The sequence below is a fragment of the Heptranchias perlo genome, chromosome 28 (genome assembly GCF_035084215.1).
Source record: "Heptranchias perlo isolate sHepPer1 chromosome 28, sHepPer1.hap1, whole genome shotgun sequence".
NCBI lineage: Eukaryota > Metazoa > Chordata > Chondrichthyes > Hexanchiformes > Hexanchidae > Heptranchias > Heptranchias perlo.
This window is the reverse complement of record NC_090352.1, coordinates 8,094,797-8,238,975: the sequence shown is the minus strand read 5'-3', so window position 1 is coordinate 8,238,975 and position 144,179 is coordinate 8,094,797. Positions and strand designations below refer to the sequence as shown.

Here is a 144,179-nt window from a genome sequence, read left to right as displayed (position 1 = left end):
AGGTGAGGTGCCTGAAGATTGGTGGGTAGCAAATGTTGTGCCTTTGTTTAAGAAGGGCGGCAGGGAAAAGCCTGGGAACTACAGACCGGTGAGCCTGACATCTGTAGTCGGTAAGTTGTTAGAGGGTATTCTGAAGGACAGGATCTACAGGCATTTGGAGAAGCAGTGACTGATTAGGAACAGTCAGCATGGTTTTGTGAGAGGAAAATCATGTCTCACGAATTTGATTGAGTTTTTTGAAGGGGTAACCAAGAAGATAGATGAGGGCTGTGCAGTAGACGTGGTCTACATGGACTTCAGCAAAGCCTTTGACAAGGTACCGCATGGTAGGTTGTTACATAAGGTTAAATCTCACGGGATCCAAGGTGAGGTAGCCAATTGGATACAAAATTGGCTTGACGACAGAAGACAGAGGGTGGTTGTAGAGGGTTGTTTTTCAAACTGGAGGCCTGTGTCCAGCGGTGTGCCTCAGGGATCGGTACTGGGTCCGCTGTTATTTGTTATTTATATTAATGATTTGGATGAGAATTTAGGAGGCATGGTTAGTAAGTTTGCAGATGACACCAAGATTGGTGGCATTGTGGACAGTGAAGAAGGTTATCTAGGATTGCAACGGGACCTTGATAAATTGGGCCAGTGGGCCGATGAATGGCAGATGGAGTTTAATTTAGATAAATGTGAGGTGATGCATTTTGGTAGATCGAATCGGGCCAGGACCTACTCCGTTAATGGTAGGGCGTTGGGGAGAGTTATAGAACAAAGAGATCTAGGAGTACAGGTGGATAGGGTGGTGAAGAAGGCATTCGGCATGCTTGGTTTCATTGGTCAGAACATTGAATACAGGAGTTGGGATGTCTTGTTGAAGTTGTACAGGACATTAGTAAGGCCACACTTGGAATACTGTGTACAGTTCTGGTCACCCTATTATAGAAAGGATATTATTAAACTAGAAAGAGTGCAGAAAAGATTTACTAGGATGCTACCGGGACTTGATGGTTTGACTTATAGGGAGAGGTTAGATAGACTGGGACTTTTTTCCCTGGAGAGTAGGAGGTTAAGGGGTGATCTTATAGAAGTCTATAAAATAATGAGGGGCATAGATAAGGTAGATAGTCAAAATCTTTTCCCAAAGGTAGGGGAGTCTATAACGAGGGGACATAGATTTAAGGTGAGAGGGGAGAGATACAAAAGGGTCCAGAGGGGCAATTTGTTCACTCAAAGGGTGGTGAGTGTCTGGAACGAGCTGCCAGAGGCAGTAGTAGAGGCGGGTACAATTTTGTCTTTTAAAAAGCATTTGGACAGTTACATGGGTAAGATGGGTATAGAGGGATATGGGCCAAGTGCAGGCAATTGGGACTAGCTTAGTGGTATAAACTGGGCGACATGGACATGTTGGGCCGAAGGGCCTGTTTCCATGTTGTAACTTCTATGATTCTATGATTCTATAACTTGTGACTAACATGTAGCAAAAATGGATCTGGGTCCAGGCTGGCAGTGTGCTTAGTCTAGGCTTGTTTCTAGGGTTCTAATTTGGATCTTGAGTCTTGTGACATAAACCAATGTAATTAAAAGGACACATTTAACTCACGTTTCAGGTACTGAACAGGACACAGTTTTGTGTGCAACTGAGAATTACTTTATTGCACTACTTTTCCATAGTCAAGGATAAGATTCTGGCAATGGAATCATTACAAATAGAACAATAATTTGTTTCCATAATTACAATGCACTAACTGTATTCATCCATCGTCACTAAAAGAAATTATCTGGTCATTATCACATTGCTGTTTGTGGGAGCTTGCTGTGCGCAAATTGGCTGCCGCGTTTCCTACATTACAATACTGGGTACACTTTAAAAAAGTACTTCATTGGCTGTAAAGCGCTTTGGGATGTCCTGAGGCTGTGTAAGGCACTATATAAATTCAAGTTCTTTCTTTTCAACCATACATAGCATAACTCAGTTGGAATTCCAATACTACAGTCTTAATTGGGTTAAGTTGTAGTATAAGATATGATCAGTATTCAGATTTGAGGATTATTGTACAGCAAAGTTAGCCATTTTTAGTTTATATAGTTAGTAATCGCATTTTGTTGCTTAAACCTATGTCTTGGACAATCTATTTATATAAATTGTGTGTGCTTCCCATCAGTCTTTTCCTTTATAAATTTCTATGGTTACATTTATAATGGAAAGTATCTATATAAACTTGTCATGCTCTAACTATACCTCCTCTCCCGCCATCCCGCCAAATGGGGACACTGCAGCATCACCATTGGCGGGAAGCTGTAATTACACCATGACAAGTTTACATTGTCAGTTTCCATTATAAATGTGAGCATAGGAATTTATAATGGAAGTATAAAAATATAGACAAAAGGTATGACTTTAAAATGGCAACTGAATTATTTCTGTACACCCTGGTCCAATTCTCCCCTGGCCTCTAACCCCACTTCACCTGATGACTACAACAACAACTTGCATTTATATAGCGCCTTTAATGTAGTGAAACATCCCAAGGCGCTTCACAGGAGCATTATCAAAAAAAAATTGACTCTGAGCCAAAGAAGGATATATTAGGGTAGGTGACTAAAAGCTTGGTTAAAGAGGTAGGTTTTAAGGAGCGCCTTAAAATAGGAGAGAGAGGTAGAGAGGCGGAGAGGTTTAGGGAGGGAATTCCAGAGCTTAGGAATTACACTTACTCTTGACTCCCTGCACAATGCTCCAGGAGATCGATTTGATATATTAAAAATATTATGCCTACATGCACTTCCTGTCAATCTTTTCCATTATAAATTCTTATCTCCACATTTATAATTGAAGCTGCCTATGTAAACTTGTCACATTATAATTATACCCTCCTGCCAGTGGAGGCACTACAGCATGACAAATTATAAATATGGAATTTACAAATTGAAATATAAAAATAAAATCAGAATGAATGACTTTACAATGAGACCTGATAGCCCCGGTCTAATTAGCCCCTGCCATCTAATCCCACTTCACCTGAAGATTACATTTGGTCATGACTCCCTGGGGGTCATTTTGACTTTGGACAATAGTGTAAAATGCAAGATATCAGCTCGGCCACCTGTTAAACACCTCTCCCCATATTTGTTTCCATTGCTAGATAGTAGTTGTGCTAAATGAATGACAACCTGTATTTGGAATCCAAAGTGGGTTGGAAAGTATTGTGCCTAATTCTGGGCGCCACACTTTAGGAAGGATGTGAAGGCCTTAGAGAGAGTGCACAAGAGATTTACCAGAATGATCCAAGGATGAGGGACTTCAGTTATGTGGATGGACTGGAGAAGCTGGGGTTGTTCTCCTTAGAGCAGAGACGGTTGAGAGGAGATTTGATAGAGGTGTTCAAAATCATGAAGGGTCTAGACAGAGTAGATAGAGAGAAACTGTTCCCATTGGCGGAAGGGTCAAGAACCAGAGGACACAGATTTAAGGTAATTGGCAAAAGAACCAAGGGTGACACGAGGAAAAGCTTTTTTACACAGTGAGTGGTTAGGATCTGGAATGCACTTCCCGAGGGGATGGTGGAGGCAGATTCTATCACGGTCTTCAAAAGGGAATTGGATAAGTACTTGAAGGGAAAAAACTTGCAGGGCTACGGGGAAACGGCGGGGAAATGGGACTAGCTGGATTGCTCTTGCAGAGAACTGGCACGGGCTCGACGGGCCGAGTGGTCTCCTTCTGTGCTGTAATCATTCTATGATTCTATGAATCGGATTATTCCAAGTCTACAATGACCCAAAGATATCCCTCAACTTTAAATGGCCACTCTGAAGCAATTTTACTCACATGAATCACTTAATACATCAAAGCTTACTTCAGTGCTAAACTAAGTATAATTTTGTTTAACTTTACCCAGAATTCATTAAAATCTTTATTAATTAGTGCCTCCATATAATAAGACACAGGAGAACAGTAATTGGAAAAATCTGACTTCTATTTAAAAAAAGGGACAATAACCTTTGCTGACTTCCCACCTAGCCAAACTCCTGGGATTTTCCAGGGTCGGTTCTAATTACTTATTCCTAGTGATTTTCCGGTCCATACTGTACCTGGTGCTGGGAGCTCACCAAAGGGGCCTGGGAAATTGCTCGTGTCAGCAGCCATTAAAGAGCAGCTGGTAAAACGGTCATTTAGAGTTTAATGGCTGAAAACTGGTTGTAGTCTTTATAACCATGCTAGGCATCACCTTGATGCAGTCTAGTCAAATGAAGTGGAGATGCCGGTGATGGACTGGGGTTGACAATTGTAAACAATTTTACAACACCAAGTTATAGTCCAGCAATTTTATTTGAAATTCACAAGCTTTGGAGGCTTCCTCCTTCCTCAGGTGAATGTTGTGGAAATGAAATCCTCGAACCTTTCGCATTTATAAATCACAGAACAATACTTGGTGATTACAGACAGTGTTTTCAACTGCCCGTTGCCAAGGCAATCAGTGTGCAGACAGACAGGTGTTACCTACAAGGTCTCCGAATATACAAACCACCAAAAAAAAAGAGGCAGAAACATCGAAAAGACAGCAAATGACCCGTTGTATTAAAAACAGATAACATTTGTTCGCTGGTGGGGTAACGTGTAGCGTGACATGAACCCAAGATCCCGGTTGAGGCCGTCCTCATGGGTGCGGAACTTGGCTATCAATTTCTGCTCGACGATTTTGCGTTGTCGTGTGTCTCGAAGGCCGCCTTGGAGTACGTTTACCCGAAGGTCGGTGGCTGAATGTCCTTGACTGCTGAAGTGTTCCCCGACTGGGAGGGAACCCTCCTGTCTGGCGATTGTTGCGCGGTGTCCGTTCATCCGTTGTCGCAGTGTCTGCATGGTCTCGCCAATGTACCATGCTCTGGGGCATCCTTTCCTGCAACGTATGAGGTAGACAACGTTGGCCGAGTCACAGGAGTACGAACCATGCACCTGGTGGGTGGTGGCCTCTCGTGTGATGGTGGTATCTGTGTCGATGATCTGGCATGTCTTGCAGAGGTTACTGTGGCAGGGTTGTGTGGTGTCGTGGACGCTGTTCTCCTGAAAGCTAGGTAATTTGCTGCGAACGATAGTCTGTTTGAGGTTGGGTGGCTGTTTAAAGGCGAGTAGTAGAAGTGTGGGGATGGCCATAGCGAGGTGTTCGTCGTCATTGATGACATGTTGAAGGCTGCGGAGAACATGGCGTAGTTTCTCCGCTCCGGGGAAGTACTGGACGACAAAGGGTACTCTGTTGGTTGCGTCCCGTGTTAGTCTCCTGAGGAGGTCTATGCGAATCAAATGAGGTTAATGTTAAATAACGTTCGACATTAAGGCCACAGAAATGGGCCATATGGATCTAATTCCAGTGCTGGGGCCACTTCTGTTCAGTGTGTGTATAAAAATACTGCCACCCACATCCTATCCCTCGCCAAGTGCCATTCCCCTATCACTCCTGCTCTCGCCAACTTTCATTGACTTCCTCCTCCGCAATGCATCAATTTCGAAATGTTTGTCTTTATCTGCATATCTCTCTCCCCCTTGTCTGCAACCTCCTCCAGCTCTATGTTCTAGCACAAGGCATTCTGTGCATCCCACTCCCCTCCATCTGCTTCACCTTCATTGCCAGGATTTTTAACTATCTTGGCCCCAAACTCTGGGAAGTTCCCCCTAAACTCCACTGCAGGTCCACTCCTGAGCCACCACCCATAGCGACTGGAAAATATATCCCACTGTGTCTATTTTAGATTTTGGAAACATCCAGCCAGCTCCCCAAAATTTGGACAAGCCATAGAGTGAAACCGCCTCGGCCTTCTGATTTCAGGCCTTGGCCTATGTTTAATCAGCAGGCCGGTCATTTACTGCCTCACACCCCTAACTGAACCATTTAATCACAGGACTAATAAGAGAGTTGTTTAATTAGCTCAATGTGTACATTGCTGATCTTTCTCAGAGCTCATTACCAGTTACAAACTTACTGATTAACACTGTAACCCAATCATAATAGTCACTCTTTCACTTTTGGTCCATAATCTACCGTTCACACACTCAGCTTTGTCATATGGATGACATTCCTTTCAACCGGCAAATGGTAATACAACAGATCATGGTGGAAACCTGAGTAATAGTCAAATCATTCATTTGTAATTTTGTAATTCAATTGGGTTCCTAGGAATGATTATACCCTGCAGTCGAATTCACGGGTTGAACTCGCTCTCTTTCTCTCTTTATGCACGGGAATTTTCCAGTCTTGGAAGCACTGGGGCCTCACAGTGACGAGCAGGTGCTTGCTGGAAGCGCACTGGCCAGTCTTGTGGGATTTTCCGAGATCAGGCCCACTTATCAGAGCCACAGTGAGAGTAAAAGTTAAGGGCAGTTTCTCAGAGTGGTTGGTAGATGGTAGCGGTGTCCCACAGGGTTCAGTTCCGGGGCCACTTCTGTTCACCGTGTATATTAAAATACTGCCGCCCACATCCTATGCCTCACTACGTCCCACTCCCCTATCACCCCTATTCTCGCCAACTTTCACTGACGCCCCTCACCCCATGCATCAATTTCAAAATGTTTGTGCTATATGTGCTGTAATGGTCTCAGAGGCTTGTAAATGGGAGTGGGTGGCCGTTGGTAGGTTGGTCGCAAATTCCATTCCAGGAAAAGTCTCCTCGCCATTATTATGCTCTGGTCCCAGAAGAAATAGCAAGAAATACAGGGCGTATTGTTTTCTAAATCAGAGTTACTTAAAGAAATCTGTTTATATGAACAATAATTGTTTCTGAGATCTCAGTATAAACAGAAGGCAACTTCTTTTTTTAAATTATTCGTTCATGGGGTGTGGGCGTTGCTGGTGAGGCCGGCATTTATTGCCCATCCCTAATTGCCCTCGAGAAGGTGGTGGTGAGCCGCCTTCTTCAACCGCTGCAGTCCGTGTGGTGACGGTTCTCCCACAGTGCTGTTAGGAAGGGAGTTCCAGGATTTTGACCCAGCGACAATGAAGGAACGGCCGATATATTTCCAAGTCGGGATGGTGTGTGACTTGGAGGGGAACGTGCAGGTGGTGTTGTTCCCATGTGCCTGCTGCCCTTGTCCTTCTAGCTGGTAGAGGTCGCGGGTTTGGGAGGTGCTGTCGAAGAAGCCTTGGTGAGTTGCTGCAGTGCATCCTGTGGATGGTGCACACTGCAGCCACAGTGCGCCGGTGGTGAAGGGAGTGAATGTTTAGGGTGGTGGATGGGGTGCCAATCAAGCGGGCTGCTTTATCTTGGATGGTGTCGAGCTTCTTGAGTGTTGTTGGAGCTGCACTCATCCAAGCAAGTGGAGAGTATTCCATCACACTCCTAACTTGTGCCTTGTAGATGGTGGAAAGGCTTTGTGGAGTCAGGAGGTGAGTCACTCGCCGCAGAATACCCAGCCTCTGACCTGCTCTCGTAGCCACAGTATTTATATGGCTGGTCCAGTTAAGTTTCTGGTCAATGGTGACCCCCAGGATGTTGATGGCGGGGGATTCGGCGATGGTAATGCCGTTGAATGTCAAGGGGAGATGGTTAGACTCTCTCTTGTTGGAGATGGTCATTGCCTGGCACTTGTCTGGCGCGAATGTTACTTGCCACTTATGAGCCCAAGCCTGGATGTTGTCCAGGTCTTGCTGCACGCGGGCTCGGACTGCTTCATTATTTGAGGGGTTGCGAATGGAACTGAACACTGTGCAGTCATCAGCAAACATCCCCATTTCTGACCTTATGATGGAGGGAAGGTCATTGATGAAGCAGCTGAAGATGGTTGGGCCTAGGACACTGCCCTGAGGAACTCCTGCAGCAATGTCCTGGGGCTGAGATGATTGGCCTCCAACAACCACTAACATCTTCCTTTGTGCTAGGTATGACTCCAGCCACTGGAGAGTTTTCCCCCTGATTCCCATTGACTTCAATTTTACTAGGGCTCCTTGGTGCCACACTCGGTCAAATGCTGCCTTGATGTCAAGGGCAGTCACTCTCACCTCACCTCTGGAATTCAGCTCTTTTGTCCATGTTTGGACCAAGGCTGTGATGAGGTCTGGAGCAGAGTGGTCCTGGCGGAACCCAAACTGAGCATCGGTGAGCAGGTTATTGGTGAGTAAGTGCCGCTTGATAGCACTGTCGACGACATCTTCCATCACTTTGCTGATGATTGAGAGTAGACCGATGGGGCGGTAATTGGCCGGATTGGATTTGTCCTGCTTATTGTGGACAGGACATATCTGGGCAATTTTCCACATTGTCGGGTGGATGCCAGTGTTGTAGCTGTACTGGAACAGCTTGGCTAGAGGCGCAGCTAGTTCTGGAGCACAAGTCTTCAGCACTACAGCTGGGATGTTGTCGGGGCCCATAGCCTTTGCTGTATCCAGTGCACTCAGCCGTTTCTTGATATCACGTGGAGTGAATCGAATTGGCCGAAGACTGGCTTCCGTGATGGTGGGGATATCGGGAGGATGCCGAGATGGATCATCCACTCGGCACTTCTGGCCGAAGATGGTTGCAAACGCTTCAGCCTTGTCTTTTGCACTCACGTGCTGGACTCCGCCATCATTGAGGATGGGGATGTTTGCAGAGCCTCCTCCTCCCGTTAGTTGTTTAATTGTCCACCACCATTCACGACTGGATGTGGCAGGACTGCAGAGCTTTGATCTGATCCGTTGGTTGTGGAATCGCTTAGCTCTGTCTATAGCATGTTGCTTCCGCTGTTTAGCATGCATGTAGTCCTGAGTTGTAGTTCCACCAGGTTGGCACCTCATTTTTAGGTAGGCCTGGTGCTGCTCCTGGCATGCTGTTCTGCACTCCTCATTGAACCAGGGTTGATCTCCTGGCTTGTTGGTAATGGTAGAGTGAGGAATATGCCAGGCCATGAGGTTACAGATTGTGCTGGAACACAATTCTGCTGCTGCTGATGGCCCACAGCGCCTCATGGATGCCCAGTTTTGAGCTGCTGGATCTGTTCTGAATCTATCCCATTTAGCACGGTGGTAGTGCCACACAACACGTTGGATGGTGTCCTCAGTGCGAAGACGGGACTTCATCTCCACGAGGACTGTGCGGTGGTCACTCCTACCAATACTGTCGTGGACAGATGCATTTGCAACAGGTAGATTGGTGAGGACGAGGTCAAGTAAGTTTTTCCCTCGTGTTGGTTCGCTCACCACCTGCCGCAGGCCCAGTCTAGCAGCTATGTCCTTCAGGACTCAGCCAGCTCGGTCAGTAGTGGTGCTACCGAGCCACTCTTGGTGATGGACATTGAAGTCCCCCACCCAGAGTACATTTTGTGCCCTTGCTACCCTCAGTGCTTCCTCCAAGTGGTGCTCAACATGGAGGAGGACTGATTCATCAGCTGAGGGAGGACAGTAGGTGGTTTCCTTGCCCATGTTTGACCTGATGCCATGAGATTTCATGGGGTCCAGAGTCAATGTTGAGGACTCCCAGGGCCACTCCCTCCTGACTGTATATCACTGTACCACCATCTCTGGTGGGTCTGTCCTGCCGGTGGGACAGAACATACCCAGGGATGGTGATGGAAGAGTCTGGGACGTTGGCTGAAAGGTATGATTCTGTGAGTATGGCTATGTCAGGCTGTTGCTTGACTAGTCTGTGGGACAGCTCTCCCAATTTTGGCACAAGTCCCCAGGTGTTAGTAAGGAGGACCTTACAGGTTCGACTGGGCTTGGTGTTTTGCCGTTGTCGTGTCCGGTGCCTAGTGGTCCGATGCCGGGTGGTCCGTCCGGCTTTATTCTTATTATGACTTTTCGTAGCGAGATTTTACAACTGAGTGGCTTGCTCGGCCATTTCAGAGGGCAATTAAGAATCAACCACATTGCTGTGGGTCTGGAGTCACATATAAGCCAGACCGGGTAAGGACAGCAGGTTTCCTTCCCTGAAGGACATTAGTGAACCAGATGGGTTTTTACGACAATCCGGTAGTTTCATGGTCATCATTACTGATACTAGTATTTTAATTCCAGATTTTTAATTAATTAATTTTATTAATCGAATTTAAATTCGCCAGCTGCCATGGCGGGATTTGAACTCATGACTCTGGATTTTAGTCCAGGCCTCTGGATTACTAGTCCAGTAACATAACCACTATGCTACCGTACCCTTTGATTACTCTGTAATCGCTTAGAATATATTTTAAAATATAAAGCTTCTACTCCCTGGTAAAGTTTTTCTAATTGTCAGTGGAAACTCATTCATTTTAATTGAGATGTTGTCACTGTTACAATTATAAGATCTTTTTTTCATTCTTTCTAGTCTCTCTAGTGTGAGCTGTGACTTACTGGGAGCAATCTTGCCTTGGAGTCAGAAAGTCGTGGGTTCAAGCCTCACTCCAGAGACTTGAGCACAAAATCCAGGCTGACACTCCAGTGCAGTACTGAGGGAGTGCTGCACTGTCGAGGTGTCATCTTTCGGATGAGACATTAAACTGAGGTCCTGCCTGCTCTCTCAGGTGGACTTAAAAGATCCCACAACACTAATCGAAGAAGAGCAGGGGAGTTCTCCTGGTGTCCTGGCCAACATATCCCTCAGCCAACATCACTAAAACAGATGATCTGGTCATTATCATATTGCTGTTTGTGGGACCTTGCTGTATGCAAATTAGCTGCTGCCTTTCCTACATTACAACAGTGACTACACTTCAAAAAGTACTTCATCGGTTGTAAAGTGCTTTGGGACGTCCTGAAGTTGTGAAAGGTGCTATATAAATGCAAGTTTCTCTTTTTTTTCTTGTTCATGCTCTCTCTAGAAAGTCTTGAAAATAGTTTTTCTGTTGAAACTTACTTCAAAAAGGTTCAAAAGTTTATGCTTTACCTGCTTTCAAGTATTTAGGGAAAATAAACATATAATTACTATTGTAGCCTGAGGAATGAGCGACTTCCTGGACCGCACAGATTAGCTGAGGATTTCCTCCACAGTGCACACACTCAAGACTGTGGCATGCTGGGAATTGCAAGCACAGGTGCTTGATGGGAGTTATAGTTGTTGTCAGCCGCCAGTGATGGCTCTGGGGAAAGTACGAAAGGCTTCTGAGAGGCACAGCCTCCGATGGAATAGATTCATAGACCAATGTTATACACCATGCTCCAGACTTGAGACCACCTGTGAGCAACACCACACGAGATTCACTAGAACAGAATAATAATAGATCCCCAAGAGTGATTAAAGGCTGCAATTCAATCCAGCAGTTTAGATTGTTTACATATAAATAAAAATAATGGCTACTTGGGAGTGACTTATAAACTTCACCCTCATTGAGGAGTTTGGGTGGCTTATAATAGATAGCAGTCAATGATTAGAAAGTAACGGTGTGTATTATGTAATGACACAGTCAGTGTCAAGTACATACTTTTGGTTGTGTTTTAAAGTAGTGAAGTCTAGCTGTTCCTGATACCACACTAGTTACAGGTGAAATTACTGGTATAGATAATCCATTTGGTATTATATTGTAGGACTGTGCAGTGTTTTGAGGAGAGATCATTCTGAAAACTTTGGGAATTCCCATAGATACGAGAGCACAGGTTCTCAGAATCCGAGATTGACGTTTTGATTGAATTTCACGTTTGAAATCAGGCTCATGGTTTGATAAATGTATTTTATAATATGTAACTGTAGGGCCTTCCATTGAGGACATTCTTCTACGTCTATCTGGACACGATGTTGTCTCTGTGTTCCTGCAGGATCTGGCCTGCTAGGCCTTGATAAAAGGAACAGCCTCGTACGTGTGCCAATAAGGTTGGGACGGGCCATTTTTGCCCGTCCCATGGCTCCCACTAAAAAAGAGAAATGCTTTTCATCCATTTTTTTTTATCCCCGCTCACATTAAAGCTTGTGAAAATAGCAGCAAATACTTAGTACAGGTTGAAAGTGCTGTGGGCAGATCGTAGGGCTCATTCATATATAGGGGAAAATTCACCACATTCCCCTAAACAGCCAGTCTGTAATCCAGTACCGTATTTTCCAGAAAGGAAGTCACACAGATTTATCCATATTATACCTGTACTTTAATCTGGTCATATTTAACATTGTCATCTAATACTGTAATATTTTAACTAATATTGAATACTTTAGTACTGTAATATTGCATTGAAACACTGATGTTTAATACTGTAATATGGTAATGTAACACTAACATTTAATACTCCACTATTATAATGTAATATTGCAGAGAGCGAGGCAGCACTCAGCCTGTCAGGCTGGGTTTTTTTGTGGCTGCTTTGGAGGGTGGAAAAATAAGTGAAGGACAGAAGGTGAGACAAATGTGAATCTATCTGTGCCAGCTTCACAAGGGAATAGTAACTGAGAACTGTACGTGAAACCTTATACATATAAGTCATAAGTCTGGAGCAACCATGTAAACACATGTTTATTGGTATCGTTGGTGCTTTTATTAATGTTCAACAGATGTTTTCACACTGCTATCTGGCTTTGGAGGCTTTCTCTCATGGTTTAAATCTGCCACAACATTCCCACATACCATTACCACCACCGGGCAGTTTTACTTTCAGATTCCATCCCCACCATCCCACCTCTAGTCTGACAACTGAGTGGAGGACCTACAGGATTTTGGCACGAGGTGATGACTGATTCACATCTAAAAATATCACATCTACACCCCGATTTTAACCCAGCCCACTCACTGCGAACAGGGCGGGTAGTTAAAATGGAGGGGGAGGGAGAGTAGGGGCTCGCACTCCGTTCCTGACACGTTCCCGCCCTATGGCATTTTAACTGTCGGAATTCCGGCAATGAGGAGGTCGTGCGCCCCAGGAAGGAGGGGGCCTAATTGAAGTGGGAACGTCGCGGCCCGATGACATCTTCAGCGCTGTGACACTCTTTTAACTTCCGGGATCGGGAGGCCCACATGGCACCGAACCCGCCAGAGAAACCTACTGGCAGTTGGCATCGGGCCACGAGAGGCCCAGGTAAGTTGTTTTCCTTTTACATTTTCTTAAGGTTCCTTGTGGTCAGGAAGAGCAGGATTGCTCCTTCAGACCTAACAAGGGAAAACTTTGGCGTCCTTGCTTCCAGGCTTTCCCTCCCTCCTTCTCCAGCCCGGATCTCTGCCACCCCCCTCCTCCCCCCCCTCCCCCAATTACCTTGCCTTGGACCGTTCCCGTGGGTCCCCGGCGGCATTGGCCTTCCGCCCGATTTCCCGCTCCCGCCCGCCAGCTCTGGCGTCATTCCCATGGGCTTCGGGCAGGATACAGTGCAGACAAATGGAAACGAAGCCCAGGAGTTAAAATGGGCCAGGCCTCACGCCCAGGAGTCTGTGGGGGAGTTCCCTTCCTTCCTACACCCCACCTGCCCCGAACACACCAAGAGTTAAAATCGGGGCTCCAGTATTTGCCCAACATTGACAACCCTCTCTTTTAGACAATTATGGATGGTGTGTCCGAGGTTAGGGATGGGGGAGGGGAATATGGACAAGCGGAAGAGGGTCAAAGGAATGGTAAAATCCATATATAACATAGTAAAAATTATACATTAGTGCAGATCAGACAGCACAATTTGTTACACATGCAACATAATCTTCGAGAAAAGAAAGCCAGTTACTTACTTAATGATGAATATTTCTGACCTGGAGCCAAAACAGACGATCACTTTACAATTTACAAAGTTCCCTCACCAAATAACAATTAAACTCTGAGTGACCTTAGCTTATGTTTATTTAAATTAATTAGGCTTTTTGCTACCTTAAAGGAACACAGCTCCACCTTAACAGAATAATAAATTGCGTGTTAAATGGTACAATATTCCTGTTCCAGTGTGCTACCCAACTTGTGCCATGGGAGACTTACTGGTATGTTTTTAATATACAGAACCTTAGATGAAGAACGAGTGCAGGAAATTACCAAGATTGGAGAGAAAAGGAAAGAAGTATTTATCGAGATAAATGAAGTAGGTGACACCATGCTTGGGGCCTCAGCTCACTCAGAGCTCTGCTGGAGTACTGTGTACAGTTTTGGTCTTCTTACCTAAGGAAGGATATACTTGCCTTAGAGGGGGTGCAATGAAGGTTCACTAGATTGATTCCTGGGATGAGGGTTGCCCTATGAGGAGAGATTGAGTAGAAAGGGCCTATTTTCTCTGGAATTTAGAAGAGTGAGAGGTGATCTCATTGAAACATACAAGATTCTCAGGGGGCTTGACAGAGTAGATGCTGAGAGGCTGTTTCCCCTGGCTGGAGAGTCTAGAACTAGGGGACATAATCTCAGGATAAGGGGTCGGACATTTAGGACTGAGTTGAGGAGGAATTTCTTCACTCAGAGAGTCGTAAATATTTGGAATTCTCTACCCCAGAGGGCTGTGGATCCTCAATCGTTGAGTATATTCAAGACTGAGAGCGATAGATTTTTGGACTCTAAAGGAACACAGCTCCGTAGGGGAATCAAGGGATATGGGGATCGGGTGGCGAAAGTGGAGTTGAGGTTGAAGGTCAGCCATGATCTTATTGAATGGCCTACGCCTGCTCCTATTTCTTATGTTCTTATGTTCTGACCATATCCTATCCCACACACCCATCTCTCTGTGCTCACTGACCTACATTGGCTCCCGGTCGCCCAACTGCCCCCCCCGCCCCCCCCGAACTCTCCAAACCTCTGACCACTGGCCTCACGCATCCTTGCATCCCTTCATTCCTCCATCTCTTCATTCCTCCATCCCTTCATCTCTCCATCCCTTCGCCCCACCATTGGCGGCCGTGCCTTCAGCCGCCTCGGCCTAATGCTCTGGAATTCCCTCCCTAAACCCCTCCCCTTCTCCACCTCTCTCTCCTCCTTTAAAGTAATTATTAAAACCCACCTCTTTGACCAAGCTTTAGGTCACCCTTCCTAATATCTCCTTCTTTGGCTCAGCATCTGTCTTACACCTCTGTGAAGCGCCTTGGGATGTTTTTCTATGTTAAAGGCGCCATATAAATGCAAGTTGTCGTGGCTGCTTAAAGCCTGTAGATTAGAACTGTTTGAAGTTTACATTGTTCCTGTGCTTTTGGCACGATGACAAACATTGGTTCACAGTGAAAGCACAGTTTAAGGAAAACGTATGGATCAAATTTTGTTCTCCACTCTGAAGTTTTACAGCAATGATAGTTAGTCTGTGCTTGTATAAATAAAAGAGAAATGCAAAGAGTCGAGGAGCAAATGCATAAAAACACCAGGAAGCATGAAAGAAAAGCTTTAAAAAAGCAGTAGAGAGATAGAAGAGTTTAACTGAGATTATCACACTTCCAGGAACAGTAAGTTGTGTGTTATTTAAACACTTTACATTCTTTTCACGCTCGTCCTATGTAAGAGTGTTGGAGTGAGTGGAATTTCCACATTATCTAGAGCACCTAATGCTAAATAATATAAACTCTGGCCGGGAATTTCCTTGGAGCTGTTTCTGTTACACCACCATAACTTCGCCAGAATAACCTCGGAACGCTCGTTTACCTGTGCACACAGGACTTCCACCAAAGTTCCGGTGGTGGAATGGGATCAGCTCCGAGGAATTGCCGGCCTTTGTGCAGCAGTGTAGAGCCGAAACTTGTAACGAAGGTTGCATTTCTTGCTAACTTTCAGGACATCCAACGTATACTAACCGGGCTCATCAACATCCAAAATATCTTATGCTTTCAGTGTCATCAGCCGTCAAAAGAAAAAAACTGTTTTCTGCACCCCAGCAAACGATCAGCGTACTGGACAGCCTGCCAGGGAGCTGCTGCCACATTTCAGAGATGGTGGAGGAGTCCACTACCGACGTATATGGGGTTCTGGAGCATGGCATCGACACTCTTGAGTCAACCGTGGTGGAGCGTGTGGGCACTTCAATGGCTGCGGCAGCCGGGCCCTCCTTGCAGGGGTCTGTGACACCAATAGTAGCATCTCTTGGGGATGCTCAAACTGGGGCCATGCAGGCTTTGCACTCTACCATCTCCTGCACCTTGGGAGACCGAATGGATAAAAAAAAATGTGGCCAGTCGGATTAGGACGGAGCAATCCTGAGAGAGTTGCAAATACTTAATCCAGAATTCCATAATAATGTCGGGAGACCCTGCAGTTGCATCTCCATGTTCTGAATCAATTTCAAATGCTCAATGTAGAAACACCAATAGCCCAAGCGTTGCACTCTACTTCTGCCTGTGGAACTCTCCCAGCAATTTTATTTTGTTGTTAATATTCATTCTGGGGATTTGGGCATCGCTAGCAACGCCGGCATTTTTATAGTTGATCCCTAGTTGCCCTTGAGAAGGTGGTGGTGAGCCGCCTTCTTGAACCGCTGCAGTCCGTGTGGGGAAGGTTCTCCCACAGTACTGTTAGGTAGGGAGTTCCAGGATTTTGACCCAGTGACGATGAAGGAACGGCGATATTTGTCCAAATCGGGATGGTGTGTGACTTGGAGGGGAACTTGGAGGTGACAGTGTTCCCATGCACTTGCTGCCCTTGTCCTTCTAGGTGGGTGGAAGTTGCTGGTTTGGGAGTTCACCACCTGGAACTCTACCCTTGTCTGTAAAAGTTCAAATGCAAAGTCAACTATCACCTGCTGAACTTGTGTTGTTGGAAGATGCACCAGACTGTGGAAGATCTGTCACTTGCCCATTGATATCCCAGTGCAATTTCTCCAAGTCTTTCTTGTGACGGATTGGGGTAAGGGACAAAAAGTGCCGCCTTCGGCACCCTCCTTTTGTAATGCTACCTAATAATATATGAATGGTGAATCAAGCCCCATTTTATGATCTGTTAATCTAAGGTAATTTCGTTATTGCAGATGTCATATAAAAATGAAACACATCATTCTGTTCTAATGGGCAATTTCAATTTCCCGTTGGTCTTATGCCAATACTTAGGGAAAAAAACATTTAACTTAGTTCAATCTTTTTACTCCTCTAGCAATTGACCGATTCTCCACTAATTATAAAGTGGCTTTGATGTCCATCAAGCTATTAATACAGACATGTTATTAGTCAACTTTTATGGCTCTGAGTAGTTGCTGGATTGTAGTTCCCTGTGGGGTTGTACATTTTCTGAATTTATGCTACACGGTGGAATAGGCTGGGATGTTTCTATTAATAGTGCATTTCTGCTGACAGCTCATGTGAAATTGTTGGACTGTCTCTAAGGAACAAGCAAAAATACTTTGGATCTGACACAGTCTTTTTAGCGACAATGTCTACTTTGTGGCATTTCACCATCGTTGAATTGTTACAACTGTTGGCTGAACTTGTTGGTTTTTTGCAGCACTTACTGTAATCTCCCCACTTATCTAGGTTTCCCACTACTTTCAGTAAAGGTTTTTATCTCTCCCAGATCACAAGTTGAAAGATGGAGTAAAGCAGCAAAATCAGAAAGGTGCTTTTGGTGAATTCAGTGAATGGGAGGGGCATTCTATTAATTTACCTAATCCTAGATGTTATAGAGTGAGATATCTGTACAGATGTAATTATTTCTCATTTGTCCCCTTTTTTGTGGGTAAATCCTTCTATTTTCCTCTGTGCTCTTGTTCCCTGGCCTACCCAGTGACTGCAGCTAAGAGGGTGGATTATGGTAGATCTGCCCCCAGAACTCCACCAATGCGACTGTCAGTCAGTTACAGGGGGACCTCTGCTTAGCGCCTCCTGTCAGGAACTCACTACCATGAAGGAATTGAATCTGCAAGGCCAATATATCTTTTCTGAGGTGGGGTGCCCAAAACTGAATGCATTACTCCTGATGGGGTCTGACCAAGGATCTGTACAACTGAAGCATCACTTCCTCCCCTTTGTATTCCAGCCCACTTGAGATAAAGGCCAACATTCCATTAGCCTTTTTGATCACTTTTTGTACCTGTGCACTAGCTTTTCGCGACTTGTGTACCTGGACACCCACATCCCTTTCCTCCTCCACAGCTCCTAGTCTCTCGCCATTAACAAACTATTCCGATTTGTCTTTCTTGGATCCAAATGGATGAGCTGACACTTAATTTGTAAAAGTCATATTTATCGACCCTGAGGTATGGTTGATTTGACTTATGGAAGGTAATGGATAAACCATTAAAAAGTTTGATCAAATCCACTCAAATAGTCCATGTCAACGTCTTCCAAAATAACAAACAATTTGATAAGTTTCCAGAATATCCTTAGAGAATATGAGGAAGAAGCAGAAAATGGGTCATGTGCAATCTATTTTCCCCCAAGCTTCACTACTTGCATAAATAGTCAGTAAGGAAAAGCAATGGTAGACCACATTGGGTTCAATTCCATGGGCCTGTTGTTTGATTTTTTTCAGTGTGATCAACTGCATGAAACCACTTTGGTGGCAAAAACAAGTTGTTTATAAATCACATTCAGACGATTCCTGTGTCTAACTGAGATAAAGAGAGAGAGGCAAGAAGATGACCAGTACTGAAACACAACAGCAGAGAGAGTGATTTTAAACCTGTCTGCCCGGCAGAAACCGAGTGGGTGGGCAGTCAAAATGTCACTTGCCCGCCTGAAAGCCGCCTGGATCCCACCAACCGCAATTTTTACTTGAGCGTCTGGATTGGGGACTAAGTCAAAGCTGTCAGGGTCCTTCTTTAAATATGCAGATCAGGCCTTGATGATGTCATTGCACCTCGACTGCAACTTTAACTCAGGCCTGAGCAGGGAAAGTCGCCTCAGCTTTCCAGCCAGGCTGAAGAGAGTTTGGACCTGCCAGGAAGAGACCCAAACAGCAAAGTTTTTTAAACTTTCCTTTGTAGGGCCCGGAGGAACGGGAGTGCTGCTCCTGGCCCCACAAGGAAAGTCACGGCCTCCCCTGCCCCAGACTCCCCCACCCTTCCCTCCCACGATACCCTCCCAGATCCCCATTCCCCAGACCCTTGGCCTCCCGATTTTCGAGAGGCGAGCAGCCACTTCCCGCCTGTTCTGCGTGGTGGAATGTTAATGAGGCCTGCGAGTTAACAAAGCCCGGGTGGCAAATTTTCTCCAGCGAGTGCTTTTTGCACTCGCCCTGCCACCCGCCTCCCGAAACCTGCCCGTAGTTAAAATCAACCCTTCTGGCCAGATTCATATTGATAAGTCAAACTGCCCAATCCCCCTAAACAAGCACTCCTAGATCCAGTGTAGCCCAGCTAGTTGCAGAGTAAATCCCCCCCCTACTTTGTCCCAACAATATCTCTTAGTCCCGTCCTCAGAAGAGCACCTTCTACAGCATCAGGATATTTTTTTCCATTTCCCACACCAGCCATCCTTAGGCCTGCCTCAGAAACACTATCAATTCTTTCCAAATTAGGGCCAGTTTTGTGCTGTATGCCTATGCTCACTAGCGAGTGGAGCGAGACTGCACAAACTCATTTTACGTAGGATCCTTCAGCCAGCAGACGAAGAAGATTTTCATCCCACCAGGCTGGGCTGGGTCTGATCCCAGGTCTCGGTGGTGAAAGTCCACCAATTAACCAATGCAGCATTAACCACTCTTGGAACGAGTGGAAGTCTCTCCCTTATTTGCTACTCTGTTGGAAAACGTTTCTTCCAATCTCTACTCTCTTTTGAGGGTTGTTAGTTTTGCTATCATGTGATGCCCTCCCCCAACCCTAGAAAGAAAGACTTGCATTTATATAGCGCCTTTCACGACCTCAGAATGTCCCAAAGCGCTTTACAGCCAATGAAGTGTAGTAACTGTTGTAATTTAGGAAACGCAGCAGCAAATTTGTGGACAGCAAGGTCCCACAAGCAGAAATGAGATAATGACCAGATAATCTGTTTTAGTAATGTTGGTTGGGGGATAAATATTGGCAGGTCATGGGGGAAACTCCCTCGGAGTTCTGGAAAGTCAATCTGGTCTTCTTCGAATAGTGCCATGGGATCTTTTACATCCACCTGAGAGAGCAGACGGAGCATTGGTTTAATATCTCATCTGAAAGACGGCACTTCTGACAGCGCAGCACTCTCTCGGTACTGCACTGGAGTGTCAGCCTAGATTTTATGCTCTGGACTCTGGAGTGGGTCTATGAACCCACAACCTTCTGACTCAGACGTGAGAGTGCCAGCACTGAGCCACGGCTGATACAAGCTGAAGTTGAATGACTTGGCTCTATCTATATCAGGTTGTTTTTCTTTGTGTGTATCCAGCAGTCCAAACCAAGGCTCCGAAATATGACCAAGAAGATCACCACAAAGCAGAAGCTGTCCATGGGAAAATTTAGAAGGAACAGCTACTATGGAGATCAAAGTAACCCACCATAACCAATAGCAGAACCATTACTAATCCTGCCTTGATGGATAATGCATGTAAACAGGGTTATATGGTCAGTTAAAAACCAAATTACCCAACAACAATTCACAAATAATGCATTCAAGTCAACAGCCTCCATAACAACAAAAAAGCAAATGTAATTTTTTTTGTAAAGGGAGTTATGCTTAAATCTGGATAAATATAAGGGACAGTTTACCAACCAAGTGGAGCAGGGGCTGGAGAGAAGCTAGTGCATTGCTGGACAAAAGCCCTCGCAGCTGACACCCTGATATCTGGAATTCCCTCCCTAAAACTCTCCAACTCTGTCTCTCCTCCTTTAAGTCGCTCCTTAAAACCTAACTCTTTGACCAAGCTCTTGTTCACCTGTCCTAATATCGCCTTATGTGGCTTGGTGTCAAATTTTGTTTGATAACGCTCCTGTGAAGTGCCTTGGGACGTTTTACTACATTAAAGGCGCCATATAAAGGCAAGTTGGTGTTGTTGTTGCAGGGTCAGAGATTTGAACATTGTGAGCTCCTGGTGAAGCTTTGGCTTTGCAGAGGGAACTGGCTAATGGCAGAGGGATGTGGTGACTTAAAGGTAATTGGCCACATAGGGGGACAAAAACTCTTAGAGCCTTTAAGAAGCTCTTTGGCAACCATTGACAAGGCTGCAGGTGGTGTGGGGGAGGAATTGCCCGGCAGAAATGAAATTAAAAGAGACCTACTGAGAAGGCCGGAAACAGAGTCTGTAGGCAAGTGATGGAGCAAGGCAGAACGTGTACCGTGGCTGGCGAAAGAGATGCACTGCCGCATGAGATGTTTGCGAGAATGATTGCTCTGTTTATCCTCTCCGGGATAGCTTCGCAAGAGGACAGCAGTGTATCAAGCCTGGCAGGATGTGGTGGCTGGGCTCAGCTGTGTGTGGGACAACAGGGAGGGCGTATTTTCAGGACTGCGGTAAGGTAAGACCACTCAACAGTGCCATCTACCACAAAGTGCCGAGGGTCGACCTGTTCCACATAGACCGCACTCAGCCATGCCAAGCCCTCACACATCCTTCCAGCTCCTTCATGTGTAGGCATACTTTGTACCTAGAAACATAGTGGGTAGAATACTGGCACGAACTGGGCCTGAACAGGTAGGTCCGAGGCCTGCCCGATTATTGGACCTTGGTCTTCATTTAAATGACACCAGCAAACTGTGGACACCTAGTGGGTGTCCCCAGGTAGCTCGCCGGCAAAGGTATGTGGAATATCAGGCCGCTCCGTTGCCAGCAGGGGGCAACCGGGAGGGGAGGGGCGACTGGGGGTGAGGGTGAGTCGAAGTCATGACCAGGAGTGGGGGGGGGGCGAGCAGTGGCCCGTACTTTTAATGTGGAGCCAGGAGGAGCACTCCCGTACCTTCCGGCTTCATATTCAGGCTTTTTGGTGGCGGCCTGCAGCAGTCCCTCTAAGATCCGCTTGTTAGGCCGCATGTAGACCTAGTTTTCCTGAATGCAGCAGGCTCGGCAGTGGGGGCCTCAAACAGGCATTAGGCCCCTTATTTTCAAATGCAAAGAGACAAACACTTGTTTCAGGCGTGGACACTCGACGCCTATATTCTTGCCTATACCAATATGGCGGTTGGCGACTTTCGGCTCGTAATGAGAGTCCAATTCCCGTCCTCTATTTTGTTCAGCACTTGACAAATGGGTGTGGTGCCATTGAATTTTTACCCCAGTGAGTTTGCAGTGCAGTGCCCACCATCTGAGAAACCACTGTCCCATGAAATCTCACCACCTCGCAACAGTGATGATTCTGGATCTGTAATACAAAAATCTCAGGAGATCCCACTGCTACGCTGTCAAAAAAAAGTGACTGTCATATCCCAAAGGAGCAGGATTGTTCCGTCTGCCTAAAGCAGGTGCCTGTAGCATCATTAGTGCAAGTTGGAGTGAAAACCCATCTGTAGCTGATGTCAGAATATGACTGACGAGACCCGGGGCATCATTAGCAGGTACTGAAAGAAAAATCCTTCTCTGGCAGGATAAGGTGGAGCTAATTCCTAATCACTAAACTGAGAGACAGCATCCTGTAATAGATTTATGTTAGTTGGGAAGGTTAATGTGATACTTTCCAATATACTCCTAAATTCTGACACACACTATTGCAATGGCAGCTCTGGTCATTTCAGCTATAAACCATTTGTACGGAAATGCATAGCATTTCTGCACCTGTCTGAGATAATAGCCTCTTCCTTTATCTTTCTCTTTTCAAATGTTAGTTCCTGTATTAATAATGAGCACACAGCTTACCCAGTTTACAGTATATAGCACACACACTGAGACATGCACAAGTCCTAGAGAACTGGGTGCAATAATGCTGTCAGCTTTTATTTGGTGTTTACTGTAGCTGTGTGGCAACTGACATCATAAGAGACATTCAGAAGAGACAACTTGTATGGTTAGCCAAAGTGCCCAGGATGGACAGACTTGGCAAAGCTCCAAGGCAAAGCTAACAGTAGTGTAAAGGAGAATAGTAAACACACAGCAGAGCATTGGAGGACATGGCATCGCATTTAGATAGACCAGTGTTACAGTAATGGGGAGTTCACATTGGAGGGTCCTGATTTCATTGCGCTGATGTTAATGGTGTTATTGCTCTAATCACTCCGAGGTCTAGTGATTGTGGACATTTAGGGCATGACCTTATGTTTAAGATGATGTGAGGGAGAGTTAGGCTCAGTTTTGGCACTAGTTCAGATGGAACCAAAAGCTGCTTCATTGGTCCTATAGACAGAATACATGTTACACAGACCAACAGAACACTGTTCAAGGGAGACACAGCTCCACAGTGTGAACACCATACATGGAAACTAGCAATTTCCAAAATACAATATTAAAAATTACACGATCACACAATTTTTTTAAAAGTCAGACGTAGAACTGTCCTTTAGTTAGACGTTGTGGTCTCCTAACGCTGGCAATGATGATATATCACAAGTTATACAGTGAGTGAGGGCAGGCTTCTCAACCATGCAGGCCATAACAGCCAAGCCTGATTCTATCCTCACCTGACAACCACACACATGCGGTCTCTAGTAAAGTCACTGGAATCAGGAGCAGGTACCCTACTTCTTAGCCTAATTGTGTCACTACTAAGACCACCATGGTTTAGATCGACTAACTCGCCACGACAGGATGGTGCCAGTACTCATAGAACTGTACCCAGTGTGAGCCACTGGCTTTAATTAAAAGGAAAGGAGAGAAAACAGGAAAAAAATACACTAAGGTGTCAATGTCACCTCAATCCACAGGAATGGAACGAGTCAACTCGTCTTTCCTGTTTATATATATATGACCAAGTTTACAGATTGATTTTTGTCAGAAAATAATCTTGGGAAATTGTGTCATTCCACAAGATCTTGGCTCTGGTACGTACTGGAAGAGCTGAACTGAACTGCAAATCAGTTGACGATTATACAATCACTTCTGAGGACTGCAACTGAGTCAAATAAATGAAAGAACTTCCATTTATAGAACACCCTTCATGACCTCAAGACATTCCAAAGTGCTTCACAGCCAATGAACTGCTTCTGAAGTGCAATCACTGTTGTAATTTAGGGAAACGTGGCAGCCAATTTGCACGCGAGATGAGATAAATGACAAATTAAACTGGTTTTGCCAATGTTTTTGAGGGATAAATGTTGGCTAGGACTTTGGGGAGATCTCCCCTGCTCTTCAAATAGTGCTGTGGGATCTTTTACATCCACCTGAGAGGACAGACGAGGCCTCGGTTTAGCATCTCATCCAAAAGATGGCATCTTCGACAGTGCAGCACTCCCTCTGGAGTGTCAGCCTGGATTATGTGTTCAAGTCTATGGAGTGGGGCTTGAACCCACTCAGTCGAGAGTGCTACCCACTGAGCCACGGCTGACATCGACAGCTGGCTTTTCATATCTCTCTTCCACACTCGTAAACAATCACTCACGGGCATAAAGAACGTCACAGAACATGATGAACAACAAAGAGAGCAGGGAATAACTGGTCTTTTCCCTTTACAGATGCTGACTGACCTGCTGTATATTTCCAGAATTTTCTGTTTTTTATTTCAGATTTCCAGCATTTGCAATTTTATTCCTGTTTGTTTTTTGAAATTCCTTTTGAGATAAAGAGAGTCAGATGACTGGCAAACAAATATGCGCTAGGAATCTTCCAGAGAGGCAGTGAGTCGTTGTCAGCTCATAAAAGTGAAACAAAAAAAAACATTTTGTTTATTAATCAGTTTGAAACCCACTCAAGCCCCCGTCAAGTCACATGGCAACAAGCATACGTCTGAGATGGAAATCATGGAATCGTTTCCAGCTGGATTTCATGACGAGGGGACTGTGAAGTCTTTCTGAATGGATGGGATAAGGTGGGCCAAATAGCCCTCCTCACCTGTATCCATCTTGTGAACAGTTCATTTTTAAAAACACACCAGCAGTGGGGAATTGTGCATTAGTGCCAGATTCTTCAACTGACAAACACCAGCCCAAGTGAAAACTGTATCCCTCAATATCTATCCAGTCTACCTTCTCCCAGATGAGCTGTTTTCCATTTGTACGTTCTCCAGGAGCTAGTTACAAGCAGCATTCCTCCTGTCCAAAAGAGTCGTCCTGTCACTGTTTATAATCCTTGCACAGCCGGCCAGGCCATGACTAATTTTAAACAAATACAATGGATAAGGTTACCAGACAGTCAAACACATTGCCAATAAACAATCATTCAGATTGGGTATTGTCGTGTAAATATGACTAAAAATCTAGATGATTGTGAAATAATTTTAGATTTAATGTTTATCATGAGACTGATTCTTGTTATTCAAAATATGGATTTCTTTTTAATTGAGGAGAACTACAATCACGTACTGAGAATGGTTGTATCCGGAGGCCAGTCTTACATTGTGCTGGAACATTCTTCATTGCCTGCCTGAACCAATGGTCTTTTGTACCGAGGATAATAGACTACACTTGAGAATACTTGCTGTATCCATTAGCAACCAGGACTGCTAGGAAAAGATTTCTGACTCGAGGCATTCTTGTCTCTTCCTCCTGTACTGCAGCATCATGATTGTATTTCATTCCTGCCCAGAATCAGACCTTACGGAAACCATTTGTGCAGCTGTCCTATTTTTCCTTTGTGTCTACTTTTCACCCCTTCTCTCCTGAAGATGCTGACTCATGGCAGGACTTGCATTTATATAGAGCCTTTCATGACCTCAGGACACCCCAAAGTGCTTTACCGCCAATTAAGTACTTTTGAAGTGTAGTCACTGTTGTATTGTAGGTGGATTGGAGAAGGATTGGAAGTGACATACCGAGAGGTCAGTATCTTTGTTCTCCCTCTCATATATATATATATATATATATATATATAGATGATTTGGATTTGGGCAGAGTCTCAAAATTTGCTGGTAACACAAAAGTAGAAATTTGGCAATCAATGAAGTGGACTGCAAAAGACTTCAGGTTAGCAAAATGGGCAGACAGGTGGCAGAATGAATTTAATCTGGAGAAATGTGAGGGAATGTATTTTGGGAGGAAAACCAAAGACAACAGGAGTACACACTCAATGGCAAGACACTGAAGAGTTTGAACATAAGAAATAGGAGCAGGAGTGGGCCATACGGCCTCGCGAGCTTGCTCAGGATGAACGGAGAGACCCAGGGGTTCAAATATGTAATTTCCTGAAAGTGAGAGTGCAGGTAGATAAACCCTAACAATCTCATGTGACAGATATTGAGCACTGCCGCAGTACAGGGCTGAATGGAACTGTCCTGTATATTTCCTGTCAGGAACACAATATTTTCACACTATTGGAGAATGATGTGGAGATGCCAGTGATGGACTGGGGTTGACAATTGTAAACAATTTTACAACACCAAGTTATAGTCCAGCAATTTTATTTTAAATTCACAAGCTTTCGGAGATTTTCTCCTTCCTCAGGCAAATGTTTCAAGATCTCCTTGGGCTAATGTACCCACAAATAAAATAAAATTAGTAGAAATTAAAGCCCTGAAGAGGCTGAGAGTTGAATCTAAAGCAATTTCAGCCCAGGCTCGTGATATACTCGGATCCCAGCAGTTAGTTATGATGTTGCTTCTCCCCACACAGAGTAAGTCATTTGTATACAGTGAATTGAATCTGCTTCCTTTGATCCCCAATTTCAAGCACCACTCAATACTAATAATTACACTCATTATTTTAGATTTAATGGGGGCAGGAAGATGAATGTATTTACTGTAGGATTTACTCAACACACAAAGATATTGATCATCCTTAAGTCCCTGCGGGTTCCATCTAAAGAAGGAGGATTAACTTCAAATAAAAACAATTGATTTGTAAATGTCTGTGACTGAGCCGTAATCCCAGTCAGGATAATGTCTGAATTGGCAACTGATCGAATGGATGTGAACTGATTCCACCAGTGATTGAAAAAAACCCTTCCATTTCTTTGAATCAATTTAGTTCAAGTAAAAGGTGAGTCTGATCTGGAACTGGAGCAGCATACTGCTCCCAGTGGTCATCTCTAACATTACAACTGAATGAATATTGATACCAAGCAGTGAAGGGAGGGAATATTGAACCAAAGTGCAGCACAGCATTAAAGCATGGAAAATCTGCAGAATTCCTCCAAGTCTTTCTGTGCTCCCAGCAACCATAGAACCATTGAGGTTTTCAGCACAAATGGAGGGCATTCAGCCCATCAAGTCTATGCCAGCTGTTTGTGCTAGCAATCCAAAACTAATCCCACTGCCCTGCTCTCTCCCAGTCTTTTCCTCTGCTTCAAATATTTATCCAATTTTCCCTTAAAAGGTACAATGGTCTCTGCCTCAACCACTCCCTGTGGCAAAACATTCCAACAAGCCGATGGATGAAGAAATTTCTCTTAACCTCTCTTCACTCTCTTGGTAATAGTTTTAATTGATGATCCTTTGTCATTGACTCTTCAACCAGAGGAGATAATCATTGCCTACTGATTCTATCAAAAACCTTCAGGATTTTAAAAACCTATGTTAAATCTCCCCTTAGCTGTCTCTGCTGCAGTAGCTCATGTCTCTCCTCATAATGGTAGAATTCCATCCCTATAATATTTTCTATGGCTTTAATGCTCTTTCTATAATGGGGTGCTCAAAACCGCACACTGTACTGTAACTGTGGTCCAACCAAAGTTTTGTACAAATTTATTATTACTTCTTTACTCTTGTACTCTATGCCCCTATTTATAAATCCCAAAATTCTATTGGCCTTTTTTATGATTTTGTATACCCTTGCACGCATTTTCCGGGAATTGTGTATTTAAACCATCCATACCTCTCAGCATCTTCATTCCACTAAGCTTTCTATGTCTTCCATTTTCAGTCCTCCTCACTGCCAAACTCCTACTTTTGTGTCGTCAGCAAATTTCAAGATTGGATTCCCTACTTCCCGTCCAAATCATATATATATCCAGAGAACAAAAGTGCAGCCAGCACTCACCCCTGCAGTACATTGCTTCCAACCCTTCTCCAATCTCAGCAACACCCAATTACCCTAACTCTTTATTTCCTGTCCATCAACCAACTTTCTATGCATGCTGCTACATTACCTCATAAATAAGCCTCTTGTGAAACAGCTTATCAAATGCCTTCTGAAAATCCATATACACTATATCTACTGCATTTCCTTTATCCATTCAATGCCACTTCTTCAAAAAACTCTTTTAAATTTGTCATATGATAACTTGCCTCTAACAAATCCATGCTGGCCGTCTTTAATTAACCCATGCATTTCTAAATGCTGGTTAATTTTATCTTGAATTACGGATTCCATGAGTTTGCCCACAATTGACATTAGACGAACTAGTCTAAAACGGATTGATTCTTTGCTCCCTTCTTGAACAAAGGTGTTGCATTGGCCGGTCTCCAGTTCCATAGTTCAATTTGCATATTTAAGCAGGATTGAAAAATCGTGATCAGAACCTCTATTATCTCCTCTCCGACTTCTTTCAACAGCCTAAAATACATGCCATCAGGGCCCGGTGACTTAGCCACCTTGAGTTCTGCAGAATTTACTTAGAAACTATTCCTTTTGCACAGTTATTTCTAACAACAATTCCATGTCTTTTACACCTACGTTTTCATTTTCATCATCATTTGTAAAAACAAATACAAAATATTTATATCTTCCTCTTCTACAGTTAGATGCCCTCTTCCATCCCTGAGTGTATCCACCTTCTCAGTCAAAGATGGTCAATAACATAGAGACAACCAGTAGGAGTGCAGATGGAGAAAATAGAATCACCTTGTGTGAAACTTGGCTTAGTGGTAGTACTCGTGCCTCTAAGTCAGAAGGTTAAGGGTTCAAGACCTACTCCAGAGATTTAGGCCTAAATTTTAGCCAGGAAGATCGGGTGGGTTGGAGGCAGGGTGGGGGGCATTAAAATTTTAAAAGTTTGGCGCTGGAACAGATTACGCATTAAGCATTTCACCCGGGCACACTTCAGAAACCTCGAAGTCCTGCCAGCTTTACATTTAAAAGGGCAATTAAGATAGTTGAAGTAGTTAACTGAATTAAATTTTTGTGGATTGAGGCAGACAAACGATTTTAACTCTACCTGAACGTGTCTCCCATGGCCTCTCAAGCACGCCATGGAAACAGAGGCGAGTTGCAGCTGGCAGCTGTTTGGACTTTTAAACCAGTGCTTGACACATTGAAAAGGTGAGTTTTTGCAGTAGGACAATCAGTTCTCGCAGACAAACTTTTGGCTAAGAGTTCTTTGTGTTTAATCTGGTTCACAATCAGAATTCTTGCACTCACACATATTTACCTACATCTTGGACCCCCTCAAACAGACACCAACAGGATGGGGGACACAATGGATTTATTCAGCAGTACATCTGAGGAGGAGGCACATCAGCATCCACGGCAGGCACGGCGTGCAGTTCTGGGACTTGAGTCTCCACAAGACAGAGGTGTGCCACAAGGACCTGCAGAAGAGCAGAGAGGGGACCAATGGAGGGGCCGACGTCGCAGGAGACACTACCCACGTGAGAGGGTCTACAGGCAGAGACTGAGCTTCCTGGACACCTCTGAGGAGCAGTGCCTACGAAGGATCAGATTGAGTCGCCAGGTGGTCGCAGACATCTGCAGGCTCCTTCATGCAGAGCTGCTCCCAGCTGGGCCTGGTGGCCACGACTTGACCGTCATAGTTAAAGTCACCGCTGCCCTCAATTTCTTCGCCTCCGGATCCTTCCAATGTGCCACCGGTGACATCACCAGGATCTCTCCGTCGTCTGCACATAGAATCATAGAAAGGTTACAGCACGGAAGGAGGTCATTCGGTCCATCAAGGCCGCGCCAGCTCTATGCAATAGCAATCCAGCTAGTCCCACTCCCCCACTCCATCCCCATATCCCCACAAATGATCACAAAATCTAGGCTAATACACCAGTCCAGTACTGAGGGAGTGCTGCACTGTAGGAGGTGCTGTCTTTTAAACCGAGGCCCTGTCCGCCCTCTCAGGCGGATGTAAAAGATCCCATGGCACTATTTCGAAGAGCAGGGGAGTTCTTCACTGTGTCCTGGCCAATATTTATCCCTCAACCAGCATCGCTATATCGGGTCATTTACCTCATTGCTGTTGTGGGATCTTGCTGTGCACAAATTGGCTGCCATGTTTCCTACATTACAACAGTGACTACACTTCAAAATGATTTCATCGGTTATCAAGCGCTTTAGGACATCCTGAGGCCGTGAAAGGCGCTATATAAATGCAAGTCTTCCTTTAATTTCTTTATTAACCCACTGGCTGCTGAAATGCTTTCCCAATTTCCATCTGTGTTTACAGGGCTTTGTTTTCATGAAAAGTATTTATGTGAGACTTTAAACTATCCTTTCTGTTGAATATTTATAAGTAGGGAGTTTTGGCTTGCAAACTTTTTGTTGATAAAAATAGTGATGTCATTGGGGAGCACGATCACAAAAAGGAAATGGAAATTTCTCCAAAATTGCGTTCTGCCTCATTTATATTACAAGTAATTAGAAACAGCAGAAGTACAAGTCATGGGAAATATGACCAACAGTACAATTATAGGATAATAGTTAAACAAACAAGAGGATTACAGGATAATAGGCAAGGCTGGAATTCAAGGCAGGGTAATAGCCAAGACAGCTTTACAGACAAGCAAATCGAAAACAGTTTCTAAATGTCAGAAGAATTCTTGAAATTGAATCATTGTTTACTTTTGTGGTCATCATGGTAAGGGATGTCGTTGCTGGGATATGGAAGACTTTAAGACCATTTGCAGTCATTGAAGATTCCAAATAGGGCTACAGGGTAAGATTCGTTCTTCAAAAAAAAAATCATACTGCAATTGAAATCAGTTTCATTAAGAAAGCAAGGAAATATATTAGTTTATGACTGAATTTAAATCCTAGAGCTGCTTCTCATTCTAACCCACTCACCTCAGTTGAGGGTGTTTGATAAATTCCTGGAAGAACCACCTATTGGAGTGTTTGGTGGAGGGGAACGAAGAGAGAGGAAGCAATGGACTACAGCCAACTCCTCTCCTGAAGTTGCCCTTCTACTGGTGAGTGACAAAGCAGGACTGGGAGTGAAGACGGAAATAAACTCTTCCAACAGGAGGGGAATGCGGAGACACGGGGGAACATACAAGCTTTTTGGTTCGTTTAGGTAAACTGAATTACAAGTTAATGCCTTCCTAAAATGTTTATTCATATCTTGATATAGATGCGTGCCAATGAAACAGATCATATAACAAAACAGTCAGGAACCTGCTACACTTGGGACGCACAGCTCCAAGAGGAGTGCATAATTAGAAGGAATTAATTAGAAGGTTGTATTCTCCAAACAGATTCTGTCATACTAACCCCAGGCAGGAGCACTTAAAGAGCCTGATAGTCCTATTAGTAGCTTATCAAATATATTATGATATTAGTAGGGTATGTACTAGAGGCTGGTGACAGTCTCATCATCACACTCGTCAATGCTTGTGTATCTATCTTCCCTCTGTTTTCAAACACATGTTCCTCACTGAAATTACAATAGGCTTTGTTCCATTCTCCCTTTTTCAGCATCAAATGATTTGGCAACTCTCTCATTCTACTGAGCAGGAAGATTGCCAGTAAATAATTACTCCGGAAGAAATGCCTGCTCCAGGTTGACATCAAGGCTCTTCAGTATTGTGCATTTTTGATTTCTTTTTCAAGTGTGTGGGATTGGTGAGGGTTACAGGATCTGAGGCAGCTGAAGTCCTTCCTGGAAAGCTGTTTCTCAGATTCTAGTGTTTATTATTAGCTCACTCTTTGAATTAATATCAGACCAACACAGGAGTCTGCCTCAAGGCCTACTCTCAAGTTTCCTTACATCACTGTTAACATAATGTACACGTTGAGAGTTAGGAGACCTAAGTTCAGACTTCAAACCCAACCAAATAAGGGTCTGCTTCGATGACTTTCAAACCCAATTGTTGGCGCATTGAATGCCCCCTCAATAAGAAATTCTTATGAGATTTTTGTGTTCTTCAAAGAGATCTGACAATTAACAGGACTCTCTGTGAAGCTGCACTTCATACTTGCATTGTATTTATTAAGTGAGGAAGTGGTTTGAAGAACTCTCTTCAACTCAAAATTGAGACCAGGCCAAACACTGGAATTGATTATTAGGGATAAAGTTGAGGATTGCTTGGATGATAATGACCTAGTAATCTGTAGCCAACAAGGATTCAGAAGAAGATCTTGCCTGACCAACCTCCTTGACTTTTTTTCTGATAAAGTGGGCTATGGAAACCTTATGACATGGTTTATCTAGACTTCCACAAAGCAATGGGGAAAGCAAGAGAAAACTGGGAATGAATAGGAAATTGAATAAAGGGTGGGAAACAGCAGGTATTTGTTAAGGGAGTGATGTTAGGGTAGGGAGGGAACGTGTTGAGTATGGTGCCACAGTGATCAGTGTTGGGACTTCTATAGTTTCTAATTTACATCGATTCAGAAGCTGAGTGCAAACTGATCAAATTTTCAGATGCTACCAAACTGAAGGGGAAGTTGAACCTGAAGAGGCAGCTCAGGAACTACAAAATGAGTGGACACAATATTTAAGAGGGGAAACAGTGGCAGATGGAATTTAAAATGGACCAGTGTAACATACTGTCCATAGAAAGGAAAAATAGGTGACACGAGTACTCCATGAATGGTGCCAAATAGTTACAGGTGACGGTGAAAGAGATCTAGTGTTACCAGCAGATGCAGCAACCAAGTCAGCAAAGAGGAAGTCGTATGCTGAACTACATAATCAAAACAGAGTGTACGAGCGGAGCATGTCATGCTCAAACTATACAGTCAGACCACATCTGGAGTACTCTGTCCAGTTCTAGTGACGGAGACACAATGGAAACATTCAAGCTCTGAAGTCAGTGCCGAGAATAAGCACAAAACTGATCCCTGGGGATCAATTGTATCTCTTCCCGTTGGGCGGAAAGGAAGATGGGGCCAGGTGTAAAACAGGCAGCTAATTCGCTGCCGCCCATTTCCCACCGGGCAAGAACAGTTAAAATATTCCACCCCCGCCCCTTGTGTCAGAACTATAGAGGGTAGAGCTATGAAGAAAGACTGGGGAAATTTGGATTTGCCATCTTTGAAAGGAGACAATTAAACACCGATAATATAGAAGTCGACAAGATAGTAACTAGAACAGTAAAGGTAAACCTGGAACGCTGCCTCAAACTAAACTGTGAGAGTAGAATTGGTTGGTTGGTTGGTTGGTTGGTAGGTGGGTGGGTGGGTGGGTGGGGAGGGGGGAGGGGGAGTACAGGTTCACAGAAGTGCAAAACCAATGTATGACGATCATCAGGAACAAAGAGTGATCAACACATGGAATGCAGGTTGGGTAACAGGGGCAAAAACCTTGGAATCATTTAAGAAATGGTTGGATGCTGTGATTGTGGATTTAAGGTCTTTCTGGATGGATGAGCTGGGGTGGACATTGCATTCCTCCCCTGTATTTATTCTTGTGATTTTGTGAATGGTAAGTACCGCTTCATGATTACATAAGGGGAGAAAACAATACAGAATGAATAGTGACACCGCTGTGTCAGCCAATAAGTTGGAGGTGGGGCGGGACTTGTGGTTTTAATTTACTCATGAACTACAGCAAACAGAGTCTATTTATTCATGAACTACAGCAAACAGAGTCTATTTATTCATGAACTACAGCAAACAGAGTCTATTTATTCATGAACTACAGCAAACAGAGTCTATTTATTCATGAACTACAGCAAACAGAGTCTATTTATTCATGAACTACAGCAAACAGAGTCTATTTATTCATGAACTACAACATACAGAGTCTATTTACTCATGAACTACAACATAAAGTCTACTTACTCATGAACTACAACATACAGAGTCCATTTACTCATGAACTACAACATACAGAGTCCACTTACTCATGAACTACAACATACAGAGTCTATTTACTCATGAACTACAACATACAGAGTCTACTTACTCATGAACTACAACATAGAGTCCACTTACTCATGAACTACAACATAGAGTCTATTTACTCATGAACTACAACATACAGAGTCTATTTATTCATGAACTACAACATACAGAGTCTATTTATTCATGAACTACAACATACAGAGTCTACTTACTCATGAACTACAGAGTCCACTTACTCATGAACTACAACATACAGAGTCTACTTACTCATGAACTACAACATAGAGTCTACTTACTCATGAACTACAGAGTCTACTTACTCATGAACTACAACATAGAGTCTACTTACTCATGAACTACAACATCCAGAGTCTATTTACTCATGATCTACAACATACAGAGTCTATTTATTCATGAACTACAACATACAGAGTCTATTTATTCATGAACTACAACATAGAGTCTACTTACTCATGAACTACAACATACAGAGTCCATTTACTCATGAACTACAAGTCAATTTATTCATGAACTACAGCAAACAGAGTTTATTTACTCGTGAACTACAACATACAGAGTCTACTTACTCATGAACTACAACATACAGAGTCTACTTACTCATGAACTACAACATACAGAGTCTACGTACTCATGAACTACAACATACAGAGTCTACTTACTCATGAACTACAACATACAGAGTCTACTTACTCATGAACTATAGCAGAGTCTATTTACTTAGCAAACAGAGTCTCCACAACAAAGTCTATTTACTCATGAACTATAGAAAACAGTCTGACCGAACTCCTGACTGAAACTACAGCAACAGTCTCTCGAGTACAGCAGGATTATTTCTCCAGCAAATGCAGTGAGTGGAGGATAGTTACATAATGCAAATTATGTGTGTAAAATCAATCCCAATCACTTACAGCAGTGCGGTCTCCAGGCGTGATTGACAGGGGATTTACCCAATCAACTCCATTCTGGCCAGGAATTGTGGTATCACTATCTGCAGCCAAAACAATAAACACGTGTTTTGAAAAAAGCGCCTTGGGACATTTTTCTACATTAAAGGTGCTACATGCAAGTTGTTGTTATAACATATAACTTACAGCACATGTGAGCACATCCTCACATCAAGATATTACTCAGCACTGCAGTGACCTTTGTCCTGCATATACCAAGATCAGTGTATATCCCAGGTGCAGTGTTTGATTCTGTGCAGGTGTATAGAATACACTTGCCCAGATAACATGGTGATGTTCAAGTTAATGATCACTTGTTGTACCTCCTTAGTATTTGAAAGAAGGTCTGATGGTGAAATTTCCCCATTCAATCCTATCACATATGGCTCTCCCATCAGTTCAGCAGCTTAAAACAGCAGGTGGCTGAGCTATATAGATCAAGAAGGGCCCATGTTCAATCACTGGTCTATGCTGAGGGAGGTGGATCGCAGGGTCAATGATAGGGGTGCTACAATTGACAGGGTTGGGAAGGGGAATTTGTTTCTGGTCACCTTTATGACCCCTGTGTGTGTGGATGCCAAGTGAGGATAGAATTGAGCTTGACTGTGAGCCCCTCCATGGTGGAATAGCCCGCTGACACTCAGCGTCAAGTCTCTCACCTGAAAAATGGTCACTTGGACTAGGTACCATTGGATGACCAGTCCTCGTGGAACTGCGGCTGAGCAAGTATCTTCAGGAAAAGGGGAGAGAAAATTAGTGGGAAAAAAATTCTGTTATATTCATATTAGGGTAAAATTTACAGAATAATGGATATCCAGGTGTTACAGGCTTTAATCTAATCTCGGGGTTCAGATGGTTTATATATATATATATATATATATAGATTAATGGATACCCAAGAGAAAGTTCAAAAGTAAAATACTGCGGATGCTGGAAATCTGAAATAAAAACAGAAAATGCTGGAGAGGCTCAGCAGGTCAGACAGCATCTGTGGAGAAAGGAACAGAGTTTCAGGTCAGAACTGGAAGTCTTCGACCTGAAACGTTAACTCTGTTTCTTTCTCCACAGATGCTGCCTGACTTGCTGAGCTTCTCCAGCATTTTCTGTTTGTATCCCGAGAGAGAGAGAGAGAGAGAGTTACAGACTTTAATCTACTCGAGAGGTTCAGATGGTTTATACGTATAGAACAATGAATACCCAGGATTGAGTTACAGACTTTAATCTAATCAAAGAGTTTGACTGGTTTCTATGTAGAATAATGGATACCTGGGATTCTGATGAAATTGTAAACAGAGGGGAAGATGCTGGATTGGCTTCAACTCCAAAATGAGATTAGTCATCACTGTTGAAACACAGCAGGAGAAAAAAATTGTCTAATATTAACCACTAAAGACAGAGTGTTTTACCATCCTGCCCTTTTTAAAATATCAACAGTTAAAATGAACCACAATTAACTTCAATGTCCTGTTTTCTTTATGCTCTCTGGCTGTTCATTATTTGAATATTACCCTTTAAATATTAAATGCTGGTGTAACCTTGCTCCGAGGCATTGCCAAGCTCAGCTGTGTGAGCAGCCTGCATTATCGTCGGCAGAGGAAACAGTTATTAACCCCCAGCTGGGGTATTGCAATGCTCCTGCTATTTTAATTCAGCTCCTTCACACTTTCAGACACCAGTCATTCATTGAAGTCTGTTTCCTGGATGATATTGTCAGTAATCACAGTTTAACTAAAGGTTAGTCAGAGATAGAAGAAGCATGTCAGAGTTATTGATAAGCTTTATAAGCTGTCTGATTATAAAAAGAGGGGGCTGACTGAGACTCATTTAAATATATGGGATAACTCTCCCGATGGGTAGATGCATTGTCTGATGGGGTACCATCTCACAGATGGAGAAGGTCCCAGGCTCAATCTCCAGTATGTGATGCATTAGCTAGTCTCAGCTGTTGATTGGTAAGGGTGCACAACCTGGTCTCAAGGCTCCAGGCTGAACATGGGGCGGGGGATGGAGAAGCAGTAAGGGTTCTCATTCCTGGTCGCTGTCCAGTGACCTCTACTTTAAAGTGTTTATACATGGAGGACATGTGGAGGCTTGGCTGTGATATTCCCCAGGCCACATAGCCCGCTGACACTCAAGTCACGATTTTAACCCTAACGTGCCCTGTGGCAAGGGCACGTTAGGGTTGCACGCCCGAATTTTACACCCTGCCTGATTTTACTCCCCATTAACTTCAATGGAGGTTAAATTGGGCAGGGTGTAAAACATTGACTCTACTGTTCTTTCCACAGATGCTGCCTGCCTTGCTGAGTGTTTCCAGTATTTTCTGCTTTTGTTTCAGATTTCCAGCATCTGTAGTTTTTTGCTTTTTGTTTATCTAAGGAAGGATATACTTGCCTTAGAGGTGGTGCAATGAAGGTTCACTAGATTAATTCCTGGGATGAGAGGGTTGTCCTATGAGGAGAGATTGAGTAGAATCATTCTACACTCTCTGGAGTTTAGAAGAATGAGAGGTGATCTCATTGAAACATATAAGATTCTGAGGGGGCTTAACATGGTAGATGCTGAGAGGTTGTTTCCCCTGGCTGGAGAGTCTAGAACTAGAAGGCATAGTCAATAAGGAGTCAGCCATTCAGGACTGAGATGAGGAGGAATTTCTTCACTCAGAGGGTTGTGAATCTTTGGAATTCTCTACTCCAGAGGGCTGTGGATACTGAGTCGTTGATTATATTCAAGGCTGAGATCGATAGATTTTTGGACTCTTGGGGAATCAAGGGATATGGGGATTGGGCGGGAAAGTGGAGTTGAGATCGAAGCTCAGCCATGATCTTATTGAACGGCGGAACAGAAATAGAAGCAGGGACCACGGCCTACTCCTATTTCTTATGTTCTTACGTTCTACACTAGTACATACCAGTGTGCACCAGGATATACCAGTGTGCACCAATATATACCATTGTGCACCACAGTGGACTCATTTTATAGTTTCAACACAGGCAGAACTAAGAGTAGTGTACCTTATATCATGATTGTTTATTATACTTTTTCCCTAGTAACCCCTATTCAAATTGGATTCATTTTGCGATTATTAATTCAAAACTACTTGAGTCCTAGTTGAAAATTCCTCCTTCCCCTGGAAACCATTATAATGTGACACTTGTCAAACATTCCAGAATTGGCTGTTTTCAAGGAAGTTAATATTTCTATCCAAAGTTCCCAATGGGGCCTTGAAACAACATCTAAGCTTCCTCTTCCACATGCTGGAACTGTGTCAGGATTCTCAGAATTCCTTTCTCGCCTAGTGTTATATTCCCTCACTGGGAGTTGCTCTCCCACGTACTTGGTTCACTTCCTGCTGGGAATGGTTCAACCACAACTCTGCTGAAGCAGCAGGAATTCCAGAAGTGTTAACACAGCACGTGCTGTGACGATCACTTTAAAGGTAAGGAGGCCTCTTCTTTTAGATATGATTCAGCGTATCATTTTCGCTCCGATAAGTTGACAGTGATCCCACGCAGACGCCATGGGCAGCAACATTTTCCAAGACCTTCCCGGGGAATCGCATTGCGATCCGCTGCCTGTGATACTTAAATCAAAATGTTAACTGTGAGCCCCGGCACTGACTCTTGCCCCGGCGTCCGCTCTTGTCATGTCCCTTCTTCTGTGACAATTTGGCCAGAAGCCATGAGCCACGGCTACAGACAATGGCCTCTGCCATCTGCTCAGAAGATTAAGTAGACAAGGCACAGACACAGGGCACAGATGCTGGTATTTGCAGGTTGAATTCATAGCCAGCAGTCAGTCAGCAGCCAGCTCTCTCTCCAAAAAGCTGCGTTGTCAACGGTCATGGGAACTGCCAGGAAAACTGCTGGAAGCAACTGTAATGATACTGCAGACATCAAATAAGACAATGGAAGCGTAGCCTGTTGTGTTAGACCAGCCCATCCTCAGTAGGTACACAGCTGGGTACAGGTGTCAGCCTTGGCTCAGTGGTAGCACTCGCACCTCTGAGTCAGAAGATCGTGGGTTCAAGTCCCACTCCAGTAACTTGAGCACATAATCCAGGCTGACACTCCAGTGCAGTACTGAGGGAGTGCTGCACTGTCGGAGGTTCCGTCTTTCGGATGAGACGTTAAACTGAGGCCCCGTCTGCCCTCTCAGTTGGATGTTAAAGATCCCATGGCACTAATTGAAGAAGAGCAGGGGAGTTCTCCCCAGTGTCCTGGCCAATATTTATCCCTCAAGCAATGCCTAAAGACAGATTATCTGGACATTATCATATTTCTATTTGTGGGACGTTGCAAATTGGCAGCCACTTTTCCTACATTACAACAGTGACTTTACCCCTGTACCTCAGACGTACTTAATTGGTTGCAAAGCGCTTTGGGATGTCCTGAGGTTCTATATTAAGGTGCTATACTAATGCAAGTTTTTTCTTTATTTTACGGGACAAAATCCAGAAATGCCACAGACTAAGCCCTTTGGATGAATAATTCTTACACCCCAAACATTAAGTGGATTTTTCAAGCTTCCCTGACGACTACGTTGCTAATTGCACTGCCCTCTGTGATCTTGTGCTGAGTTAGCTGACCTCAGTAGCCTCATCATCCCCAAGGTGGGGAGGGAAAAATACATCAGCCAGCATTCCTGCTTACTGCGCAGTGACCTCTGCTGCAAAATGCATGTGTGTGGATGCCAGATAAGGAAACAGTGAAGCTTACCGCTAATGGCCCATGGCCAAAATAGCCTGACAGCGCTGAGTGTCTAGGCTTCCACATGGAGAATGGTCACTTGGACAAGGCATGCAACTGTACCCTAACATGAGGCAGCACTTTCAGTAGAGGAGGGGTCAGAAACTAGAGGGGAAAAAAGCCATTTCAGTATGGCGTGATGGGATCCCCAACATGCTGATCCACGGAGAGGTGGGGCATGGGCTTGTGGCAGTGACTCCCACCTGATCCGTCACTGTTCTCAGCTAGGCTGGGAGGGGTTGGTCAAAGGATTGGGAGCAGTTTAGAATTCAGCAAAAAAGCACCAAGAGATTGATTAATAGGGGAAAAATAGAGAATGAGAGTAAACTTGCAAGGAACATTAAAGCGGACTGTAAAAGTTTCTACAAGTATATAAAAAGAAAAAGATTAGTGAAGACAAATGTAGGTCCCTTACAGTCAGAAATGGGAGAATTTATAATGGGGAACAAGGAAATGGCAGTGCAATTAAACAAATACTTTGGTTCTGTCTTCACAGAAGAGGACACAAATAACTTTCCAGAAATGCTAGGGAACCAAGGGATTAGTGAGAAGGAGGAATTAAAGGAAATTAGTATCAGTAAAAAAAAGTGCTGGAGAAATTAATGGGACTGAAAGCCGATAAATCCCTAGGGCCTGATAATCTGCATCCCAGAGTACTAAAAAAGGTAGCCATGGAAATAATGGATGCATTGGCTGTCATCTTCCAGAATGCTATAGATTATGGAACAGTTCTGTAGATTGGAGGGTGGCAAATATAACCCCACTATTTAAAAAAGGAGGGAGAGAGAAAACAGGGAACTACAGACCGGTTAACCTAACATCAGTAGTAGGGAAAATGCTAGCGTCTATAATAAAGGATGTGATAACAGGACTCTTAGAAAATATCAACGGGATTAGACAAAGTCAACATGGATTTATGAAAGGGAAATTATGTTTGACAAACCTACTGGAGTTTTTTGAGAATGTAACTGGTAGAATAGATAAGGGAGAACCAGTGGATGTGGTTTATTTGGATTTTCAGAAGGCCTTTGATAAAGTCCCACATAAGAGGTTAGTGTGCAAAATTAAAGCACATGGGATTGGGGATAATATACTGGTATGGATTGAAAATTGGTTAACAGACAGGAAACAAAGAGTAGGAACAAATGGGTCTTTTTTGAGGTGGCAGGCGGTGACTAGTGGGGTACCGCTTGGGCCCCAGCTATTCACAATATTTATCAATGATTTGGATGAGGGAACCAAATGTAATATTTCCAAGTTTGCTGAGGATACAAAACTGGGTGGGTTTGTGATTTGTGAGGAGGATGCGAAGAAGCTTCAAGGCGATTGGGACAAGTTGAGTGAGTGGGCAAATAAATGTCAGATGCAGTATAAGGTGGATAAATGTGAAGTTATCCACTTCGGAAGGAAAAACAGAAAGGCAGAGTATTATTTAAATGGTGAGAGATTGGGAAATGTTGACGTACAAAGGGACCTGGGTGGCCTTGTACACCAGTCACTGAAAGCAAACATGCAGGTGCAGCAAGCACTATGGAAGGCAAATGGTATGTTGGCCTTCATTGCAAGAGGATTTGAGTACAGGAGCAAGGATGTCTTACTGCAGTTATACAGGGCCATGGTGAGACCACACCTGGAGTATTGTGTGCAGTTTTGATCTCATTACCTAAGAAAGGATATACTTGCCATAGAGGGAGTGCAGCGAAGGTTCACCAGACTGATTCCTGGGATGACTGTTGTATGATGAGAGATTGGATCGACTCGGCCTGTATTCACTAGAGTTTAAAAGAATGAGAGAGGATCTCATTGAAACATATAAAATTCTGACAGGGCTAGACAGACTGGATGCAGGGAGGATGTTTCTCCTGGCTGGGGGGTCCAGAACGAGAGGTCACAGTCTCAGGATACAGGGTAGGACATTTAGGACTGAGACGAAGAGAAATGTCTTCACTCAGAGGATGGTGAACCTGTGGAATTCTCTACCACAGAAGGCTGTGGAGGCCAAGTCACTGAGTATATTTAAGAAGGGGCTAGCTGGATTTCTAGACGCAAAAGGCATCAAGAGGTATGGGGAGAGAGCGAGAATATGGTATTGAGATAGAGGATCAGCCATGATCATATTGAATGGCGGAGCAGGCTCGAAGGGCTGAATGGCCTACTCCTGTTCCTATTTTCTATGTTTCTATGCATGCCACAGCTAAGGGAAGAAAAAAATCAGAGGAAGATCCACACAGGCAGCCAATGTGCGGCTCTTAAGGTCCGATTACAGCACCACATTGGCATAGGATTGTGTGCTCAGCCATTCTGATGCATGTGAAGACCACACAGAGAGTAGCGGAGAAATCAAAAATATATTTTAAAGTAAGTAAATAAATACATTTAAAAGCACTTTCATTTTCATTTTTAACCATGTGGGATTATGTTGCTCAAACACATCCAAGTGTGTTTCCAGCACTGGGATATCTGTGGCCAGGAGCAGTATTGCCCACTTTTGTGATTTAATTGACGATTTATTGGTTCTCTGCTATCAATTTAATGTGTACAAGTCACGGAGACAGAAAAATTCTCTCCCTTCTAACCCAATGATTAATATGCCGTGGCTCAGTGGTAGCACTCTCAGAATGTCATCGGTTCAAGCCCCACTCCAGAGACTTGAGCACAGAATCCAAGCTGACACGTCAGTGCAGTACTGAAGGAGTGCTGCACTGTCGGAGGTGCCATCTTTTTGGTGAGACGTTAAACCGAAGCCCCGTCTGCCCTCTCAGGTGGACATAAAAGATCCCATGACACTATTCGAAGAGCAAAGGAGTTCTCCTCAGTGTTCTGGACAATATTTATCCCTCAACCAACATCACTAAAACAAATGATCTGGTCATTATCTCATTGCTGTTTGTGGGACCTTGCTGTGCGCAAATTGGCTGCCGCGTTTCCTACATTACAACAGTGATTACACTTCAAAAGTACTTTGTTGGCTGTAAAGCGCTTTGTGACATCCTGAGGTCATGAAAGGCGCTATATAAATGTAAGTTAAACTCATCCCGTTTGTGCATATAAATTTATCATAGATTTAAATATAATAAAGACCTCATTATAAAGGTTGTAGAGCATTAATTTAATGACGTGGGGTTACACAGTTCTATCATAGCACAACACTGTCCCATGAACCATGCTCAAAATGTGGCCCACATTGCCCTTTTTACTGATAAAAAAGTGACTTCCCTTAGCTGCGGACAGTACTGTATATCCCAAAGGACAAAAACAACCTAATCAGTCGGCTAAACTAAAACAATGAGGGATCCCCTCCTTCAGCCCTTCACCTCCATACTGATAGCTACAGGACTTTTCTCCTCCTCCATCACTCACTTGCTGTCATTCTCAAATTTCCTGCAAAGAATGAAGAAACCTAATACGAGCTCCCATTCGTCATGGCAACAGCGTGAACCCAATCTGACATATGCATGTTTTGCAAGCCTCTGTGGAGAGCTGCATTCATAATCCCTCCCAGATCTCTGACCGGCGTTTGCGATTCCTGTCCAGATATCGGATAAAGTGAAGCCTTTGGAACAATGGAATTTCAGGTACGCAAATAATGGAAATTTGATTAGGTTTCTAGTGGAAAAGTGAAGCAAAGATAACCTCAAGTTCATTCTCGGATATATAAGTGGCTGCCGATGTAAGTAGGGCAGCTGTACTTTAGTTCATTCAAGAGTGCCCTTACTTTCAGAGTACTGGCCCAATTCGTGAACATAATGAAGATGAGCTTTTTGCATAATATAAGAAAGCATGGAATAAGAAGAGGGCACACATTCTCATCCTTTCCACATATCTTGTACAATGTCCAAGAGTGTCCAAGTTGGTAAAGTAAATAAATTAGGAGAGAGAAATAAGAAATGTGTGAGAAAAACAACATTAGAGCAGAAGGGCAGGTTGGGGTGTGTGGCCCAAATAGGCGTTCTTTATACAAACACACAGAGTATAGGGAACAAATTGAATGAATTGCAGGCGCAAGTTCAACTTAGAGGGTACGACATGGTGGCCATTACTGAAACATGGCTGCAAGACGGTCAGGACTGGGAACTGAATATACCAGGTTATAAGGTCAACAGGAAGGATAGGGAAACTGGTAGAGGGGAAGGAGTAGCCTTAGTGATTAAGGATGAAATTACTTTAATGATAAGAGAGGATGTTTGAAGAGGTAAGCAGGCAGTGGTGACTTTATGGGTAGAATAAGAAATAGAAAAGGATTTAAGATTGTAGTGGAAGTTGTGTATAGGCCTCCTGGTAGCAGCTGTAAAGTGACAAAATGTATAAATGCAGAGATTGGACAAGCATGTAGCAAAGGCAGAGTGGTTTTAATGGGGGATTTTAACTTTCATATTGATTGGGATAAGCAGACGAGTTCATGTCAGAAAGATAGCAAATTTCTTGAGTGTGTTCAGGTCAGCTTTCTGCAACAATATGACCTAGAATCAACAAGGGGGCAGGCCATATTAGATTTAATAATGAGTAATGAGCCAGTTTTAGTTAACAGCCTAACTGTGCGTGAATATTAATCTAACAGTGATTATATTATGATCGAGTTCAACGTTGTGTTTGAAAGAGAGAAACCTGTATCAGCTACTAAGATTCTAAATTTAGGTAAGGCGGACTTCAACAGGATGAGACAGAGACTGTCCACAGTAAACTGGGTAAATTTGTAAATGGGTAAAATGACAGAAGATCAGTGGGAGGTGTTCAAAAAAGAAATTAATGTGATACAGAACCAGTTTATACCCCTAAGGGGGCAAGAGCTCTAATTGCCAAACAAAAAACAGCCATGGATGACAAAAGAAGTAAGGGACAACATAAAACTAAAAGAAAAAGCATACAACAATTTAAAAAATAGCAGAGATCCTGGTGACTGGGAGAGAAACAAAGGACAGCAAAGGGTGACAAAACAGATAGTAAGAGCTGCAAAAAGGGAATATGAAAAGAAACTTGCAGGGGATATCAAAATCAACACAAAAAAAATTTACAATTATATTAGGAAAAAGAGGGTGGTCAAGAGCAATGTGGGCTCCTTAAAAACTGATAATGGTGATATTGGGGATGAAAATAAGGAAATGGTGGACATGTTAAATAATTACTTTGCATCAGCATTTACAGCAAAGGAAGCATGCCGGACACCCCAGGGAAACTAATTTTGAATCAGGGACGGGGACTCACCATAATTAACGTAAACAAATTAACAGTAATGAAGAAAATAATGGGAATAAAGAGTGTCAAATCCCCAGGACCAGATGGTTTCCATCCCAGGGTTTTAAAGGAAGTAGGTGAGAACATTGCAGATGCCCTAACTATAATCTTCCAAAGTTCTCTTGATTCTGGAACCATTCCTTTAGATTGGAAAATTGCACGTCACTCTGCTATTTAAGAAAGGTGAGAGAGGGAAACCAGGGAATTATAGACCAGTTAGCCTAGCATCTGTTGTCAGAAAATTACTAGAGTCTATAATTAAGGATAGAGTGACTGAACATTTTCAGCTGATCAGAGAGAGCCAGCATGGATTTGTAAAGGGAAGGTCATGCCTGATGAACCTGATTGAATTTTTTGAAGAGGTGACTGAAGTAGTGGACGGGGGAATGTCTATGGATGTTGTTTATATGGACTTGCAGAAGACATTCGATAAAGTCCCTCATAAGAGACTGTTAGCTAAAGTTGAAGCTCATGGAATTAAGGGCAAATTATTGACCTGGTTAGGAAATTGGCTGAGCGGCAGGAGACAGAGAGTAAGGATAATGGGCAGGTACTTAAATTGGCAGGATATGACTAGTGATGTCCCACAGGGATCTGTGTTGGGGCCTCAACTATTCATTGTATTTATTAATGACTTAGATGACGGGATCATGACGCAAAGATAGGCAGCATTGTAAGCAGTGTAGGCAGAAGCAAACGAATTTCAATGTAGGCAAGTGTGAAGTCATCCACTTTGGTCCTAAAAAGGATAGATCAGAGTACTTTCTAAATGGTGAAAAGCACAAAAGAGTGGAGGTCCAAAGATGCTTAGGGGTCCATGTACATAGATCATTAAAATGTCATGGACAGGTTCAGAAAATAATCAAAAAGGCTAATGGAATGCTGGCCTTTATATCTAGAGAGAAACTATTTCCGCTGGTTGGGGAATCTAGAACTAGGGGACATAGCCTAAAAATTAGAGCCAGGACTTTCAGGAGTGAAGTTAGGAAACGCTTCTACACGCAAAGGGTGGTAGAAGTTTGGAACTCTCTTCTGCAAATAGCAGTTGATGCTAGCTCAGTTGTTAATTTTAAATCTGAGATTGATAGATTTTTGTTAACCAAAGGTATTAAGGGATATGGGGCTAAGGCGGGTATATGGAGTTAGGTCACAGATCAGCCATGATCTCATTGAATGGCAGAACAGGCTCGAGGGGCTAAATGGCCTACTCCTGTTCCTATGTTCCTGCAGCCTGTGGGCCACATGCACCCCATGAACCCTTGCATTTTGAATTTCGAGGGCCTGGAGTTCTGCAAAGCACTGTTGCCTCATTAGTTGATAAATCCTAAATCAGAATGTTGATATAACAGATTGATGTTCTGATTTAGAGAACACTGCTTGCTTGGCTTTGGTGGTATGTACCTATGTGACCCACAAATATCAGTCCATTGCTTTTGAACTGTATTTGCACTTATTTTGCTTCCTTGTTAAGGGGACTTTCTATTGGCCATGACCCGAGTGTTTCATGTCCTCTGCCCCTATGTTAAAATGCAGTTCTTGTGAAATTCTTTTGTAAAAAAAATCATATCCATTCTCTTCTTCCATTTTCTTTGGAATATCTCTTTCTTCCATTCTCTCCATTAGTCCGTGTGCTGTGTTGTCCCCAGCCAGTCAGTTTCACACACACTATGCTGGAAAAAGAATTTACACCGAAATATATAATGCAGTGGGAATTGGATGGTGCAGCTGGTTAGATACTGGGTTCAAATCCAGCCTAGACTGATGGGATGGCTGGCTGTAAAGGTTCCAAGTGCCAAGTTGTTCTAATGCAGTTATGTCTCTGGCAACTATCCCACAATGTGGAACATTGCCCAGGTCTGTACTAACTGTAAAAATACAGTGACTCTAACCCAGCCAATTACTGCCCTATCAGCCTCCTCCCAGTCATCAACAAAGCATCTTTTCATCAATCATTGACACTCAGTTTGGGTTCCAGGCATCATCACAGCTAGAGGATAGGTGAGAGTAGCCTGGCTCAACAGTAAAGCAGCATTTGACTAAGTTTGGCACCAAGGAGCGCTCGCAAAACTGAGGTCAATAAGGGTCAAAGGGAAATCCCTCCAGTGTCTGGTTGTCAGAGGCCCGTGGACATTACTGTAGGAGTTCTTCAGGGCCGCTTCAGCTGCGTCATCAATGATTTTCCTCCCATCAAAAGGTCAGGAGTGGGGCGTTTGCTGATTATTCAACAATGTTCAGCTCCATTCACAACTCCTTTGATAGTGAAACAGCCCATAACAGCCTACAGCAGGATTTGACCAAATCCAGATTTGGGCTGACAAGTGGGAAATAATATTTGCCCAGCACTGCCTTCAACGTCTTGGGGTTCATCAATGACCATTAGTTTAACTGGATGAGCCATATCAATACCATGGCAGAGGCTTGATACTCTGCAACAAGTGGCTCATCTCCTGACCCCTCAAAGCCTCTCCACCATCAATGAGGCTCGAGTCAGTGTATTGGAATACACAATACTCACCTGGATGAGTTCAACCACAACATCAGACAAGAAACTATCTAGGAGAGTGCAATCAATTTCATCAGAACCCTTGCCACTGGACTCAACATCCACCATCCCCCCCTCCACCATCTGCACACCGTGGCTGCAGTTTGTACTATCGACAGGATGCACGCCACCGACTCACCAAGCTAACCTCCCAATGCCGTGAGCTCTACCACCGACCAGGGCGAGAGCAGCAATGTAGTGGGAACTGCATCTCCTCCGGGTTCTCCTCTTGGTCACACGCCTTCTGACTTGAACATATATTGTCATACCTTCATCATCACTGGGTCAAAAAGGGAGCACAGTCACCACAAGGACTGCAGCGGTTCAAGAAGAAGTCCCAACAACTCCTTCTCAGGGAAACTAGAGATGCGCCATAATACAACCGTAACTGTGCCACCCACATCCTGATAACAAGAAAGACTCAATCCAGTTCCTGGTGGGCATGGGCCTCGGACACAACACTGCTCCTGATTCAGCACCAATCTGCAACGTTACTCAGACAGGCAACGTTACTCAGACAGGCAACGTTACTCAGACAGGCAACGTTACTCAGACAGGCAACGTTACTCAGACAGGCAACGTTACTCAGACAGGCAATGTTACTCAGACAGGCGTGACACTTTACAGAAAGGGAAATTTGACATCAGAAAACTTGGTGCTAATGGAAAACATTTTAATGTGAGTTCGTATTTAATGGGACCCCGTGGAGGAAAAATGATCTCTCACCAGCTGGTTAGGCCCAGCTTTCATGTTTGGAACAGGAACCCCGTGGTGTCAGGAGTAACATTCTTGTAATGCACTAATGTGAAGCAAGGCTGGCATTCCGCAATGCCTTGAGGACTATTTGGTATTATTTTTCATAAAGGAGCCGTGGTAAGATTTATCCAGCTGTTCCAGGGAGACCTTTTGCTTCAGTTATGTTTTGTGTATGTTTGGCTTTTTGTTGCTCTCAATCTTGACTATCAAAATTGAGGCCTTGTTGCAGGCTGAGCTTCCATCTGGGTCACCTGGAATTTTTCAATTGTTGGGTCACTTTTAAGGAAAGAATGAACCTGTGTTTATATATCACATTATCGCATCCTCAGGATGTCCTAAAGCACTTCACAACCAATTAATTACTTTTAGAAAGGCAGAGTAGTTACTGTTGTTTTGTAGGCAAATTCAGCAGCCAATTTGTGCACAGCAAGGGCCCACAAATAGTCTAGTTAATCTGTTGGTTTTTTTTTGGTGGTGTTGGTTGAGGGAGGAATGTTGGCCAGGTCATCGGGAGAACTCCCCTACTCTTTTTCACACAGTGCCGTGGGATCTTTTGCATCCATCTGAGAGGGCAGACGGGGCCTCGGTTTAAGGTCTCATCTGAAAGACGGCACCTCCGACATTGCAGCACTCCCTCAGTTCTGCACTGAAGCATCAGCCTAAATTTAACATCTCACCTGGCGGGAATGACGAGGAGGCTGGCGGGCGGCAGCAGACCCACGGGATCGATCCCCGGCATAAGATAAGTGTTGGGGGGGGGGCGGGCGGTGGAGGGGGGGTCCTCAGGCGATCACAAATGGGGGAGGGAGGCCCAATGTTTTCTTGTGGAGCCTGGAGGTACACTCCTGCTTCTGGGCCTTACTTACCGGGGCCTCTGCTGGCCCCGATCCTGCCTCTTGCCGGCTTTCGCTGGCAGCTCCAACACTGGGCGCCACTGCCGTGATCGGCAGTTAAAATCACGTGGGGGTCCGAATGATGTTAGCGAACTTTAAATAGCGACGAGCCCCTCCCCCGCCGCCAGCCTGCGGGGACACCTTCACCGCGGCTGGAATTGGGAGAGATAAAATGGCAGTGGGAGAGCGGCCGACCGCCATTTTAACCGTTCCTGCCGGGCGGGCAGAGTTAAAATTGGGCCCGTCATCTCGTTCACTGTTCCCAGCCAGGGAAGGGCAGCATGTTTTATATCTGTCGGAGGAACCCTTTCAGGACACACGAACCTATTAAAAACACATTTTCTGTTTGAATCAGCCACTGATGCCTGTGCCACAATCTGTGCAGCGGACCGTCACACGTGGGAAATCGTACTGAATTATTCGGCAGGAACGTCCCTCTATAAACCCGGCCCTTGCTGTGAAGTGAATGGTTTGCTGGGAAGTTATAGCTGATGTTTAGGTGAAAGAACAGAGCTATCAGTGTTAGAGCGAGTTTCAGAATTGGCTCCCTTTTTAAAAATGATGTGAAGACACAGTCTGGATGGAGTGTATTACAAGGCTTCATCACGTCAAAGGGTTGAGATAGTGTCACTGCCTTGTAATACACTCCAAAGTTGTTCATTCTGTGCAGAAATATAACAGTTATCCTGTTTTCCATTTTGACCGACAAAGACAGTGACAGCGGTTGGCTCCTATGCAAAGGCCAGCTCCTGAATCATGGCCAGGAATACAATAGGGCCTTTCTCAGGATGGGGGTGGGAAAATCAGCAACGGGGGGGGGGGGGGGGGGGGGGAGAGGCACCAGTAGGGTGGGTGGGACTGGGTTGTGGCAGGAGGGAGTGGCAGGTGGGAAAGGCCAGAGAGGAGAACTGGGGAGAGGCAGCAGGAGGCGAGCTGCCCCATTATCAGAGGCCTCAGGAGGATGTTACTGTGAAGAATGGCACCGCCTAGCCTGGCGATGCAAATCGGGAGAGCTGGAGTCAGTCAGGCGGGAAGAATGAGCCATTCAGAATTAAGTATACCAATAGGCCCTGAAATTCCCCTCACACAGGACTGTAAGAGAGAGGGACTTGGGGCAGGACCCAGTTACATTGGGTCTCCAGGCTCTTTTGTGATATTACCAGGGGCGGGTGTTTCTTGCAGCCGCCTCTTCTCAGCAGAACATAAGTGAAAGAGGTGGGATGATATCATCTGCCAAAAATCCCACCGGTCCCCTCTCAGCTGCATGAAGTCAGGATCAGGTGTGAAATACCAGTTGCCCAACAGAAATCACTTCAAAACGTACAAAATCTGAACTACTAGTAATTAAATATGTGGCAGGATAAGGAGCCGCCAATGGCTGCAGGCTATACTTGGGGAGGGAATTGTGGGGAAAATGTGGCCCTGAGTAGCTCCCTTCCCATCCCCCCCCCCATCACTCATGCCTCCCCTCAAACCCTTGCCCATAATCTTCCATCCAATCTCCCCCACTCCCATTCGCTTCCCCCGCCCCCCCAGGGGTGGGTGCCAAGAGGTCAGTGTCCCCTCACCTTCAACGTCTTTCCCTCCTACCCTACCTTCCTATTTTTTTGCCTCAGAGGCTTCGTTTGCTTTCAAAATTCAACTTGTTTCTTTAAAAAAAATTCAAATTAAAAAGAGGAATAAAAATTCACTCACACACACACTCTCTCCCTCCCTCCCCCATCTCACAGGTGTGAGTCATTAGCTTTGACCTTTTCTAACTGTAAGATGAAGATAATTAGCTGGAGACAAAATTCAACTGATTTCTTTTTCAAAATTGAAATAATATTAAATGAAGAAAGCACTCTCTATCATCAATCTCTCCTCTCTTTCTCTTACATCAAAACTATAGCACAGAAACAGGCCATTCGGCCCAACTGGTCTATGCCGGCATTTATGCTCCACAGGAGGCTCCTCCCTCCCTACTTCATCTAACCCTATCAGCATATCCTTCTATTCCTTTCTCCCTCATGTGCTTATCTAACTTCCCTTTAAATGCATCTATGCTATTTATTCTCAACTACTCCCAGTGGTAGCACATTCCACATTCTTACCACTCTTTGGGTAAAGAAGTTTCTCCGGAATTCCCTACTGGATTTATTAGCGACCATTTTACATTTATGATCTCTAATTTTGGACTCCCCCGCAAGTGGAAACATTTTCTCTACATCTACCCTATCAAACTCTTTTATTATCTTAAAGGCCTCTATCAGGTCACCCCTCAGCCTTCTCTTTTTGAGAGAAGAGCCCCAGCCTGTTCAGCCTTTCCTGATAAGTGTATCCTCTCAGTTCTGGTAGCATCCTTGTGAATCTTTTTTGCACCTTCTCCAATGCCTCTATATCCTTTCTATAATATGGAGACCAGAACTGTGCACAGTATTCCAAGTGTGGCCTAACCAAGGTTCCACACAAGCTTAACATAACTTCTCTGTTTTTCAATTCTATCCCTCTAGAAATGAGCCCCGGTGCCTGGTTTGCCTTTTTTATGTCCTTATTAACCGGCATCGCTACTTTTAGTGATTTCTGTATCTGTGCCCCGAGATCCCTTTGCCCCTCTACCCCATTTATACTCTTATTATCCAAGCAGTATGTGACCTCCTTATTCTTCCTACCAAAATGCACCAGCTCACACTTATCTTATATTGAAATTCATTTGCCAATTACACACCCATTCTGCTAGTTTATTAACGTCCTCTTGCATTAACTACACCTTTGTATTAACTACACCCCCCCAATCACTTTCTAAACTTTACTGAATACAAAACAGAGGCTATCTAAATTTTACCTCAGTTAAACTTTTGAAATTCGTCCTCTTGTTTTTCAAAATTATTTGAAGAAAAGCTGCTGGGCAGAAAGTGCTAGAAGGTAATGGTACTGATGCATCCTGGGAAATTAAGTACACTGCACATGCTCAGACCGCACAATCCAAATTCAGCTCAGAGTCACAGCCTCTGGGGAAAAAAATCAAGTCCAAGCCCAGACTTTTTGGAGAGGCTGAGGCTTTCAGGTAAAAACCTTAATGATGACATTAAAAGACACAATGCACAGTTCAACGGATATATTTAATCATGTTATTGTGAACTATGTAGTTTTTATTTTTTTGCATTTTGTTTAAACCTTTATTTTAGATATTAGAAATTTCAGTTAAAGATAAAAATGACAGCTTAAAAAAACTTAGAAAGCATTTTTGCAATTTATGGGAAATCTGTGGCCAGATTGCTCAATGTCAGGGTAATATACCGTAACGACAAATTGCAGCTATTGTCACAGTGTGACACCGATAACATTGAAAATGCCCATCACAGCACCACCTACAGGAGTAACAGGTACTGCAGGTGCTTATGAGTTTTCAAAGAAATGTTCATCCAATGAACCAAATTTAATATATATTGGATTTATATATATATATCGGTCTTTACCAAGGAAAAAGATGCTGCCAAAATCACAGTAAAAGACGAGGTAGTTGAGATACTGGATGGGCTAAAAATTGATAAAGAGGAGGTACTAGAAAGGCTGGCTGTACTTAAAGTATGATGTGGAGATGCCGGTGATGGACTGGGGTTGACAAATGTAAACAATCTTACAACACCAAGTTATAGTCCAACAATTTTATTTGAAAATCATAAGCTTTTGGAGGCTTCCTTCTTCGTCAGGTGAATGTCATTTTTGGACTGGAGGGAGGTGTACAGTGGTGTTCCCCAGGGGTTGGTACTAGGACCACTGCTTTTTTTGATATATATTAATGACTTGGGTGTTCAGGGCACAATTTCAAAATTTGCAGATGACACAAAACCTGGGAATGGGACTAACTGGGTTGCTCTTATAAAGAGATGGCACGGGCTTGATGGGCCGAATGGCCTCCTTCTGTGCTGTCACCATTCTATGATTCTATTTTGTAGGACTCCTCTCAGTGGACAGTACCTTCAGCCATCTAGGCCCTAAGCTCTGGAATTACCTCCCTAAATTTCTCCACCTCTCCACCTCTCTCTCCTCCTTTAAGACACTCCTTAAAACCTACCTCTTTGACCAAGCTTTTAGTCATCTGTCCTAATGTCTCCTTCTTTGGCTCGGTGTCCATTTTTGTCTGATTACGCTCCTGTGAAGTGCCTTGGGGCATTTTACTAAGTGTAAGGCGCTATATAAATGCAAGTTGTTGTGGTTGACTTATTGAGCTAAGCCAGAGATTCAAAAAATTAGCTGACAGGGAGAGAGGGATTTACTCAAAAATCACATCCTGCTTCTCAGAGGCACAAAGTCCCTGTGTAAATTATCTGCAGCTTTCGAGTTTAAAAATCCACGCTTGATTTTATCGGTGATATCAAGCTACACTGAGCTCACTTCCTGTTGTGGGGCCCAGGGTGGGAGAGGGTTAAAGATCACTGGTTCTTGTGTCTGCAGGAACCATACACCAATCTTTTATTTCTGACCCAGAATTTAAGATTGTGGAAAGCGTTCCCAGGATGAATTCCATTTCCTGGGAATGTGGGAATGAATTGCTTCACATCGAACTCGCTAGGAATGCTAGGTTTTTTTTCCCACTTTGCAGGCTTATCTTGCTTCAATTCTTAGGCTCCGACCAATGCTGTCTCTGGGTGGGGGAGGGGCCAGATTTCTCTCTGCTGCTGCGTCCTCCAGTGGCAAGCAGACTGATGTGAAAAAGAAAGACTTGCATTTATATAGCGCCTTTCACAACGTCAGGACATCTCAAAGTGCTTTACAGCCAATGAAATACTTTTCAAACGTAGTCAGTGTTGCAGTATAGGAAATGCGGCAGCCAATTTGCGCACAGCAAGGTCCCACAAACAGCAATGTGATAATGAGCAGATCGTCTGTGTTAGTGACGTTGGTTGAGGGATAAATATTGGCCAGGACACCAGGGAGAACTCCCCTGCTCGTCTTCAAAATGTGCGATTGAATCTTTTATGTCCACCTGAGAGGGTTTAACATCTCATCTGAAACACGGCATCTCCGACAGTGCAGCACTCCCTCGGTACTGCACTGGAGTCTCTGACATGAGACTTGAACCCATGACCTGCTGACTCAGAGGCGAGAGTGCTACCACTGAGCCACCGCTGACACCTAATGTGAGGGAGAGGGAGTCATAATCGTTTCTGTTTGTTGAGTGAGTTGATGTGGGGTTGTGGCCCGCTGATGTGAGACAGTAGGCCTTCTGAAGCCAGTGGGAACTATCGCGCCGTTGTGGAACATATCCAAACATTGGCATCTCGATACCGCCCTTTTTATGCTCAAAAAATTGGGCCTCACCGGCCGCAAAATAAATAGAATCATAGAATCATAGAAGTTTACAACATGGAAACAGGCCCTTCGGCCCAACATGTCCATGTCGCCCAGTTTATACCACTAAGCTAGTCCCAATTGCCTGCACTTGGCCCATATCCCTCTATACCCATTTTACCCATGTAACTGTCCAAATGCTTTTTAAAGGACAAAATTGTACCCGCCTCTACTACTGCCTCTGGCAGCTCGTTTCAGACACTCACCACCCTTTGAGTGAAAAAATTGTCCCTCTGGACCCTTTTGTATCTCTCCCCTCTCACCTTAAATCTATGCCCCCTCGTTATAGACTCTCCTACCTAAAGCAGCAGCAAATCCCGCCCACTTACCGTCACTTTTATGTACTGTCCGATTTTAGGCGGAGCTGAATCCCGGCAGCCAGACCTCCTGTTAGTGAAGGGTTAATCATTAGCAGTGCTATTGATTTTTCTTTATATTAATTTCTTTATGTTAACTTCTTTATTGTAACTTTTCAATTCGAACAGATCTCACCAGCAGTTTAATTATCCTTTTGGTATGGACAGATCCTGTAACAAGACCTTGGGAGCTTGTAGGTGTGTAGATGGAACGGCGTCTTGTAGGTTATTCGTCTTTTAACTTTACAGGGACGCAGGAGAGATCTGACATTTTTATGATGGTTAGGTGTCTGTAAATTTGAGGGTGGTTAATATTGATTCATAAACGGCTGTATGCGAAGGCGACCCTGGAAGGAATGCGGCCTAGGATGCTGGAAAAGGAACACCCACACAGAATTGTTCGATGGCCTTTGGTAGTTCATGAATTTCTGCAGCTGTTTTCAGCCTAAGGATTTGATTGACTGATCAACCAGGATGTGTAAAACTGAAGTCATTGATAAGGAACATGATAAGAAGATTAGATAACGTTGAAGCATAAAAAAAAATAAAAGGGTGGTTGCTGGACGTGATAGCTCAGAATTCGACAAGGCCTGATCAGCCTACAATTCTCGGCTAAACTCGCAAGGTTTTTCCGTATGTTTAATTATTGCCAACAATAGTTATCATATGTTTAATAAATCTGTGAATGTCTACCTGCAATGCTGTGAATCCTATTATTTTGAGGAGTAACTTCGAACTAAGAACATCCATCTTCTAACATTCTCATCTGAAACAGGCAGGAATCTCATGAATACAGGTAACATCATTTAGACACTGACATTTTTCACCCTCACCGCCTGACTACACCCTGTTCCTGTACCTGCCCACAAGGCGTCTGTGAACCCGATACCCAGACAGGACTGGCGTCTGTGAACCCGATACCCAGACAGGACTGGCGTCTGTGAACCCGGTACCCAGACAGGACTGGGGTCTGTGAACCCGATACCCAGACAGGACTGGCGTCTGTGAACCCGGTACCCAGACGGGACTGGGGTCTGTGAACCCGGTACCCAGACGGGACTGGCTTCTGTGAACCCCGTACCCAGACGGGACTGGCGCCTGCGAACCCTGTACCCAGACGGGACTGGCGCCTGCGAACCCTGTACCCAGACGGGACTGGCGCCTGCGAACCCGGTACCCAGACGGGACTGGCGCCTGCGAACCCGGTACCCAGACGGGACTGGCGTCTGCGAACCCGGTACCCAGACGGGACTGGCGTCTGCGAACCCGGTACCCAGACGGGACTGGCGTCTGCGAACCCGGTACCCAGACGGGACTGGCGTCTGCGAACCCGGTACCCAGACGGGACTGGCGTCTGCGAACCCGGTACCCAGACGGGACTGGCGTCTGCGAACCCGGTACCCAGACGGGACTGGCGTCTGCGAACCCGGTACCCAGACGGGACTGGCGTCTGCGAACCCGGTACCCAGACGGGACTGGCGTCTGCGAACCCGGTACCCAGACGGGACTGGCGTCTGCGAACCCGGTACCCAGACGGGACTGGCGTCTGCGAACCCGGTACCCAGACGGGACTGGTGTCTGCGAACCCGGTACCCAGACGGGACTGGCGTCTGCGAACCCGGTACCCAGACGGGACTGGCGCCTGCGAACCCGGTACCCAGACGGGACTGGCGCCTGCGAACCCGGTACCCAGACGGGACTGGCGCCTGCGAACCCGGTACCCAGACGGGACTGCCGTCTGCGAACCCGGTACCCAGACGGGGCTGGCGTCTGCGAACCGGGTACCCAGACGGGACTGGCGTCTGCGAACCCGGTATCCAGACGGGACTGGCATCTGTGAACCTCATACCCACTCAGGACTGGCATTTGTGACCCCCATACCCAGACAGGATTCCTGTTAAATGTGTGAGGCCTGGCGATAGGACAGGATGGCGTTTCCCCTCCTCCCTCCTCCCCGACCCACAGTAATAACATTTAATACGGAATCTGCCATGAGTTTCTCATTGGTCTTTTCCACTCTGTGTTGTCATAAGTTTGGAAAATGCTAAATGGTAATTAGAAAGTGCACTGGGGACACCTAGTGATAGTAGAGATGAATTGCGTGCTCAAATATTTGCGAATCTGAATTTATGGCTTTCTATACTTGCACTGCCGTGATCCTGTTCATGGACTAAAACTATCGAAATGTTTGTTTATGATTTGACTCTATGTTCAGTAACTATTGCTGATACTTTCAGCATTAGTTTTAACAAATTCATGAACGTGTTTACAAATGTATTTCCAAATTCGGTACAGCTAAAGAACAGGATTTCTTAATTCATTCTCGCAATGTGGGGGTCGCTGGCGAGGCCGGCATTTATTGCCTATTTTTAGTTGCCCTTGAGAAGGTGGTGGTGAGCCGCCTTCTTGAACCGCTGCAGTCCGTGTGGTGAAGGGACTCCCACAGTGCTGTTAGGAAGGGAGTTCCAGGATTTTGACCCAGCAACGATGAAGGAACGGCAATATATGTCCATGTCAAGATGGTGTCTGACTTGGAGGTGGTGGTGCTCCCATGCTCCTGCTGCTCTTGTCCTTCTAGGTGGTAGAGGTCACAGGTTTGGGAGGCGCTATCGAAGAAGCCTTGGCGAGTTGCTGCAGTGCATCCTGTGGCTGGTACACACTGCAGCCATGGTGCTCCGATGATGGAAATATCGGGGTTACAGCTGCTTTCATGGTGCAGGGTTTGAAACCCAAGAGGAAATAGTCTGCAACCCAAGGGCTTAACCTGTAAGGAGAACGGCACTGAATTCTTGCAAGGCCCTATGAAGGTACAGTTAAATACACTGGAGTTGGAGATTGGTGTGTCAGAGAGGCAAAACCGAGTGAATGCAGTCAATGCAAACCTTTTAATATTTGTTTCTTCTTCCATTTGAAAGCCAGTAAAGATCATGATGAAGCATAACTGAAGCATACAACTGAGGGCAGTATTAACTTGTACAGTTAATAAGGTGTTGGAGATCAAGTCCTGTTTGTGAATGCGTGTTGACCCCAAACTCAATGCATGATAAATATCGACTTGTCAATGCATTTTGGACGTGCACCATGCCCACATCCTGTGTTATTCCAAAGGAGGCAGGTTGTCCCCGAACAACAGTCTTAAAACAAAACACAGGAACAAGGAATGAGGAGAGAGGCCTCATTGTGGCTGCACAGATATGTCCCACTACAATATTCACTGCATTTACTGACTAATGAAGTTGCACCTATTTATATGAAGGTCCGAACAGTATCCAGGATGGGAGGACTTTGTGCCCAGTTGGTTACCACACTCTCCTTCTCCTCCTCGGACCTGGCCTTTAATCCGGGCTGGAATGATGGGATGGCATCTCCTGCTTCCTCCATCTTTTTTTTTATTCGTTCACGGGATGTGGGCGTCGCTGGCGAGGCCGACATTTATTGCCCATCCCTAATTGCCCTCGAGAAGGTGGTGGTGAGCCGTCTTCTTGAACTGCTGCAGTCCGTGTGGAGAAGGTTCTCCCACAGTGCTGTTAGGAAGGGAGTTCCAGGATTTTGACCCAGCGATGATGAAGGAACGGCGATATATTTCCAAGTCGGGATGGTGTGTGACTTGGAGGGGAACGTGCAGGTGGTGTTGTTCCCATGTGCCTGCTGCTCTTGTCCTTCTAGGTGGTAGAGGTCGTGGGTTTGGGAGGTGCTGTCAATGAAGCCTTGGCGAGTTGCTGCAGTGCATCCTGTGGATGGTGCACACTGCAGCCACTGTGCGCCGGTGGTGAAGGGAGTGAATGTTTAGGGTGCTGGATGGGGTGCCAATCATGCGGGCTGCTTTGTCCTGGATGGTGTCGAGCTTCTTGAGTGTTGTTGGAGCTGCACTCATCCAGGCAAGTGGAGAGTATTCCATCACACTCCTGACTTGTGCCTTGTAGATGGTGGAAAGGCTTTGGGGAGTCAGGAGGTGAGTCACTCGCCGCAGAATACCCAGCCTCTGACCTGCTCTTGTAGCCACAGTATTTATATGGCTGGTCCAGTTAAGTTTCTAGTCAATGGTGACCCCCAGGATGTTGATGGTGGGGGATTCAGCGATAGTAATGCCGTGGAATGTCAAGGGGAGGTGGTTAGACTCTCTCTTGTTGGAGATGGTCATTGCCTGGCACTCGTCTGGCGCGAATGTTACTTGCCACTTATGAGCCCAAGCCTGGATGTTGTCCAGGTCTTGCTGCATGCGGGCTCGGACTGCTTCATTATTTGAGGGGTTGCGAATGGAACTGAACACTGTGCAATCATCAGCAAACATCCCTAATTCTGACCTTTTGGAGGGGAGGTCATTGATGAAGCAGCTGAAGATGGCTGGGCCTAGGACACTACCCTGAGGAACTCCTGCAGCAATGCCCTGGGGCTGAGATGATTGGCCTCCAACAACCACTACCATCTTGTGCTAGGTATGACTCCAGCCACTGGAGAGTTTTCCCCCTGATTCCCATTGACTTCAATTTTACTAGGGCTCCTTGGTGCCACACTTGGTCAAATGCTGCCTTGATGTCAAGGGCAGTCACTCTCACCTCACCTCTGGAATTCAACTCTTTTGTCCATGTTTGGACCAAGGCTGTAATGAGGTCTGGAGCCGAGTGGTCCTGGCGGAACCCAAACTAAGCATCGGTGAGCAGGTTATTGGTGAGTAAGTGCCGCTTGATAGCACTGTCGACGACACCTTCCATCACTTTGCTGATGATTGAGAGTAGACTGATAGGGCAGTAATCGGCCGGATTGGATTTGTCCTGCTTATTGTGGACAGGACATACCTGGGCAATTTTCCACATTGTCGGGTAGATGCCAGTGTTGTAGCTGTACTGGAACAGCTTGGCTAGAGGTGCAGCTAGTTCTGGAGCACAAGTCTTCAGCACTACAGCTGGGATGTTGTCGGGGCCCATAGCCTTTGCTGTATCCAGTGCACTCAGCCATTTCTTGATATCACATGGAGTGAATCGAATTGGCTGAAGACTGGCTTCTGTGATGGTGGGGATATCGGGAGGAGGCCGAGATGGATCATCCACTCGGCACTTCTGGCTGAAGATGTTTTCAAACGCTTCAGTCTTGTCTTTTGCACTCACGTGCTGGACTCTGCCATCACTGAGGATGGGGATGTTTGCAGAGCCTCCTCCTCCCGTTAGTTGTTTAATTGTCCACCACCATTCACGACTGGATGTGCATTTTTGCAACCCAAGTCTGATTGGACATGGACTCACAGCAACAAATCTTCCCACAATTTGGCACGACTTAACTTGGCTGTGTGACTCAGTGAGGCCAAAAGGTTGGCTAGTGGAGGAAGTGGAAGAACTTATAATGTTGCATAAGTTAGGAGGCACATTAAGCTGTGCAGATAGGAGCAGGAAGTTACAAAGGGACGTGGAGAGTGAGTTGGCAAAACTGTGGCAGATGGAGTTCAATGCGGGGAAGAGTGAAGTCATCCATTTTGGACCTGAGAAAGACAAATAGGAATATTTTCTTAATAGTGAGAGACTAGGAACTGTGCAGGGAGTGAAGGGATTTGGAAGTCTAGGTACACAAGTCACCAAAAGGTACTGCACAGGTACAAAAGCAATCAAAGGGGTTAATGGAATGTAGGTCCTTATCTCGAGGAGGTTGGAATACAAAAGTGAGGAAGTTATGCTTCAGTTGTACAGATCCTTGGTCAGACCCCATCTGGAGACTGCGTTCAGTTTGAGGCACCGAACCTCAGGTGGATATATTTTCATGGAGGGGGTACAGCGCAGATTCACCAGAATGATACCCGGGCTTAAAGGGTTAAATTATGAGCACAGGTTATATAAACCTGGCTTGTATTCCCTTTATTTTACAAGATTGAGGGGTGATATAATTGAGGTGTTTAAAATGCTAAAAGAATTTGATAGGGTAGATACAGAGAAACTGTTTTCTCTGGTGGGGGAATCCAGAACAAGGGGACACAATCTTAAAATTAGAGCCATTTAGGAGCAAAATCAGGAAGCACTTTTCACACAAAGGGCAGTGGAAATCTGGAACTTTCCCCGCCCCCAAAAAGGCTGTGGATGCTGGGACAATTTAATTTTTCAAAGCTGAGATTGATAGATTTTTGTTCGGTAAGGGTATCAAGGGATTTGGAGCAAAGGCGGGTAAATGGAGTTGAGGTATAGATCAACCATGATCCAATTGAATGGCGGAACAGGCTCGAGGGGCTGAATGGCCTTCTTCTAGGGATGCCAACCCTCCAGGATTGGTCAGGAATTGAAGATTAATCTCCAGGACACTGCTGCGAGCAACCCTGGATCTAGAGGCATTTAAAAAAAATGTTTTTTTTTTCATTTCCTTTGAACACTTCTGTTTATTAGTTATAAAAATATTGGAGATGGGGAAAAAGGCTGTTTGACGGACAGTCAAGAATCATCCAATTGGGTAATGAAGAGTCTTTTTGCTTTCCAGTTGGCGTGGGAAGGCAGTGTACTGTGAAGATGGACGTGTTGGGTGACCAATGGCGGCACCGTGCGGGCGGGGCAGTTGGAGGCAGGAGGTCATGTGATGAAACCTCCAGCAACACATTCAACCAGAATTGGTGACCCCATCTACTCCTGTTCCTAATGTTCCTGTGCAACTGGGGGAAGCTTAAGCCTTTTTGTTGGGTTAGGGTAACGAGGGAGCTGCTGTGTAACTGACTGTGCTGTACCTCAGTAGGGAGTGCTTGATGCTGATACTGGGTGACATAAAGAAAAAACTTGCATTTATATAGCATCTTTCACATCCTCAGGACATCCCAAAGGACCTCACAGCCAACTAAATACTTTTACGATAACTCCTGCTCTTCTTTGAATAGTGCCATGGGATCTTTTATATCCACCCGAGAGGGCAGACGGGGCCTCGGTTTAATATCTCATCCGAAAGACGGCACCTCCTGACAGTGCAGCACTGAAAGTGTCAGCCTAGATTGTGTGCTCAGATCTCTGGAGTGGGGCTTGGGCCCATGCCCTTTTGACTCAGAGGGGAGAGTGCTATCACTGAGCCACGGCTAACACCTTGAGGCACCCCCACCACTTTCCTGGCCGAGATGACTTAACTCAGCACATTCCAGGAACGGAGACCGTGACTGCCTTGTCTGTGTGGACTCTTGTAAGGAATCTTACAACACCAGGTTATAGTCCAACAAATTTATTTTAAAATCACAAGCTTTCGGAGATTATCTCCTTCGTCAGATGAATGAATGAAAAGGTTCTCAAATCGCATATCTTATACGATGTTGGGACAGCATCACACCAATCAAAAGGTGTCGTTGTTATTCAAACAGGCCAGTCACGGAGAACAGCACGTCCCAGTACACTCGATATACATTGTGTCTTTTACACAGGCAGGCAGAAAGAAACTCAAAATGGCAGAGAGAGAGAGAGAATTTTAAAAAACATATAAGTCCATCACCGGCATCTCCACATCATGTGTGGACTCTGTTCTACACTGATGGTGATTTATTATCCTCCCCTATTCCCTCTTCAGACTTGTAGCTGAGTTTGGTTTTAATTTACCTATTACTCAAATCTCCGGATATTCGAGTACAGTGACAGTTGTACCTGGGAACAGTGCAAGTGACCACATTGAGGATAAGTTACAGAACTGCAGTTTCGAATATGTGTAGCCATTTTTAGCACACACCAAAATCACTTGCTGATTCATCCTGTCAGGGCCATACTCCCTGTTTCATTTGTTCCATGTAAACAGGTTCTGTAATAAGTATTGATTGTGCAATAGAGTGATTGGAAGCAGTGTGTGCTGGTGATTGTGTAAGGTAATTCTGTCAAAGTGGGAGAAAAATCAGCAGGCTACACACTGCTCGTTAGACCAAGTGAAGTTGCCTTGGCAACGGCTGTGATTGTTACAATGCCTCAAAGAATATATTAAATATTAAATGACTTGATGGCCTCCACGATGGTTAGAATATTCAGTTGGAATGAGGAAACGATGGCTTGTAAGTGAGGATGACTACTGACTGGGCTTTAGATCAAGGGGTAGTTCAGGTCATCCAAAGACGAATGTGAAATACACACACACCAACCAGCATTCAGTCATGGTTCAATTGGTAGCACGCTCGGCTCTGAGTCAGAAAGTTGTGGGTTCAAGTCCCACTCCAGAGACTTGAGCACAAAATCTAGGCTGACACTCAAGTGCAGTAGTAAAGGAATAGCACACCAGTCAGAGGTGCTGTCTTTCAGAGAAGGCCTCAAACTGAGGGCTTTGTCTGCCCTCTCATGTGAACATAAAAGAACCCAAGGCACTATTTGGAAGAGCAGGGGAGTTCTCCCTGGTGTCCTGTCCAATATTTATCACTAAAACAGATTATCTGGTCATTATTTCATTGCTGTTCATGGGACCTTGCTGTGTGCAAATAGCTGCTGCATTTCCTACAGTGACTACATTTCAAAAAGTACTTCATTGGCTGTAAAGCACTTTGGGACTTCCTGAGGTTGTGAAAGGCATTATATAAATAAATGCAAGTCTTTCTTTAGGAACTGAAAGGCCCTCAATAAGGTGCCAGCCTGCAGGTTATTTTTATTTGTTACTTTAATAAAACCTTTGAAAGTTGCCCTGCCCCTACACATCTTACCAGAAACAGCGGCTATTCACATTCTCCTGCACCCAACCGCGGGGAAGGTTGTCTCAGGATAAGTAAAATATAACTGTGCATATATAGGGAGAATCTTTACCCCACTGCACTCGGCTGCCACTAATGTCTTTCCTTTTCTCCCCTGACAACACTGGCATACTATCGTACCGATACGTCACCAGAAGAGGTCAATCTTCAAATGTGAGACTGGACAGTGAGTGTCAGCAGGCTATTACACTGTGTAGGGGGCATCACGGTGAAACCCAATCCCGTCATCACCTGACCTGCAGCGTCTAACAGGGGTCATCTTATAGCAATCAGAATTACATATAGAATTATCTATAGAATTACATAGAATCTCCAGCACAGAAACAGGCCATTCGGCCCAACTGGTCTACGCCAGTGTATATATTCCGCATGAGCCTCCTCCCACTCTGATTACCTCTTCCCACTATGGCCCCATATCCCTCGATTCTCTTCTCCCTTTGGTATGCATCAACCCTCCCCTTAAATGCATCAATGCCATCTGATTCAACCACTCCATGTGGCAGCGAGTCCCAGGATAAATGCTGCCCATTGCCTCCCTGCTAACCTGGCATATGTTCACTCCCTCCTCAGTTCATCACCCCATCTCCTGCTGCCGCTCTCCCCTCAGAACCCTTTGCTATGCCAGCTGACCCCCCCACCCATCTCCCTGCATGACCCCATCTCTTCCCTTCTCCCCACCCCTCCTACCACCCTGCCTGCTGACCCTTAAACCCTTTTTCATCCCCACAATCTGCCATAAAAATATATATACATACATACAAACTATTTACATTGAAAAATACTGACCCATTTTGGATCGTCTTATCTGAGAACTGAAATTGTTCTCCACATTGCAGGAAAACTATTACGTCCTGAATTTATTAAAATAGTCAAGAGTTCGATAAAACGTACAAGAAAGTAAAACCGTAAAAAAAACAGCAGCACATCAGATTCAGTGTTCAGGGTGCAATTCTAAAAAATAGAAATTATTAAAATGAGCCAGAACTCCAACCTAGTATTTTAGTAACTATTACCAGGAGAGGGTGGGCCAAAGCAAGGCAGTGGGTGATATTTATTTACTGAGAAAGGAAAGTCGGGCAGGAGGCGGAGGCATGATTTTTTTAAAATTTAAGAATCAAAAGTTGGGGAACAGTGCGACTGGAGGTCGAGCAGCGGGAAACAACGGGAGCTGGGAATGGAGTGGGGTCGGAAGCAAAGGGTAGCCAGTCAGGAGAGAGGTGGAGCCAGAAACCATAGGCTGAGGGAGGAGGCACACACAATTTAAAAAAATGTTATACCTCCAGTTAATGTCTTCCAAACCAGAGAGGCAGATTTTCAGGTGTTGATAGCAATGCTGGGGATGGGCAGGCTCTATAGAACCACCTGGTGGTGTTTACAGGTTAGTTAAGTTGTTAAGATTGGAATTCCCATTAGAGTGCCATCCAGTTTGATATGTTAGGTAATCGCTGCAGGTAAGTGTTGACATTTTAACATTGGAATTGTTTGCATAGGAAGTTTACACAGCAAGATTAAGATGTGTTCATTAGCTGAGTCCTGCCCCTCCCTTGCCTACAGTTGTGACATCTGTAAAATAGTTATGTATTTTCATTCCACATTATTCCCATTTGCTAAACCCATATTGACTCTCATTTAACAAATTTATTTCCTGAAAGTTACAAGCTATTACATTGCTTGTGATGGTTTCCTATAATCTGCCCTTAAGAGAGACATTTCTCTTTGGTGAACTGCTTACTGTGAAGTGTCTGAATGGCTTCTTTGTATTTCTTTTGATGGTGTTCGAAACATCCTTTTGAACCCTTGCTTCCGCTTTTAATTTGAAGTGTGGCTGTTCTTCACGTTATTTCTGAATTCAATCTACTCCTTGCTTTCTCTTAAAGGGAAAGTCCTGCAATTATATCATTCGATCTTAATTGATTGGCTGTTCACTAATGAACCTATAACTCCCATAATAGTTGCCCTGAAGTGAAGATGATGGGTAGATATGCTTATCATATTGATAATGTTTTAGTCTACATATGTGCTGGGGGAAGGGGTGGCAGCAATAGCTTTGTGTAACTGGATTAGTATTATTGCTAATAAAATGACATGCTAATTAGAAAATGGCTCCATTTCAGTGTGGATCAGAGGGTTGCATATGATGGAAGAGAGTTTAATTTTCAATTTGAAACCTGATTAGACTTTAACACAGACAAACATTTGAAACTCATTTATTTCTGCTTTCCCTTCTTCGTACTTCCCTATTTAACCATCATGCCCTAGGTCTCAAAATCCGTCACTCATTCCTGAATGGTTTAGCTGCAATTATTCTATTTCACTTCACCTCCAGATATCCGTAGGGCACAAATAAATGAGTTTCCAATGTTTAGAAGCTCCAAAAAAGTGACCCAGAAAGCACATCACTAATGTCTAGACTCTCGAGTGTATAATTGCTTTGCCATGAAGCTTTAAGTCTTAAAGCAATTGTTCCTTGCCTCTTCATTCATGCCAGTATCACCCATTCTTTTAAAACCAACTATTTTACTCTTGCCATTTACAGCTCCCAGCTAAATGAATACATTAAGAATACAATAAATCAGCAATCACTATTACACACCGGGTTGTTAAGCCTCCTGCTAAAGATGATATCTTAGTTTCTGCTTGACACATTGTATTGAAAAGCAGCCACATAAAATTAAATTGGATGATGTACCAAGCTGCTCTCAATTAATTTCTGGATAATTAAAGTCTTCCGTGATTTGCTCAGCCAAACCAACATCCTCTTGATCTTCCTGGCCATCTACAGCCAATTTCCTGTGCTCACCTTCTGACTCTGGATACCAAAACTGACTACCCCGATTGTTCCCCACTCTTAACACAGGGCAGCCTTCCAGGATCTAGTCTGCATCACAAATTCATTCTTATCACTTTCATCCACACAGTCAAAGCATGGATGCTCTCCACTTACAAAAGAGAAAGGAAAGAAAGATTTGTATTTATATAGCAATTTCACGATCTCAGGACGTCCCAAACGTTTTACAGCCAATGACGTATTTTTTGAAGTGTAGTCACTGTTGTAATGTAGGAAACATGGCAGCCAATTTGCGCACAGGAACGTCCCATCAACAGCAATGTGATAATGACCAGATAATCTGTTTTTGTGATGTTAGTTGAGGGATGAATACTAGCCAGAATACTGGAATAACTCCCCTGCTCTTCTTCAAATAGAGCTACGGACCTTTTGCGTCCACCTGAGAGGGCAGACGGGGCCTCGGTTTAACGTCTCATCCGTAAGACAGTGCAGCACTCCCTCCGTACTGCACTGAGCTATTGATGCGAGACATTTTTGGGCCTGGCATGTCATCAACTCTGGCCTAGATTCCCCTCTTGCTCAATGCTATAATGTTGCTAGATTTACTGCCTGTGATAATGAGATATTTACAATTTTCCCATGCCCACAGTAAATGGGGCCATCAGATTGATTATTAGGTATTTAATCTAAATTAATTAGGTTATTGTGCCAGAGGTGAGCATATTGCTCCTGTATAAATGTCTAGCAGGATTAACAGGGCAGTGAGTGTTAGACAACGGAAGGTCCAAAACATCAAGGAGTCCTCAAGTCACAGAAGCAGATGTTGGTTATCTCTTTGTCTATCATTTTTCTCCCCTCCTCTCTAAAGGACCGACTCCTTGCTGGAGTTTGGTTCCAATGATTCCAGACATACGCCTCACCTAAGGAGCAACGATTCGTGTGAGCCTCGACAGTGTTAGTAGGCTATTCCACCTTAGGGGGCAGCACAGTCAAACCCAACCCGTACATGCTCACTTCCAGCCGCAGTCGGTAGATAGTGTTCAGGAGTGGGAACGCTGGCTAACTTATCCATCTTAAAACAATTGTAGCCCCTTACCACTGTGTTGGCTGAGATCAGCTAACTCAACGCAGACTGGGAATTGAACCTGGAGCTTTCCTGTTTGTGTCGCTCACTTATTTGATGAACTATCGGAGCCAAAAGTCTGAGTCTCTTCCTAGAGTATTGAAAAGACAAGTAGCAAATTTTGGAACAGAGGTCAATCCTCCTAATCCTAGAGGTCAAGGTGCTGCCTGGGGTCAAATAGCCAAAAATAGTCAATGCAGTTTCCAATAATAGCAGAAAATGTTTTTAACAACATCAGGCAGGAACAAAGGACAAGACAGCTCATTAATAGTGCTGGGAACTACAAGACGACAATCTTATGCATTAAAGACTTTTGCGAGCACTCTCGAACCATGTGTTTACAGTGAAGATCACGGACAGCGTTGGAGCCGTGTTATTAGCTCATCCCTCCAACGTTAGCATTTAAGAGGACACACATTTCAAAATTATTAATCGTAAGGCCAAGTACTGCAGCGTCAGATAATAGTATAATGGTGTGTCAGACGTAACTGTTATATGTATCCTACGTATTAGCCCCGAATTTTAACCTAGCCCACATGGGGGGATTGGGACAGGTTCAGATCAGGCCACCATCTTGCACCTTGTCTGATTTTACTCTCCATTAAGGTCAGGATTAGGTTCAATTCGAGGCTATTGTCCACTTTCACTTAGTAGAATGTTCTGTGTTCTAACAGTTTTCTGTTAATAATTAACTCCTTTGAGACGTGTTATTTAACTCCCCCTCCGAGAATAGATTTATTGATTCTGTCAATTCTAAAGGCCTTGACTCATGACCAGCCTCTGTTTCAACCAATTCCCTGTTACTGCTTTTCAATGAAGATTCTCAATGCCATGGTGCAAATGTTTTACTTGATGCTTTCCTGATTTAAACATACCTCTGTTGTGTTTATCATGCCACTGTCTTTACTGTGCTGGAGTGACAGGAAGGCATGCCTGGAGTTCCCTCTCTCCCAGTGATATTAAAGATAATCCATGGAAGCAGCATGAATGGTGATGCGGTCCATGGCTAGTCCGGGAAAAGAGGCAGAAGCTGTGACAATATAGCTGGGCTGAGGGCGCTATGGTGATTTTAGGATTGGCGCTGCATTCAAAGGGATTTGGCAGTGTCTTGCCCCTGCCATTGCCGTACCCCGTGAAAATCCATAGGAACATTAGAAACAGGAGTCACCTGTTCAGTCCCTCGAGCCTATTCCGCCAATCAATCAGATCATGGCTGATCTGTACCTCTACTCCATTTTCCCGCCTTGGTTCCCTATCCCTTGATATCCTTACCTAACAATCTATCAATCTCAGTCTTGAAGGCTCCAATTGTCCCAGCATCCACAGCCTTTTGAGGGAGAGAATTCCAGATTTCTACTACCTTTTGTGTACCATCAAGAAGTGCTGGCTGTAGGGAGTGCCTCCAGTCCCACTACTTCTCCTTGCTGGCTGAAAAAAGAAATTGGAAATGTATCTTCCTGGGGATCTGAAGAGGCAGCCCCCTTTCTCAGATCCCCCAATCTGAAAGAGCTGCTGACAACCTCAGACACCCACTTTCTCTGGAGGACCTTCTTCCCAGGAAGACGAGAATGGGAGGCATTCTGACTTCACTCCCGTATCATTCGCACAACATTTAAATGCCCCGCCTGCTTCCCACCCGGGACGCCTCTGGAAATGTAGGCGACATGCAAAGAGGTCTCCACTCTAAGTTCCTCTCTTAAGGGCCCTGGCGCTAAAGGCCCAAGACAGAGGATAATTGTCTCCTATGTCTTACAGATTTATCGGGGGAGGGGCGGTTTTCGATTGTAGTGTAAATTGGGCAGGCCATGGGCGGACTGTCCGTTATACCTGCCTGATGACATCACCGGATGGCCCAATCCATATTAGTGGTCGAGCCTCATTTTAGTATTTAAGGTGAGCTGTCAACGCTAAAGAAAGGACTTACATTTATTCAGCACCTTTTATGAACTCAGGACATCCCAAAGCGCTTTACAGCCAGTGAAGTACTTTTGAAGTGTAGTCACTGTTGTAATGTCACTGACCTCACTCGTTATAGGCAGATCGCCTATTGGGAGGGCGGGGAAATCCAGCGAGGCCACTGCCATTTACAGGCAGCCTGCATCTCTTAAAGGGGAGGTGAACATTTTATAGGGTGGACACTAGAACTTGTTTCTCACAGTCTGCCGATAAGATAAACCTAAGTTCCTCTGTTACCACACATAGGAGGGGAAGGACAGGATTAGGAGGAGGTCCAGCCTCGATACAAGTGCTAACACCAATGGAGGAGGCCAACATTGACATCATTGGCAAAGGGAGACCACGCATTGAAGGAGATGTTTGAGCATCTTCACTTCCTCCTTCCTTCATACAGAACTACATAGGAACATAGGAACAGGAGTAGGCCATTCAGCCCCTCGTGCCTGCTCCGCCATTTGATAAGATCATGGCTGATCTGTGATCTAACTCCATATTCCTGCCTTTGGCCCATATCCCTTAATACCTTTGGTTGCCAAAAAGCTATCTATCTTAGATTTAAATTTAGCAATTGAGCTAGTATCAATTGTCGTTTGCAGAAGAGAGTTCCAAACTTCTACAACCCTTTGTGTGTAGAAATGTTTTCTAATCTCGCTCCTGAAAGGCCTGGCTCTAATTTTTAGACTGTGCCCCCTACTCCTAAAATCCCCAACCAGCGGAAATAGTTTCTCTCTATCCACCCTATCCGTTCCCCTTAATATCTTATAAACTTCGATCAGATCACCCTTTAACCTTTGAAACTCCAGAGAAAACAACCCCAATTTGTGTAACCTCTCCTCGTAACTTAACCCTTGAAGTCCGGGTATCATTCTCGTAAACCTACGCTGCACTCCCTCCAAGGCCAATATGTCCTTCTGAAGGTGCGGTGCCCAGAACTGCTCACAGTACTCCAGGTGCAGTCTAACTCTCTGACTCACACACTCAGCACGGCAACCTGGCGGTGCATAGTGCTGCCATCATTTGTACAGACAAACGAAAATGATGGGCAGGAATAGACCAGCTGGTCCATCAAGCCTGCCCCACACTCAATAGCTGGAGCATCATGACCAGACACTTCCTACACCCTCAGGTATGTAATCTCCTGGGAGAGGCAACAAAGACAGAGAAAAACCCAGGGCCAATAAGGGGGAAGAAACTTTGGAAAATTCCTCTCCGACCCCCTCAGGCCATCGAAACCAGTCCAGGAGATCATATTGACCATGTACTCCATTATCTGTTAATGCACTTACCTTCTATATGATGCGATCGCTGCCCCAGTCAAGAACTGGCCCAGCTCCTCATTGAAGGCAGAGAGTCAGCACCCACCACACTAGCCGGCAGGATGAACATAAGAACTTAAGAAATAGGAGCAGGAGTAGGCCGTCCAGCCCCTCGAGCCTGCTCCGTCATTCAACAAGACCATGGATGATCTTCTACCTCAACACCATTTTCCTGCACCATCCCCATATCCCTTGCTGCCTTTAATATCTAGAAATCTATCAATCTCTGTTTTGAATGTACTCAATGACTGAGCCTCCACAGCCCTCTGGGGTAGAGAATTCCAAAGATTCACCACCCTCTGAGTGAAGAAATTTCTCCTCAACTCAGTCCATAATGGCCTATTCTGAGACTGTGACCCCTGGTTCTAGACTCTCCAGCCAGAGGAAACATCCTCCCTGCATCTACCCTGTCGAGCCCTGTAAGAATTTCGTATGTTTCAATGAGATCACCTCTCATTCTTCTAAACTCTAGAGAATACAGAGCTAGTCTACTCAATCTCTCCTCATACGACAATCCCACCATCCCAGGAATCAGTCTGGTGAACCTTCGTTGCACTCCCTCAATGGCAAGTATATCCTTTCTTAGGTAAGGAGACCAAAATTGTGCACAATACTTCAGGTGTGGTCTCACCAAGGCCCTATAATAATTGCAGTAAGACATCTTTACTCCTGTACTCAAATCCTCTTGTAATAAAGGCCAACATACCATTTGCCTTCCTAATTGCACTTGCATGTTAGCTTTCAGTGACTCATGTACAAGGACACCCAGGTCCTTTTGTACATCAGTATTTCCCAATCTCTCACCATTTAAAAAATACTCTGCATTTCTGTTTTTCCTGCTAAAGTGGATAACTTTACATTTTTCCACATTATATTCCATCTGCCATGTTCTTGCCCACTCACTTAGCCTGCCTATATCCCCTTGAAGCCTCTTCGCATCCTCCTCACAACTTACATTCCCACCTAGTTTTGTGTGTCATCAGCAAGCTTGGAAATATTACATTTGGTCCCCTCATCCAAATCATTGATATAGATTGTGAATAGCTGGGGCCCAAGCACCGATCCCTGCGGTACCCCACTAGTCACAGTCTGCCAACCTGAAAAAGACCCGTTTATTCCTATTTTCTGTTTTCTGTCTGTTAACCAATTCTCAATCCATGCCTGTATATTACCCCCAATTCCATGTACTCTAACTTTGTTCACCAACCTCTTGTGTGGGACCTTTTCGAAAGCCTTCTGAAAATCCAAAAACACCACATCCACTGGTTCCCCCTTATTTACTGTATTAATTACATCCTCAAAGAACTCCAATAGGTTTGTCAAACATGATTTCCCTTTCATAAATCCATGTTGACTCTGCCAAATCCTATTATTATTTTCTAAGTGTTCTATTATCATATATTTTTTAATAGCATTTTCCCTACCAATGAAGTCAGGCTAACTGGTCTGTGGTTCCCTGTTTTCTCTCTCCCTCCTTTCTTAAATAGTGGGGTTACATTTGCTACCCTCCAATCTGCAGGAACCGTTCCAGAATCTATAGAATTTTGGAAGATGGCAACCAATGCATAGCCACCTCTTTCAAAACCCGGGGATGTAGATCATCAGATCCTTGGCATTTATCAACCTTCAGTCCCATTAATTTCCCTAGTACTATTTTTTTTACTAATACTAATTTCTTTCAGTTCAGACCCTTGGTTCTCTAGTTTCTCTGGGAGGTTTTTTGAGTCTTCTTCCGTGAAGATAGACACAAAGTATTTGTTTAATTTCTCTGCCATTTCCTTATTCCCCATTATAAATTCTCCCGTCTCTGTCTGTAGGGGACCCACATTTGCCTTCGCCAGTCTTTTCCTATTTACATACCTATAGAAGCTTTTACAGTCTGTTTTTATGTTTCTCACTAGTTTACCCACATATTCTATTTTCCCTTTCTTTATCAATTTCTTGGTCCTCCTTTGCTGAATTCTAAAGTGCTCCCAATCCTCAGGCTTACTGCTTTTTCTGACAACTTTATATGCCTCTTCCTTTGATTTAATACTATCTTTAATTTCTCTTGTTAGCTACGGTTAGACCACTTTTCCTGTTGGCTTTTTGTGCCTTAAAGGAATATATATTTGTTGCAAATTATGTATTAATTCTTTAAATGCTGGCATCTGGATCTGGGGTCTGGGAACTGACATCTGGGTCCGAAAACCAGGGTGGGTCCTACTTTTTAGGCCCCTATGTACTTTGGGTGGGAGCAATGGTCGCCTAAATGAGGAGCCGTTTGAAAATCGCATTGGGCGCAAAATTGGTGCAAAGGTTTTTTTTAAAATGTTGAACCCACTTCCGCCCCAGTCTAGCCAAAAAATCGGGCCAGCCGACAGACGAAAACCATTGCCATCAAGTCTTACTCAGTAAACCTTGAGTTTAAAGTTGGTTTAATTTCTGGTTGAAATGTTGGGCCCAGTCAGTTTGCATCAGTTTATGTTTGACAGAATTTTCTGCTCTGGGAGAAACTGGAACCAGAACTGACACATAATTTGGATCAGAGTGAGAGCTTCAGACTCTGGTTCCAATGTTACTAGTTCAGATCCAGCCTCAATGGGCTGTGAACAATTTAGGTCAAATTGACCTGAACATTACAACCAAGGTTATTTTTCTGACCCTGTTGCGTGGGAGCGGTTTAACCGAAGTGTCACTAATCCTGTAACTTCAGGCCAATGTAACAGCAGCAGCCCCCATTCCAGACAAATGGAAGTTTGATTTGTCTTTGGCTTGTCCATTAGATAGAGCGTGTCTTTCTAGTGCAGAAAGCTGACAGTCCTGAACCCTTTAACCCTTTCCTGAGTGTCTCCTTTCAACTGATGCACATTGAAGCTTGTGGATAATTAGAGAAACAGAGAGCGGAGTGTGGAGTTAGGGGAGAATAAACAAAGTATCAAAAGGCAAGAGAACCTGTGGCACCATTTATTAAAATACTATTTCAGCTCTTGGCCTGACTTTGAATCTTGCCCAAATGTTTTGTCTCTTTCATAGCTGCTAAAAGATCCTGCAAAATCAAATGATGCAGTTTCAACTAGATTCCACAGCACTGGCATCTAATTTGGCATTGGCCCTGTTTCAATAATCTTGCTTAGGTCAAATGCGAGAGTGTGGGAATAGGAAACCAATGTAAGTGCTTTGGGGCTGCTTTTCTGTGCTTTGGACTGAGGACTCTCAGTAGATGGACACTGTCCAGAGACTTGAGCATGTAATCTAGGCTGACAATTCAGTCCAGGACTGAGGCAATAAACAGATAATTTATCCAATAATTGTCAGCTTTGGCTCATATCCCGAGAATGAATAAATAAAAAAGTACTCTCAGCTTTGGGTCAGAAGGTCGTGGCTCCAAATCCCACTCCAGAGACTTTAGCACATAATCTAGGCTGACGTTTCAGTGCAGTACTAAGGGTGTGCGTTTTGAAACATCATTTGAGTGATTTGATTGGTCAAATTGTAGGTATTGATAACTGTCCATTGGTGGCTTTCAACTCTGTGCACTTCTTACTAATTGGCAGGTTGCTTACCTGTTCAGCTGTGATTGGTTGCTGCTATACGAATATGAAATTTAAGCCTATTAGGTGTGACAAAGAAATGTTCAAGTGTGACGTTAGCTGACAGGAAAAGGTCTAATTAAATGTCCTATATTGAAATACAATAAATCATACACTTGCATCAGATTAATTTTTCATTAATAAACACTTTTGGAACCAACAGAAATCTTGGCAACTCTTATCCTGTAAAAATTCATGTACCTTTCAGGATACAGACGCAGATGGAAACTATAACCAGGCTTTTATCAGACATGTGTTTGATATTACAAAACATTACTGTGTGCTACAAGGCTATAATCTAATCATGAAGCTCAGATAATGTCCTAAACCATGAGCATTAAACTACTGGATTACAACCTTGAAATCATTGCCTGCTAGCTGTTGTAGATCAGTTTTAGTGCTGTTTGAGGGGAGGCGCATCAGTACAGCGACTGGGAGATATGTCTACTTTGACTTTGGGCGATATAGTAAAACAGGTGATAAAGGATCAGCCGCCCGTTTTACATCTCTCCCAATATTAATTTCCATTGGCTTCAGTGGAAATAAAAATTGGGAGAGATGTATAATTACACTATCGCCCAAAGTCAAAATGACCCCTCCCTGTGTTAGTATCGTGCACCCCCAGGGCAGATATAGCATAGGTCAGATGCAGAGTTGCTGCAACAAACATGCCTAACCACCACCATCAGAAGACCACATTCTCCTGCATGCCTGCGACATTTCCTAGTCATCCCTTGTGAAATCTCCCTAAAATTGCTGTTGCTAATTTAGTGCCAGCTTGCGCCAAATTATGGGCATAGTTGGTGCATCCATGCCCACTAGAAACAGAGGAGAAGAGAGAGGGTGGGAGACACCAGTTTCCCAGGCCCTCTTGAGAAGAGCACAGATATCACACAACCTTACTCATCTTCTCATTACTAAAAATTCCATCAGGAAGTCAGTGGTTGGGAATTGCAAATCTACACTCCACACCGAGCAGACATGCAAAATCAATGTAAGTGGCGTTGCATTGAAAATTGGGTCCAGATTCATCTTTTGAACAGCATCTGTCTCCACCGCTCGGTCTACAGTGGTTTTGATCGTATTGTGTTAGCATTAGTTGGGAGATGTGCAACTCTGTACACAAACAATCACTGCAGAAATGTTGACCACCAGACGTTCACTTCAGTGAACTCGAGTGCCTTGATTTAACAGGGATAAACACAGCGGCTGTAATTAGATCATGGATGCGTCTGGTTTCTGAGTTTCTACTCAGCTGACAGAACTATTAAAAACATATTGGTGCTGCTAATTTGTTGTTCTTGTTGCCGCTCTGGTGATGTCGCCAGTTGGGCTACTTTACAACAGCCTTTTGGTTGTAACTCTTTCCTGCTCAACTATCTTTTAACCCTTTTGGGTGCTGAAAAACTCAATTTGTTGTAAAACTTAGTGTTGTTTTTAAGTCACCAAACTCTCTGTCGCCTCTCATGCTATTCCTATTCTTGGATGTGGCCTCCTTTAACTGGCTCTGCTTATTGTGCGTGTCCTCACTAATTAAACTTACCTGTCTTACGGTTGCTTGCGTAGTCTCCTCCACATGCCCTAGATGAACGTTTACTTAACCAATATTTCCCTTTTTGGCAAGTCAAGGTGATAAGAGGTTGCCATCCAAAGTTTGTGGTACAGAGGATGGTGAAGCATAAGTAACATTGCCTTCCTTTGTTCCTTTTGACATTGCCTGCTAATACGTCTATAACGAGGGGACATAGATTTAAGGTGAGAGGGGAGAGACACAAAAGGGTCCAGAGGGGCAATTTTTTCACTCAAAGGGTGGTGAGTGCCTGGAACGAGCTGCCAGAGGCAGTAGTAGAGGCGAGTACAATTTTGACTTTTAAAAAGCATTTGGACAGTTACATGGGTAAGATGGGTATAGAGGGATATGGGCCAAGTGCAGGCAATTGGGACTAGCTTAGTGGTACAAACTGGGCGACATGGACATGTTGGGCCGAAGGGCCTGTTTCACTGTTGTAAACTTCTATAAAAGATTGAAGTGTTTAAAATGTTAAAAGGATTTGATAGAGTAAATGCAGAAAAACTGTTTCCTCTGGTGGGATAATCAAGAACGAGGGGACAGAATCTTAGAATTAGAGCCAGATCATTTAGGAGAGAAATCAGGAAGCATTTTTCACACAAAGTGTCGTAGAAATCTGAAATTCTCTCCCACGAAAGGAGCTTTCAAGATTGAGATAGATTTTTGTTGAGTAAGGGTATCAAAGGATTTAGAGCTCAGGTGGGTAAATTGAGTTGAGGTACAGATCAGCCATGATCTAATTGAATGGCGGAGCAGGCTCAAGGGTCTGAGTGGCCTACTCCTGTTCCTATGACATTATAAAATGAGACACATCCACCTGAATGCATTCTCCCGTGTAGCTGATGTTGGCCGGGGTGGGCGCGCGCGGGGGGAAGGTTTGTAGCAGTCATTGAATCAGAGCGTACCATCTCCTGTTGTACTCATTCAGCACTAGTGTTGTGCTGGACTGTCAGCACTGGAAGTGGCATTTATTGTCAAGCTGCCCAAACACTTTGAGGGCCAGAGAATTCTAGATGTCTCCACAAGGGGCATCAAAGCACCTCTCATCAATGAAGTCTTCTCTTCTATGAAACTAGGGACTTATCTCCTTCTCTCCCACTTTAAAATAAAGGGACATTCCCTCAATCCAGTACCCATCTTACTACATGACAACACATCAGCCCTCTTTACGCGAGCGTCCCAATAATCATTACCTGATTGAATAAGTCAACACCAAATGTGAGCACCCTGTCCTCTCTGACTCTAATCTCTCTGAATAACAAAGCGCAATTAAGTCCAATGTGAACAGGAGCCAACCTACTCTTTCCTAACACCGTGCCACAGCTGCCTTTCTTTCTCCTACTCTGGTGCTTCTCCTAGGTACAACCTGAGGGCCAGGATCACCAGAAGTGATTGGCTACTCATGTTCTGCAAAATGGTCATGGGTGGAAGGTGCCCCATCCCTCATGGCAGCTCGCTTTTGGCAGAGAGCCGCTGCTGGCTGCATCTCTAGAGTTTGTTCCTAGGCTGCCTGGTGTTCCACTGACAGGGTGCTCTAAGTGGGGGAAGGCCAGAAGCCTGACATGTGCTGCTCTCTTCAGAGACGGCAATGTCAGGCAGTCAACTCCAGGGGATATTCCACTGGGCCCTGGATCTGAGTCTCCACTGAACAGCGGGTTGGCTGGGCCAGTGAGAACCATCAGATCCTGAAAGCCCTGAGAGTAAGTATAAAAAGTACTAGTGGGTCTATATTCACATAAGTGAGGAAAGTGAGTACTAGTGGGTCTATATATGTGTGAGTGCATATAGAAGGTACTAGTGGGTATATATACAGCAGGAGAGAGAATAGTAAGTACTAGTGGGTATATATACAGCAGGAGAGAGAATAGTAAGTACTAGTGGGTATATATACAGCAGGAGAGAGAATAGTAAGTACTAGTGGGTATATAAACATCAGTTGGCTATAGTAAGCATATTTGCTTTGATGAGTTGGATGAGACATTCGCTTATACTGGATCAGATTTACAGAGACACTGGTCAATGTGACAGTGTTTTCATTTCGAATACAAAAACAGGGAGCAGCTATTCAATTTTCATCAAGCTCTCCTAACCCCCAGAGATGTCCGCTGATGAGATTTGATTTAACGTGCAGACTGCACTCACTGTCTTTGCGCTATCTCACCGCGACGAGAGGTACCACTACAAGCAAAACTCATTTAAAGGAGCAGTGTCATCAGGAATGGCAGGCATGCCAGAAATTCTTACTTTTTTTTAAAAGGAGATGGGAGATTGGCAGGGAGGCTTGCTCTCTGTTTACATGCGGCAATATTTGGATTGAAATCCAAAATTTCTATGCCGCAATGCTCTTTAATTCTCATGGTATTGTTTGTACAGCATTTCTTTCCATTTTGGATAAAAGAGGTAGAAAAAAACTACAAATGCTGGAAACTAAAATAAAAATCAGGAAATGCTGCAAACACACAGCAGCTGCGAAGAGAAGGGATGGTTAATGTTGCAATCATGACGGAACTGTGAATTTGAAGCACTTCCTGTTTTTATTTTCCCATTATGTTACAGGTCTCAAAATGCCACTAGAACATACTCAAAGGGAATCCGAAGGGAATGGTAGGGCTGATACCGCAATGGAATGCCTGTGGCACTGCCCCCTCTCCAGCACCAGGCGCTGCCCATGGAAGCAGGAAGAGAGGCCTTGGTGCACTTGGGTACTCCCAATTCCGCAGGAGAAATAATATTTTGAAGACTTGGGGGAAGCGCTTTGTGTTCGCACTCTGGCCTTATTACAGAATACAAATGAAGGCAAATTGCTCGCACTCTGGGTCCCCTGTGTCTTTTTACAGCCTAGCTCGTGATTAGCTGAGTGGTTGTTTACGACTGGTGCTGGGAGGCCTGTAGGATGTTTGCTGAAGAAATCCCGCCATTTAAAGCGAGGTTGCCATCTTAGTAAGACGTGCGTCCTGACTGCTGTTTCTGATTCCAATAATTGAATTTTGAGTGTTAGATTCTTTTTCTCTGCTTTTTTGTGCTCCTGCTGCCCTTTAATTCCACACTTCTCTGGTGCACCTCTCCCACAGCAGCATTCCTGGTCTCACCGGTTCACCATGGGCATTCCATTGGGCTTGCCAAGGCTCTGCAGGATTTGAAGGAGGGAGAGGAGCAACCGGTGTTTTGCCACAGTTGGTGCGTGGTACCCACCTGCGGGCGGCCCAGGGATTACCGGCACAACTACTTGGCCAAGTCAGAAGAGACCTGCCTTCGCAGTCTACGATTCAACAAGGAGGCAGTCATCAAGTTGTGCGGTCTACTGCAATTTGACCTGCAGCTGACATCTAGCACAGGGACAGCTTTGCCTGTTGTAATTAAAATCACCTCTGTAATGAAGGTGGTAGGGTAGCGGTAGGTACCCGCCCTCCCGCCCTTTATGATGATGTCTGACTTCTCTGGCATCCAAACCAAAAATTAGCTGTCAGCCTTGGCTCGATCAATAGCACTCTTACCTCTGAGTCAGAAGGTTGTGGGTTCAAATCCCACTCCAGAGACTTGAGCACAGCATCAGGGCTGACACTTCAACATAGTACTTTCGGATGAGATGTTAAACTGAGGCCCCGTCTGCCCTCTCAGGTGGATGTAAAAGATGCCATTGCACTATTCGAAGAAGAGCAGGGGAGATCTCCCTGGTGCCCTGGCTAATATATTTCCCTCAACCAACATTACTAAAACAGATTATCTGGTCACATTGCTGATTCTGGACCTTGCTGTGTGCAAATTGGCTACTGCGTTTCTTACATTACAACAGTGGCTACACTTCAAAAGTATTTCATTGGCTGTAAATGCTTTGGAATGTGGTGAAAGTCTTTCTTTTTTGCTAATGTGCTTCTTCCTCCGAGTAGCACATAGATAAAGGAATTCCAAAGAGGACCTACCATTGTGGTGCAGTGATGTCCCGAGATGCTGTTGGAAGTTCCTGCATCCCTATGGCAACATCTAATTTTTTTGGTGATTTGTATATTCTGTGAGACCTGGCAGGTAACACCTGTCTGTCTGCACACTGATTGCCTTGGCAACGGGCAGTTGAAAAAACTGTCTGTACTCACCAAGCATTGTTCTGTGAATTATAAATGCGATTTCATTTCGAGGATTTCATTTTCACATCGTTCACCTGACGAAGGAGGAAGCCTCCGAAAGCTTGTGAATTTAAAATAAAATTGCTGGACTATAACTTGGTGTTGTAAAATTGTTTACAAACATCTAAATGAACAGGACATCTACTCTCTCTGAAGAAAAATGAATAGCTCAGTTTGAGCTCCAATTGTTGCCTTTCTCTTTAAACTTTCAGCATCAGTAATGCAGCACAACTGAACTGAATGCCCCGTTTATATAGGGGCGGCCAGCACAAGACCTGCCACCAATGGAAAAAGAGAAAACCCATGGGCAGACAAGAACGATGATACCTCAAGCTCCCTTGAGCAAGATGGAAATAGAAACGTGTAATTCAGACCCAATAAAGCAGCCACTGCCCAATCCATGACGAGAAGTCCACATGAAGTCCAATGGGTGGTGGGGTGGGGGTGGGGGATGTTGAAAACCAGGCAGAACTTGTCTCTAACCCATATCTGGGGCACAAAACAGAGGAAAAGAGGTCCCAATAATTCTTGTAAATTAAAAATCTAACAGTTTACAAGGCGTCAAGTTTAGCTAAAACTTCTGTGTTATCTGTATCGTCCCTTCAGGGCTTCATCAACACAACAAATATTCTTCACAGTTTATTCAAAGATTGAAGTGTAGTAAGAAATAGTCACACTGAAGATTGAGAGTATGATCACACTGTGGGGCAGCAGTTGCAAAGGTGTGTGATATGGTGGAGTGCGTAAGTAGATTTGTAGCGTACAAGTCCAACACGATAACACTGACACTGTATAAAGCATTGGTGAGACCAGCCATTCTCAAAGAAAAGAAACCAGTTCCACTGAGAGAGGTGGAGCTGAAATAACACAACAGACCAGCGTGTGAAACAACTGTGATATCATTAACCGTCACATGATTCACTGGAGGTTAAAGCAAGAATTAGAAGGGAATCAGAGCCCAGGGATCAGATGAGAGCTCCAAGATTGGATTTACTGTGTTGAATCCATTGTTTGTATTGTACAGTGTGGAGTTGGTGGGGCTCCCCTGCAAAGAAAGAATGAACTTGCACATTTATGTAGCACCTTGCACATCCTCAAAGTTCTTCACACCCAATTAATTGCTTTTGAAGTGTAGTAGCTGCTGTTCTGTAGCAGCCAGTTTGCGCACAGCAAGGTCCCACAAACAGAAATGAGATAAATGACCAGATAATCTGTTTTAGTGATGTTGATTGAGGGATAAATGTTGCTCAGTGCACCAGGAGAACTTCCCTAGTCGTCTTTGAAAAACTGCAATGGGATCTTTTACATCCACCTGAATAGGCAAATGGTTCAATATCTCGTCCAAAAGGCAGCACCTCTAACAATGCAGCACCCCCTCAGCACTGTACCAAAGTGACAGTCTCGATAATATGTTCAAGTCCTAGAATGGGACCTGAACTCCCAATCTTCTGACTCAACCTTCATGGAATCATACAGCACAGAAGGAGGCCATTCAGCCCATAGTGCCAGAGCAGGCTCTTTGAAAGAGCTTTCCAATTAGTCCCACTCCCCTGCTCTTTCCCCATAGCCCTGCAAAACTTTCCTCTTCAAGTATTTATCCAATTCCCTTCAGTCTGAACACTTGTCGTGCCAAGTTATTGAGGGCGGTGTGCGTTGTGTTGAGGTTGCATTTTGACATCCACAAAAAAGGACCATCAATTTTAACAAAATCACTGCAAGTTTTCTGAATTATAATGCATACCTGAATCCAGGGAATACCACTATAAGTGTATATTACAAATACCGTAATCAGTATAGATTATAAACACCACAGCTAGTGTATATTATAAATAGCCATTATCACTGTAGGTTTATAAACACAGAGTCATTATACTATAAATATTACCATGAATCTCCAACACTTTAATCTTAAGTAGTGTGGAACATAGTGCAATGTTATTTGGAAGGCTAGGTGCTTTCCCCAGTTCATTTGGGATTTCACCCTCAAAAAAATGAAGGTGGTTCATCAGACATCGTGCTTCCCTTCCGAATCTTTGCTGGGTTGTCTGGCATTTACTAGGTTGTCATACAGGTAATCTTCAGGTTTACTCCTAATAATTCATTTTGTTACTTTGCCTTGTGTTGGTGGGTCTACAATTACCTGGATCTATGCAGTCAACCCCTATTTGAAAATGGCCACTAGCTTAGCTGGTTTTCAATCTAGTGGGAGCTCCCTGGTGTTCACTGATTCCTGCATAATGACCATCAGCACCGTACATATCTCACCCTTTGTCTCCGTTAGTACCCACGGGTAAGTGCCTGTGGATTTATTTGTTTTGAACCCTTTTGCCCTGTATAGGAGCTCCATCTTATTTATGGGGAAGTCATTAATTTTACTTTGGAGTACCACTAGTTATGGAGGGTTTGTTTTCATGTCTTCCTCCATGAATACTTCAAGGAAGTAATCATATAATACATTGACAGTTTTATGTTTCCACCCCATGGCACCCTTTAGGCTTCTCAACTCTTCTCTGCCCCCGTATTGTTACAATGCTGAAAGTCTCTCTCACGGTTATGTTTCATAGCTGGAGCAGTCTGTTCTCCCGATTTCTCTCTGCGCATCTGATCAACCTTTCAACATGTTTCTAAGTGTTCTTACATTCATCCCAGTGATCTTCATCTGCCTGCAGAATTCGTAGAGATAATTTACCTTGTTATTTATTTATTTCTCTTGTTAATCTATTTAGGGTCACATTTCTTTAGTCTGTGCTTGCTACTCCTGAGCATTTTAAAAAAATACTTATGCCTTTCAAGATGTTCCACTTGTTCTCACTGAAGAGATGCTGGACAACCCCCACCTCCTCCCCCAATCAATTTGCATAAGCTCCTCCCTCATTTCCATAAAATTAGTCTTTTTAAAAATAATATACCTGGCATAAGAACATAAGAAACAGGAGCAGGAGTAAGCCATATGGCTCTTCAAGCCTGCTCCACCATTCAATAAGATTATGGCTGATCTTCGACCTCAACTCCACTTTCCTGCCCGATTCCCATATCCCTTGATTCCCATAGAGTCCAAAAATTTATCTATCTCAGCCTTGAATATACTCAATGACTCAGCATCTGCAACCTTTGGGGTAGAGAATTCCAAAGATTCACAACCCTCTGAGTGAAGAAATTCCTCCTCATCTCAGTCTTAAATGGCCAACCCCTTATCCTCAGTCTATGCCCCCTAGTTCTAGACTCTCCTGCCAGGGGAAACAACCTCTCAGCATCAACCCTGTCAAGCCCTCTCAGAATATTATATGTTTCAATGAGATCACCTCTCATTCTTCTAAACTCCAGAGAATATAGGCCCATTCTACTCAATCTCTCTTCATAGGACAACCCTCTCATCCCAGGAATCAATCTAGTGAACCTTTGTTGCACCATCTCTAAGGCAAGTATATCCTTCCTTAGATAAGGAGACCAAAACTGTGCACAGTACTCCAGGTGGGGTCTCACCAAAGCCCTGTACAATTGTAGCAAGACTTCCTTACTCTTGTACTCCAAACCCATTGCAATAAAGGCTAACATGCTATTTGCATTCCTAATTGCTAACTTTCTGTGTTTCTTGTATGAGGACACCCAAATCTCTCTGAACATCAACATTTAATAGTTTCTCACCATTTAAAAATATTCTGTTTTTCTATTCTTCCTACCAAAGTGAATAACCTCACATTTCCCCACATTATACTCCATCTGCCATCTTCTTGCCCACTCACTTAATCTTTCTATATCCCTTTGCAGACACTGTGTCCTCTTCACAGCTTACTTTCCCAAATAGCTTTGTATCCTCAGCAAACGTGGATACATTACACTCGGTCCCTTCATCTAAGTCATTAATATAGCTGAGGCCTAAGCACTGATCCTTGTGGCACCCTACCATAAACAACCTGAAAATGACCTGTTCATCCCTACTCTCTGTTTTTTGTCCGTTAACCAATCCTCAATCCACGCTAATGTATTACCCCCAACCCCATGAGCCCTTATCTTGCCTAACAACCTTTTATGTGGCACCTTATCAAACACCTTTTGGAAATCCAAATATACTACATCCGCTGGTTCCCCTTTATCTATCCTGCTAATTACATTCTCAAAAAACTCTAATAAATTTGTTAAACGATTTCCCTTTTATAAAACCATGTTGACTCTGCCTAATCATATTATGATTTTTTTTTTAAGTGTTCTGTTACCACTTCCTTAATAATGCATTTTCCTGACGACTGATGTCAGGCTAACTGGCCTGTAGTTCCCTGTTTTCTCTCTCCCTCCTTTCTTGAATAGCGATGTTACATTTGCTATCTTCCAATCTGCTGGGATTGTTCTAGAATCTAGGGTCTGCAGATCTTCAATATTCCTGAATCCCAGATCATATTAAACTTGATTGCTATCTCCCAAGAGTACCACAACTTCTATTTCCTGTATGTTGCTTGTGTTTCTTACCATTAGCAAGTCAAGATGTGCACCGACTCTTGTGGCCTCCCTGATGTATTGGATCACTAAACACTCACGCATTATATTTACCAACTCCGAACCACTTGGGTATTTCCAGTTTTGGTTAGTTGAAGTCCCCTATCAAAATAATCTTTGTTTTCACATCCCTTTTTGTAGAGTAATTTGTCTTTGTTCCTTTGTACCATACTCCACACGATGGTTTTGCTGTTTTTATGTTAAAGCTATCCAACCAGAATAGTTCATTGTGTAGCTTTCCACATCCCAAGGGATCACCTTATTTAACCTCTCAGATATCACCAACATATATGAGAGCATCTGCTTTCCTGCCCACTCTACATTTCCTGAACACTCTGAACCCTTGTATGCTGCATTTGGTTTTATCTTCTGGTGTTAGCCATGTTTTTGATATCCCTACTACTTTACAGTTCCCTACTTCCACAACAGCCTCAAGTTCAGGCATTGCGGGGCTGATTGTCTTCCTGGCCCCTGTGCTGTCACAACTTTGGCACTCATCCCATGCCCCGATCCTATCCGATTTATCTTAGGCATTAGCCTTTTTCTCCCAGGAACCATTCTTCAAGTCTGCCTTTGCTTTCAAGAGAAATTCATGGTGCCCGCCAGTGGGTTTTGACAGCCATTTTTGTTCCAAACAACCTTAAAGGTGCTGAGTACATGCACTTCCTACACGTCCCCTTGCTGGCAGGTTACCAATGCCAAGCCCGATGTGGGCTGGGAGCTTTCCCACGTTATGTAAATGAAGCTGACCACACAAAAATCAGGTGGGGTCAGTACACTAACATCCAGGTGGGTGCTAATAGTGCACTGCCCGACTATTGTCTGATTGGAGGAGTGATTATAAAAGGAACAGACATAAAAAGAATGAAGAGCACTCAACAACAACAACTTGCATTTATATAGCGCTTTTAACGTAGTAAAACATCCCAAGGCGCTTCACAGGAGCATAGTCAGACAAAAAAAATTGACACTGAGCCAAAAAAGGAGACATTAAGACAGGTGACCAAAAGCCTGGTCAAAGAGGTAGGTTTTAAGGAGTGTCTTAAAGGAGGAGAGAGAGGCAGAGAGGTTTATGGAAGGAACTATAGAGCTTAGGGCCTAGACAGCTGAAGACATGGCCGCCAATTATGGGGTGAAGGAAGTTAGGGATGCACAGGAGGCCGGAAATGGAAGAACGCAGAGTTCTCAGAGGGTTGTAGGGCTGGAGGAGGTTACAGAGATTGGAAGGGGCAAGGCCATGGAAGGATTTGAACACAAGGGTGAGAATTTTAAAATCGAAACATTCCGCCACCGGGAGCCAATATAGGTCAGCGAGTACAGGGGTGAAGGATGAACGGGACTTGTGAGTTAGGACATGGGCAGCAGAGTTTTGGATGAGCTGAAGTTTATGGAGGATGGAAGATGGGGGGGGGGGTCAGTTAGGAGAGTATTAGAATAGTCAAGTCTGGAGGTAACAAAAGCATGGATGAGGGTTTTAGTAGCAGATGGGCTGAGGCAGGGGTGGAGTCGGGCGATATTACGGAGGTGGAAGTAGGCGGTATTAATGATGGTGAGGATATGGGATCGGAACCTCAGCTCAAGGTCAAACAGAGAGAAAAAAAGTTAATAATGTAGATAAATAGTAAAGCTCCTGTGTAATATAATGCATTGTTTATACAGTGGAGTGAATTGTACTATATATTTAAACGTGGCTTCTGGGGAGGACCAGGATGGTTTATCACAATCTAATTTCAGCTAAGAGAACCTCTGGACCCAAGGCAAGAAAGTTTTTATACCAGTTTGGCTGATACAAGGCCACACAAATTTAGTTTGGTTAGACCACACTTAAGAGTACTGTGTGCAGTTCTGGTCTCCAAATTGCAAAAGACATATAGAGGCACTGGAGAAGGTGCAAAAAAGATTTACTAGGATGATACCAGAGCTGAGAGGTTCTAACTATCAGGAAAGACTGAACAAGCTGGGGCACTTTTCTCGAGAAAAAGAGAAAGCTGAGAGGTGACCTGATGGAGGTCTTTAAAATTATGAAGGGATTTGATACGGTAGACATGGAGAAGATGTTTCCCTTGTGGGGACTTGAAAAATAAATCCAACAAGGAATTCAGGAGAAACTCCTTTGCTCAGAGTGGTGAGAATGTGGAACTTATTACCACAAGGAGTAGTTGAGGCAAACAGTGTAGATGCATTTAAGGGGAAGCTAGATAAGTACAAGAGGGAGAAGGGAATAGGAGGATATGTTGTTTAGTGTGAGATGAAGTAAAGTGGGAAGAGGCTCGTGTGGAGCATAAACACCGGCATAGACCAGTTGGCCGAATGGCGCCTCTCTGTGCTGTAAATGTTATGTAATACTGTGTAAACTAATGTGGCGCTCACAAAATGGCTGGGCTGTTAAGTCATCAAGTAGCTGAGCCATACAGATGACGAAGGTCCCAGGTTCAATCCTCACTCTGTACTGTTAGTTTATCAATTGAGGCAATGGCACGATCATTACAATTAGCCTCGGTAGCTCTGAGTTTAGGAAGGGGACAAACAGCCAGACATCCTGCTCTTGATCACCATCCAGTGAGCTCTGCTGGAAAGAAAATGTGGTTTTGCACATGTTAAAGGCAGAATTGGGTTCGGCTATTATGCCCCTCAGTATCGCAGCACCTGCCCACACTCATTTTCCGGGCTCACGCATAAATAATGGTCACTTAAGTGAGGTATTGGAAGGTGCCCGACACCTGTGCAACCGTACAGCAGCAAGCAGAGGAGGAGGGGACAAAGAACTTGCATTTATATAGCACGTTTCACGACCTCAGGACCTCCCTACGCCCTTCACAACCAACAAAGTACTTTTTGGTGTAGTCACTATCAAAACATAGCAGCCAATCTGTGCACAGCAAGATCCCACAAACAACAATGAGATCATCTGTATTTTAGGTATCAATGAGGGATAAATATTGACCAGGACACCGGGAGATCTCCCCTGTTCTTTGAATAGTGCCGTGGATCTTTTACATCCACCTGAGAGGGCAGATGCAGCCTTGGTTTAATGTCTCAACTGAAAGACGGCATCTCCGACAGTGCAGCACTCCCTCAGAACTTCGCTGAAGTCTCTGAAGTGGGGCTTGAACCACAACCTTCTGAGCCAAGGCTGACATTTGGAAGAAAATTGGCAGTAAAGGAGTAAAAAAAAAGCACAAAATACCAACCTTGCATCTACATTGTGACCAAAGATACAGAACAGGTTGGCTGTCTCCCATGAGCTTACTGTGTCAACTCTCATTATCTGAACCTACTGTTGCCTCTATACCTGGCCAGGTTGGAGAGGGGAATTTCCTATATCGGAGCAATGGCAAAATACCCAACACGGCAAAATTTGATGCTTCTTTAACATACATCACTGATACAGTATAACTCCATTGTAACACCTTCCTTGTTAATAGTAGCATCAGAAAGAGTCCTCTCAAGTGCATGACTGAGAGCGTAGAGCTGCAGGCAGCATTCTCAATTCACACTAAAGGGAAAGGCCTTTGAGATGTGACAAAAGAGAGGAGTGTAAAAAAAAATGTCTGCTCCAGGCCAGCTCCACCTAACAGCTTTAGAGCATAATGTACATGAACAAGGGACAACAAAGGCTGCTTCCAAAGCAGGCCTGACTATGAAGGCAATGCTATAATATAAATGAGGCTGCAAAAATGCTTCTGGAGACAGTGACCACCACTTCAGGATGAGGGTTTGCTCCCTGCCCCAGAGGTAAGGCACCAATAGTGGCGATGGTGAATGGATGCTGCCAGGACCCTTTGCCCAAAAAGGCCTGCAATGTGATTTTAACCAGTGGTGCAGGTCGGCAGACAGAATGGTAAAGGCACACCTCTGTAGTTATTATGTTGTTGTTGCTGGTCTCCAGATAATGACCATAGAATCGCAGGAGGCGGCAATTCAGCCCATCGTGTCTGTGCCGGCTCTTTGAAAGAGCTATCCAATTAGTCCCACTCCCCCGCTCTTTCCCCATAGCCCTGCAAATTTTTCCTTTTCAAGTATTTATCCAATTCCCTTTTGAAAGTTACTACTGAATCTGCTTGCACCACACTTTCAGGAAGTGCATTCCAGATCACAACAACTCGCTGTGTTAAAGGAAATCTCATTTCCCCTCTGGTTCTGTTGCCAATTATCTTAAATCGGTCTCCTTCTGCCAGTGGAAACAATTTCTCCCTATCTACTCTATCAAAACTGTTCTTCATTTTAAACACCTCTTAACCTTCTCTGTTCCAAGGAGAACAATCCCAGCTTCTCTAGTCTCTCCACATAACTGAAGTACCTCAACCCTAGTTACCAGATCTCCCTAAAAAGTGCAAACACTGTGCATTAGGCACAGCAGGAACCAGTTCATAATGTCAAACCACTTGCTTTTGCAGTATGTGGTGTGGCAAACACCATTCGATATATAGGAATTTCCCTTAATAACATATTGCCTTATGTGGCAATTGATTTGACTGGTGATGTGGCAAACAACGCAAGTTCTTTAATCCTTCCCTAACTAGGCTTGCTCCTTCTCAGTAACAGGAAACACTTTTACAAACCAGCTGTACTGAAGTGAATGATACACAGTTCTCATTACAATGTGGGCTTTGACTGAGTAAAAGATACCATATTACAATGAGGGCTTTATAGTATTTCAATGCAAACAATGAAAACATTGACATACACGCAGATCTCCCATGGCATTGCTCAAGGGTAGCCTCGGGCTTGCAGCATGATTGAGATGTTTAGTTGCTAGCCTGGCTTGTGCGCTTAAGACCATTGCCCTAAAAAGACAAATGCAGTCAGAAACCCATCACCATGGTGATCAGTCTCCAAACCAAACACTAAGAATACAATTTTAAATAAAAATAAGATTGTTGTGCTTATGTGCACCCTGTTATCTCCATTTATCTCTAATTTTCTCTTCTTCCCTATACTCTCACTCCTGTTTTAATTATTATTATTTTAATTTCTTGTTTCATAAGTAATATGATCTGCATATTTCTACTGATATTTTTTGGAATCACCAGGTTCCCTGCTTCAATTGTCCATCTTGATGTTCAAATAGCAAGGACACAATGGCTGAGTAACCTCACTCATAGGAGGTCATGAAAGACACCATATAAATGGGTCTTTCTTACACACCATTAATACCATTACCTGCCCTTAGTACACTGCAGTACTGACCATTAATACCAGTACCTGCCCTTAAAACACACCAGTACTGACCATTATCACCAGTACCTGCCCTTAGTACACACCAGTACTGACCATTATCACCAGTACCTGCCATTAGTACACACCAGTACTGACCATTATCACCAGTACCTGCCCTTAGTACACGCCAGTACTGACCATTATCGCCAGTACTGACCATTATCACCAGTACCTGCCCTTAGTACATGCCAGTACTGACCATTATCACCAGTACCTGCCCTTAGTACACACCAGTACTGACCATTATCACCAGTACCTGCCCTGAGTACACACCAGTACTGACCATTATCACCAGTACCTGCCCTTAGTACACACCAGTACTGACCATTATCACCAGTACCTGCCCTTAGTACACACCAGTACTGACCATTATCACCAGTACCTGCCCTTAGTACACACCAGTACTGACCATTATCACCAGTACCTGCCCTTAGTACACACCAGTACTGATCATTATCACCAGCACTGACCATTATCACCAGTACCTGCCATTAGTACACACCAGCACTGACCATTATCACCAGTACCTGCCATTAGTACACACCAGCACTGACCATTATCACCAGTACCTGCCATTAGTACACACCAGCACTGACCATTATCACCAGTACCTGCCATTAGTACACACCAGTACTGACCATTATCACCAGTACCTGCCCTTAGTACACGCCAGTACTGACCATTATCACCAGTACCTGCCCTTAGTACATGCCAGTACTGACCATTATCACCAGTACCTGCCCTTAGTACACACCAGTACTGACCATTATCACCAGTACCTGCCCTTAGTACACACCAGTACTGACCATTATCACCAGTACCTGCCATTAGTACACACCAGTACTGACCATTATCACCAGTACCTGCCCTTAGTACACACCAGTACTGACCATTATCACCAGCACTGACCATTATCACCAGTACCTGCCATTAGTACACACCAGCACTGACCATTATCACCAGTACCTGCCATTAGTGCACACCAGCACTGACCATTATCACCAGTACCTGCCATTAGTACACACCAGCACTGACCATTATCACCAGTACCTGCCATTAGTACACACCAGCACTGACCATTATCACCAGTACCTGCCATTAGTACACACCAGTACTGACCATTATCACCAGCACTGACCATTATCACCAGTACCTGCCATTAGTACACACCAGCACTGACCATTATCACCAGTACCTGCCATTAGTACACACCAGCACTGACCATTATCACCAGTACCTGCCATTAGTACACACCAGCACTGACCATTATCACCAGTACCTGCCATTAGTACACACCAGCACTGACCATTATCACCAGTACCTGCCATTAGTACACACCAGTACTGACCATTATCACCAGTACCTGCCATTAGTACACACCAGCACTGAGCATTATTACCAGTACCTGCCATTAGTACACACCAGTACTGACCATTATCACCAGTACCTGCCATTAGTACACACCAGCACTGAGCATTATCACCAGTACCTGCCATTAGTACACACCAGCATTGAGCATTATCACCAGTACCTGCCCTTAGTACACACCAGTACTGACTATTATCACCAGTACCTGCCATTAGTACACACCAGTACTGACCATTATCACCAGTACCTGCCCTTAGTACACACCAGTACTGACTATTATCACCAGTACCTGCCATTAGTACACACCAGTACTGACTATTATCACCAGTACCTGCCATTAGTACACACCAGTACTGACCATTATCACCAGTACTGACCATTATCACCAGTACCTGCCATTAGTACACACCAGCACTGAGCATTATCACCAGTACCTGCCATTAGTACACACCAGTACTGACCATTATCACCAGTACCTGCCATTAGTACACACCAGCACTGAGCATTATCACCAGTACCTGCCCTTAGTACACACCAGTACTGACTATTATCACCAGTACCTGCCATTAGTACACACCAGTACTGACCATTATCACCAGTACCTGCCCTTAGTACACACCAGTACTGACTATTATCACCAGTACCTGCCATTAGTACAGACCAGTACTGACTATTATCACCAGTACCTGCCATTAGTACACACCAGTACTGACCATTATCACCAGTACCTGCCCTTAGTACACACCAGTACTGACTATTATCACCAGTACCTGCCATTAGTACACACCAGTACTGACCATTATCACCAATACTGACCATTATCACCAGTACCTGCCATTAGTACACACCAGCACTGACCATTATCACCAGTACCTGCCATTAGTACACACCAGTACTGACCATTATCACCAGTACCTGCCATTAGTACACACCAATACTGACCATTATCACCAGTACCTGCCATTATTACACACCAGTACCTGCCATTAGTACACACCAGTACCTGCCATTAGTACACACCAGTACTGACCATTATCACCAGTACTGACCATTATCACCAGTACCTGCCATTAGTACACACCAGCACTGACCATTATCACCAGTACCTGCCATTAGTACACACCAGTACTGACCATTATCACCAGTACCTGCCATTAGTACACACCAGTACTGACCATTATCACCAGTACCTGCCATTAGTACACACCAGCATTGAGCATTATCACCAGTACCTGCCCTTAGTACACACCAGTACTGACTATTATCACCAGTACCTGCCATTAGTACACACCAGTACTGACCATTATCACCAGTACCTGCCCTTAGTACACACCAGTACTGACTATTATCACCAGTACCTGCCATTAGTACACACCAGTACTGACTATTATCACCAGTACCTGCCATTAGTACACACCAGTACTGACCATTATCACCAGTACTGACCATTATCACCAGTACCTGCCATTAGTACACACCAGCACTGAGCATTATCACCAGTACCTGCCATTAGTACACACCAGTAGTGACCATTATCAACAGTACCTGCCATGAGTACACACCAGCACTGAGCATTATCACCAGTACCTGCCCTTAGTACACACCAGTACTGACTATTATCACCAGTACCTGCCATTAGTACACACCAGTACTGACTATTATCACCAGTACCTGCCATTAGTACACACCAGTACTAACCATTATCACCAGTACCTGCCATTAGTACACACCAGTACTGACCATTATCACCAGTACCTGCCATTAGTACACACCAATACTGACCATTATCACCAGTACCTGCCATTATTACACACCAGTACCTGCCATTAGTACACACCAGTACCTGCCATTAGTACACACCAGTACTGACCATTATCACCAGTACCTGCCATTAGTACACACCAGCACTGACCATTATCACCAGTACCTGCCATTAGTACACAACAGTACTGACCATTATCACCAGTACTGACCATTATCACCAGTACCTGCCATTAGTACACACCAGTACTGACCATTATCACCAGTACCTGCCATTAGTACACACCAGTACTGACCATTATCACCAGTACCTGCCATTAGTACACACCAGCACTGACCATTATCACCAGTACCTGCCATTAGTACACACCAGCACTGACCATTATCACCAGTACCTGCCATTAGTACACACCAGCACTGAGCATTATCACCAGTACCTGCCATTAGTACATACCAGCACTGAGCATTATCACCAGTACCTGCCCTTAGTACACACCAGTACTGACTATTATCACCAGTACCTGCCATTAGTACACACCAGTACTGACCATTATCACCAGTACCTGCCCTTAGTACACACCAGTACTGACTATTATCACCAGTACCTGCCATTAGTACACACCAGCACTGACCATTATCACCAGTACCTGCCATTAGTACACACCAGTACTGACCATTATCACCAGTACCTGCCATTAGTACACACCAGTACTGACCATTATCACCAGTACCTACCATTAGTACACACCAGTACTGACCATTATCACCAGTACCTGCCATTAGTACACACCAGCACTGACCATTATCACCAGTACCTGCCATTAGTACACACCAGCACTGACCATTATCACCAGTACCTGCCATTAGTACACACCAGTACTGACCATTATCACCAGTACCTGCCATTAGTACACACCAGCACTGACCATTATCACCAGTACCTGCCATTAGTACACACCAGCACTGAGCATTATCACCAGTACCTGCCCTTAGTACACACCAGTACTGACCATTATCACCAGTACCTGCCATTAGTACACACCAGTACTGACCATTATCACCAGTACCTGCCCTTAGTACACACCAGTACTGACTATTATCACCAGTACCTGCCATTAGTACACACCAGTACTGACTATTATCACCAGTACCTGCCATTAGTACACACCAGTACTGACCATTATCACCAGTACCTGCCCTTAGTACACACCAGTACTGACTATTGTCACCAGTACCTGCCATTAGTACACACCAGTACTGACTATTATCACCAGTACCTGCCATTAGTACACACCAGTACTGACCATTATCACCAGTACTGACCATTATCACCAGTACCTGCCATTAGTACACACCAGCACTGACCATTATCACCAGTACCTGCCATTAGTACACACCAGTACTGACCATTATCACCAGTACTGACCATTATCACCAGTACCTGCCCTTAGTACACACCAGCACTGACCATTATCACCAGTACCTGCCCTTGGTCAGTGCTGGTGTGTACTAAGGGCAGGTACTGGTGATAATGGTCAGTGCTGGTGTGTACTAATGGCAGGTACTGGTGATAATAGTCAGTACTGGTGTGTACTATTATCACCAGTACCTGCCCTTAGTACACACCAGCACTGACCATTATCACCAGTACCTGCCATTAGTACACACCAGCACTGACCATTATCACCAGTACCTGCCATTAGTACACACCAGTACTGACCATTATCACCAGTACCTGCCATTAGTACACACCAGTACTGACCATTATCACCAGTACCTACCATTAGTACACACCAGTACTGACCATTATCACCAGTACCTGCCCTCAGTACACACCAGTACTGACTATTATCACCAGTACCTGCCATTAGTACACACCAGTACTGACTATTATCACCAGTACCTGCCATTAGTACACACCAGTACTGACTATTGTCACCAGTACCTGCCATTAGTACACACCAGTACTGACTATTATCACCAGTACCTGCCATTAGTACACACCAGTACTGACCATTATCACCAGTACTGACCATTATCACCAGTACCTGCCATTAGTACACACCAGCACTGACCATTATCACCAGTACCTGCCATTAGTACACACCAGTACTGACCATTATCACCAGTACTGACCATTATCACCAGTACCTGCCCTTAGTACACACCAGCACTGACCATTATCACCAGTACCTGCCCTTGGTCAGTGCTGGTGTGTACTAAGGGCAGGTACTGGTGATAATGGTCAGTGCTGGTGTGTACTAATGGCAGGTACTGGTGATAATAGTCAGTACTGGTGTGTACTATTATCACCAGTACCTGCCCTTAGTACACACCAGCACTGACCATTATCACCAGTACCTGCCATTAGTACACACCAGCACTGACTATTATCACCAGTACCTGCCATTAGTACACACCAGCACTGACTATTATCACCATTACCTGCCCTTAGTACACACCAGTACTGACTATTATCACCAGTACCTGCCATTAGTACACACCAGTACTGACCATTATCACCAGTACCTACCATTAGTACACACCAGTACTGACCATTATCACCAGTACCTGCCATTAGTACACACCAGCACTGACCATTATCACCAGTACCTGCCAATAGTACACACCAGCACTGACCATTATCACCAGTACCTGCCATTAGTACACACCAGTACTGACTATTATCACCAGTACTGACCATTATCACCAGTACCTGCCATTAGTACACACCAGCACTGACTATTATCACCAGTACCTGCCATTGGTACACACCAGTACTGACTATTATCACCAGTACTGACCATTATCACCAGTACCTGCCATTAGTACACACCAGCACTGACTATTATCACCAGTACCTGCCATTAGTACACACCAGTACTGACTATTATCACCAGTACTGACCATTATCACCAGTACCTGCCATTAGTACACACCAGCACTGACTATTATCACCAGTACCTGCCATTAGTACACACCAGTACTGACTATTATCACCAGTACTGACCATTATCACCAGTACCTGCCATTAGTACACACCAGCACTGACCATTATCACCAGTACTGACCATTATCACCAGTACCAATATTGGTGAGTTGGGTTGGGTTGGGCAGCACCTCTCGGCGAGCATGCGCGGTGGCAGAACTGGTCTGGAAGGAGTGAGGCGCGCCCCCTGGCGGCGGCGAGCAGGTTTGCGGCGCGCCGCCGGGGGTACGGGAGCGCGCGGGGCGCGGGCGGGGCGCGCACCCGTGCCACGCCTCCCCCAGCGTTGATGTCAGCGGCTCGCTGTGTCTCTGGAGCTTCCACCCGGTGTTGCTATGAGCTCCGAGCGGTCAGCGCCGGCCGGCTCTCCCGCTCCTGCTTGCTCGGAACCCGAAGGTGGAGCCGCCGACTACCGGGACTGGGTGCGGCGCAGCTACCTGGAGCTGGTCTCCTCCAACCACCACTCGGTGCAGGCTCTCTCCTGGAGGAAGCTCTACCTCAGCCGGGCCAAACTCAAAGCGTCCAGCCGGACATCAGCGCTGCTCTCCGGGTTCGCCATGGTGAGTCACCGCCGAGGGGGCACTTCAATTATTATTAAACCTTGCTGTAGTGAATTTAAAATTAAAACCCACTTTGCACATTTTAAAATATATTTAAATCACTCTATTCTATGTTAATTAAACTAAATATGTACATTTATTATTTTTTAAAATGAGAAATCCTTTGATCATTATTTTTAGAGCACAAATAACTAATGTCTCTTTTGACCAAAAATTAAATTGAGTTGCCATTTCGGGATGAAGGTGCGACAGGGTTTTTTTGGTAGAGGGGGAAGATACGTGGCCATATGTTTTGGGGTGAAGGGGAAGATACGTGGCCATATGTTTTGGGGTGAAGGGGAAGATACGTGGCCATATGTTTTGGGTTGAAGGGGAAGATACGTGGCCATATGTTTTGGGGTGAAGGGGAAGATACGTGGCCATATGTTTTGGGGTGAAGGGGAAGATACGTGGCCATATGTTTTGGGTTGAAGGGGAAGATACGTGGCCATATGTTTTGGGGTGAAGGGGAAGATACGTGGCCATATGTTTTGGGTTGAAGGGGAAGATACGTGGCCATATGTTTTGGGGTGAAGGGGAAGATACGTGGCCATATATTTTGGGGTGAAGGAGATACGTGGCCATATATTTTGGGGTGAAGGGGGAGATACGTGGCCATATATTTTGGGGTGAAGGGGGAGATACGTGGCCATATATTTTGGGGTGAAGGGGGAGATACGTGGCCATATATTTTGGGGTGAAGGGGGAGATACGTGGCCATATATTTTGGGGTGAAGGGGGAGATACATGGCCATATATTTTGGGGTGAAGGGGGAGATACATGGCCATATATTTTGGGGTGAAGGGGGAGATACGTGGACACATATTTTGGGGTGATGGGGGAGATACGTGGCCATATATTTTGGGGTGACGGGACCGCTCGATAAAAGGGGTGGGAGGTATGTGGCTATATATTTGGGGCAGGCTGTCTTTATCTGCACAGCATAATTTTCTCCCCGTCACGTGTCGCAATGATAGTTTTGCCATCGGCAGTTGCGTTACCTACGAATGGAACGGAAAAACTTTCTCAGTAATACAGTGGCGCCGATACCTTGTTGCCATGCGATGCCATTTTGCGGTGCCTGGGTTGCTGCTAGAGATCGAATGAGCAGGCTCAGCTTCGCTTGCCTCTCATCTGGACCCCACCCCCGCCTTTGATGAGATGGCTGCCTTGTAATCTACAATGACTTGTTATTTCTTTATAATCGCCTACAGATTATGCCTCGGTTAAGTCCGTGGCGGTCATGTGATTATTTCATTATTGACGTCGTCCCGCATCAGTTGCATTAAGTGCCCTGGCAGTCGCTATCTCCCATGATGCCTGCTGCCAGCAACCAAAAAAAAGCCTCAGAACAAAATAGATAATAAAGTCTGTGAACGAGTTAAAGGTTCATCTCCGCCTCATGATGATTTCTGAGCCCTGAGAGGCGTGCTGCTTTGTAATGAGTGCTGTCACAGTTTTGCTTAACAGCGACACACTGAAAGAATGTTTTCCAGCCAATACCCTATTATTAATTCATCGTTTTAAATTACTTCCACCATGAATGATGGGCCTGCACCATAGCTTTGGAAGAGCGAAATCTGAAAGTGCTGTTGAGTGTTTCTCGCACTTGCAAAAAATTTTACATGCCCACCATTATGTTTTACAGAAACCCTACTGGTAAATCAGTGGTAAATCAGTCCAAGATATCGATTATTCTTAGTGTAATTCATATAGAACAGATTCTACCAGATAAACTTGTCACGTTATCTATTCAGTTATCAGTGTTACTATCTGATCATATCTCTGCTGTGCAGTCGTAACTTCATGTCAACAAGGAAAGGAAAAATCCACTTTAAAAATACATTTTACTCTGATAATTCAAAGTTTTTTTGCATTAAAAATTTGAATTATGCAGTGCTTTGAATTAAGCAGCATAAATAACAATTAGGTGCTGAAAATTTTAATTATCAAATAATTTGAAGTGACTTTGAATTAAGAATAGGCTGTATATATGCTGTAATTAGACTAAAAATAAGGCTGAGAGAGATAGATTTTTTGACTCTACGGGAGACAGGAAAGTGGAGTTGAGGTCGAAGATCAGCCATGATCTTATGGAATGGCAGAGCAGGCTCGAGGGGCAGTATGGCCTACTCCTGCTCTTATTTCTTATGTTCTTATGTAAATAAACTTGTTGATTTTTGTCCCCCACATTCATCCATGATTGGAACAAAAAGCAAAATACTGCAGGTGCTGGAAACCTGAAACAAAAGCAGAAAATGCTGGAAACACTCAGCAGGTCAGGCAGCATCTGTGGAGAGCAGAAGGTAGGGTTAACGTTCGGTCCATGACCTTTCATCAAGGGTTAACCCTGCCTTCTGCTCTCCACAGATGCTGCCTGACCTGCTGAGTGTTTCCAGCACTTTCTTGCTTTTTGTTCTCCCATGTTTGGTCCTACTGTGGTTTCACTGCCAGGGGATGTGAGGTTTTTAGCTGTTTTTACATTGTGGGGTGTTGGTGTTGGCGCTTCCAATGTGTGGGTCTGACGAAGGCGCCACCATCATCAGAGTTAAGTTGCCGTTTGACAGGAAAACCTTGTTTAAAAAAACAAACGGCCCTTCCTAATGGCTTGCCTCAACAGTCTGGCAGGTTTGCTCTGAGGTTGCGCGAGAACCACCATGTAGGGAACTGACAGCACTAACACCCCGCTGAAAATCAGTACAAGAGCAGCTTTGGTCTTCCTATGAGCGTGTGGGTTCAGACCTTGGCTGAGTCGTGTTAGCTTCTAATTGAGTATGATTGGTCAGTCTCCAGCCAATGCGGGTTTTTGGTGACGCATCATTTTGTTGCGATCGTCATGCAGTTGCCAGAAGTGCTAATTTCATTGTTTTTGTGATTCTGTAGGCACAGGGCTGTGATTTAATTCACAAACCACTTATCACTCGCATGATTTATGAATGAGAACAATTTGATTGAAATACACAGCCTTCACCTGTCTTATTCTGAGTTTTAAGTGCAAAGTGACTTATTCTGCTGCATTTTCTAAAATTTGACAAACCACTCATTTGTGGATGTCCAGGTTATTTTCCTGTCCCTGTGACATCAGAAACGGGTCCCTGTGACATCAGAAACGGGTCCCTGTGACATCAGAAACGGGTCCCTGTGACATCAGAAACGGGTCCTTGCGGCTCTCGGGCGTCAGAAGCCTGTTCCTGTGTACTTTGAACATCAACCAGCGCTCATTCTCCTTTTCTGGTGGGCTGCTGACCTCAGCAGTCGGCTGACCTGTAGCACGTTTGTCATGATGTTAAACAGGTGGAAAAAGTACATTGTGTATATTCTTCAAAGTATTGGACATGAATTGTAAGAGAAAAGAAAGAAAGAACTTGCATTTATATAGAACCTTTCACATCCTCAGGACATCCCGAAGTGCATCACAGCCAATGGATCACTTTTGAAGTGGAGTCACTCTTGTAATGTCAGTAAATGTGGCAGTCGATTTATACACAGCAAGGTCCTACAAACAACAGAGATAAATGGCTGTTTAATCTGTATTGGTGGTGATGCTTGAAGGATAAATAGTGGCCTGGTACAATTTATTTTTGAGAGTACATATAGTACTTTATCACATCCATTTGAGTAGATAGTTAATCAAAATTTGCACATCGCTTATTATGTCATATGCTCAACAGCTTGAAATTGGTACATGGTCTGAGAACACTCTGGAAATCTAGTTCACAGCACTACGTCTACATGGGATGGAGGTTTCATCTATCTAGTAGCAGCTACTAATTTCTGTGTATTGCCTTCAGATGATGAAACACACCTCCTGTTGGGAAAAAGGCCGAATAAAATATCGTATATACTAGAGTGTAAAACTGTAAAAACTACCATGTAAAGCCATAAGAAACTGCCATATGTATTCATATAAAGTGACATTTAGCACCTCAAAATTCCACTCACGAAACTAAGAAATCCATGACGCTCGTATAAAATGCTATGAAGCTTCTGGCCACCAGAATTTGCACCCTCATCTTGGCTAGAGTCCACAAATATATTTTCTTTCTGTTCTTTTTCATTTTAATTAACACATTCCTATCTGCTAATGCTCTGCTGCTCCAGCACTGAGATAGTTAAGTGGCGGCTTTCTCTCCAGACTCCTACTGCCATTTTTCACATCTCCTTTTCAGTCCACTGGGTTGTCTCTACTTTTAAATAATCCCCCTTTGTGTCAATCCCGCTGGGCTGTCTCCAGTTTTTAATCCGCTGCAGTTAAGGTCTGGGGCGAAAGTGCCATTTAGATATTTCAGCAATGGAGCGGCAAAGTGGACAAACAGTGGACTTTGGATAGTCATGTACTATGTGATGCTGCTGGGGTTCAACTGGAGAAATTGCTCTACCAGGAAGGAAACCTGAGGGAGCATTTGACCTCTGTCTAGGATGATTTCCCTCTCCTTGAGCTCCAAATAGAAGCAGTCTGGGTGGTAAAGGTGATTAAAACTATTTACTCGATTGCAGGGTAAATGCTGACACGGACTAGTTGGGCCGAATGCACTGTTTCTGCTGCTGATCTTAGAGCCGTAGCAGTGTACAAATTCCCAGCTGGATTTTAGCCAGTGATCCTTTCTAATTTAATATCTGAGTACATGTAGAAATAGTATATTGTAGAGGAGACATAAGTATAGATTTTAGTGGAAAATGTTTGTAATAGTAATTCAACGAGAGTTTCTGTTTATTAGTAGTTATCCTACACCCTGCCCACTCTACTTGGCTCTCAAATGCAGAGTTGCTGAGTTTCCATGTTGATTTATTCCCCTTTAGAGAGATGTTTGGAGGAGATTCAATTGAGATACTTGCTGCAGTAATCTCCAAACTTTCGGTAAAAGCAAGGTATTTGAATAAAACAGGCATGCAAAAGCGCACATGGAAATAATTACAGTGAGGAATAGTGAATTATTGGAGGAATGAGAAACTTTAGAAGGGAAAACAATTGGGATGAATGTAGAGAAAAAATGTTTTTAGGCAGTGGGCTGAGAGAGATCAATAGGTCACATGGATTGTGATTATATGGAGTAGCTTCTGCTTCACATCAATGCAAACCATTGTAAGCCGAGTGCAAAGTTGCTTGAATTGAATTTAGCCGAACGGTGTGGGAGCAGACCCAGAGTTGTGTACTGACATTTTGAAGTCTCACCCTCTACCAACGATTTCAACATTTGGTGAACTATAGCTTCCGAATCTTTCTTTTTCCTCATCAACAATATATGCCCTTCATTATTTAGCTATGTTTCTTTCAGTACCAACGTGTATTAACTTACATTTCTCAATATTAACTGGTATTTGCCATTCGGTGTCTGGGTACTTAGTGTCTGTAAATACCCTGGAATGACATCCCTTTCTGTGGCATGTATAGAGGATATATTATGAAGGCCTATGGGATATCATTTATGTCCCATGAGTGGACTGACCTGGTAACTCAAGCAATTTTCCTGTGAGCCTGGATTTTCCGATTGCCTTCATTTTAGCATCAGTGGTAACCCACTTGTGCTGGCAGTAACGCGTTTAAATTAATGCATTTAAATTGATACGGCCGGTCGGAAAATCTAGGCTGATGATTCTGCTTCTATTCAATTCTGTTTCTACCAAACTGAATTAAGTGCAGAGGTGAGTGGATGGGTTTAATGATGCATTATCTTCCTTTGGGGTTTGGTTCAAGTGCTGATAGAGGCAGTGTGATTTGCGAATTAGTCTGTCGTGTAAAGCAGATTTAGAAACGTTACACTGTGAACAGGATTTTCACAGGAATTTTTAAAGGCTAGTAGTTCCAGTAATTGGGATTAGATGTCCTCACTGTACATTCCAAGGAAATACCTCTGTTGCGAATGATGTAATTATCCTAACCCTAACCTTGCACCCCATTTATGTAGCAGAATTCTGCTGGTGTTCTGAATTCACCCTGTCAGTTCAGGCTACGCTGGAGCCGACGCACAACTTTACGCATCTGCGCTGAAGTTGGGTGATCCATTCAGCCAGCCATGTAAAAATTGCATCAGTGGGCTGTCCTTAGGTGTAAGTGCCTTGGTTCAGTGGTAGCATTTTTGACCTCTGAGTTTGAAGGTTGAGTTCAAGTCCCACCTCAGGATTTGAGCACATAATCTAGACTGACACTTCAGTGTAGTGCTGAGGGAGTGCTGCATTATCGAAGGTGTCGTCTTTCAGATCACTCGTTATAGTGAGGCCCTGCCTGTCCTTTCAGGTGGGTGTAAAAGATACCACTGCACTATTCAAAGAAGAGCAGGGAAGTTCGCCCAGTAACCTGACTAATATTTATCTCTCAAAATCACCAGAAACAGGTTAACTGGTGATTTGTTTCATCGCTGTTTGTGGGATCTTGCTGTGTGCAAATTGGCTTCTGCGTTTGTCTGCAGTACAACAGTGACTACACGTCAAAAGTAATTAATTGGCTGCAAAGTGCTTTGGGATGTCTTGAGAATGTGAACGGCGCTATATAAATGCTAGTTCTTTCTTTTCTTTATGATACTGGACTAACAACCTAGAGGTCGTGAGTTCAAATCCCACCGTGGAAAATTGTGAAACTAAATTCAATAAATAATTTGCGGGCTGGCAGCAGAAAAATGAACTTGAATGCTGCTGGATTGTCGTGAAACCCAACTGGTTCACTAATGTCCTTCGGGGAAAGGGACCTTCCACTCTTACCCTTTCTGGCCTATACGTGACTCCAGTCCCACATTATCTGGTTGACTCTTAATGCGTTCAGGGTAACTAGGCATGGGCAGAGAACGTTGCCTTACCACTGTTACCTACATCCAAAAACTCAAATTTTAAAAAATGGTGGCCATTTATATTTGCCACCAGAGGCTCCTCAGAAGCCACCTTGTCTGGAGGTGCTAGTGCCACCTCATTTGTATTACAATGCTGATCTGAATGGGGTACCAGCCATCGTACAGGTAGCACCCCGTTGTTGACCGAATACATGCAGCAGAGGTACTACGTCCCGGTGGACCCTGCTGGTCATTACAGCTCAGCTGTGTGTAAAAAAAAAAGTTTTGCTTCCTATCGTCAAGAAAAGTCATTACCCGTTTTACAACTTCTGCATCCATTTTATGATTTTCTTCCGTTATTTGTTTTTTTTTCTCGTAACTCCTCTTACTCTGTTATTTTTCTCTACTCTTCAGTGTTTTATACAGGCATTCATCCTTAATCGGCCAGTTTATGTGAAAGGTTTATTGAGCTTTCCCAAAATATGGATGCTGGGGTAGGAGAAGCTGTTGTTGACCTAAAAGTAATTATTTAAAAAAAAATTGTAGTCTATGAAATGAAAATATTTAATAACTAGTTTACCTCTGGGACGTTACTCACAGACAAAGAGAAACATAAACTTCCTGTGTGTGTGTCTCTTCCTGTAACTGTCTCTGTGCTCGTCTCGCATGGTCTAATTCTTGGGTTTATTCTTTCTCTTAGTCTTCCACTCTTCTGTTCCCTCCTTTTCTGGCTCAGCAACACTTTTTCTTGTCATCTCTGTATCTTGAGTTATCCTGTAAGTCTGTCCTTGCTTCCTCTACACTGTATGCCTCTCCTTCTGTATATAATTTGCTATACAATATAATTTATAATTAATTTATATAATTTGTATCTCTCTCTTCCTACCTGTCTTTTCCTTTGTCTTTCTCTATCAGAAGATTCAAGCCCCATACCCAGGATTTGAGCACATGATCTGGGCTGACACTTCATTGCAGTACTGAGGAGGTTACTGCATTGTTGAGTGTGCCAATGTTTAAATGAAATGTTAAACTAAGGTCATGTCTGCCTGCTCTGCTGAATCAGATAGAAATTAAAATTCCTGTAGCACTAATCAAAGAACAGGGAGTTCTCCCAGTGTTTTGGCCAACATTCCTCCCTTAATCAACACCACCAAAAGCAGATTAACTGGTCATTAATTGCCATTTATGGGATCTACGGCAGCTACACTTGCCTATATAACAGTCACTGGATTTCAAAGCAATTTACTGTGAATTGCAATGTCACGTTTCCGAGAGACGTAACATAAATAAATGCAAGACTTTTTGTGGAATTGATTTTTGGGATGTGGTTGGCCAGTGTTACCTGCGGGAAATGCTGGAGGCATTTTCTGATCATTTTCTTTCTCACAGATGGTAAACTTTGTGATATTGTTGAGCCTCTTGTGGTGCTGCTCACATTAATTTAGAGGATGTGTTGCTTTGTAAGGAAAGGGGCAGGTTGCTTTTCCCATAAATAAAATCCCCTTTTGCAACCCGTTGCCTGATTTACCTCTACATTCGAACACAGCTCAGGAACACAAGATGACGACGACAACAACAACAACAACTTGCATTTATATAGCGCCTTTAACGTAGTAAAACGTCCCAAGGTGCTTCACAGGAGCGATTATCAAACAAAATTTGACACCGAGCCATTGAGGAGATATTAGGACAGGTCACCAAGAGATGGTCAAAAGTGGGTTTTAAGGAGCATCTTAAAGGAGGAGAGAAGCGGAGAGCTTCAGGAAGTGAATTCCAGAGCCTAGGCAGCTGAAGGCATGGCCGCCAATGGTGGAGCAATTAAAACTGAGTATGCGCAAGAGGCAAGAATTGGAAGAGCGTGGAGATCTGAGGGTTGGAGGAGATTACACAGATAGAGAGGGATGAGGCCATGGAAGGATTTGAAAACAAGGATGAGAATTTTAAAATTGAGACATTCTCGGACCGGGAGCCAGTGTAGGACAACGAGCACAGGGGAGATGGGTGAATGGGACTTGGTGCGAGTTAGGATACGGGCATCAGACTTTTGGATGAGCTCAAGTTTGTGGAGGGTGGAAGATGGGAGGCCGGCCAGGAGAGCATTGGAACAGTCAAGTCTGGAGGTAACAAAGGCATGGATGAGGGTTTCAGCATCAGATGAGCTGAGGCAAGGGCGGAGACGGGTGATGTTACGTATGTGGAAGTAGGCGATCTTGGTGATGGATCAGATATGTGGTCAGAAGCTCACCTCAGGGTCAAATAGGCATTCCATGCACAGTGTACCATTCACCTCATAACAATAGCTCCCAGGAACGGATGTAAAATAACAATTTTATACCAGTAACCAACAGCATTACATTAATACCAAAAAATTAGTACAGTCTACTCTTAATTCAAAGCCAATTCAAATTGTCTTGATAATTCAAATTTTTAGCACTAAATTTCCACATTACTTAATGGATAATTCAATTTTTTCCATTGCAATAAACAACTTCAAGTTATGAGTAGACTGGATGGGAAACAGAAATGATGCTTCAGAATTTTTTCATTTTATTAATCCGTCTTGCACAATGCACAGCATAAATACACATCAAAATAGGACTAAGTGAAATGTTGCTCCAACTAATACACAGTTCTCCACGCTGTATTCACATCCTTCATCATCATGTTGAAATGAAGACTCTCCCACTCAAACTCATTCTTTCCCAGGCCCTAAAAACTGTAGAATTCCTTATCTCCCTCAATCTTCCCTTCTTTCTACAATCTATAGGTTTCTAAAATGCAAGTTTTGTGTCACCTAATCACTGTTTGATTATTCTGATTTGCCCCATCTTCTCTCCTACTCTTTTCACACTTAGTGTGGTATCCTACAGTATGGGCTTTGACCCTTCACCAGAGTTTCTCACGAAAATAATACACACAAATCCGATGAGTTAGGAGTTTGTGGGCTTTAACACACTCTTGGCACTTTATATTCATATTTTCTGAGGAGTTTTAATTCGTAAGAATATAACAATTTTTTAGAACAGACATCTGTACAAGTCTGGCCCCTTTTGATAGCTCTACAACAACTACTCACTTTCTTGTCATATCCTCAATCCCTTATCTTCACATCTAATTATCTCTTAAACCCATTTGTACCGCTCACTTCAGTGGCCTTCCGTGGTAGCCTATTCCACAAGTCTATTACTTCAAATAAAAGACCAATTTGGTCACCTCAACTGCCCTAAAGAAAATAATCTCAAACAACTTGATCTTTCTTTGTAACACTTTTCTATTACCCCCTCAATAATGCCTTGTTACAAACCGATAATGCTGGAAACGCACAGGTCAGTCAGTATTTGAAAGAGAAAAGATAGGTTAATGTTTTCGGTGCAAGCAGCTCTGCGACGGGAATGTTAAGTCGTAAGAGTTACCCCAGTATCGATTTGAGTCCCATACTGATCTTTGCCCCCCCCACCCCCCTCTTCTCGAATGTAGCTACAACATCAGTGAAAGTGTATGTACCATTGCATTCTTATGTTTGTGCTGTTGTACCTTACAGAGCTGTAGAGAGGAGCCTGTTGCTGGCCTCGTTCATACCTGACACGACCAATGTTACTTTGTTACTTTTTCTCGTCTTCTGAAAGTGCTGACTCGTGCAGGGGTACGGTTCCACAGGAACCAACAACCTTGCCACATCTCACTCAAATAGTCTCTCCAAGGTATAGCCCGTGGGGCTACATGCCCTGGCAATCTGGCTGATGAAACCCAGCCAACTCAGTCCTACATAGGCATGGAGGATTGGAAAAGGTTCTGATTGAAACTTTATATGTGGTTGTTACATTTTTTTTAAACATTCTTATCGTAGATTTTTTCAGCATTCATAGGTTTGGGGAGTTGTGACTCACCCATGACATATCAGTTTAGAAAAGGTTTCGGTAATACGCCCAGGTTAACGAACAGCAAATCTTGTTGGCTAATTGCCAATACGTACTGGATAGTCTTGTGCCCTGAAAGATTCTTTCCAGTCTTCAAAGGTGGAATAGACTAACATGAGACCTTGTTTAATGTGTAAAATATGAAGCAAATTTATTGCTTACAGGATAAATAAGTGACGATGAAATAGAGGGAGGTATTTACAGTAGGAGTTTTTATTTGTCTCCTTGAAATGAACAAATAACAGATCACAAGTCTTAAGAACTAATCTAATCAATTGTACTTTATTTGTAAATATAGACTGAATTTATCTTGGTTAGGCTGTAATTTAAACTGTCAAGTTCTTCTGAGATCTCTCGACGTGATTGCCAAACAGGAAATGATTCTTTAACTGACCCTTTAGCTCAGTGCTGTCCAGTAGAAATCGCTGAGTAGCCACAGCTACAGTGACGCCATATTAGTCACGCACTAATTTTAGTAGAAACCGCCTTACGTATACAATACAGGAATAGATACTTCATGTATATTTGCTTAACAAACATCTACCACCGTTCCGTAACCAAGAAAGTAAAGCACTCACAACAATCAAAAACATTTGCACACTCTGCTTTTTGTCTTACTATTTTACCAACAAACGCACAAAAAGGTTAAAGTACACAGGCATATGCCGTGCAAATATGAGTATTGAGGTTGCATGCTCAATGATGAGGTCTGTACTCATTTTATATTTACTAATCAGAAGTACAATTAGTCACATCTGGATTCCCAATTATTCACATGTGGCTGGTGACTAATACGTTGGACAACACTGCTGTAACTCATGGGTCATTTCCGGCTGCCCGCCCTCGCGGAGCGCTTCCGGCTGCCCTCCCATCCCCGTCTGCCTGTTCCAGTGGATGTAGAAGATCCATGATACTTTTTAAGAAAAGCAGCAAGTTTTCCCATTGTCCTGACCAACAACATTCTTCCCTCAAACAACGTCACTAAAACAAATTAATTGGTCATTAATCTCATTGCTGTTTGTGGGACCTACTATGTATAAATTGGCTATCGTATTTGCCTACAAAACAACAATGAATCCACTACAAAAAGTAATTCAATGGCTGTGAAATGCTTTGGGGTGTCCTGAGAACATAACCATATAAATACATCTGACTGCCTTTCCTAGAGAGAATGCCCTACTCACTTTTGATTCAAGCAAGATCTTGCATTTTATCTGGAAGTGAGTAGTATGCTTTGCATTGCTAGCTAGTTCGACTCAAAATACAAGCTTAACCAGTCCTGGAATTTGTATATATTTAAAATTGTGTTTCAGACGCTCTAAAGGCTGTTGCCGGGAAGATCGTAACAATACACTCTGCCACATTGTGGCTGCTAAACACCTTTTCCATAGTGACTGAGTTTCAAAGTAACAGCGACTAAACCAACACTAGACAAAAATGCCTCATTTTTTGTCCGAGGTATCCACTTAAACAGCCCACAAAGACAAAAAGCTTAGGCCTGCCTATGAAATGCATGTCTGCAGGCTATTCAGCTGCATTGCACACTTGATGGAAACCAGACAGATTATGTGGGACCTTTTTGGAGTAACATTATGAAGAAGTGAGATGTAAACACTGAAAATCTTCAAGCCACAGGCAGCTGGTACAACAGAGGAACATCAATTGCAGCTGCTGCTAAGAGATGGTGATTTTGTTATGCATTTTTCTGTAGAGGTACTCAGATGTGTTTGTAATTAGTACAAGCTGCGTGAAGTGCGCAATTAACAACTCTGTTTCCCCGCTGAAGCTGGAAGTAAGGAGATTCTGATGTTTTACTGTACCAGTGACAGCTGCCATTCTTACTGTACACGGCCCCGTTTATGGTTAAAAGTAAAGTCACACCAGCTTCCTTCATCCCACCCGTCCAGCTAGAAAAATGTGAACATGAAGGTGCGGTAGGGTCAAATGCTGGACTTTTCTTATTTCAGGTTTCTCGCCTCCTCTCAAAGGTGCTGTTTGTGGGATATAGTTCCACGGGCACCAGCTACCTTTTGGTAGTTTGACAAGTGGCCTTTTTTCATGTGTGAGTCAGTGTCAACTATCCATCAGGTTCCCCAGGCAACCTCAAGGCAGTGAGGCAATACAATGAACAGAATTGTACAAGAATTGAGCAGTTTGTACTTTTGAGCATCCATTACAAGTTACAAGTGTCATAAAACAGACAAAATCGGAGTCTTGACAGTGAAGATTTCTTTAAAATGTTTAAACTAAATGTCTCTCTCTGCTATTCTGTGTAAACGGGTATGATAATTAAACAAGCAATGTTTTATGATATGGTTACTGTTCAGGCTGTTTTCCAACTCCTTTTTTCTCATGTCGTTGACTTGACCGCACGGGTACGGTAGCATAGTGGTTATGTTACTGGACTAATATTCCTGAGATATGAGTTCAAATCCCACCACGGCAGCTGGGGAATTTAAATTCAGTTAATTAAATAAAATCTGGAATAAAAAGCTAGTATCAGTAATGGTGACCATGAAACTACCGGATTGTTGTAAAAACCCACCTGATTCACTAATGTCCTTTAGGGAAGGAAACCTGCCGTCCTTATCCAGTCTGGTCTATACGTGACTCCAGACCCACAGCAACATCATTTGATTCTTAACTGCCCTCTGAAATGGCCTAGCAAATCACTCTGTTGTACAATCCTGCTACAAAAAGTCATACTAAGAATAAAACCAGGCAGACCACCCGGCATCACAACACCAAGCCCAGTTGAACCTGAAAAGTCCTCCTCACGAACATGTGGGGATTTGTGCCAAAATTGGGAGAGTTGTCCCACAGACTAGTCAAGGAACAGCCTCACTTAGCCATACTCACAGAATCATACCTTTCAGCCAATGTCCCAGACTCTTCCATCACCATCCCTGGGTATGTCCTGTCCCACTGGCAGGTCAGACCCACCAGAGATGGCAGCACAGTGGTATACAGCCAGGAGGGAGTGGCCCTGGGAGTCTTCAACATTGACTCCGGTCAAGCATGTGCAAGGAAAACTCCTGCTGATTACCACCTACCGCCCTTTCTCAGCTGATGAATCAGTACTCCTGCATGTTGAACACCACTTGGGGGAAGCAGTGAGGGTAGCAAGGGCACAGAATGTACGCTGGGTGGGGGACTTCAATGTTCATCACCAAGGGTAGCTCGGTAGCACTACTACTGACCGAGCTGGCCGAGTCCTGAAGGACATAGCTGCCAGACTGGGCCTGCGGCAGGTGGTGAGTGAACCAACACGATGGAAAAACCTATTGACCTCGTCCTCACCAATCTACGTGTCGCATCTGTCCATGACACTATTGGTTGGAGTGACCACGCACAGTCCTTGTGAAGACAAAGTCCCGTCTTCATACCGAGGACACCGTGCACTACCACCATGCTAAATGGGATGAATTCAGAACAGATCCAGCAGCTCATGGATACCCAGTTTTGAGATGCTGTGGGCCATCACCAGCAGCAGCAGAATTGTATTCCACCACGATCTGTAACCTCATGGCCCGGCATATTCCTCACTCTACCATTACCAACAAGCCAGGGGATCAATCCTGGTTCAGTGAGGAGTGTAAAAGAGCATGCCAGGAGCAGCACCAGGCGTACCTAAAAATGAGGTGTCAACCTGGTGAAGCTACAGCACAGGACCACGTGCATGCTAAACAGCGGACGCAGCATGCTATAGACAGAGCTAAGCGATTCCACAACCAACGGATCAGATCAAAGCTCTGCAGTCCTGCCACATCCAGTCACGAATGGTGGTGGACAATTAAACAACTAACGGAAGGAGGAGGCTCTGTAAACAATCCCATCCTCAATGATGGCAGAGCCCAGCACGTGAGTGCAAAAGACAAGGCTGTTTGCAACCATCTTCAGCCAGAAGTGCAGAGTGGATGATCCATCTTGGCCTCCTCCCGAAATCCCACCATCACTGAAGCTAACCTTCAGCCAATTCAATTCACTCCACATGATATCAAGAAATGGCTGAGTGCACTGGATACAGCAAAGGCAACGGGCCCTGATAACCCGGCTGTAGTGTTGAAGACTTGTGCTCCAGAACTAGCCACGCCTCTAGCCAAGCTGTTCCAGTACAGCTACAACACTGGTATCTACCCAACAAAGTGGAAAATTGCCCAGGTATGTCCTGTCCACAAAAGTAGAACAAATCCAATCCGGCCAATTTCCACCCCATCAGTCTACCCTCAATCATCAGCAAAGTGATGGAAGGTGTCGTCAACAGTGCTATCAAGCGGCACTTACTCACCAATAACCTGCTCACCGATGCTCAGTTTGTGTTCCGCCAGGACCACTCGGCTCCAGGCCTTGGTCCAAACATGGACAAAAGAGCTGAATTCCAGAGGTGAGGTGAGAGTGACTGCCCTTGACATCAAGGCTGCATTTGAGCGAGTGTGGCACCAAGGAGCCCTAGTAAAATTGAAGTCAATGAGAATCAGGGGGAAAACTCTCCAGTGGCTGGAGTCATACCTAGCGCAAAGGAAGATGGTAGTGGTTGTTGGAGGCCAATCATCTCAGCTGCAGGAGTTCCTCAAGGCAGTGTCCTAGACCCAGCCATCTTCAGCTGCTTCATCATTGGGGATGTTTGCTGATGATTGCACAGTGCTCAGTTCCATTCGCAACCCCTCGGATAATGAAGCAGTCCGTGCCCACATACAGCAAGACCTGAACAACATCCAGGCTTGGGCTGATAAGTGGCAAGTAACATTCGCGCCAGACAAGTGCCAGGCAATGACCATCTCCAACAAGAGAGAGTCTTACCACCTCCCCTTCACATTCAACGGCATTACCATCGCCAAATCCCCCATCAACATCCTGGGGGTCACCATTGACCAGAAACTTAACTGGACCGGCCTCATAAATACTGTGGCTACAAGAGCAGGTCAGAGGCTGGGTATTCTGCTGACTCCCCAAAGCCTTTCCACCACCTACTAGGCACAAGTCAGGAGTGTGATAGAATACTCTCCACTTGCCTGGATGAGTGCAGCTCCAACAACACTCGAGAAGCTCGACACCATCCAGGACAGTGCAGCCCGCATGCTTGGCATCCCATCCACCACTCTAAACATTCACTCCCTTCACCACTGGCGCACTGTGGCTGTAGTGTCTACCATCTACAAGATGCACTGCAGCAACTAGCCAAGGCTTCTTCGACAGCACCTTAAAAACCCACAACCTCTACCACCTAGAAGGACAAGGGCAGCAGGCAGATGGGAACACCACCACCTGCACTTTCTCCTCCAAGTCACACACTATCCTGACCTGGAAATATATCACCGTTCTTTCATCGGCGCTGGGTCAAGATCCTGGAACTCCCTGCCTAATGGCACTGTGGGAGAACCTTCACCACACTGACTGCAGTGGTTCAAGAAGGCGGCTCACCACCTTCTCGGGACAATTAGGGATGGGCAATAAATGCTGGCCTTGCCAGCACCACCCACATCCCATGAACGAATAATAAAAAAATTAAAAAATTGTGTCAGATGGTTGTGGGTTCAAGTCCCATTCCAGGGACTTAAGCACATAATCTAGTCTGACACTCGCAGTGTAGTACTGAGGGAATGCTGCACTGTTAGAGGTGCCATCTTTCGGATAAGACGTAAAACCGCGGCCCCATCCGTTCTCTCAAGTGAACGTAAAAGACCCCATGGCACTATTCAAAGAAGAGCAGGGGCGTTCTCCCCGGTGTCCTAACCAACATTTATCTCAAAATCAAACCTAAATACAGATTATCTGGTCATTATCTCATTGCTGTTTCTGGGACCGTGCTGTGCAAATTGGCTGCTGCATTTCCTACATTATAACAGTGATGACGCTGCAAAAATACTTAATTGGCTGTAAAGCACATTGGGAAGTCCTGAGGTGGTGAAAGGCGCTATGTAAATGCATCTTTTTTCTTTTTCTTTCCTTTTTCCTTTCTTATGTTTTTCCTTTGAAGCTCAAGCCATCTCCTTGCAACAGTTGGGAAACCAAAGTGGTGAAGCCTTCGAACCGTGGTAGATTGTAGGATAGTGACTTGCAACTGCTGCCTTTCCTGTCATACAGCATTCTTATTTTAACAGCTAACAATCGAAAATTATGTTTTCTTCCGACAAATGTTGCATCATTTAACATTTAAATCAAGCTGCTCCCTTCTTCGTAAAGTGACTGCTGTATCAGGAAATGCTGCCTGTTTCATGCAGATAGTGTGTCTAGTTCATGATTTTAACACTGAGTGAAAAGATCAGCTTTTAAACCATAGAAATTTGAACTGTACAAAAATAAAGTCAAATTCCCATTTCTGCTGATAAATGTAACTTTATAAATATTTTATAAAAAAATACTTTATGTATTTTATAAATATTTCATACTGCTGCAATTTACATTTCAATTGGACATGTATTTATTTGTATCGTGTATCTCCCACATTTCAATTATGTTTATTGGAACAGACTAAAATTGTTGTTCAGGAGATCGTTGCCCATTTTTGGAATGATCTGAATCAAAATGTATGGCACTACAGCAATTCCTTGAAGGGGATGTCACCATACTATACTAGCTGGTGCCTTTACCCATTGAGCCATCAGAGGAGCTCACTGTTGATTACATTTCCCCCCTCTCCAGTGGGACGCTCCATTTAGTGTTTCACACGATCCAAAATGCACCCTTTTCTCAAGGGAGCTAAGTTCATGAGGCGAGATGGGCAGAGCCATTTTCTAAGCAGATTGATGTGGTCTCTGCCATTCAATGGTACTGTAAATTCCCTTGTATCCACAGTAATGTGATAAAGTCAAAAAAATTATTCAGGAAGTCCTCCTCTCATTGTGTAAAGACACAGTATGATATAGAATTTTCAGTTTGGTTGAACGGAAAGAGGGTTGTAGCAGAGAGGGAAGGTGACGACAATAACTTGCATTTATATAGTGCCTTTAAAGTAGTAAAACGTCACAGGGCACTTCACAGGAGCAATTTTCAAACAAAATCTGACACCGAGCCACATGAGATATTAGGATAGGCTTAGTCAAAGAGGTAGGTTTTAAGGAGCGACTTAAAGGAGGAGAGAGAGGTAGAGAGGCGGAGAGATTTAGGGAAGGAATTTCAGAGCTTAGGGCCTAGACAGCTGAAGGTACGGCTGGAGGAGCGTGGGGACCTTGGAGGGCTGTAGGGATGGAGGAGGTTACAGAGATAGGGAGGGGCGAGGCCATGGAGGGATTTGAAAACAAGAATGAGAATTTTAAAGTTGACGCGTTCCCGGACCGGGAGCCAATGTAGGTCAGTGAGCACAGGGGTGATGGGAGAATGGGACTTAGTGTGAGTTAGGATACGGGCAGCAGAGTTTTGGATGAGCTCAAGTTTATGGAGGGTGGAAGATGGGAGTCCGGCCAGGAAAGCATTGGAATAGTCAAGTCTAGAGGTAACAAAAAGGCATGGATGAGGGTTTCAGCAGCAGATGAGATGGGCGATGTTACGGAGGTGGGAGTGTAGGGGGTTTTGGTGATGGAGCAGATATGTGATCGGAAGGTCATCTCTGGGTCAAATGGGACGTCAAGGTTGCGAACAGTCTGGTTCAGTCTCAGACAGTGGCCAGGGAGAGGGATGGAGTTGGTGGCAGGGACTGAAGACAATGGCTTCGGTCTTCCTAATATTTAGTTGGAGGAAATTTTTGCTTGTGTCAGACGAGCAGTTTGACAACTCAAAGACAGTGGAGGAGTCGAGGGAGTGAGGTAGAACTGGGAGTCGTCAGCGTACACGTGCAACCTGATGTGTTTTCGGATAATGTCGCCGAGGGGCAGCATGTAGATGAGAAACAGGAGGGGGCCAGGGGTAGATCCTTGGGAGACTCCAGAGGTAACGGAGCGGGAAGAGAAGCCATTGCAAGTAATTCTCTGGCTAAGATTGGATAGATGAGAACGGAACCAGGCAAACACAGTCGCACCCAGCTGGACGACGGAGGAGAGGCGTTGGAGAAGAATGGTGTGGTCAACCGTGCCAAAGCCTGCAGACAGGTCGAGAAGGATGAGGAGAGATAGTTTACCACGGTCACAGTCACAGGATGTCATTTGTGACTTTGATAAGGGCCGTTTCAGTACTGTGGTGGGGCAGAAACCTGATTGGAAGATTCAAACATGGAGTTGTGGGAAAGATGGGCATGGATTTGGGAGGTGACAACACGTTCAAGGACTTTGGAGAGGAAAGGGAGCTTGGAGATGGGGCAGTAGTGTGCAAGGACAGATGGGTTAAGGGTGTTTTCTTCAGGGAGTTGGTGATGACGGCAGATTTGAAGGAGAGGGGGACAGTACTTGAGAGGGAACCATTAACAATATCAGCCAACATGGGGGCCAGGAAGGAAGACGCTTATTTCTTTCTGTAAAGTAAAAAATTAACAGGTATTAAACAGAACTCTGATGTGTAATTATATTCTTTTGTTCTTGCAAGTGATTCTTTTCATACGCATGGGGATGCACAGAATAGAGATTTGATAGATAAATCCTATCTCATACTGCTTTCTGCTATCTGCATGGTATCATATTATGTTACAGCACAGGAGGAGTCCATTCGGCACATCATTCCGGCTCTTTAAAAGAGTAGTTATTAACTTTAGATTATTATCAACATCATCAAGAACTGACGAAGCTCTCACAATGAGGCAGCCAGGGTTAAGCAGTGAGGTGGGTCGGGACGGTTTTTCTTCACTGTTGCTCCACCTCTTTTTCCAAGATCGGACCTCATAGGAAAATCTGGGTTTGTAACTTGTATATTGCGTAGAATTATGTAGACTTTACAGCACAGAAACAGGCCATTCGGCCCAACTGGTCTGTGCCGGTGTTTATGCTCCACACGAGCCTCCTCCCTCTCTAATTCATCTAACCCTATCAGCATCCCCATCTATTCCTTTCTCCCTTTTGTACTTATCTAGCTTCCCCTTAAATGCACATTTGCTATTGGCCTCAACTCCCTGTGATAGCAAGTGCCACATTATAACCACTCATGTTTAAAAATGAAGGATCAACTACATTAATAACTGAAGATTAACTGTAGATATTAAAAGTGTTGAAGTATCATATGAAAGGAAGATCTATGAGACACCTTAGCAAAAGTTACACCTCTTACCAATTCAGAGTGATCGACTTCCCAGTTACTGCATCGGGCTTAATCTGGCCATGTGCGACTTTGGCATCCTTTTCAATGTTGAGCTCAGCTTTACACACCACGTCTGGTCCTCTTTGACTCTGAGCTTAGCTTTATACTCCACATCCAGCCTGTGGCAAAGACTACTTCCATTCAGTTCTGGAGCGTTGCCCATCAATGCCCCCACCTCTCAACAGCTAAAACCCTAATCAAAGCTTTCATCATCTCGAGGATTAATTTATCCAACTTTCTGCCTGCTGGCTTCTGTCTCTACCTTTCACAAACTCCAAATGATTCAAAATTTCATAGCCCATTTCTTTTGCTGCACACCCATTGCTTTATCCTTGCCGACCTCTCCCTCAGCAAGTCAACTTCAAAATCCTTGCCCTCATTTTCAGTTTCCTCCATGGCCGTGCCCCACACTGCCTGAGTGATCTCCTACAGCTGTCTACGTCCCGTACAGGCACTCTCCGTCCCCCATGCGCGCACGCGCCCCCCCCCCCCCATTACTGCTTGTTCCCTGCTTCCTCCACCATTGGAGACTGTTCTTTCAGTCACTCCGTCCCATCCCTGTGGAACTCCCTTCCAAAATCACTTGACTTGCTACCTCCCTTCCTCTCTTCAAAACCCTCCTCTTTGATCATGCTTAGGGCTCCCCCCCTCCCTGAAATATTTTGTTTGATGTATCTTAGACAGTGCCCACTATTTTGCATCTTAAGTGCTCTGACACATTTTCTTCACGAGGAATGCTATACAAATGCATTGGAGTCTCTCCCTGTCGGGGAAAACTCTGGTCAGTTGTATTTCCATGTTAGTGATGCACTGTATAGTACAGTACTGTGTACCTTCCTGGTGTGATTTCTCATTAATAACTGTCCAACCCAAGCAGCCTGTTGGACGTTACATATGTATTTACATCGCTGAACAGTGAAATAACAGTACATATCCTGGAACTCAGTGATGCATTTAAACAGATAAAGCTTAATTCTAGAGTTTAAAAGAACAAATTGATGTGATGTAAAACTACCGAAAAAATTAACTTAAGATTTCATATTGCTAAATCTAATGAAACCCTCACTCTAAATCTGTTTCCTCAGTCTCTGATTACTCTGGCTGAGCTACGATTCATGGGAGGCCAACAGTACCTCAGCTAAGTGGCCATCCTTCATATGTGAGCTTAGGAACTGATTGTTGGCAGGTTGCTGATCCATAGAGGACATCACAGCCGTGCCTAGTCATGTCCCAACCCAGCGCCCAGACGGACACACCTAGCAATCGGGTGAGAATGTTGCTTGATTTTTCGTTTCCTGCTTCCTAACCCAGGGCTGCTGAAGCCAATTGTAGCACCCCAAATGCAGCCCATCCCAAAACACAGGATCACTATCCACATGCATGCTACCGATATCCAACTTTACCTCATCATTACCAACCTTGACTGCGTGACAGCTGACGTGCTGTCTGACTGCCTTTCAGAAAAGTCCTGGATGAACCAGAATTTGCTGCAGTTCAAAATTGGCAAGATGGAAGCCGTGCTTTTTGGCGTCCATCCAAAACTTTATATCTTTGCTTGCTCAGGTTGAATACAAAGGTGCATAACCTCAGTATCATGTTCAACCCCGAGCTGAGCTTCAAACCCCTCACCTGGGCTATCACCAGGTTGCTCACTTCCACCTTTACAACATCACCCACCTATGTTGTCACCCCACTCCCACCAATGCTAAAATCTACATCTTCAACATCTCGTGGTTTGATCTCTCCAAATACCGCCCTCTTGAGCTCAACTCTAAATAAAATCCAACTTGTCCAGAATTCTGACTCTAAAAGTCTACTCTGTACTATTGGGGCAATATATAGGCTTTGTAAACCAATTTACAGATGGTAATAGATGGACTGAGCTTGCTGTCAGATTTATAGTCTTTTACCAGGTTTTCCAGCTACCTATACTGCTATCTTTGCTCAGTACAGGTTAGATGTAATAGAACAAAATGTAAAATACTGCAGATGCTGGAAATCTGAAATTAAAACAGAAAATGCCAGAAACACAAAAGGTCATGGACCTGAAACATTATCCCTGCCTTCCACTCTCCACAGGTGCTGTGACCTGCTGAGTGTTTCCAGCATTTGCTGCTTTTATTTTAGATGCAATGAGTGTTTGTAACTGAAGAGAATTACAGTCCTTGCATTGAATAAAATTGATTAACCATGGTTAATCTTACCTACATATAAGCGTGTGTTTTTGGTACACGTCCAATAAAATCTTGTCTAATTTTTGATCTGAAGAGAGAAATTCCACTAACACCCATGTTACAAGACGACACAGTCTCGGGATCCCCTTGGCTGATCCCACCTGCTCAAAAAACATCTCACTTTGACTCTCCAGCCCCTCCCTCTCTCCATTGCAACCTTTTTTGTCACTATTCTGTTGACATTACCATGCTCATTGTTCTTTCGAGCTTTCATCTCATCCCTGCTAAGCTCCAAATCTACCATCCCTGCGTTCTCACTGAATCCAAGACGCACTGCACCACTTCCTATTCTAGCTCATTGTTTCCCGGAACCTCAAGTCTGTGGCACTCAGTCTTCCCAACCTCTCACAATCTACCGGCTTTTAAAACCCAAGCTTGACATCAGCTAATCACTGCCTCTGGATTGGCCTTGTCTTTTTTTTTGCTTAACCGTCCTGATCTTTTGGCCCTTCATTTATTTTTTTACATCAAAGCCTGTTTGCTTCAGCGTTTGTTGAAAGAAATAGGATGGTGGATCCTTGTGAGCAAAACAATGTTGTTTTTTCTTGGACTGCAGATATGAAGGCGATCTGTGGGTAATTAATAGTTTGTCAGTGCTGTATCCATTTACAGCGCTTGCTGGTAATTACCTTCTGCCCCGATGACACATACCTAAAAAGTTGCCACCTTCAGCCCTTTTGGAGGGCTGAATGGAGTATGATCATTTTGAGCTAGTTTTTCATAAAACTAACGATATTTCTAGAGTACAGGGTTACTGTAAAATCCAGTGTATTATTTGTAGGTTCAGTACAATCCATAAAAGTTGAACCAATGTATGAGTCACTCCTGTTAGAAACTGAAAAACACTTGTGCAGTATCAGCTACAGCAGTACACTTTTAGATTTTCAGCAGATTGTGAGCTCTAAGTGCAGTGCATCAAGGTTGAAAGGGGAATGAAGTCCATTTGAAATCTATCGAGCCCCATGATCTTACAAGAGCTTCTGACAACTTGTAGGATCATTTTCAGAGTGGTCCAGGATGGCCTCTTAGATCTGGTAGAAGGGATAATGTTCATTAGTACTGCAACACTGGGACAGAACATGCTCCCAAAATAATGGAGAGCTCAACAGCGCTCTCCGTTTTTAATGGCGAATCGAAGGAGCAAGTTCCCCTGCTTGCATATGCACACTAAAGCGCGGAAATCGTGAACTTACTCCTGTTGGCTCGCCAGCCATTTGACAGCAGCTTATTAAAGGGACATCAGACGCTACTATCATTGAAATCACTGAAAAATCGCAAACTTGCTCATCCGCCCAGCTGGAAAGTAACTAATTACACCACCAAAGGTAGCCCAAAAAAAACCAGGTCTAAACGAAGTTTTAAAAGTGCGATAACTCTTTGACTGCCAAACAACTAAAAATTAAATTTTAAATATGTGGCGTCTCATATTACCCCTTATTTTAATAGTTCTTGGTCATTTTCCCTTTTGTCTCTTTAATTTAATTCAATTATTTCTTTGGCTTTTTACTTTTTAGGTAAAATAAAATAATTTTTGTTTACAATGACTTCAGAATACTAACTTTAAATGAATGAAGTCTTCGTGACAGATTTTGTGGGCGTGTCTTCTATTCTCTCAGACTGTTCCGTACACATCAATTTACCCTGTTAAGAGGCTGGGTTGATAGCACACAATTCTTTAAAAGTTCAAAATCACACAAGTCGACGCCATTGAGCCCACAGTAAATGCATTCGTAAATTTAATTTGCAGGAGCTGCAGCGATCGTTGCCTCGCTGCTCTGTGCAAGTTCTGGCCCATTATTAACACCTGGGGAGCCATGTCTGAAATAAGGCTTTTTAAAAAATAATTTCTGTGCATTGGAATCCTGCCTCACCAGAAAGTGCAATAAGCATTTTCTCCACCTTTTAATTTCCTCTCCTCTTGCTGACTCATGCTGGGCCACAGTTCCTCAAACTCCAGCTAACCTCCAGTAACTCATTTTTCAAGTGCGCTTAGACAACAAGTCTAAGCAGGTTATTGAACCACAGCAGCATCAGACACGAGCCTTGGTCCTGTTCTCAAATCACGTCATGCATGCACAATTTCCAGCTGGATAAAAATCAGGCTGGAATCTGGGCTGGATTTTGTTCTCACTTAAGATGTAATATATCTCCTTTTTCCATTGTTCAGATCAGCTAACTCGGCACCAACCAAGATTTGAATGGCTCAATTCCACCCTTGGCAGTTCACTTGAATCGAAGTTATCATGAGAGCCATAATCAGCAGTTAAATAGGATGCAAAAGGATGAGACGGCAGAAACCAAGGGACCATTAGGATGCTACCGAGCTCCTTATTTTTATAGAATCATAGAATGGTTACAGCATGGAAGGAGGCCATTCAGCCCATCGCGTCCGTGTCGGCGCTCTACAAGAGCAATCCAGCTAGTCACAGTCCCGTGCCCTATCCCCGTAGCCCTGCAAATGTTTTCCTTTCAAGTACTATCCAGTTCCTTTTGAAAGCCATGATTGAATCTGCCTCCACCACCCCCTCGGGCAGTGCATTCCAGATCCTGTGTAAAAAAAGTTTTTCCTCATGTCGCCTTTCATTCTTTTGCCAATCGCCATAAATCTACGTCCTCTGGTTCTTGACCCTTCTGCCAGTGGGAACAGTTTCTATCTACACTGTCTAGATCCTTCATGATTTTGAATACCTCTATCAAATCTCCTCTCAACCTTCTCTGCTCTAAGGGGAACAACCCCAGCTTCTCTCATCTATCCACGTAACTGAAGTCCCTCATTCCAGTAAATCTCTTCTGCACCCTCTCTAAGGCCTTGACATCCTTCCTAAAGTGCGGTGCCCAGAACTGGACTCAATACTCCAGTTGTGGTCGAACCAGTGTTATGTAAAGGTTCATCATAACCTCCTTGCTTTTGTACTCTATGCCTCTATTTATAAAGCCCAGGATCCCTTTCTTAAATGCCTTCTCAACATGCCCTGCCACCTTCAATGATTTGTGCACATGTACCCCCAGATCTCTCTGTTTCTGCACCTCTTTTAGAATTGTACGCTTTAGTTTATATTGCCTCTCCTCGTTCTCTCTACCGAAATGTATCACTTCACACTTTTCTGCATTAAATTTCATCTGCCACATATCCGCCCATTCCACCAGCCTATCTATGTCCTCTTGAAGTCTATCACTATCCTCCTCACTGTTCACTACCCTTCCAAATTTTGTGTCATTATAAATTTTGAAGTTGTGCCCTGTACACCCAAGTCCAAGTCATTAATATATATCAAGAAAAGCAATGGTCCTAGTACTGACCTCTGGGGAAACACCACAGTATACCTCCCTTCAGTCTGAAAAACAACCGTTCACCACTACTCTCTGTTTCCTGTTACTTAGCCAATTTCGTATCCATGCTGCCACTGTCCCATTTATTCCATGGGCTTCAACTTTGATGACAAGCCTATTATGCGGCACTTTATTGAACGCCTTTAGAAAGTCCATAAACATATCATCAACCACATTGCCCTCATCGACCCTCTCTGTTACCTCATCAAAAAAGTCTATCAGGTTAGTTAAACACGATTTGCCTTTAACAAATCCGTGCTGGCTTTCCTTTATTAATCCACACTTGTCCAAGTAATTGTTAATTTTGTCCCGAATTATCGTTCCTAAAAGTTTCCCCATTACTGAGGTTAAGCTGACTGGCCTGTAGATGCTGGGTTTATCCTTACACCCTTTTTTGAGCAAGTGTGTAACATTTGTAATTCTCCAGTTCTCTGGCACCAATCCCATATCTAAGGATGATTGGAAGATTAAGGCCAATACCTCCATAATTTCCACCCTTCCTTCCCTCAGCAACCTAAGATTCATCCCATACTTTAAGTACAGCTAGCCTTTCTAGTAACACCTCTATCAATTTTTAGCCCATCCAGTATCTCAACTACCTCCTCTTTTACCGTGACTTCGGCAGCATCATCTTCTTTGGTAAAGACAGATGCCTTCTGCCTCCAAGCGTAGATCTCTTTTTTGGTCCCAAGTCGGTCCCACCCCTCCTCTTACTACCTGTTTACTGTTTACATACCTATAGAAGACTTTTGGATTCCTTTTTATGTTAGCCGCCAATCTATTCTCATACTCTCTCTTTACCCCTCTTTTTTTCCTTTTTCGATTCCCCTCTGAGCTTTCTATATTCAGCCTGGTTCTCACTTAGATAATACAAGGTTGATAATACGTCACGCACCCCTTTTTTTCTGCTTCATCTTACTCTCTATCTCTTTTGTCATTCAGGGAGCTCTGGCTTTAGTTGCCCTACCTTTCCCCCTTGTGGGAATGTACCTAGACTGTACCCAAAGCATCTCCTCTTTAAAGACCGCCTGTTGTTCAATTACAATTTTGCCTGTCAATCTTTGATTCCAATTTACCCGGGCCAGATCTGTTCTCAACCCATTGAAATTGGCCTTCCTCCAATTCAGTATTTTTACTTTAGAGTGGTCCTTTTCCTTTTCCTTTTCCATAGCTAATCTAAACATTATGATACTATGATTGCTGTTCCCTAAATGTTCCCCCACTGACACTTCCTCCACTTGGCCCGCCTCATTCCCCAGAACCAGATCCACCAATTCCTCCTTCCTCATTGGGCCGGAAACGTACTGGTCAAGAAAGTTCTCCTGAACGCACTTCAAAAGTTCCTCCCCCTCTTTGCCCCTGTACTATTACTATCCCAGTCTATATTAGGATAGTTGAAGTCCCCCATTATCACTACTCTATGGCTCTTGCACAAATTTGCTCCTCTATATCCTTCCCACTAGTTGGTGGTCTGTAGAATACCCCCAGTAGTGTAATGGCACCTCTATTGTTTCTTAACTCTAACCAAATAGACTCTGTTCTTGACCCCTCCAGGGCATCCTCTCTCTCCAGCATGGCAATATTCTCCTGAATCAATACTGCCACCCCATCTCCTTTCTTCCCTTCCCTCTTTCCTGAGCACCTTGTATCCAGGAATATTTTAGTACCCAATCCTGCCCTTTTTTGAGTCAGGTTTCTGTTATCGCCACAACGTCATATTCCCATGTGGCTAATTGCGCCTGCAGCTCGCCAACCTTGTTTACCACGCCATGAATTTACACATATGCACTGTGAACCTATCTTAGACCACCTTTATATTCTCTCTTAATCTGATCCCACCTAATACCTTACTCTAGTGCTACCTTTCTCTCCCAATTCTTTATGCACCTTATTTCTCCTTTCCAATGCTACATCCTGGTGCCCATCCTCCTGCCAAATTAGTTTAAACCCTCCCCCATTGCACCAGCGAACCTCCCCGCAATGACATTGGTCCTAGCTCCATTGTGGTGCAACCCGTCCAGCCTGTACAGGTCCCACTTCTCCCAGAACTGGTCCCAATACCCCAGGAATCTAAAGCTCTCCCTCCTGAACCATCTCTCCAACCACGTAGTCATCTACTCTCTCCTCCTATTTCTATACTCACTAGCGCGTGGCACCGGGAGTAATCTGGAGATTACTACCTTTTGAGTTCCTTCTTAATCTCTATCCTAGCTCTCTCAAATCTTCCTGCAGGACCTCATCCCTCTTTCTACCTACGTCGTTGGTACCGATATGGACATGACCTCTGGCTCTTCACCCTCCCCCTTCAGAATGTTCTGCAGCCACTCAGTGACATCCTTGACCCTGGCACCAGGGAGGCAACATAACATCCTGGGCTCACGTATGTGGCTGCAGAAACGCCTGGCTGTTCCCCTAACTATTGAATCCCCTATCACTATTGCTCTCTTGACCTTTCTCCTCCTCTCTTGTACAGCTGAGCCGACCCATGGTGCTTTTAGCTGGACTTTCAAATTGGGTTTCATGTTACTAATAAATTTATAATGCGAGTGAGATTGGTAAAACTTCCACTCTCTTTTTAATTTTGTTTTTGGAATGTATCGACCCTGAAAAGGAAGTATTTATTGCCTATCCGTAGTTGCCCTGAGGGACTGGAGTCATGTGTAGGACAGACCAGGCAGGGGTGACAGGTTCCCTTTCTTGAAGTATGTTAGTGAATCATTTGGGTTTTTACGACAGTCCGGCAGCTTTCATGGTCATTTTCTGGTGCCAGCCTATAAATTTACCAGATTTATTAAATTCAATTTCACAACTTGTTATGGTTGCTAGTCCTGTACTATAAGCACTAGGTTACTGTACCCATACTCAGCCAGGTTTGTGTTGCTGAATTCAATGATTTAAAAACTCCCAACACCAATGCTGAAGCTGTACATACAGTTTAGGCAAGTAAAGCCCATTTAAATGGGGTGGGGGAAATCAGGTAGAATCATATATAATATTGGTTATAATGTACTACTGTATTTTGCTGTCTTCCAAATAGAGTTAAACTGATGGAGTGTATAACTGAGTTTAACAGAATGCAGAATCTTTGAAAAAAGATTGGAAGTTAAAGAAAGCACATGCATTTATATAGCACCTTTCACATTTTCTGGATGCCCTAAAGTGCTTTACAGCCAATGAAGTACTTTTAACGTGCAGTCAATGTTATATTGTAGGAAAACACGGCAACTAATTTGAGCAAACAGCAATGAGGTAAATGAGCAGGTGAGCTGTTTTGTTCTTGGTTGAGGGTTAAATGCTGGCCAGCACAGCAGGAGAATTCCCCTGGTGTCTTCAAATAGAACTCTTATGATCACTTGAGAAGACAGACTGGACCTCGTTTTAATATCTCATCCAAACGACTGCACCTCTAACAAAACAGCATTCATTCAGGACTCACTGAATTGTCAGCCTGGGTTATGTGCTGAAGTCTCGAGTGGGGCTTGACCCCATTACTCAGGCAAGAGTGCTACCACTGAGCCAAGGCTGACTCTTTACAAACATGACGATAGTATATGGCAGGAGGAGGTAACAGACACGTGTGCTGTTTTCTTCCTTGTGTCACTTCCGTTTTGCTAAGACACGACTCTGGTGGTTCAATCCAGACTACAAAATAGAAATTAAGAACACCCTGTACTGGTAATTATTTGATAAGTGTTACCACGTACCCATTACTATATTTAATCAGACTTTGTACTGTCCTTTAAAGTTACTATATTAGATTTTAAGCAGCTCTCGCAAGTGAGTTTGTTTCACTGACAATGGATTCCTTTGTGAAACAGCAGGTACTAATGTGCATTCCTGACTTTGTATCTCTGTGGCGGCCGCGCGCTCCGGCTGTGGCGGCCGCGCGCTCCGGCTGTGGCGGCCGCGCGCTCCGGCTGTGGCGGCCGCGCGCTCCGGCTGTGGCGGCCGCGCGCTCCGGCTGTGGCGGCCGCGCGCTCCGGCTGTGGCGGCCGCGCGCTCCGGCTGTGGCGGCCGCGCGCTCCGGCTGTGGCGGCCGCGCGCTCCGGCTGTGGCGGCCGCGCGCTCCGGCTGTGGCGGCCGCGCGCTCCGGCTGTGGCGGCCGCGCGCTCCGGCTGTGGCGGCCGCGCGCTCCGGCTGTGGCGGCCGCGCGCTCCGGCTGTGGCGGCCGCGCGCTCCGGCTGTGGCGGCCGCGCGCTCCGGCTGTGGCGGCCGCGCGCTCCGGCTGTGGCGGCCGCGCGCTCCGGCTGTGGCGGCCGCGCGCTCCGGCTGTGGCGGCCGCGCGCTCCGGCTGTGGCGGCCGCGCGCTCCGGCTGTGGCGGCCGCGCGCTCCGGCTGTGGCGGCCGCGCGCTCCGGCTGTGGCGGCCGCGCGCTCCGGCTGTGGCGGCCGCGCGCTCCGGCTGTGGCGGCCGCGCGCTCCGGCTGTGGCGGCCGCGCGCTCCGGCTGTGGCGGCCGCGCGCTCCGGCTGTGACTTCCTGTCATCAGTTACTGGAATCATAAGTTTGGATATTTGCCACTTTCATTTGGAGTTTCTGATTAAGGTTTCACGAGGTTATTTGATGAGGTTAAGGAGAAAAAAATGGGAATATACCCAGACAAATTGTCTTTCCTTTTACTGGAACCTGTATTACGTTTATGTTAAAAACCCAGTAACATTCCTCATTTGGAAGTGGGATCACTATGAATACACTACACACAGTGGTTTCGCCCTGTTTTTCACTTATGGTAGCATCAACCACACCATTCTAAAAACAGGAAATGCTAGAAAAGCACAGCATGTCGAGAGCATGTGAAAAATAGTGTTACAGTACAGGCTATTTCCCAACATGATTTCCGAACGTAGACAGCTCGATGAGAGTTTCCATAAGCAGACGAGCTTCCTGTGAATTGAAACCTGCCACTTTACTCTCTGTTGCGTACAGATTAGTGCAGCCACAGTCGGACAATCTACCTCTCCAACGTGGTAAATCCTCAAGATGCCCACTATGTCTCCTATCACCTTGGATGGTTGAAAATACATTGCTAGACCATTTCATACAGATTAAACTATATTCTGTGTTTATTTACATGTAAAATGACACAAACAAAAAGACATAAACAAGATACACGTACAGTACGGTCATCAAATTATACAATGTACCAGAATAAGTTGACTTATGACATAGCCTACTGTTCTTCCAGCTTTTCTTGGCAAACTCTTAGAAAGGCACAGTAAAGATTGGGGAATGTGTAAGCACCGCTGACACAGGGGAGTTGTATCTCAGCATGATGATTAGAAAGCTGAAGAATGTAAGAAAGTCTCTGGGTTATAATTTATTTTGTAATTCAGGCACATTCCATGATGATAGTAACGCCCATCAGTTTGATTACATTAAGCAGCAAAGCAGCAATGGTCTATTACCCCATGACAATGACACCAATCCTAAACTACAATCACAATAGATCTCCTTTTCCTTAGCCGCTACGGGAACAAAGACCCATAGACATCTAGCAGTGAATTCATAGACGTGGGATCACTCGCCTATTATTGACATACTGGTTTAGAATAACATGTCTGTCCGGGCGCCAATCACAAAATTAGCACATAAAATACCCCTTTCCCTTTCAAAGGTGAGCCTTAACTTGACTGATTCAAGATTATAGTTTCCTGGATCACTGACGCAAACCAATCATCTTCTAATCTTCCAGACATCCATTGATACGGGGGTGGTGCCAGGGGACTGGAGAATTGCAAATATTATACCCTTGTTCAAAAAAAGGGTGTAATGATAAACCCAGCAACTATAGGCCAGTCAGTTTAACCTCGGTGGTGGGAAACTTTTAGAAACGATAATCCGGGACAGAATTAACAGTCACTTGGACGAGGATGGATTGATTAGGGAAAGCCAGCATGGATTTGTTAAAGGCAAATCGTGTTTAACTAACCTGATAGTTTTTTGATGAGGTAACAGAGAGGGTAGATGAGGGCAATGCAGTTGATGTGATGTATATGGACTTTCAAAAGGTAAAGTGCCGCACGGTAGGCTTATCATCAAGATTGCGGCCCATGCGATAAAGGGGACAGTAGCAACATGGATACAGAATTGGCTAAGGGACAGGAAATGGAGAGTAGTGGTGAACGGTTGTTTTTCAGACTGGAGGGAGGTGTACAGTGGTGTTCCCCAGGGGTCAGTGCTGGGACAGAGGCTTTTCTTGATTATAAATAAATGACTTGGACTTGGGTGTACAGGGCACAATTTCAAAATTTGAAGATGACACAAAACTTGAAAGGGTAGTAAACAGTGAGGAGGCTAGTGATAGACTTCAAGAGGATATAGACAGGCTGGTGGAATGGGCAGACACATGGCAGATGAAATTTAATGCAGAAAAATGCGAAGGGATATATTTTGGTAGAAAGAATGAGAAGAGGGAATATAAACTAGAGGGCACAACTCTAAAAGGGGTACAGGAACAGAGAGATCTGGGGTTTATGTGCACAAATCGTTGAAGGAAGTGGTTAAAAAAGCATATGGGATCCTGGGTTTTATAAATAGAGGCATGGAGTACAAAAGTATGGAAGTTATAAAACACTGGTTCGACCACAACTGGAGTATTGTGTCCAGTTCTGGGCACCGCACTTCAGGAAAGATGTGAAGGCCTTAGAAAGGGTGCGGAAGAGATTTACTAGAATGATTCCAGGGATGAGGGACTTTAATTACGTAGATAGACCGGAGAAGCTGGGGTTGTTCTCCTTGGAACAGAGAGGGTTGTGAGGAGATTTGATCGAGGTATTCAAAATCATGAAGGGTCTAGACAGAGTAGATAGAGAGAAACTGTTCCCATTGGTGGAAGGGTCGAGGACCAGAGGACATAGGTTTACGGTGATTGGCAAAAGAACCAAAGGTAACACGAGGAACAACTTTTTTACACAGTTGTTAAGATCTGGAATGCACTGCCCGAGGGGTTGGTAGAGGCAGATTCAATCATTGCCTTCAAAAGGGAACTAGATAAATACTTGAAAGGAAAAAAATTGCAGGGCTATGGGGAAAGGGCAGGAGAGTGGGACTAGCTGGATTGTCCTTGCATAGAGCCGGCACGGAGTCGATGGGCCGAATGGCCTCCTACAGTGCTGTAACCTTTCTATGATTCTATGATAATGGCCATTACAATTTTTCAGTAAAGTGCCTTGAGTCCTTATCAGAGTTACCACAGCTTTAAAATATATATGCAAGATATACTATGTGTGTTTTACTTCCATCACAGGCTCTGATGGGTCACACCCAAAATGTTAACCTATCTTCCTCTTTTCAGATGCTGGTAAACCTACTGCCCTTCCAGCATTTTCATTTTTTTATTTCACATTTCCAGTGTTCATTTTTTTTTTGTTGCTTCTTTCAAGAGCTACTATGTTAACGATTCCTCATGCTTACTTTTCTTTTGTGTGTGTACCTGAAGCCTCTTCAGGCGTGAGCCTCGACAGTGAGTGTCAGCAGGCTATTTGACCATGTGGGCTATTAGAGCTGAGCCCAATCCTGTTTTCGCCCCACTGTCCCCGCCCATACCTTAGAGCAGGAGGCAGTGGTAGCAGGAACCTTGGCTGATTTCCCCTCTCTAGACCAGCCGACTGTTGTCCTTTACCCTGAGGTTTTCCTGGTATCAGGTCAGTTGTAGCATTCCTACTGCCACCCTGCTGACACCAGCTAACCCAGCACAGACTGGGACTTAGTTCCATGTTGGGCAGCATGCTTACTAACTGATCCTTACGTGCACCTTTATATATATTTTCACACCATTATATATATTTTCACACATTCTTTTATCTCTACTTCTAAAACAGTGCCCCAAAGGGTTTTGATGACTTGCACAGAAAAGTACAGCAGACTTGACCTGTAACCTGGATTTGATTAGCCCTGTTTATCACAGTCTATGAAGGAAGCCCTTCTTTCCACTTATCTGTGATCTACCAGCTCTGTTGACATGTGATCCTGCTCAGACTGATTGCCTAGATGAACATCGCAGTCCTTTAATGGAGGCCTTGTTCTTGTTAAGTACTTTAGAGGATATAATTTTCAAAGAGCCTGTTTTAATGAACTGAATGGGTGCTTGGCCCCATGATAGAATGACCACTAAGTTTGCAATCCAGCCCTTTTAGTTAATATTTCACTTTGGTTTTAATGCATATCACTGTTACCCAGATCTTTACTCTGCCCTTTGAATAAAATGAAATGCCTTCCCCGTCTTTGATACCTTTGTAGCTGCTGTCTCGTTCACACATCAGTAGTTATATTGGAACTGCGATGGGACATGAGTTTATTGTAATTTAAGATGCAGTTATACCCCAAATTTCCATCACTTCTTTTGGAACTTTTTTTTTGCTGTGGCAGATCTAAAAATTTCTGAAGAGGGATGAGAGCACTAAGGTGTAATGTTTATTTTCTGGAGGGTTCGAGGGGCATGCCCCCCACTCTCCTTCCCCGCCCCCCCTCCCCCCAAGGAAATGTTGACTTTTGACCCTGTCTTGGTCCATTTTGGAGTGTGGTGTAATTCTACCTTTCAAGCCAAAAACGGTTTATTCTACATCCATTTTAAATATTAAAGTTGTTACAAATGACCCTTAATTTTTGTACACCAGAAAGTGAGTCAAGCGTAGCAGGTTGTAGGTCTGTATGTTACATTTACTCAGTGAAACCCCAATGTTAAAGCAGATTATAATAGATTCATTGCTGTTCATTAATGTTGATCAAACCATCTAATTACACGGAGAAAATAGCTGTATTGGAATCAGAAGGTTAGAGAATAGTATTCAGAATAAGGGCACTAATTTAGCACGTACTTAGTTTTGCAATAACTTTACAATATCATTAGATCAAATTTGATGTGGCCTCTCTTTTGGGAATTATGTAGAAATTACAACACAGAGGGGAGGGCATTTAGCCCAAGGTGCTTGTGCGGGTGCTAGGTTTTCAACTCTAATCCTTTTCCATGATCCTGTTAACTAAACCGGCATTTCTCTCCTTTACCTACTCAATTGCTTAAATTAATGTAGATTCCCACAAATAAGACAGTTAATGAATCAAAAAGCAGTGTTGGAAGATATACAGCAGTTAATGTTTTCAAAAACTGTTGAGTATCCAATTCAGCATCTGCTCGACAGCACAAGATTGTGAACAGCACACTGACACAAAAATGGATATTCATTGGTCATAGGAACAGGAGCAGGTCATTCAGCCCCTCGAGCCTACTCCGCCATTCAACTAGATCATGGCTGATCTGTACCTTAGCTCCATATCCCTTGATACACTTACCTAACAAAAATCTCAGTTCACTCCCAGTCTTGAAAGCGCCAACTGTCCCAGTATCCATAGCCTTTTGGAAGAGAGAATTCCAGATTTCTACTCCCCTTTGTGTGAAAATGTCTGACATCAAGTTGTGGATAAGTCAAAACCTCCTCCGACTGACCATCAGAAGATCGAAGCCATTTGTTTTCAGCTGCTGCAATAGATTTTGCACCCTTGCCATTAACTCCATTCCCTCCCTGTCCAGGCTGAACCAGATTGCAAAATCTTAACATCCTATTCATCCCAGGACTGAGCTTCAAACCCCACAACCTGTCCATCACTGAGATGGTTTGGTTCACAGCCTCCACACACTGTAGAAGCATACCAAATTTGTACAATTTAGGAGGAGGCACCTGCACAGAGGCCTGGTGAAAGATTTGCCAAAGATGTTGTATTGTGCCACAGACAAATCTAGACAGTAATATTTCATAAATGTGTAAAGATTGCTTTGCGGAGCAACTTTGCTTATGCTATCAATTGGATACTTTTTGTAGGTTGTCTTAAGTTCTTCTGGTGTCCCAGTCAGACAAAACAACCAAAAAAACAAATGAAGTGATCATTTGTCGCACTGCTGTTTGTGGCATGTTACTGGGGCAGAACACCTGCCAGGTTTGCATACGCAGCAACAGACACTGCACTCCACAAAGTAACTCGTATTCCGGTCGGATGTTTGGTCGATGTGATAGCGCACACATGAACTAAAATATTTCTTTTATCCGTTTGCCTGTCTGATGCTTAGTCATGGGATTGCTTTAAGTACTCGCCTCACTGGAAACTACTAACTGGAGAGACTGCTTAAATTATGCTGTGCGAGAGATGTAACTTTGCAAGTATCTACATAAAGGAAACAATGTTCCAGTGTGGTTACAGATAAAATAATGGCACAGTTCTGCCCCAAATGAAACTAGGTGACCTTGGGTTTAAAAACTCTGAGCGATTCCCAAGAAATAGCTTGCTAAAAGACAGAATTACATAGGGCTGATTTACATTAAGGGCTTGCAGAACACTAACTCACACAGAAATTAACATGAACAGTGCAGTTTTCTACACAAGACACTTAAACTTACCTTGTGAAGAACTAAATTAAGGTTTAAATTAGGAACCAGTAAGGACGGACTGGACACCCACAGCCAGTGGATGAGTCCATTCACCCATGTGGACTTTTAATTCAGTTGGAGCATGTCTGATGTATGATGGATTCATCTCTGTTTCGTTAAATTCTCCTCCCAGAGGGAATTCATTGATATATTAGAGGGAGAAACCTCTACCAGTAGAACGCAACAAACAGAAGGGAAATTGTGAAGAAGTTGGATTTGTCTCCAGCAGACTGATGTGCTTTGCTTTTCTACCCAAAGACTGCAGACCACGAGTCTCCTTTTAACGTCTGCGACAAGAGTCTGGACGTTTGCAGCAAGGAGTCTGTAGCAAAGTATTCCGTGCTCCAACACTCTGCAAAAAGAAATTGCTCCTAACTTCGCTCCTCGCCCTTTTGAATTGATGACTTCTTGTCACTGACTCCTCAATCAGAGGAAATAGTCTTTTCCTAGTCACTCCATGAAAATCTTTTAACAATTTTAAAAACCGCTATTAAATCTCCTCATAACCTTCTCTGCTCCAGTGGAAATAATCCCAGTTTCTCAAAATAGTTATCTGTTCATAATCTATATTTTCTCATCCCTGGCATCAGCCTGGTGATTTATGCTGTTCATGCTCTGTGGCTTTAATATCCTTTCTATAATGGGATGCCTAAAACTGCAATTGTACTATTATTATGGTCTAACCAATGTTTTGTACTCTTGTACCCTAATTATAAAATCCAAAATGCATTTGGTGTTTTATATGGCTTCTTGTGTACTCACACTCTGGGGGAATTATGGATTTGACCCCCTAGGTGTCTCTGTTCATCCACACCCTCAGCATCTTTCCAGTGATGTATATTCCCATTCCTTGTTTTTCCTCCCAGAATGTATTACCTCACACTTATCCACCTTAAATTTCCACCTGTCTGCCCATTCTGATAACCTGTCCGTGCCTTCCTGAAGTCTTTTACAATTCTCGCTGTTTACGAAACCCCCTACTTTTATGTCATCAGTAAGTTCTGAGATTGGACTTCATTGGTCCAAATCATCTATATATATATATATATATAAATAAATATATACATACTGAGAACAAAAGTGGACCCAGCACTGACCCCTGGGGTATACCACTTCCTAACTCTTCTCCAATCCAAGTAAAACCCATTTATCCTAACTCTTTGCCTGTCCGTCAAATAACTTTCCATCCATGATGTGTGGTACAGACAAGAAGTTGGTTTGTTGGGTCCCTGTGTGGGAAAGGGAAGGGAAGGGATCTTTGCTCACCAGTTGTAGACTGTTTTGTTTAGTATGTGGAGAGTTGGTCCTGGTGTTAGACCATGGCCACTGTACAGATGGTATAAACAGCATGTCCCTGCTTGAGCTGAGATTCTTTTGCCAAATTGTAGTACAAATATTTTAGCTGTGGCCAAGACAATTTTCCTTGCTTTGAGAATGTCACTTACTGACTACTTCGGCTAGATGATACAAGACAGTGTTTGTCCTTTCTAATTACATAGAATGTATAGCACAGAAACAGGCCATTCGGCCCAACTGGCCCATGCTGGTGTTTATGCTCCACACCACTTCCTCCCACCCTACTTCATCTAACCCTATCAACATATATACATGAAAACAGGCAGTTCATCTGATGTTTCTGGGGGAAAAAAACTGGAGTCATAGGGCAGAACAATGATCTAAAATTGTTCAGTGACTAAAACCTGATCACTACGTGGTTTGCTTCACCATCTCTCCTCCTCCTTTCAACCTCTGCAGGATAGGCCTTGATCCTGAACCGAGGTGTCTCAATTCTAAAAGCAGTAAAACCCCAGTATTTGTATCCTTTTGCCTGTTTACAGTAGTCTTTTTAAAAAAAAATCGTTTATTGGCCTGATCTTGTGCTAGCATTGCCAGGGAAACCATTTTAGAATAGTTGTTGCATTTGTTGTAGCTCTTTTTTCTAGATGATTTATGAAATTGTTTTTTTTTAAAATTGAATTTGCTGTTGGAAAATGCTAAGAGTGAGCATTCCAGAAATTCATTCAGCTAACAATGCCGGTGTAAATCCATATTTAGGGTACACAGGTCCTATTAAACATGTTTTATATCAGCGGTTTTATTTTTAGCTCCAGAATTTTGCTGACAAAAATGAGCTAAAATAAACCAGACCCTGTAATATTACCCATGTAAAGTACTGTACAGGGAAAGGACTGTCGTGGCAAAGTTAAAATACTAGCAGCAGATCTGGTTACGTCAATCTGAAAGATCTCATAGCATCATTCTAACAATTTCATGGAAGGTTTAACATCTCCCTTAGTCTTTGCTGCAGGTTTCTGTGGAGTTATTTTGGGTTGCTGAGCAGCAGTGTAAACAACCTCAGAAGGTTGCCTTTTGCAGCCAGTATTGACTCGTATGGATGGCGCACCACATGTCTAATCCCGCTTACTGTACAGCGGTCTGTTCACAGGCCACCACCAAGGTCCTGCTGGTCCAGACCTCTAATAGGGCCACATTAATCAATCTCTGTGCTTTCTGTGAGCATGTCTTCTATTTTCCATGTTCTGATGTGCTACTGTGTTGTATTTTCGCCCTGTTAGTAAACTTCATCCGTTACTCGTAACTACAAACTGGCAGCTCACCTGTGTGGTTCATGCTCTGCGTATATAAATCCACACGTATGTTTTAGACACAAAATGATGAATTTCCATTTGAGTGAAATGGAAAATTGGCTTACCTAATATAAACTTTTTTTTTCTTGTGAATTTTTATGATCATCAAGGTGATGCTGTTGTGGGGGGGGGGAGTGGAACGCCCTCCATATGAAGCACCCAGCAACAATATCTAGGACAGATGTAGCATGCTTAAATGCAGAGACTAGCTCCCTCCACAATGCCCCAGCATGGCACAGCACAGAAGAGCGCCCTTTACCTCACCAGTGTGACATTGCCTGTACTAATCTTGCTGTAGTTTCCAACTGAGATTGCCATTCTAGAGCCAGTATGTGCCAAATAATCTTAAATGAGGTTTTTCATTTTTTTTTCTCTTGCAGGTTGCCATGGTTGAAGTTCAGCTGGAGATGGAGTATAACTATCCCAAGTTCCTGCTTATTGCCTTCAGTGCCTGCACAACCGTGCTGGTTGCTGTCCACCTCTTTGCCCTTCTGATCAGCACCTGCATCCTACCTAACGTGGAGGCAGTCAGCAACATCCACAATCTCAACTCTGTCAACGAGTCTCCCCACGAGCGCATGCACTACTACATCGAGCTGGCCTGGGGCTTCTCGACCGCGCTCGGCATCCTCCTCTTCCTCACGGAGGTGGTCCTGCTTTGCTGGATCAAGTTCCTGCCGGTCGACAGCATTGTGATGAAGGACAAGAAAACTGGTCCAGGCCAAGCAGAAGTGGGGCACACTGGGTGGAACGCAGCTTTGGCATCCACTATTATCATGGTACCAGTAGGCCTTATTTTTGTGATTTTCACCATACACTTTTACCGTTCGCTGGTAGGGCACAAAACGGAGCGTCACAATCAGGAAATTGAAGAGCTGCACAAGCTGAAGGTACAGCTGGATGGTCATGACCGGGTCTTGCAAGTGGTTTGAAAAAGTAGCGAATAGCCAAAAAAAAGAATTAGGCAGAACCATCCTGGGATTCTGAGCTTCTACAGCTCATTAGGTCTCAGTTGCAAGTGCCAGACGGACTCTCTTGTTACATTCGGGAATTCATGTTTACAACTGTGGCTTGTAAGTGTGTTTGTGGTTACAGTATTTGCTGCGTTGTCTCAAAAGAAAAATGTCAAGGCTTGTGCAACTCTTTCCCTTGGTCACAGAATTAAGATGTGAACCAGAATTCTAAGGATATACAAAAGTGCTTCAGATTGCACTGCTTCCTTGCCAGCCAACTGTGACTTGAACACAAAAGGATGCTGGCTAAAAATAATTAAATTCATTACAGGGTTAAAAACTCCTTGAGGCATCGGTCCAGATTAAAATGGATGACAAGGATATGGACCAAACCCAGGTTTTCTGCAGTCTGCCATTTTGTTACACTACACGAACGAACATAGGTCAGGAATCTGGAAAAAAGGCTCAGTCTGCAGCGTGCAGAGAGAGTGTGATGGATCAGACCAGCAGTGAAAAGATGTAACTGAACAGAAGATCCAAGGATATGTGTTGCTGAATTTAAACAGGAATGGTGCTTGGCATGTTTCTGGAATGTCACAGATTTGTATGGTATATTCTTCCCAACCCACCTCCCCCACACTGAAATTATTAACGACCTGGAACGTTATCTCTTTTTCTCTCTCCACAAACGCTGCCTGACCTGAGTATTTCCAGCATTTTTTTTAATTTCAGATTTCCAGCATCCACAGTATTTTGCTTCTGAAATTATTAATAGTAGCTTTTTTTAAAAAAAAAATTCTGCTTTCTCTTGCTAACCCCTCCTGGACTAAACTGTAACCAGTGCTGTTCCCAGCTGGCCATAGGAGGAGTATGATAACCTGATGAGGGCTACCTATTACTGTCCTCCCACTTGACCTCTGCTTAGCATCAGCCCATGGCGGCAATGCTGCAATCAGGAGTTCAGCGGAATAGGGGCTCAACCTGTGCCCCTCTATTCTATCGCTCCAATGCGATGTGCCACTGTGCCACAACATTATTAATGGTAAGCTTTTAAAATCCTAACAAGTAAGTGGGCCACCTTATTTAACCTTCTAACGCCCTGGATCTCGATGTGTGCATTGTTATCCAGTGTACTCAACTGTTCTGATCTCAGCAATTGAACCTGAGGATTATCTGTCAAACTCAAGAGGAACAGCTGATGCGAAAAGAGGGAGAAATATTTTTTAATGTAACTTTAAAACCCAGGCTTTGCGCCATCTGAACACTACTTGATTTACCACATCCTCACTCCTCCCCTACTCTTTTCAACCACTGTAAACAATTTTACAACACCAAGTTATAGTCCAACAATTTTATTTGAAATTCACAAGCTTTCGGAGGCGTCCTCCTTCCTCAGGTGAATGTTGTGGACATTCACCTGAGGAAGGAGGAAGCCACAACATTCACCTGAGGAAGGAGGAAGCCTCCGAAAGCTTGTGAATTTCAAATAAAATTGTTGGACTATAACTTGGTGTTGTAAAATTGTTTACAATTGTCAACCCCAGTCCATCACCGGCATCTCCACATCATGGCTTTTCAACCATGATACTGTCCTGCACTGTGGAGCTTGGCCCTTCACCCTTTTCAGTTAAAGTTTCAGGATTTTTATTACTGCGTCTAAAAAGGATCAATCTGCTAAATTTTAGGTATCTCTAAGATATCCGTTACAAGAAATAATCTAACGTTTTCTTGTTGTATGATGGAATCTGAAGTGAGTAGAGCTGAGCCAACTTCAATTATAATTATAGAAAAAAATCCAATTGTTCCCCAATTCAGACCCTATCTGGTATTACCCACTTCTGTCAGAGGGCAGCAAGGTGAAGGTTGGTAGCTTTTTATGGTTGATTTTTGCGTACTGTATCTTGTGTTTGGAGTGATCCAGCACCTGATCTAATTAGTGTGTTTAATTCCTGACTAACAATCTTTTTTGGGGGGGGGGGGGGGGGTTGTGGGAAGGAAGTACATCTGAGTTTCCTTGGGGATTTTGATAGGTGAAGAGGAAATTGGGTTGCTGCATCCAAATTTTGTACTGGGGGGGGGTGGGGGAGGTGGGGGAGGTGGAGGTGGAATCTGTCGCTCTGAGTGCCCACATTGGTTTGCAGGCTTGTAAGATACAAATTTTGAGGGTACCAATTCAGCCCTGCTGCACACACCAAATAAGATTCTAGCTGTTGCATGTTTGCTGTTTTGATGTTTACTTGTACAGCTCTAACATACTTAAATACAGTTGTGGCCTTGTTACTGAAACCAGTGACCTAAAACTGCTCCAATATGCAATTATTTGTGTTTTTAAAAAAAAATACATTATTGTGGTCTGATTGTTCCCTTGGAACAGGCAGTGTGCAGTCTTAAGCTTCCCATGTACAATATATGCTGACCTTTTGTGTTTTATATGTGAACACTTCATTGTCTTAATCTTTATGGGGTCAAAATCTTCTATGGCTCGAGTCCAAGAGAAGTGTAATGTGCCGTTTGGTTCCCTGGGCTTCATTAAAAAACCTATAACTGCAGTAACTTGCAAGAGGGGCAACAGTTGATAAACTGTGTTATTTTCAATTTTATAAACCAGATTCCTGGGCAAATGAGGTGTTGTGTTTTAAAAAAAAAATCAATAAAAAATCTTGTGTAGTAACTTGACCAGTATTTTCTGCTTGCAAGCTTTGTACATACTCTGTATACAGTACCGTTTATCACTTTATTAGTTTAGCAACTGCATGGATGTTTGTCCTATAGCTGTTGGAGAAATGAAAGTTACAGTGAAATAAAGTATTACCAAACTCATTTTATAACATCAGAAGCATAAGAACTGTGTTTTCTGACTTTTGTTTTTGTGCATTAATATTACACAAACATGTTGCTTTGCAATCTGTCCTCCCACATCCCACCCATGTTTTTTCTGGGCCAACGCATTGCAGATGTCTAAAACAATATTGTTTTTGTTAAGATGCTTGCGATTAATCAGGGGTAGCCCACCGGCAGGCACGCGTTAGCTCATGTTGTGCCATAGAATAGAGAGGCCCCACCCACCCACCATTCCCTGCTGGTGAATTCCTGGACTCGGCCAGGACACCTGGGAGAACTAGTGCCTGGAAGAAAGCTGCTTTCCTAGCAAAAGAAAACACAGTGGGGTTACGACTGGCTCCACTGTGCTGCTGGCAGAAACCCACAAACAAATCTCTTTCATTCGGAAAGTGTTAACACCTTCCGAATAATCTGCAGCCTTAAAGATACTGACAGGACAGAACACCTGTCTCCAATAAGTATAGTTTTAGATTAAAAACTGGATGGCACAGTGGGTTGGACAGTGGATTCTAATCCAGCCCAAAATGTTGGGATGAAAGTTGTCTTTGTGGCTAAAGGGTCTTTATGAATTAGTTGGTGCGTCCCAATCCAGTAGGCTCAGAGCATATAGCTGGACCCTAATGTGGACATCTTCCTAACGGCCAGAGCATAGCTGACCTGGGAAATGGAATATGGTCAGACTGGTGCAATAGCAGGAACTCCACTTTGCTTCGAACTGGGCTCCACTTGACTCTGGATTGTTTGACAAAGACATCAAGTGGCTTGAAAGGAAAAGTGCTCCACACTCCAGCACTAACATCCCTCACGATTGAAGTGCCCAAAATTCATAAGTGAAACTGGTGCAGGGCCTGTTGATGACCAGAGCAATGGTTAAATTGAGATCGAACAGGTCAAATTTTAATAAGAAAATAGATGGTATTTGTTTTCACCGTAAACTTTCAATCTAAATGTAACTATTTGTCATTTCCGACACTTAGGCTAATTCTTCCTTCAGTTCTTTCTGAAGCGGTTTTGTTGTGTTTGAGATTGTCTCTGACTGCTGGTGTCCTTTCATGCTGCAGTATTTGTTCATTCTAAGTTCCAGTAAAGCCTTTTTTGGTAAAAGAATGAACTCTACTTTTTTTTTTCTTATTAGTAAACTCAAAGCTATGTAAAGGTCGCGGCTCTAATTTAACACTAGCAGTCAGGAGCGTGTGCTGCTAGTGGATTTATTTTTCTTGCATTAATCTGCTTCCCAATAGCTAGTAAAAGTCTGGCAATAGGGGTTGCAGCTCAGTGATAAGGCAATGTGGCAATTTGTCTGCATGTCCTGGTATTTTAATGGATGAGAAGAATACAAGTGGACCATGCCATCTCCAGTATTTCAATGAACTGAAAGCGAATGCTGGAAATATAGTGAGCTATTCAGCATCTGAAAGATAAAAATGGGCTAATGTTTCAGACCAACTTTGCTGAGCTGTCGCACCCAAAAACCACCACCTATTACAAGGCAAGGTGCACAGACTGTTTAGCTATGACCACTTTACTGCATGGAACAAACTGTTCAGGGAGGCAGAGTGTGTGGAAAAACTTGAGGGAGAATTGGATGCATATCTGAGGGAGTGGGAAATTGAGGGGGATTTGTTTTTGGAATTGGCCAGATGGACTGTAGAGTCTTTTCAGGTTCTATACTTTCCTATTTCAGATGCTGATGGGCCTGCTATGTGTTTGTAGCATTTTTTTGGTTTGTTACAAGCCTGGTCTGCTTGATTCCTAGTATGATTAGGAGAGAAAGAGTTAATTACAGGGAAATTATAAATACTTTAGTCATTTTCTTTTTTGTGCTGCTCATGTTATCGCTGAGGAACAGAATAAATTCCATCTCAGGCAGCCAGTGACCTGTATAGCACCGTTGGATGCAGAGTATACCTCCCTCCACGATGGTTTTAATGGCCCCCAGCTCAGGAGAGGTCCTTCTATTTCCCATTCTATGGCCTCTCGGAGTAAGACTGTGAGTCAGTGCCAAACTAGAGGCAGTTTTATAATGTGAGCCGATTGAATTTTAATGAATTGGAGCCTTGCAGCCAATAGACACAGGAGACTTTATCTGGATTGGATTTGAACCTTGGTCCCAGAGGTGAAATGCTGTAATGAGCCCACACCGCCCAGCTCATTCCTTCCTCTCCCCTGGGGCGCTTCATTTTTATTGGTAATGGTTATAAGAAAGGCATAGTTGGAGCTGAAGCCCTCGCTGGACAGTGACTTTATTTCTAGCTTGTTAGCGCAGTTCTTTCGCATTGAGAGAGCCAGGCCATTTAGGAGGGAAATCGGGACGCACTTTTTCACACAGTGCAGTAGAAATCTGGAAGGCTGTGGATGCTGGGATAATTGGAGCTTTCAAGACTGAGATTGTTAGATTTTTATTATGTGAGGCTATCAAGGGATACGGAGCTAAGGTGGGTAAATGGAGTTGAGGTACTGATCAGACTTGAATCTAATTGAATGGTGGAACAGGCTCAAGGGGCTGAATGCCCTACTCCTGTTCCTATGCCCCTACTGTCAGTCTCAATACAGCAAATTGAACAAGGCCGTGACTCTGGCACTGAGCATCAAGAGATGGGAGAGCGGGTAGGAGAATTGGGACTATGGTGCTGTGGCCTTATCTCTGACTTGCTCCTGCCTAACAAGTATAGCCTTGCTGAATTTTCCCAGTGTCTCCTTCAATCACATTAGCACTCGAGCAAAAGTGCGCTAAAGATTTGGAACATCATTTCCTGGTGGTACTGATTCCTGGGATGGCAGGACTGATGTATGAGGAGAGATTGGGTCGACTAGGCCGATATTCACTAGAGTTTAGAAGAATGAGAGGTGATCTCATCGAAACATATAAAATTCTAACAAGACTAGACAGATTAGATGCAGGGAGGATGTTCCTGATGGCTGGAGAGTCCAGAACCAGGGGGACAGTCTCAGGATACAGGGTATGCCATTTAGAACCGAGATGAGGAGAAATTTCTTCACTCAGAGGGTGGTGAACCTGTGGAATTCTCTACCACAGAATGCAGTGGAGGTCAAGTCATTAGATGTATTCAAGGAGATAGATATATTTCTTAATGCTCAAGGGATATGGGGAAAAAGCGGGAACAGGGTACTGAGTTAGACGCTCAGCCATGATCATTTTGAATGGTGGAGCAGGCCCGAAGGGCCTACTTTTGCTCCTATTTTCTATGTTTCCATGTACTCTATTTCCCTGGCTATACATCCTAATATCTTGTTTGCTTTCTTTACTGCCGTTGCATACTGCTGACTGTTATGGTGAGCAAATCACAGGTACCTCAGATGCCTCGCCTGTGTTGTGCCCTGCAGAATAATATTGTTTAACTTATATTCCCACTGATTATTTCCCTAGTTTCATCACTCTGCATTTGTCAACATTAAACCACATCTCATGCTTGTCAGCACAACTTTTTATACTACCCAAATATCTCTCTATTGGGTCCACTCCTGCATTCTGTGTTATTTGCAACCACTCCAAGTTTATCAGCAGCAAACTTGGGCAGCTGGAACCAGTCATTTGTTTGGGCTAGGTATATAAGGGAGGGGCCAAGCCATTCAATTCAAATATAAACATCTTATGGGCTTGGTTCAAATATGTATTTGATTGGGGTGCTTTTTTGAGTTTAACAGAAAGTCATTTAAATTTGTTTTGTCCCAGTAATTTTTAACAAAATATTTCTCAGCCAGCCTTCGGAGATAGTCAGGCCAGATAATTCCATGGAATGTGAGGAAAGTAAAAGCTACCACATAATAATTATGCACCCAATAAATTAGCACAGCAGTCACATCTATTTCCTACTCAAGGAGATAGTTAAGCTTAAATGCTGTAAAGTCAACAGTTGTCAGAGCTACTATTCTTATATTTTACTTACCTGTTACTGTTTAATAAATTTGTTAAGTCACATTCTGGTGAAGTGTTATTTTGCCACCTTCCAAAGTTAAGGAAGAGCACTTGATATAACCAATAAACCAAATGACCCTTTGAAGTGAAGAGGGCTCTCTGTTTGATCCCTGGGCAAACTACCTCGATATCTGGGCAAGTAAAAGCACTCTGGGTCATAGTGTGAAGGACCGCCTACAAGAGAGGTCATGCTGAACCCAAAAGAAACAAATAGGGTAAAAAAGAGTAAAGGCCCAAAAATGTACTAATGCGTTGTAACGTTTTACCTAGTAGAGAGGTCACCAGCCGGTAGTTCCCAGGGTTATCTCGATTTCCCTTTTTATAAATTGGTTTACATTCACGCTTCTCCAATCCTTGGGCACTCCTTTTGTTCCCCTAATGATACCCACCAGGGTCTGAGTGGTTGTATTAGGCACTTCCGTAAGCCCCTTGGTGTACTTAATTGCAGTCCATCTGGATCAGGAGCTTCGATTTATCTTAGTGACCTTGGTCTGTCCATTACCTCTTCATTTGTTGTTTTCATCATTCTCGATATTTCCTCATCCCTGGAAGTTTTACGAAAATATTAGCTTCCTTCATGAAGGCTGACGCAAAGAAGTTAGCCAAGATATCTGCCGTGCCTTGCCACTTGATGTGTTACCTTTGGGATTCATCAGGAGTCCTACTCTTACCCTGACCACTTGTTTGCTTTTAATATATTTATGAAAACCTTTCATAATTTGCTTTATAATTGCCTTTAATTTTTTTTTACTTTAGCTCTTGACCACTTTTCTTAATCTCATTTACCTTATTATGCTAGTCTCTGATCTTGGTTCTAACTGTAGATTTAAACAGTGGAAAGTTCTTCATTTTTCTTTGCCCTGGTCCCTTCAGATTTCCAATTTTGCTGTTGAGCCTCCTAGTTTTCAGACACCATTATTACCCCTAGTCCTTGTTGCTATTTTCCATGTGTATTGGTGCCACATTCAAACTGCCATCTACCATCTGATGATTATCTTTTATAACTCCATCATTTTTTATTTTCCCTTGTTTTTGACTTCTTTGCCTCCAACTTTAAAAAAAAATTCTTTGAGAAGTGGGCATCTCTGGCAAGGCTGGCATTTATTTCCCATCCCTAGTTGCCCTGAGAAGGTGGTGGGCCTCCTCTTGAACATTGCAGTCCATACTCCTTGCAGCGGTTTGATAGAACTGAATGACTTGCTAGGTTACTTTAGAGGGAAGTTAAGAGTTAACAGTGTTCGAATGGAACTGGAGTCTGGGCAAGGACAGCAGGTTTTCTTCCCACAAAGACATTGGTGAACCAGATGATTTTTTACAACAATCCAACAACTTCATGGTCACTATTACTGATACCAATAATAACCCCTAATCGTGTTCTTTTGCCTCAAGATGAAAATCAACTTCCCTCTAAACTAATATGAACAGGCTAAAATTACTTAGCCAAATTTATTTAAGTGAAATGATATGCAGAAGCAAATGTATACAGTAGAAGACCAAAGGGTGCAAACACCAGCCTTGCATAATAATATAAAAGGTACAATGCCCAGCCTCTCACACTGATACTACAGAATGCAGTGACCAACTTTACGCATTACCAAAGAGCTCAATGATCAACCTTGCACAATGATACCGAAGGGTACACTAAGCAGCATTATTCAGTAATACCAAAGGGTACAATGGCCAGCTTTACATAATGGCTGCATATAGTGACACCACAAGTCCCGGCCAGAATGGAGATGATTGGGTAAATCCCCTGTCAATCACACCTGGAGACCACACTGCTGTAAGTGATTGTGTGTAAAATCAAACCCAATCTGTATTCTGTAACTATCCTCCACTCACTACATTTTGCTAGAGAAATAATCCTGCTTTTATCGGGAGATTTTACTGTAGTTTTGGTCATGAGGTCTGTTTGCTGCAGTTCGTAGAGACTGTTTGCTGAGTAAATAGACTTTGCTGTAAAATAGACTGTTAGCTGGATGT

General features: G+C 44.0%; 1 protein-coding gene and 1 long non-coding RNA gene across 3 annotated transcripts; one reads left to right on the top strand and one right to left on the bottom strand.

The window, feature by feature from the left end:
• Nucleotides 1-34,550: 34,550 nt before the first annotated feature.
• Nucleotides 34,551-51,670, bottom strand: LOC137344823 (uncharacterized). The gene is made up of 3 exons (XR_010968469.1): nt 51,598-51,670; nt 35,262-35,332; nt 34,551-34,646 (listed from the first exon to the last, which is right to left on the bottom strand). It is a non-coding gene; the product is annotated as an uncharacterized lncRNA (long non-coding RNA).
• orai2 (ORAI calcium release-activated calcium modulator 2) lies at nt 37,913-138,263 on the top strand. Of its 2 annotated transcripts, none has more exons than XM_068007999.1 (2): nt 37,913-38,041; nt 134,846-138,263. In XM_068007999.1, the coding sequence occupies exon 2, from the start codon at nt 134,852-134,854 to the stop codon at nt 135,395-135,397; it is 546 nt and encodes a 181-aa protein (XP_067864100.1). In that variant the 5' UTR covers nt 37,913-38,041; nt 134,846-134,851; the 3' UTR covers nt 135,398-138,263. The 2 variants fall into 2 exon arrangements, with proteins under 2 accessions (XP_067864100.1, XP_067864099.1); XM_068007998.1 differs by lacking the exon at nt 37,913-38,041 and adding an exon at nt 95,638-95,960.
• The last annotated feature ends 5,916 nt before the right edge of the window (nt 138,264-144,179 follow it).

Excerpts from the sequence above, each read along its gene's own strand:
- orai2 (XM_068007998.1), top strand. The coding sequence starts at position 95,736 with ATGAGCTCCGAGCGGTCAGCGCCGGCCGGCTCTCCCGCTCCTGCTTGC. Across the intron at positions 95,961-134,845 it reads TGCTCTCCGGGTTCGCCATG|GTTGCCATGGTTGAAGTTCA; the intron begins GTGAGTCACCGC and ends TTTCTCTTGCAG.